Below are 129,387 nucleotides of genomic sequence, written 5' to 3' on the forward strand. Positions count from 1 at the left end.
GTTTTATCATATATCAATTTATCCTCCATTGTCTCACTCTTATCCCTGAAGTCCCTCACCCCCCCTATTTTGAAATAAATCCTTATGATAAAGTAACAGGATGTTTGTGTGTTTGTCTGTGTGTTTGTACCTATGAATCTCGCTAATTAAATAATCGAAATTTTTTCTTCTTCAAGCTATTGTATTATTTTTTTAAAACTCCAAACATTTAATGTGCCACTAGAGGCCTCGAGGGGCGTAGCCGCTAGTATTAAATGAGGGGTCAATGCGTATTAGTGACATATTTTCACGAATAATGAAATATAGATGATAATATTAATAACAGTTAAATTCGGCCCCTCAGAACTAACAAAACTGGAATTCATCTCACGATTTTTTTTCATTTTACTATCCGTTGAAAGCTGTCTATATACTATGTGATAAATAACTATTAAATTATCGATTTTTCATATATAAATAATATATTTCATTATAAACAAAAGCACACAATGTTATAAAATAACAATTAAATTAACTAAATTTAATTTTTGTTAGTCATACAAAAAAAGTATTTCCAGTTTGGCTTCAAAACCGATTAATATCCGCTGGATTAGAACCAATTATCAGCCATACTGAAAAATTATGTATAGCATCGTATTATAGACAATTTTCCACAAATATTAAAATAAAAATCATAAAATACCAGTTCTGTTAGATAGGGCATATGGAAAAAAGTGGCTTTTATCTTATAATTTTTTATTTTAATATACGCGGAAAGCTGTCTATAATACGATACAATAAATAACTAAAACAAACAAATTGTCTTAAAATGGTGAAAAAGGATAAAAAAATGTGAAATTATGGCCGTTTTTTTGTCTTCAAAACCTCAAAATAGGTTAAAATTTGAAAATTTAAAACTTTTTTATATCACAGTAAAATTATATAGGACTTTTTATGTATAATAAATTAGTTTTTGAAAAATATAAATTGTAAATTTTAACAAATGTAGGGGAATAGATATAAAATAAATGTATATTGTGACAGGGTAACTTTAGCTTGCTAATATAGTCCACAGATATTGGTCAATACGTTCCTTCATGGTTAGGGGAGGGGATGGGGTAAAATATTGATGATACATTAGCCAGCTTGATGAATCATTTTATGAGGGTTTGCAAGATTCTCCCACAATATCCATGTATTCTTATATCCATTGTGAGGGGGTGTGTATTGTTGATACGTCGTAATCCATGTTTTAAAGGGAGGAAAGGAGGACTTTGGACTCTAAATTAAATTTGTACCCAAAGTTTTATAACCACGTTATCTCATAGGTTGAATACTCTTACTGAATTTTTATTTGTTCGGAAAGGTTAATATTTTTTATCGTCATTGATGATGTATATCAATGTTTAGTTCATTGTCTTATCCCTTAAAATCCCTGATTTATCTATAATTTTTCATTTATGCTCATAATTTCTAGATTACGACACATCTACAAAAACACCCCCCCCCCCCCATATATATTAAAAGGAATACTAATGGACGGATTTAAATTTCATTTTATTAGTTCTTACTATAAAAAAAATAAGTACAGGTTTCTTTTATCAATAAAACTTAGGTATATATAGATAAGTCAATGGTAGACAAAAATGTATATGTAATTTTCCTCTAAATTATAAAATGTAAACATTATCAAATCCCTCCCCCCTCCAGCTAAAAATCAAATTGCCTAATAATCTTACTAAAATTCCAGAAAGTACAAAATTCTATCTTATTTCAGAGAGGGAGAAGACACTGGACTTAAAATTACACTGGTATCCGAAGTTTTATATAACCACGTTGTCTTATTTGTTGACTCATAAACTTTTGATACTTTTATTGAATGGTTCTAAACTACAAGCAACCAAACTTTACAAATAATTTTAATAGAAACAGTAAAAGTCTCTGACTATGACGTCAGAAAAAATTAACAATTAACCAATGAGAGGCCGCTATATATTTTACCATTGTGAATACTGGCTTCTCATTGGTTAATTGCTATTTTTTCTGACGTCATAGTCAGACACTTTTACTGTTTTCATTTCAATCTTCGGAAGGGGTAACTTTTTTTATTGATATTAGTGATGTATTTCAATTTATCGTCCATTGCCTTACCCCTTAAGATCTTTGAACTCATCTCAATATCTCAAAAATTTAATCCCAATGTTCCACCCCTAATTAATTATAAGGGACATATTGTAAATGTTAATTAAGCATGAATTTTATACATAAGCATTTCATATATATACAAATAATTACAATATTTTAAAACTAGCGACCGCATCATTAGTAACTAGGGACTCTGTATTCAAAGTTGTAGGGAATGGCATAATAATGGCATTAACCCATCCTGAGTCTACAATGAAATAATAAAATAGTATTACTCCTTAAGAAATTATTGGTTGTATTAGTTTCAAAAATATAAAAAAAAGTTAGGCACTAATTTTTACAGCATAATTAAAACATTTTAAAATGATATACATTGGATATATACATATATATGGATAATGGATGTATATACATAGGATTTTAACCATAGTTAGTTATTGCATTTCTATACATTATATACAAGAATTTTTACACTGTAAATTCTATTCCAGTATGGCTTCGAAACCGCTGATTATCCGCTAGATTAGAACCGGTTCTAAGTTATACTGGAAAATCATGTATACAGACAATTTTCACGAATACTAAAATAAAAATCATAAATTTTATAATAGTTTTGTTATAACGGCTTCTCGGGGCCAACAAAGCTGGTTTTAATTTCAGAATTTTTCCTATTAATATTCGCGGAAAGCTGTCTATAATACGATACGATAAAAAAAACTATTCAAATATGCATATAATGTTTAACAGTGTAGGCTAAGGAAAAACATAGTTTAAAGCTTATTATAGGTCTTTTCAAATGTTTTTACCTATTAAATATAATTTTTTCCAGTATGGCTTCGAAACCGACTAACTTTCGGTTCTCAGCCATACTGAAAAATCATTTATAGCATTGTATTTCAGACAGCGTTTTACGAATATTAAAATAAAATAAAAATCCAAAAATAAAAACCAAATTTGTTAGCCGGGCCTTCGGCTTCACAGGGCTAAAAAAATGGTTCTAATTTTTATTTTAATATCCACGGAAAGCTGTCTATAATACGATTATGGCATTTTTAATATGGAAGAAACTATAGGTGAAAATTTACCAAGGATTAAATATTTTTTAAAATTATTTACAAAATATCAAATTATTGAAAAAAATGTGGGTTTTTTTGATAATAATAATGGCAGATTTTTTCTTATTAATAGTCTTTTTTTAATAAATAGGAACTAAATTGTTAAAATATTTTGAAAAACTTATATATGAAAACCTTTAGCTGTACATAAATACTTTTTTTGTGATGTTATTTAAATTTGTAATTTATATATTTTTTGCAATCATAATTATTATGATTTTTAATTATTGACTAAATAAATCACTATGAATGATCACCAAATAATAAGCCATAGGCATTTAAAGGAAGCCTTCAGGAAATACACTGCTTTAACTGAAAAAAAGACTGCCACAAGTAGACCCAATGGGCAAAAACTCCTACCTAAAATGTCATTTTAAGATACCTAAAATCTTTTTTTTTTTATTATTGAAGCTGGAGGCTTCAAATTTGGGGTATTTTGAGTCTACTTGTGGTAGTCTTTCAACAGTTAGAGCTGTGTTGCAAGCTTCCTTTATTGAAGGATTTTTATAGTCTTAGAATGATGACTAAAAATTAGCTGGAAGATTTTTTGCAATTTTTTTGCCGGATTTAAGGAATTCGCAATGATGAATTTTCTTTGATCAATAAGATCTCTCGTCCGTTCTTCCAATAAGACAACTAAAAAAAAAACATAAAATTAATGTAATGAAAACTTAGTTATTTATCGCATCGTATTATAAACAGCTTTCCGCGGATATAAAAATGTACAATAATGATATAATAATGCATCTCAGGGCTAACAAAACTGGTTTTAATCTCATGATTGTACATTTTTAAATTCGTAGAAAACTGGATAATATACGATACGATTCGTGATTTTTAGTATGGCTTAGAACCGGTTCCAATCCAGCAGAAATTAATCGGTTTCGAAGCCATACTGGAAACAACGTTGGTTTTTAAAATAGACAGTCATAATGTAAATAATAGTTATTTCTCGCATCATATTAAAAACGGCTTTCCACGGATATAGAATGTACAATTAAAAGATTAAAACTAGTTTTTTAGTCCCGTGGTGCCGAAGGCACCGGCTAAAAAAACTGGCTTTAATCATTTGATTGTACATTTTTATATTCGTAGAAAGCTGGACATAATACAATGCTAGACATAGTTTTTTGTATGGATGAGAACCAGTTCCTATCCACCGGATTCAAATGAATGCGAGAAAGAATATATTTTTAATTTTTGTTAAGGTGCACTGAAAGTAAAAAAAAAGTGCAGAATTTATTTTTTTTTACATGCAAAAAAGGAAGAAAATAATGTTAAAATGTTCATAAAAATAAGATTTAAAGAGATCAATGTTAAACTTTATACAATTTCAGGAGTTACTGTAAGCTACAAAAATTTTTGGATCGTGGAAAGAAAACGAAGTAGAAGGTTTCATCGTATTTTCACAAAGCTTTTCTCCTCTAACCCTGCGGTGGCAATCATTAACATTTACCTAACCTATAAAAAGCTACTGTAAAAAAAAGAAGAAACCCGCTACTTCGTTTTCTTTCCATGATCCAATATTTCCAGGGATAAGGGATGGGAAACGTAGGAAAATATTATTTTAGGCCTATTTCAAGCCTAGGCCTATTTCTAGCCTAATAAACAAGTTTTGGGATATCGCAGTGGTTCGTATAAAATGCTAATGAAAAAGCTGTGTGTGTGTGTGTAGATAAAGTATAGAATCAAATTCAGGTAGCTAGTTTAAAGTAAAAAACATAACTTTTTATAAACCTATATATTAATGGCTTTTGTTAAAATGAAGTTTTTTCTCTCCCAAAATTTTTTATCTTTTACTTTGGTAATTTGAACTGTCAGAAAGCTATCGTTGGGTTTCCCTCAGACAGATTTTAATTTGTATTATTTGCATTTTTATTAATGAGTTAAAATTTTATTTGAAAATTTCATTGCTAATTAAAATTCAAAATAAATAAATGAATATGCACTTGGGTAACATTCTATCAAGTTCTTTGGATACTATACTGGATATAATTTAATGATATATCTGTACTGTGTTGTATTGTACAAAAATTAGGGTGAAGGTGTTGTATCAACTCCGTACTAAATTTTTAAAATTCAAAAAAAAAACATCTAATTTATAAACTACCAAATGAAAATTCGTAGCTACCTTCTTTCCAAAAAAATAATCCCGTTATTGTTGTTTTTTCTATGTGGCCCTTTTTAAATGTTTAACTCTAAGCAGATTTAATAATTAAACTAATGTGATCTAACACCATTTATATTTATTTTTTCGTAGCAGACGAAATCATTATTTTTTCTAGAATTGTCTGCTTGTAAAATTTCCGCCATCTGTGATTTGGGCTTGTTTTGTATCAACCAATCACCAATTGGCTCCGCCAATTGGTGATTGGTTGATACAAAACAAGCCCAAATCACAGAACACTATTGGTTTAGAGCGGTAGCCAATATGAGCCGTCCGCCAGTAAGGTCATTAAATTAGGCAAATGGTAAAAGTTGCATGATCCCTTTCAAAACCAGGCCGAGACCTAATTTATGGCCAGGTTTCCTATCCCTTATCCCTGAATATTTCTCCTATTAGAAAAGAAATAAAAAAGAGCCGTCACCAGGTAGAAAAATAGAATCCAAGACCATAGAAGAAAACTGTAGAGAGAGCAGCCAGGTATTATCCAAATCTTAGCCGGGCCTGGTCGTTTAGGTATAACCGGATGCCAGCAGCTCTTAAATCAATCAATCAACATTATATCAATTAGTTAGAACCACTGGAAAGTGTCATGTGTGACGTCATAAAAATACGTATAAATCCATCTCTTTTTTAGGGGTTTTCTTTTCCACTTCTCCTCTCATCCTTTCCTTTTAAATCCTATTTTTATGACGTCAAACGTTACACTTTCCAGCGCTTCTACTAATTATAATACCATATTTTGAAAATGAATATTAGTTGCCCCACTTTGCTCCCCCTCACTCCCCCAGTAAAGTTATTTAAAAAGTAGAAAGATTATTTAATTGTGCATAGAACCAAGAGGACTTTTGGTAAGACATGGATTAATTTTTTTCTAACAAATAACATAAGAAAAAGTTTTGTTTTAAAAATAAAAGAGAAATTACCATATTAATCATATAATTTATGCATGTTTGAACTTAGCAAAGCATTTAATATTACACAATTATAAATGTTTAATTTGATACTATAGGGTATTTACTCCAAATTAATGGGTAAGAAGTAAGCAGAAAAATAGCCTAAAACAATCCCAAGGCTAGAATATATAGATAAAGTAGCCTAAATCCATTCAATCAGTTTAGTAGCATTTATAAATGAATGTTATTTACAAAAAAAGTTAAATTAGTTCACTTTTATACATATAGACAAAAGCATTTTTAAAACTATAACCAAATCATTCTCAAATTCTTTTTACACAGGGACGAAAACAAATTTGAAACAACGCTCTTAATCAAAATTCCCCTATTACAATTTTTGTGATATTTAAAAAAGAATTTAAAAAAAATTAAATTGTAGTACAAATAGATCATCAACTAAGCTATTTAGATAGAATTATCAACACATGCGGTTTAGTAAAGGTCACTAAGATTTGTCTGAAAGAATAGTCCTAGTCTTTTCAAGCATTCGTCAATTTTAGTATTTTAGTGGGGAATTTGAGTATAAAATAGGGTTTATTTTTTTATAGGGTGGAAGAAGATGGTAGAGGTAATTTTTCTAGAAAAGTTAGTGGAACCCTTTTTAAAATAGTTCTAAAACTTCCCATAACCTTTGAGAAGCAACTCTGTAAAGGAGAACCATATAGGTTCAGCGTTTATCAATATCCTTTGGTACAGACAAACAAACAAACATCCTGTTACTTTTATATAAGAATTATATGCGGAGCGATAAAGCCTAAATGTCATGTGTGAAGTCATAAAAAATCCATCTCTTTTTTGGGGGGTTTCCTATCCCACTTATCCTCTCATCCTACCATGTTAGACGTATTTTTATGACGTCACACCAGAAATTTTAAGCTTTCTCTTATATGCGGAGCTACTCTATAATTAGTATTCACCTGATGCTAGGCTTGCTTGTGCTTAAATCTTTTTGTAGCAGAACAGGAGCTACTTCCATCACACTGAAATTTAAACAAGAATTAGTTCCTAAGTTTTTCCAAAATCTTGAAAGATCATAAACACACCAGGTTAAATAGGTTAGGCTAAAAGAGCTTATTAGGACGAAACAGTTTTTTTTTTTAAAGTTGAAAAAGGGGTGGGGGCGGAGGGTGTTGATTGAAGGTTTTGAAAGGCGGAAACTCTTTAAAATCAATATGGTGGTTATGGGTGGGGGGAAGGGAATCTTTTTGCACACTGAAATTTAAAATGAATTCGTCATTTTTAAAAAAATGGAGCATTTTTAATTAGACTTGAACCCAAAGTTCTATTAAAACGTTATCTTTTTTGTTGAATTAAAACTTTGGGTTCAAACTAGCAGTGTCCAAATATTAAACCCAATAATCTTAATCTACAGAATGGGATATTTTATTTATCATGATTTGGGATGTACATTAATTTCTCGTCCATTATCATATCCCTTAAAATTGATTGGTTGGTTGGTTCAAACTACGGTGTCCAAATATTAAACCCAATGATCTTATTCTACAGAAGGGGATATTTTGTTTTTCATCATTGGGCATTAATTTATCGTCCATCAAAATATCTCTTACAATTGATTAATTGATTGGTACAAACTATCAGTGTCAAAATAATAAACCCAATAATTTTAATCTATAGAAGGGTATATTTGTTTATTATGATTGGGGATGTACATCAATTTATCATCCATTATCTTATCCCTTACAATTGATTGATTGGTTGGTTCAAACTAGCTGTGTCCAAACATTAAACCCAACAGTTTTAATCTACAGAAGGGGATATTTTGTTTATCAAGATTGAGGATATGCATGAATTGATTGATTGGTTGGTTCAAACTAGCAGTGTCCAAATATTAAACCCCATAATCTACAGAAGGGGATATTTTATTTATCATAATTGGGGATGGAGACACTTACAAGATTGAGGATGTGCATGAATTGATTGATTGTTTGGTTCAAACTATCAGTGTCCACATATTAAACCAAATAATCTTATTCTACAGAAGGGGGTATTTTATTTATCATAATTGGGGATGGAGACACTTACCGTAGCAGGAGGCCGTCAATATAATCCTCCAGGTCTCCAACCTTTCTGGTTTGGTCCTCCAATCTTCGCTCCATTCCAACCAACAATTCTATCAGCTCCTATAAACAAGAACAACGGTAATCGTAGAGTATGGATATATATTTATTGTTTGAAATTGCCTAGGGTTTCCCTTAAAATGCCTGGTCGAGCACATAACACCCCTCCTTTTTGGAATAAATTGAAAATAACGGGAGGAGGTTGATTCTTGTGTTTGATTTTAGTTCATGCTAGGTTAGGCTAGGTTATTTTGTGTTCAGGGTAACCCCGCAGGGTTAGGGCAACGCAGACATAGGCTCCACAGGGTTTGGGTTTAAGAAAGAAACTACTCCTTCCTTATTTTAAAGTTATTTAATAAATTAGAGGGCGGAAAGTGCCTTTCAGTGAAAGTGAATTTTAGGGCGTAACCGCCAAAGCTTAACTAAAAATATATCTTACCATATTAGATTTGCCCGCATATTTAGCCAACTTGTCTTGTGGAATGTTGGCTGCGCCCTGGGGTATTGGGGAAGCTTCCCGGCCCTGCACCACTCTTGTCCCTGTAAAATAGTATTATTAGGATATTGGGGACTAATGTAATTAACAGTCCAATGTCCCCTCCCTCCCTGGGAATATTAGGGACTAGTGTAATATACAGTCCAATGTCCCCTCCCTCCCTGGGAATATTGGAGACTAGTGTAATAAACAGTCCAATGTCCCCTCCCTCCCTGGGAATATTGGGGACTAGTGTAATAATCAGTCCAATGTCCCCTCCCTCCCTGGGAAAGGTATCAGCGAGGCTTCAATCCTGTTAATTAGTAATATTAGAATAGGGGGAGTTTTCCCTCAATGTGCCTTGTTGAGCACTGAATCCCCCTGCTCTTATTTTAAAACAAAATTGAAAATAAGGGAGTGGGATAGAATGCGTTTGTTTTTTTATTAGTATAGGACAGGTTAAGTTATATTGGGTAATGGGTAGCCCACAGGGTTAGGGCACCGCAGGTATAAGCATTTTCCCAGTGGTTCGACAGGGAAAGCACCATATCAATTTACAACAATTGAAGTATGTTGAATCAGCGCATAGTGCCTAATTAAAAATGACGTCATACAATAAAAATGACCAATGATAGGCCAGTATACATTGTTATTGACCAAAGGTAAAATGTATACTGGCCTATCATTGGTCATTTGTATTGTATGACGTCATTTTTATTAGGCACTATAAGCTGCTTTAGTATGTTGTTAAAATGTCAAGAAATTATCGATATGTCGGTGTTATGTCAGCCATGGCCACTAGTAGAGTAGCAATGCTACGACGATGGAAAATAAACTTACCGTTTGGAGGTCCAAAGGAACCATCGGACAAAGTTCTGGAGTGCCTGAAATAAAAGATCCATAGTTAATACACTTTAAAGGTCCCAGGATGGTTTTAGGCTATTTTTTTAGATTTAAGTCTTTGGATGGATTAAGGCTATTTTTCAATCTCCGAATGCAAAGCCTCTAGATGCACAATTACAGTTTAAACAAAGACAATTGGATTCATAAAAAGCTTATAGAATTCTAGATAAAATAAAATATGCAGGGCCTCTTTAAAGAAGGGAGAGGGGGGGGAGGGTTAATAAAGCCCTCAATTTCAATACTGTATTCAAAAAGAATATTTTTATTAGGGTGAGAGAAAGTTATTTTTTTGTAAGGGCGAATTCTCTCAGAAGGGTGAAATTACCCTCCTCATTATTGTTAAAAACATTTTCGGGACCTATAAGGAGCTTGACTATAAATAAGGTCAAAACGGTCTAGAGGTTAGCAAAATAGTACACATAAAGAGACAGACATCCTATTACTTTGGTATTTAGTATGTAAATAGAAAAAATTACAGAAAAACTTTAGCAATTTTCATATAGTGATATTATCTTGAAGATTAAAGGTATAATAGGAAGATTAATCAATTTTCTTCAAAGGTTTGAACTGTTTTAGACAAACCTCGTATAAAACAGGTTAGTTTGAACATTAGACAATATAGAAAATATACATACTTATTAAAAAAAACCTCTCATATTGTAAAGGATAAATAAGTCTTTATAATTTTCGAATTTTGTTGGTATGTATCATGAATCATAAAAGGTTTCAATCGTGCCAATGTACAAAATTTAAATGATTCCAATCTATAAACGAATTGCTATTCATTTAAATACAAATAATGGATTTTAAAAAAGCATTTGTACTTTTCAACTGGGGTAAGATTAATTTTATTAACAAAAACAAACACAATAAAAATAAGTATCTAGTAACAAGGTTGACATCATCCATAAGTTGTGAAGCACAATAAAATCATGGATGGATTAGACAAACAGACAAAGTGAGTTATTTAGCAGAAGTTCAGAAAAAGAGAATCACGAAACCTTTGTAAAAAAAAATAAGTATTTTTGTCTTTTGTAGCTTGACTGACTAACCAAGGACCAAGTAAGTTATATAATGGATGCTCATTGGTACAGGAAATCATCAAAAGATTGCAGCTTTCTATCTTAAATAGCATCTGATAAAATCATATTTCCCCCAATAGTGTGGTTGGACAGACAAAGTGAATTATAGATTATCTTCGTTACTAAATTTTAATAAGAATAATATAAAAAATTGCAGAAAGCTAATATTATAGTTTTATAAATATAATAAACTAGCTAAAAACAAACACAATTTCTAATACAAACCTCTAGAAGTTTATAAGTTTTTTTTCTCGTAAGAATTAAACAGTGCTTTCATACAAAGTACCTTGTTGAGCACAGAAACCAATCCCCTTATTATAAAATAAATCTTAATTAAGAAGAGAGGTTGGTTTTTCGTTTGTTTGTTTAAATTTTACCAGGGAGGTTCATAAACCCGTTTCTGATTCATTGGTTTACGAATTTTGGGTAATTTTATTGAATTTTGATTGATTTGTTCAGACTAGCAGTGTCAAAACTTTTCAACCAATGATTTTTTTTGCAACATATTGTAAACCCTTTAGTCGAGGATACATCGATAAGACAATGGAAGGTAAATTAATGTACATCCCCAATTATGATGATTAACCCTTCTAATGATCAAATTAATTGGTTGAAATGTCTGAGAGAACGAGTTTGTAAATCTTTGGGTACTAGTACCCAAAAAACAAGGAAAATACAAATACAAAAAAGGATGGACAAACCTGAAGGAATTGGATTCAGTAGAATTTCTTCTGTTTTAAATGAACATATGGACTTTCTGGTGACTATTATAGAGTTACTTCTCTTACTAAATCGTACCTAACTGTTATTAACATCCAAAGTTTAAAATTGACATGTTAACTCTAACATAGGAGCCATCCATTACATACGGACTGACTACAGACTCTAATTATATAGAAAAAGCTTCGCTTCTAACAAGGAAAATACAAATATAATAAATCTGGTATATTATACTGGTACCCAAAGTTTAAAATATCTTACAAATTTTTGGGAATTTTATTTAATCTTGATTGTTGGCAAACTACTACTGGTTTGAAACAACCAATAAAGCCAACGAGATGAGAGAAGGCGTATGTAAAACTTGGGTACCAGTACCCAAAAAACAATACAAAAATAAAAAGGACGGACAAACCTCGAGGAATTAGATTCAATAGAATTCCTCCTGACTGACCTGCTACCATCTTCATCGCCCTTGTCCTTGAAACCTAAAATAAAATGATTTTTAAAAATGTGAAACTTTACTGCTCAAGAATCCTTGTAGCTGTCAATAGTGTTAGGAAAATGGGGATAGATGTCACCACTTTTGGCCTACCTATTCTATTGACGTCAGGAAATACCCTATATCCCATCTCTTTTCTAGGGGGTTTCTTTCCCCCTTTCCTTTCTCTTTCCCTCTACTATAACGTCAATAGAATAGGTAGGCCAAAAGCCGGTGACATCTGAACACAGCTACTCAATCCAAATATTAAAGTAATAGGATCTCTATATGTGTATGTTTGTCTGTCTGTCTGTACCAAAGGATCTGGCTAACCACTGAACCGATATGGTTCTACTTTACAATGTAGCTTCTTATAGGTCCTGGGAAGGTTTATGACTATTTTAGGGGAAGGTACCACAACCCTCCAAGAGAATTAGCCCCTATACCTCCCCCACTCTTAATAATAAGGGATAAGGGGTTTGATTGCTCTAAGACACTTTGAGAAAAAGCACTAGTTTTCAAAATTTAACCTTTATGGTAGCATGACCCCAATCCTATATACAAAAGTAACAGGATGTCCGTCTGGGTATTTATGTTTGCTAAGATCTCCTAAACGGCTGGACCAAATTGTTCCACAATCTTTTGGGAAGTTTCTTATTGATATGGGAAAGGATTTAGGCTATTTTAAGGATAGGGGGCATCTAATATATAATTTACTTATTGATTTTTTGTACTTCGCTACTTTTGGATGTTATCATCCTTGTTGATATTTTTTTTAACAAGAAAAACAATGTGCAAAGTAAGGAAAACCTCGTACCAAATAATCTCCAAGTGGAAGCTGCATGCATAAATAAAACAAAGTTGGGTCACTATAGCTTTTTAAAAATCATGCATTTTTAAAAAGTCCAAATCACAAATCAAGTACTAATATAACTTATTGACTTATTTGTTTTTGCCAAAATTATCAAAAAGGTAGCGGGTTTCGTCGTATTTTCACAGTAGCTTTACTCCTATTTCTAGCCCCAGCGTGGGGCTCTAAGCCTGCGGGGACAATTTCCTGACACTGCGGGGTAATCTTTTACATTTAACTAACCTAACCTAAAATAACATTTCAAAAGCTACTGTGAAAATAAGACGAAACCCACTACTTCGTTGTCTTTCCATGATCCATGTTTGTATTAGATTTGTGATTTGGGCTAAGGTGTTATGTGTAATCTAAGCGAAGCCTTATTTCTGTCTTATCTGTTGGTTGGTATATCTGCGGTATATAATGCGGTAATGGATATGATAACCATTAAAGTCTGTTAATTGGCCAATGCATTTTTCCCCTCCATATGATTAACTTAAGGGTGCAATTTGAAGAAAGGTAAACTCTATAAACTTCTCGACAACAAGGGGACAACTAGAATCTCAACTTTGGAGCAAGGAAAAATCCAATCCCAAATTACATGTTCTCTTTCCAATCTTACTAAGATCAAAGAGGCTATTTTTGCATCATCATTGGGGCTGTACATCAATTTAGCGGTTATTGTCTTATCCCTTTAGATCCCTGTATCCCGGCTTACCTTTTCCCTTGCCAATCTTGCTAAGATCAAAGAGGCTACCTGCGAAACAGTGTATAGTGTCTAATAAAAATGACGTCATAAAATACAAATAACTAATGATAGGCCAATATACAATTTACCATTAATCAAATACCATGTATACTGGCCTCTCATTGGTAATTTGTATTGTAGTGACGTCATTTTTGATTAGACACTATACGCTGTTTCCTACCTGCACACAAGTATATTAGTAAATTATTGTTGTTACAGGGTGTTTAAAAAAGTGTTTTAATATTTTATTTTCATAAATCCTTATGTTTATCAGAGATTTAGAGATTGAAAGATGTATTATTAAAATTAATCTTATAAGTTTAATTTTGCTAGGGTAGTGGACATCCAATTTGAGGGGGGAGGGGGAAATGGATTTTTCCTCTTTATACTTTGAAACCCCTTATTTTAATACTTCAAAAAAATGCTTGGACGTCCTTGGTACTTGCTAGATAGAAATTATTAGAGGGAAGATCACAGCATTTTTGTAACTCTAAAAAAAACTTTTTGGAACACCCTGTTTTACTCAGGGTCAAGGGAAATGGCAGTTAATGAAATGATTTTAAGCATCTTAATCTACACTAGCATGTTGTAACTGTGATCAATAAAGCATTTTTTAAATTATTTTAAAAGTTTTTCCCAATTTTTTCTGCTTTTGTCATATCCCTTATCCCTGGTTTTTAGTTTTTTTTTGTATTAATAATCATGCAAAATCTAATGTCAGGGCTCGGCAGCTGCGCTTCAAAAAAATCCTCAGAAAAAAACAACCTTTTACAATTTAAAATAAAACAGCTGGAAGTCTTTCCATGGGCTAAATATTTCAATCCCTCTTTTTAAAAAGTTTCAAAGCATCTAAACGGGGTTAGATTTTAAGCTGACGCGCTGCTGCAGAGCCTTGGTAAAAGTATTAAAATGTGTAATAATGTTTTATGTAATAAATGTATATGTAAATTTTTCAAATAAAAAGTGTGTAACCTTAATCCTTTTGATATGCAGGTTATTTAATTTTTTAGTATTTAGCATAAGCCGTGCAAAAAAGTTTATCTAATATCATTATGACATGCAAAAAGAGATTTTCTACTCTTTGTTATTAAAAAGTTTTAGAAATTGAAGAAAGGAGTCAATAAAAGAAAAATAATTTTTAAGGACAGATTTAGCGCTATTGGTTTCGCCCCTGGCATTAAGAGGAGAAGAAAATAGCCTAAAACCATGCATAAAACTACCCTGTGTCTATGTAAAGATTCCCTATAATAGAGAACTCAATAGGTTCAGTGGTTAGCGAGATCTTAATGAACAAACAAAAGATCTTACTACTTTTTAGAAAAGAATACTAATTTTTTTCTTTCATTGACTTCTCCATATGAACCATTTATCGCATCGTATTTTAGTCAGTTTTCCGCGAATAATAAAATGCAAATATATATGATTAAAGCATGCTATTAATATTATGCTTTTATAAATTTTAATATTCGTAAAAAATTGTCTGTAATACGATGCAATACACGATTTTTCAGTATGGCTAAGAACCAGTTCTAATCTAGCGGATATTAATTGGTCTCGAAGCCATACTTGAAAAAAAAAATTGATGAAGAAAAAACTTACTATAGCTATTTTTAAGTTTAAGGCCCAAGGTTTTCTTTTTATTTTGTTGCTCCCTCGTGGCGGCTGCCAGGTCTATGGTACTGGCAGATACACCCAACCTAAATAGATAGAAATTATTAGGTATCTTCTAGCTATCTTCCTATCTATCTATCTATCTGTTCTCTGGTGCCGGCTGCAAGGTCTATGGTACTAGCTGATACACCCAACCTGGATAGATAAAAATTATTAGGTATCCTCTAGCTATCTTGCTATCTATCTATCTATCTGTTCTCTGGTGCCGGCTGCAAGGTCTATGGTACTAGCTGATACACCCAACCTGGATAGATAAAAATTATTAGGTATCCTCTAGCTATCTTGCTATCTATCTATCTATCTGTTCTCTGGTGCCGGCTGCCAAGTCTATGGTACTGGCAGATACACCCAACCTAGATAGATCGCAGTTATTAGATATCCTCTAGCTATCTTGCTATCTATCTATCTATCTGTTCCCTTTTGGCAGCTGCCAGGTCTATGGTACTGGCAGATACAACCAACCTAGATAGATCGCAGTTATTAGATATCCTCTAGCTTTCTTGCTATCTATCTATCTATCTGTTCCCTTGTGGCAGCTGCCAGGTCTATGGTACTGGCAGATACAACCAACCTAGATAGATCGCAGTTATTAGATATCCTCTAGCTATCTATCTATCTATCTGTTCCCTTGTGGCAGCTGCCAGGTCTATGGTACTGGCAGATACACCCAACCTAGATAGATAGAAATTATTAGGTATCCTCTAACTATCTATCTATTATTTATCTATCCTACTATTAGTTCCAAATGGTTGACTATTGTAACCCTCTTCACATTGTCTAAATTTTCAAAGATTACTCTGTTTTTTTTTCTCTGTCTGTCTAATGCATGTACTTGGATATTTGATATTCGTGGATATATTGACAGGGGGAAATTTATGGTCAATTTCGGTTGCTAATATGGACCTCATTTATTGGTCAGTTCGTTTCTCTAGTAGGAAGAGAGTGGATAGGGTAATTTTGGTTGATGGGGATTGGTATTATAGCCAGCTGAGAGCATCACTTTATCAGAGCACATGAAGACTAAGACAAAGCTTACCTTGAGAAATTATTTTTGGCACGGGTATTTGTAACCTGTGGTTTCTTTTTGTATGTATGTCTGTCTGTCTGTCTATCTGTATGTCTGTCTCTCTGTTTGTCTGTCTTTTTGTCTGTCTGTCTGTCTGTTTAGATAAAACTCACCTGGAGAAATTATTTTTGGCACGGGTAACCTCTGGTGTCGGCACGCCTGGTGATCTAAAGTAAAACATGTTCCAGGTAAGTTTCAGGGATCCAAGGGATAAGACAATGGACGATAAATTGATGTACAACCCAAATAATGATACACAAAATTACCCTTTATGTAGATTACAATTTGTGGTTGAAACGTTTAAAACTAACCAATCAAAAATTTAATTAAAGTCCCCAAAGTTATTAAGACAACGAATAAGAAAATGTTATTATAAAACTTTGGGAATTAGTGTAATAAACAGCCCAATGTCCCATCCCTCCCCGGGTAAATCAATCTTGTGTCTCCAATTTTAAGGTGAATAACTTTACTTTTTTAGTTTTCAAATATTGGGGTAAGTGTTATTTGTTATCTCAAAAAGTTTGACCCCTTTATTGAATTTCAGTGTCCAAACTTTTTAACAATAACCTTAATCCACGGAAGGGGTAATTTTGTTTATTATCATTAGGGTTGGATATCAATTTATTATTTATCAATATCCTTTATCTTATATTTTATTTTAAAAATACAATGATAAAAAAACTTAAATAATGCAATCGACTTTTAATTAATATTTTTAAAGTAAAATTTTCCTTTTAGATGTTTTTGACATATTATCATCAAATTGAAAATAACGAAATAATAATTACAAATAAAATACAAAAATCTTCCAAAATAAAAAACAAAAATCTACAAATATATGAATCCCAATTTTACGAGACATTGTACCATATACAAATTGCTACATACATAAATGTAATGGGACAAAGTGACTCAAAAATCAGCCGTGTGACGTCATAAAAATGAGGGATTATACTTTTCTTTTTTTATGGTTTTTCTTTCCCACTTCTCCTTTCATATCCCTCATTTTTATGACGTCACCTGGCTGATTTTTGAGTCATTTTATACCACTAACATAAGGCACTATCTATATCTAAAGCTACCTATGTTTAGTGTTAGTTTTTATCCCATAACTTACCTTATTTAGATTTAAAAACAATATTTTAAGATTTAACGCTTGGGGGATAATGTGATTTTCTCAGCTGCTATTTAAGATTAACGGCTGTTTTTTTGTAAATATTCTCTTTAGCAATGAGCATCTAGTATATAATTTATTTAGTCCGTCAGACTGGCAGTCAAGCTACAAAAATATAAAACAACAAATGTGAAAGGTTTCGTGATTTCCATCCATGATTTTATTGTGCTTCTCTACTTATGGGTGTTGTCATCCTTGTTTCTTATATGATTGTTTATTTCTTGTGTGAAAATGTTTAAATAAAGTTTATATAGATTAATGGATATAGAACACATGGATATATTGATAGGGGACAATTTGTCGTCAATTTAGATTGCTAATATGGACCTTATTTATTGGTCCGTTCGTTCTTTAGATAGGAGAGAGGGAAAGGAGTAAAGAGGATAGAAATATCATTTTTTAGCCATTTGCTAGTATCACTTTATTAGAGTACATGAAAATCAGGTGCAACATCCAAGTAATAATATATCGATTTTTAGCTAAAAGGCATTATGTACATGATTTACCTCTCTATACTCAAAATGCTAAAATATAAGTAAATTAAGTAAAATTTTCTTGTAAAGTTAACATTAATAAGTTTGAGATTTGTTTTGAAATATAAAATCTCAAGTAGGGGGATGGCTAAGGTGGTTACCCCCCCCCCCCCCCATAAAATCTATTAAACCAACCCAAAAGAAATTTTATACTTTGTGCTATTGTTTAAAGCCAATACTTTTTACATATCAGGTATATTCGGGTATAGTCCCTTACATAACATCGCGCCTTATGGGGCGATTCTTCGTATTTTTTACAGGAGCTTTTCTCCTCTTTCTAGCCCCTTTGGGGGACTCTATCCCTGCGGGGGCAATCACCTAACCTAACATATAAAAAGACATTTTAAAATTACGACGAATCGCCCCTTATGGGGCGATGTTACGAAAGGGACTATTCCCGTATATTCTAGATGTATTTTTTTTTCAATTTCAGATTTTACCTCTCTACCTAAAAGATAGTTATAAGGGATAAACTTGGACTTTAATTAAACAATCCTTTTTTATTCTATAATGAAAAATCAACCATTCTGACATACTGTTACAGGGTTATTAAAGAATAGAATCACATTTACCTTTGACAGATTTTTATCAAAATTATCAGGCAATTTTCAGTCATTTTTGGCGGGGTTTTTAAATGACTAGAAAAATGCCCGTTCTTATATTGGGTACCTGACTGGACTCTGGGGACTAGAAGGACTCTCTGGACTAGGACTGGACTCCATTTCATCCTCAACTGGGATAATCTTCTTCTTGATGGACATCCTGTTTTTTTGTTGCAAATTTTGCGCGCCATTTTAAAGGAAATTAAAATGAAGTTAACTTTAGACAAAAAGTAAAGCTTCCCCGAAAATATTCTTATCAAATGCCAAGAAAGTATGAGAAATAAAAGCTAAAAAAAGCTAAAATAGACTGTTTATTACACTAGTCCCAAAAGTTTTGTAAAAGCATTTTTGATTTCTATACTGTTAGCTTAACAACTTTGGGGACTTCAGTGAGTTTTAATTGGTTGGTTCATGAAGTTGAGTTCCAATCCCTAATTGTAATTTTTGTATCATCATTATGGGTGTGTTCATCAATTCATCGGCCATAGCCTTATCCCTTAATATCCCTAAGTATAAATACATTTTGGCGCCAAAATTAGTCATGCCTGTTTTGTGGAGTGAATTCTGTTTGTTGCAGCTGCCGAGAAACTGGTTCATACTGCTTCTGAGTTATGGGGGATACTGTTGCCTGAAACATTATCATTTTTAAGGCCAAATTTATTGTTTTTTTTCTAAAACTTATTGTTAAAAAAACAAACTTATATCATTCTTAATAGAAAATAAATATGCAAACGGGCTCTTTTTGTTAAAGTCTAAGAACAAAATATCTAAATACTGCTCAAAACACACACCTTTACGAATTTTACCAGAAACCTACCCCTCTCTTTTTGTAAAGCTACTCTATATAAATCACCTGTGAGTACGTAGGAAGACTGTTTTGACCAGCTCCCCCAGACTGTCCCCTAACACTGCCAAACCGCTTGCTGACCGCTGGCTCCGGCTGCCACGTGTCCTCTACAGTGCTCTCGCTGTTCAGAGACGCGTTCCCGCCAAAAGTATCAGCTGATTGTCTGCTAGTGTTGCTAACAGCTGACTGGCGGCTGGTTGTTGACTGTCTGCTGGTTACGGACAGATTGTCTGGTGCTTGACGGCTGTTAATTTCACCTAAAAGATAATATCTATAAATAAAATTGAAATATTAAACTTATAATTTTGAACAATATGTACAAGTTTTAAAGCAAAAACAGACTGAAAAATCATGTATATCATTGTAATACAGACAATTTTCCACGAATATGAAAATCATAAAATTAATACCAGTTTTTTTCCCATAACTTTTGATTTCTCATTTTAATAACCGCGGAAAGCTGTCTATAATACGATGCGATAAATAACTATAATTTGACAACAACCTTTTATACAGACAATCAAATAATAGTTTTAATTACATGTTGCAAATTCTTACATAAAAAATATAAAGAAGGTGTATCAACTTTTTTGCTTTTTATTTAAGATAGCTAGCCGGTTCTTTCAGTAAGTAGTAGATGTAAAATTTTTCATAGAATTCAGATATGCAATCGTTTTTTTTTGTAGACCTCTTATTTTTTAAGTAATTTAAGTTTTTTAAAAAAATAATTAAGTCGGTTTTAAGGTACTAAAACGCAACAAAATAAAAGAAGAAAATGGCCAGTATGAACAAAAATAGTAAGATCTTTAATTTGACACCTTACTTTTAAAATTCTGTTAAGTAATTATTGAAAAAATCAATTTTTTTAACCTTGGTTTAATAAAAACTTTAGACCTAAATATTTTCTCAAACAGACATAAAAAGTATGTGTTCATATATACTTTTAGAATGAGAAAAATAATACGAATCCATTCTAAGCGAAATTAAAAAAGTTTTGAAAAATTGTAATAAAAAATAAAAAAAATAAAAAGTTTATTTTAAGAATTGTGACTACTAAACTAGCCAATCACAAATCGCGAAGCTTAACCTATAAAGTTAACCAATAGAATTGCCAAAAAAAAGGAGAACGTTCATACAATATATACAATAGATACTACAATAAATATAGTGATATTACAGAACATGTAAAGAATGAAAAATTATGAACAAATATGCATCAGTCTGTTTATAAACTTCAAAACAATGCAGTTAAAATACATTATTGTTTCTTGTGTTTAAAAAATATCTGCTACATTGCATTGTCTTTTGTTTAGGTTTTGTTCAGGTTTTATTCAAGCTAACCCTTTAAAGCCGAAAATTATGATTCTTAAAATAAACTTATATTTTTTATTTTAGTTTTATAAAAGTTTTTCAATTTTGATTAGAATGAATTCGTATTATTTTTCTCATTCTAAAAGTATATATGAACACATACTTTTTATGTCTGTTTGAGAAAATATTTAGGTCTAAAGTTTTTATTAAGGTGTCAAATTAAAGATATTACTATTTTTGTTCATACTGGCCATTTTCTTCTTTTTATTTTGTTGCGTTTTAGTACCTTAAAACCGACTTAATTATTTTTTTAAAAAACTTAAATTACTTAAAAAATAAGAGGTCTACAAAAAAAAACGATTGCATATCTGAATTCTATGAAAAATTTTACATCTACTACTTACTGAAAGAACCGGCTAGCTATCTTAAATAAAAAGCAAAAAAGTTGATACGCCTTCTTTTACAAGAAATTTTAAAAATGATGTGAAGATTCTGTTATATTTTACAGGGATGGAGGAGACAATGGGCTGTTTATTGCACTAGTCCCCAAAGTTTTATAATATCGATTTCTTATTCATTGGCTAAATATCTTTTTGGAGGACTTTGGGGTTCATTCAGTAAAATGTCCAAACGGGTCATCCTCAAGTTGTAATCTACAGATGGTTTAATTTTGTGTATCATCATTGGGGATGTATATTGTAACGGTAACAAGTTGTAATCTCCATAAAGGTTAATTTTGTGTATCATCATTGGGGATGTGAATTAATTTATTGGTCATTGCCTTATCCCTTTAGATCCCTGTATTATATTTTACCATCAATTACAAAACATAATTTTTGCAATTTATTTTGTTGTTATGCAAAAATGCATAAAATACTTATTTGAAAATATTAAATATTCCTTACTTTTCTATACAAAAAATTATGTATTAATATACAGTTTTAATTATCATATTTTTAATTCACATTGTAAAACTAAAAAATATGGAGAAAAAAATTTCCAGTATGGCTTCGAAAACGATTAATGTCCGCTGGATTAGAACCTGTTCTCAGTCATACTGAAAAATTAAGTATGTATAGCAGCGTATTAAATCGAGTCATAGAATATAAAAATTTCTAATCATAACATTTAAACCAGTTTTTATTTTAATATCTGCGAAACACTGTCTATAATACTATTTAATAACTATTCTATAAATGAATAAAGAAATAATTTATTTTTTTTAAAAGTGCAAAATTATTTTTATAATTAGGTGATAAAAAAAGCAAAGATGATCACAACAACATTATGTTATGGACAAAAGGACAAATAGAGTTATAAACCAGATGGGCAGTTTTTATAACAAAGAAAAGAGAGAGAGTGAATAGACAAAAACTCAAAGAAAAATAAGGTTTATACATATCTTTTGAAGGATGGCCGACAGACAGATGAACAAAGCAATGTATAGATGTGTTATGTCATAGGAATCTTTACTAAAAATTTCAGCTGTCTATCTTCAATATCAGCCGAGAAAATTCCATTTTTCCCATGGCTTTACGGACTGATGAATAAAAGTGAATTAAAGAGCAGCTTCGGTACTAAAAACAATATTTTAACAAATTTCTAAACCATTATTTACACTTAAACATTATCAAAAATTATTTACATAGAAATCATTTACACCAAAACCTAAAAATCCTGAATCACCAAAAAAAATTTTTTTCGTGAAAAAAATCAAGAAATCATCTAATGCAGGAAGCTTACCACTAGACATTGACAGGAACCTTGTGGCCGCCAGCTTACCACTGGACCTTTTGGCGAGAAAGCCTAAATTGTCATGTGTGACGTCATAAAAATCCATCTCTTTTTTGGGGCTTTCTCTTCCAACTTCTCCTCTTATCCTTCCTTTTTGGACGTATTTTTATGACGTCACACATGACATTTAAAGCTTTCTCGACCTTGTGGCGGCAAGCCTGCCCTTCAATCTTTTCCAGGGAGGGTCCAACACCCCCCTTTCCTGTCTCATAATTGTTGAATTTCTCCACGTAAAGGGAGGGGACATTGGGCTGTTTATTACACTAGTCCACAAAGTTTTTTAAAAACCTTTTCTTATTCCTTTGCTTGACAACTTTAGGGACTTTAAGGCTCATTAAATGAGTGTCAAAACGTTTCAACCACTAACTACTAAATCTAAAGAAGGTGTAATTTGGTGTATCATCATTATGATATTAAAAGTTTTATTATTTTGTTTATGGAAGAAAATGTAAAAATATATTCATGAATAATCTGAGGTATTTGCTTTGTGTGATAGGATTTAGCAAAATATATTTTTTTTTCTTTTTATATTTTTACTAAAAAGAAAAATACATTAAAAAAAAAGAAATAGTTTTTACAATTTTCTGTTACATTAAATGTTAAACTCTTTTAAGTTAGGCTATAATAATAATTTTCAGTATGGTTTCGAAACCGATTATTATCTGCTGGATTAGAACCGGTTCTAAGTCATACTGAAAAATCATGTATCGTATTGTATGAGATTCAGGGACGGAGGTGACATTATGCTGTTATTCCCCAAAGTTTTTTTATTTGTTGACTTAACAACTTTGGGGACTTTTGATTGGTTGGATTATTGAGTTAAGTGTTAAAGCTTTTCAATTACTAATTGTAATGTACAGAAGGGTGGTCATCGATTTGTCGGCCATTTTCTTATCGCTTATGAAAGTTAAGATTAACGGAAAGAATTTTGTATAAAATGTTCTTTTTAAGATTAAATTAAATTCAACCCTCAAGATTTGAGCTCATTAGTTTGTTAGCTTTGTTTTCATCTATGCCATTGAGAGATTTTTATATTTATTTTAACATTTTTTTATGCTTTTTATAGTTGGTTACAGATGATAAATTTCAGTTATTTCACTTTTGAAGATCATAATTAAAAGTTAAATTTTACCATAGAGAGTTTGTAAGCTTCCAAATTTTAAACTTAAATTATATTCAGCTTATAAATTTCTATATTATTCTGTTCTTATTACTTAAATTCTATTTGGTAACAGTTTTTCTACAAATCTTGGACTTAAAATTATCTTTAAAATCAAATAGCAATTTTTAAAATAGAAATTAACGAAGAGGGTCATTTTATTCGCGTATTTTCCATAAAGTTGTGTGTTAGCATTTAGTCAAATGCGCTTATTAAGTCAAACTGTTCTTAATTTTTACCAAATGTATATAAATGAAATGGTCATGATTAACAACAGTTTGACTTAATAAGAGCATTTCACTAACACTAACACACAACCTTAAGAAAAATATGAAAAAATGACCTACTCTCTAAATTATTTTACTCAAAAAATATTTTGCAAAAGTTGATCCAAAATTCATTGAATTTTAAAAAATTGTGATCTTAAACTAATCCATATAATAATAATGAATAAATTAATTGATATGTTGAATTAAAACCTCCATCAATTGCTTCTTGTCTGCTTAATTGTCTAATATGTTTCTTTTTTCCATGATCATCATCAATGCCATCATCATTAGTGATATCATCATTATCCTTAGAGGTGAGATTTCAAGAAACAAAAAGACATGTTTGTTTATGTTTTTCTTTCTGTCGTCTGCGTTTAAATCAATCAGTAACTTTCAGTTACCAAACCAAACAGCGTGTGAGTACAACATATAATATATAACATGATAAAAGCGTAATACAATGTCGTCGTTTCATCTTAAGCAAAAATACTGTTGCGGCATTTCTTGTCTTGAAACATAAACACATGTATATTTTCATGTCTTGAAAACTGACCTCAGTTAGTTTGTCAAGGATGTTTATATTATCATTTAGCTTCATTTCCAGGATCCCATCCTCAGCCTCAAATGAATGAATTATGGACAGTTTCCTGGGATTTTTACAAGGATGAAAAAAATAAATGTTTTATTAGGAACTAGTGCTAAGCCCCTAAAGACCTATAGGAACTTTTAAAGTAAAATATTTTTTTAAGAAGGGAAGAATGTCTTTCTAGGGGTGATTTCACTTGGGAGTGTAGTGGTACCCTCCTTTTGGGAGGGTTGTGGTTTCCCATCTCCATAATAGTTATAAACCATCCTAGGACCTATGAGAAGCTACAATTTTAAGGAGAACCATATGTGATCATAAGTTAGCTAGATTAATCCTTTGGTTCATATAGACAGTGAGACAAACTCATAGAACTCCTGTTACTTTTATCTAAGGATTATTGACAATCAAAGAAATTTCAAAACCCTTCTAGGGTACTCTCTTTGGATAGAGGCTGTCAAACAGAAAATCAGATAGACAGTGACACACACACAGATATCCAATTTCATTTGAATAAATTAATCTTGTTTTCCTAGGTTTATGATGACCATATGATTGTGGATTATGATAGAGGCTGTCAAAGCTGCCAGACAGCTGCTGAATTCTCATATTTATTGTCTGCCTTTTGTCAAGTACTTTTGAAAACCAATTTACCATAAAGTCCGTACATCCATTTAATATACGCCATTCTTCTTACTTTTTTTTTGACAACAATGTTTTTTTATAGTATAATTAATAAATTATCCTATTTATATGTTTTTTAGGCACAAGGAATCTTAGTAAAACAAAGTACAATATTCTGCCAGACCGTTGCTGCATTGTCATATTTATGGCCTGCCTTTGTCAAGTAGTTTTTTTTATTATATTTTAAAGATTAATGTGTAATAATCATACAGTAAGTTTTTAATTCAATTATTTGGGCATTGAAGGGGGTCATTTTATTGCATATTTTCTGTAAAGTTGTGTGTTAGTTGTTTGGTAAAATGGGCTTATTGAGTTAAACTGTTCTTAATTATGACCAAATGTATATATATGAAATTTTTTGGAGATTTATATGTAATAATCATACATCAAGTTTTTATTCAATTATTTAGGCAATAAAGTGGGTCATTTTGTTCACATATTTTCTGTAAAGTTGTGTGTAAGTTGTTTGGTAAAATGCGCTTATTAAGTTAAACTGTTCTTAATTATGACCAAATGTATATGAAATGGTTATAATTATGAACAGTTTGACTTATTAAGCACATTTGACTTAAAGGTTACACACAACTTTACAGAAAATAACAAAAATTACACCCTTTATTTTTGCAATATTGGATGTATTATTTTTTTATTGCATTATTACACTTTTTTATGTGAGTTTGAAATTAGAGTTTTTTTTACCTAAATTAATTTTATCAAGATTTTTTTTGCGTACACTGCATTTTATTATACTTTTCCTTATAGTATGAGAGTTGTATTTTATTTTTCATTAATGAATAATAAATTGTTAAACTTATAAACAAATTAAATATTTATGATTAAGGTTGGGAAGAAACATTTTTATAAAATGTGAGAAACATTCTCAAAAGAACAACTATAAAAGAGTAAAAATCATATTAAATAAAATAAAGGTTTCTAGTTTTTAGAAGAATTTGAACATAAATGATAGAAAGTTTTTTTTAGGTTTTATGATTTTAAGTGTAAAATCATTATTGAAAAAAACAATCAACATCTTCCATCCCAATGAAAAAATTATTGGTGTGGGTTGATACACCCTTCTAGGTGTTCTCAACCATGCACTCCCCTTAACAAGGGTCTAAATCCTCTTATGTACCCCATAATTTAGCCAAGGAGAGTGTTAAATTTTTTGGGTGAGCTTTGCACACACCACTGATAATAAGGAAAATTTGATTCTAAATATATTTCTTTAAGAATGTAGCCAGGTAAGGAGGGAACATTGAAATTTTTATTCACTAGTCCCCAAAGTTTTATAATAGCATTTCTTATTTGTTTGCTTTGCCAACTTTGGGGACTTTTACTGAATGATAATTGGTTGGCTCATTAAGTTAAGTTTTAAAACCTTTTAACCACTAATTTACAGAAGGGGTAATTTGTTGTATCATTATTAGGAATGTATAACAATTTATTTTTCATTGTCTTATCCCTTTAGATCCCTGGAATGTGGCAGTATAAATAATTTGCCTGGATTTTCCTTATTTTTCTTGCAGAAATATTTTCTTTTTTGTGACAGTCTTCTGCCAACAGGTGACAATACATTTACAAATAAATCAAGAATAAAAATATTCACAAGTATTCCAGTATTGCTGCAAATCATATTACAAACAATTTTCCACAAATATTAAAATAAACTCATAAAATTAGCAGTTTTATTGGCCTGGGACTTTGGCCCCTTGGTTCTAACAAAACTGTTTTTTTTCTAATAATTTTTCATTTTAATTCTGTTTTCTTATTTGAGTCTTGGGGTGGTATTTAGCTATGTTCCTAGCCCCTCTAAGCCTCTTCAAGTACAGAGCCCCTAGAGGCTAGGTGTAAATTTTAGACTTTTCTCTACTAAATAATTTGAACTCTAATTCAATTAACATCCTAAACTTCACTTCGTAAGATAGACAATAATTGAACAGAAAACTTGTAAGGATACTTCTAAACATTTATATAACATCTCAAGTAAGATAATCTAATGATGTATTTTTAACATTGATATTTTTATCAAAAATGTCCTTATTTTGTTTTATCTTTTAGAATTTGGAGGAGGTCATACTGAAGCTATAGAACATAATGAGTATTTTACTACTAAGATGTATTTCTTATATTTATTTTATATGCTAAATTTATTTGAGATTTATATTTGTGAATTTTTTTTAATATTTGAAGAGCTATAAAATCTTATTTAATTTACAACAATCGTTTTGGATATTTTTTACTTGTTATTAATTTACCCCATTTACAAATATTTTAAATACCAGTGGCTACGCCCACAGATTTTTGGGAGAAATCTAATTGTTTTCTATGTACGATAACCTTTCCTAAGTAGTTATAAACCTTGCCATGATCTATGAGAAGCTACATTGTAAAGGAGAACCATATTGGTTCAGCAGTTGGCAAGATCCTTTGGTACACACAAACAAACATCCTGTTACTTTATTATAAAAATGTAAATATTGTCTCCTTGATCTTTTTGCTCTATTTTCTGCAGTGTTATTTGATTAATTTGCTTTACCATTTTTTTTATCTCACAATATTTATCTTCATCAGTTTTTGTCTCTTTCTGGATTTTTGTTTCTTTAACCATTTGATCTAATCAATTTAAAATATTTAATTTCTAAAGACCGACTTTTTAAAATCTACTTAAAACAGAGACATATGAATAATCATCAGAGATGGGTTTTTGAAAGATGAATGCCACGTTTCTTGATTGATTGATTGACTAGACAGCGTATAAAACTATTCATTTAATTATTTCGCTTTTGTTGGTAGGGCCTTTATAGAAGAAAAATAAATTATACTCAATCCATTTTTGCTGTATATTAATTAATGCATTTTTAGAGCTGTATTAGACATTTTACAAATGGCTAAAATAATAATTTTGAATTCTTAAGTTGTATACTCTGTTGAAATCGTATGGGACATTGATCTTGAACGACAATTTTTTCGACATGTCAAAACAAGCGTGGCATTTGCAAAATCTTAACAGAGTATACAACTATTTATTTAATTATTTCGCTTTTGTTGGTATGGCCTTCATAGAAGAAAAACAAATTATCTTTAATCCATTTTTGCTGCATATAAATTAATGCATCTTTTTAGAGCAGTATTAGACATTATATAATAATAATTTAAAAATTTTGAATTCTTAAGTTGTATACTCTGTTGAAATGATATCGTCTTCGTTCAATCAATCAATGTCTAAAAAATTGTCGAAAAACGCGGCATTTTTATAAAAACCCATCTCAGGCCAATAATTCTATAAAAAAGTCAACAAAACCTCTTGGCGTAAGGTATTTCATATTTTTTGCAATATTTATCTTCATCCGTTTTTGGTTCTTTCTGCATTTTTGTTTCTTTAACCATTTGATCTAGGTTTGAATAATATTATTCAAACCTTATAAAGTAACAGGATGTTTGTCTGTCTATTTGTCTCTTCAAAAGGATCTTACTTACTACCGATCGATTCTCTTTTACGTTTATAACTGTTTTGGGGGAGGGTAAATCGGAAAAAATACATAAATCTATTTATCTCTTTTCTACAATCGAATTTTAAGTCTATTCATTGTTTTCGGTGCTTTACTAATTATGGATGTTGTCATCCTTGTTTGGTTATATCATAGTATTTTTTTATAAAGCTAAGATTACCAACACAAACACTTAATTAACAATTAGACATTAAGTGCTTTTAATTATTACTAATTATTATCATAGACGTAATCAAATGTATCTAAACTTAAACTGTACTGAAATATACTCTAATAGCTGAAACGCTCCTAGAGGCCTCCAGGGGTACTTAAGGGTTTCAAGGGAGTACATCCCCCTCCCACCCAATTTTTAATTTCGGATTATTTCTCCATTGTTTTCCTATTGGCTGATTTAGAGATTATTTATTTCAATTTTATCTATTAAATTAGTTAATTAAACCGCGGCATTGATAGGTAAAGCTGCGCATCAAATTTATTATATATCTTTTAGTATATTAACTTTGATATCACCAGAAACACATTACTAATAGTACTAAGAAATCATATCTTTACTTAAATAACTATTGAAAGTCTATTAGAAATAATGGATTTATTCTATAAATAAATCTTTATGTGTAATTTCAATTGACCAATTGACATTTAATTGTCTATTATCCTATCCCTTAAGATCTCAAATAAAATATAAAATTATCTATTTTAGGAAAAATAGTTCCAAAGTGAAGAATAGTTTATCGTCTATTATGCTATTCCTTAAGATCCAGAGAGAGAGAGGGGACAATGGGCTGTTTATTACCCAATGCCTCAAAGTTTGATAATAACGTTTTCTTATTCGTTGGCTTAGCAACTTTGGAGACTTTGTGAAATTTAATTGTTTGGTTCATCAATTTGAGTGTCCAAACTTTTCAACCACTAATTGTAATCTACAGAAGTGGTAATATTGTGTATGTTAATCGATTTATCGCCCATTGTTTTATTCCTTAAGATCCCTGATTAAATACTAATAAAATTACCTATTTTAGGGAACAGACTTGCTTCCAATTCTTGTTCAGTTGTTTTCTTATTCATCATGTTTCTAAACAAAATATATGAATAGATATTTATTGCCGAAGGCCCAGGCTAACAAAACTGGTATTAATTTTATGATTTTTATTTCAATATCCATAGATATTATATTATATATTATTAATAATGATTTTTTTCAGAATGTTTGTGAAACGATTCTAATTCAGCGAACATTTTTAACCTTTTTATGTTTTATTCTGGAATGGAGGGGGAGCTTAACTGAAAAGAACAGTCATGTTGGTCAGTGAGGTAATTGATATCTTTTGATACAAACAGACAGACAAATATCCTGATACTTTATTAAATGCTAAGGCTAACCTGTGCAGAGTATTGACAACTTCATTGTGTGCAGGTGACTTTGTATTCTTTCTGGCCAACGCGGGAGGGGTGTCCACCCGCAAACCCTCCAGGGAGCCGCTAGAAAAAAAGATAAAATTAATTTAGGTTTTAAGAACTATAGCAGACTTACTTTTGGATAGTTAAAACAAAACAAGGATGACAACATCCATAAAAGCGAAGCACTGAAACGGTAGGACAAACGAACATTAACGCTTGTATAGTGTCTGAACTGAATAATCAGAATATAAAAGTATAAGAGTCAAAGCAAAATTGTAAGTAAATTTGTTGAAAAACTGCTTGATATAGGATAATGTTTAGGACTTGTTATAGAGTTGCTTCGCTTATAATATTGTTCTTTGTTGTCTCAGGAATTAATATACCAAAAATCAGATCAAACGGATAAATAGTTCAAATAAAAATTTGTTGTTTAAAAGGTAGAAAAATCAACATGTTTAAAATGGACGTACGGACATTCTGGTAATGATTATAGAGTTGCTACGCTTTCTAAATCGTACCTAACTACTACAGGAATCATCATGCAAAGTTTGAAATCGATAGGACAATTCTAACATGCCTAAATTAACGAATAAAAGCTATCTATCTCGGACGGACGTACGGACGGACCGACCCTAATTATAGGAAAGCTTCGCTTTTAAAAATTACATAACTGACCTATAAATTAGATCTTTAAAGAAAAAATCTGCATAAGATTTCATTTATAGGCTAGGTTAGGTTAATTAAGGTTTGGAAAAAGAATATACCTAATAAATACAAATAAAAAGGTAATTAGTAGGGAGGGACATTGAACTTTGGATGAACCCAAAGTTTTAAATCCAAATTATCTTATAAGTCGGGCAAAAAACTTTGGGTACTTTTATTGAATTTTTATTGTTAGGGTTAAAACTAGAAGTAATGAACTTTTCAATCACTAATATACAGAAGGGGTAAATTTGTTTATTATCATTGGGGATGGTTATCAATTGACCGTCCATTATCTTCTTCCTTAAAATCCCTAAATAATACATAACAACTAACAAAAATAATATAAACAGAATTTTGAACAATTTTATAATATAAGCAAATTATAAAAAATTAAAGATAACACATCTAATACATTATATAAAGCATGTAAAATAATAAACTAATATATTTAGATAATAATAATAGTTTAACCTTAAATAAGATTGAAGACATTTTTTGTCCTAATATGAAGTTTAAAAAAATAAAACGGAGACTACTTAGGACCCCAAAAAATTAATAACAAAGCTTTAAAATTAAAAAAATCTAACTAACAACATATTATAATGTCCATAAGTACAAGTAGCACAAATAACAAATAAAAATAAATATAGTTAGATAGTAAGATTGTTATATAGTAAGGTCGTTCTATTATAAAGTTAATAAAGGTCCTTTTTGAATAGATAGATAGAAGAGATTTTTTTGTTGATTGGAAATGCAAAAATTTACTTTTTTCTATAAATTTACAGTTATATAAAATACAAACTGTCCAATGCTACTCATATTAAAAGACAGTTGTCCCTTAGAAGATAGATAGGTAAATGGAAGATAAATAAATATTCCCTCTATCAATGTATTCATTCCAATTGGGGAAACATTAACTAATCTACAATTGACCAATCCCTGTATCTACGATTTTCAGGGGTGCAGAAGACATTGGACTGTAAATCATATCCAAAGTTTTATATGGGGCCTTTTATCAAATCTGGATTAGCTGGTTCAATTTTAATCTACAGATGGAGAATGTACAGCAATTTACTGTCCAATGTCTTATCCCTTAAGATCCCTAAGATGATTTAAAATAAACAGACAATGTCCCTTTCTTTTATTTAATTTACTTGTTTTCCAGAATATTTTCAGCTGGGTCCTCCATAATAGAACTAATTGATCCCCTCCTAGATCTTGCTTTCTCTTTCTCCTTCCTCTCTTTCTTCAGTCTTTTGGACTCTTTGCGCTCCAGATAACTTGGGTCTGATTCGTCCCTGTGTTAATTGATTTTTATTTATTAGCATAAGATACTCTATAAATGTAATAGGTATATATGTCCATGTTATTTATTACCTACATTAGGGACAACACTTACAATGCAGAAACTACACAAGATCAACAACCCCCCCCCCCCCCCCCTCATACAGGAAAAGTATCCGATAATCTATGGATGAGCTATCTCTAGTATTCTAGACTCATAAACCCGTATAATTTTAACAGGTATGTACCTTACAACCTAAGCCCATGACAGTAGCATAACACCACTGATGATATGTCAGTTGTGCAACATAAATAGTAATGAAACAGGCATTACTTTTTACTGTTAGGACATCAAGACAAAGTTTGTAAAATCAAAAAGACTATGCAATCATGCATTTCATTAGCAAGATTTGGTCCAGAGTGTTTTGCGGACAATTCACATAATGCCAATTATAGAGAAGTTTTTGCTTATCAATGCTAACATGATTACTTGTTATTAAGAGAATCTTCAATTCTAGAAGAGATAGAAGTTATGGAATTTCTTCTAGAAGATTCCAGTTCTTTCTGTCTTCTCTTTTCTTCTTTTCTCAATCGTTTTGCCTCCTTATATTCTGCATATTCTTGTGGGGTCATTTCTGCCCTATTTAAAACCATAAATGATCATTAACTCAGAGTAGAAAAAGAAACAGGGAGGCAGGGGATATTAGACTGAAAATTAAACTGGTATCCAAATTTGTGTAAGTATGCTCTCATATGCTGGCTGGAACCTTTGGGTACTTTTATTAAATCTTGTTTATTTTTGGTCAAAAAAAGCAATGGTCAAAGGTTTATAAAATAAGTCTAATCTACAGAGGGGGTAGTTTTGTTTACCATCATTGGTAAATGTGCATCAATTTAACATTTACTGTCTTATTCTTGGAAATATTTGTAAGAAAGCGTTTTAAATTTTGTTTGTCTGTTTTTGAAAATTGAAAGTTTCAGGCTTCCTAATTAGTGAAATCAGTGAATTTCATTTTCAACTTTATTGATGATATTTATCTGTCTATATGTATATTTGAATATCTCATAAATGGCTCAATTAGTCGCCCCAGGATAATTCAGTATGGTAGAGTATGCTTTAGGATATTTTGCAGAGAAAAATCCCAACCCCCCAAAGAAAAAAAAATATTTTATTTGCAGTACCTAGTATCTTTAGCCGTAGCTTCCAGTAGCTATACAAGTACAACATACAAGTTATTTTATAGAGTTGCTATGCCGTCTATGAACTTTGGTTACTTGTTAACATTGGACATGATTGAAGTAACAGAACTTCTCCTGGAATCCATTTCTTTCTGCCGTTTCTTTTCTTCTTTTCTCAGCCGCTTAGATTCTTTCCGTTCCAGGTAGGCTTGCTGGTCCAGTTCTTTGCTAGAACTATACAAATTTTTAGAAATAGAGGATAAGGAAATATACTTTGTTTAAGCTTACATAGATAAAAAGCATGTTTATCTTCAACATGGGTTTTTACATTTTTAGAGTAGAATACTTATTTTGTAGAATTTTGTCAGGGCAAGTTATTTAATTTTAAGACACTTCAAAGAAACAATAATTTTTTCTGACAAAAACTGTCTACTTTTCTTTATGATTTTTAAAAATGTGAAATGGTAAATAAGTAAAAAGCCAAAAATGTGTCGAACAAATCTTCCTTGGACTTGCATTGTTCATAAGCATAAAGGAATCTTTCCTTCCCAAGGTATTGAATCCTTGACCATAATAAAAAAAATATTTGAATAATAAGTTGCATAAATATGCTTTTAAATAACCATGAGCCAAAGTAAATAAATATTTACTTGAAATTAATATTGTAATTTGCTATCAAATAACATTTTCTTATCCTCTATATTGAAAGATTTACAATAATGAATATTTTACATAATATTGTAATGTACTGAGCTGGATCTTTAAATCGTTTTTATAGTGCGCTGAATCGGGGCGATTCAGAGGTGAACCGTAGGTGCACTGGTGGTTAGCCACAGCGCGCCTATAAAACATGGATTTTTATAAGATTTTCGGCGCAGTGTTGTTAAATCGCCTGCGCACTCACTAAGATATCGATACGTGCCGATACAATTTTTTAACTTAAACTGGGTCAGTACGGTGTTTTATATAAAAAAAATATAAAATTTATTTTAAAAATAACTATAAAATGTTTTCACGATAGTTTTGCAATAAAATATTAAACTAATTTTTAAAAAATATTTATTTATTAAATATGAATCACCCCGATTTAGCGCGGCAATGCCACTAGTTGAGTACCATTGCCGCGCCGGTTTGGCGCAACTGACCGCGCTGAATCGCCCATGCCATTTCAATTTAAAGATTGGTATTTATTAATTTGATGGCGCGCTGAATGAATCGCCCCGGTTTAAATCACCTATAAACGATTTAAAGATCCAGCTCAGTATTCCCTTCTCAAAATCAAGATAACTTATAAAGAATTTATTTGTCAATTTTATTTTGAAAGTCATATTAATATTAAGCAAATTTTTATTATATTTTAAAAAATTATCTAAATCAAAATTTAATCAAAATAAGATAGAATTTTTGTATCGTTTAAATGACAAATCATAAAAGACATTGATTCAAAGTTTAATATTATTAGTTAATGTAATATTTTAATATTATTTAAACTATTCCTATTCAAAATAAGTCCAAATTAGTATGTTGAATTAACACCAAGTTAGTTTAAACAACTAAACACTTTAAATTATGTCATGATACTTATTAATAGAAAACAAACCAGATATTTTTGTTCTAATTTAGTCTTTTAGGCATTAAGTTCAAAGAAGAGCCAGTTTTTCTAAAAGAAAAATAGAAAAGAAGGTAAAATATAGCCAAAAAAACTACCACTTTCTTCATAGGTCAAATTTCAAATTAAACAAATAAAATAAAATTGCATTACTTAAAAATTAATCATAAATAATAGAAAAAGCTTTAAATTTCTTTTGTTTTAAGTTAGTTTTGTTAAAAGAATCTAATTATTTATGTAGCAAATGAAAAGAATAAGCTAATCTACAGACAAACACAATATAATACTAGAATATAAGGAATATGGAAGCTAAGAAATATTTATTAGTTTTTCAAACTAAAGAAAAGTAAATTACTGCATTAAAATATATAAAATGCATTTCAAAATGTTTTGAATATTTGGTTGAATATGCATATATTTAAGTTTTATACAGGTTCCATATTCTAATATAAACAAAATCTTTGGTAGTGAGCTAGAAATCAAATATGTTGCTGAAATTTTATACAGGCAAAATATGAAAAGTATTATTTTGATAATTGTTCAAGCTTCAGCTAGTATACTAAAAAGCAGTAGAACAAATAGTTATTGATATTGTTTTTACAAAAAAGAAAAATCATAGCAAAAACTTAAATTTTTATGTTTAATCAAATCACTGAAATATGTTTGTCCCAATTTTTGCAAGACATACAATAAAAGCTCCCTATTTTTAATTAACATATCCTGCCCTTGGGAAAATGACCCAAAAAAAGCTTTTCAAAAATTATATGGCATTTTCCTAAAAGCGGGACACATTAAGTTTAGGTTACTTGTTAATAAAAGGTGGATCTGGTACAGTTTCTTCCATATTAGAAGTTACAGAACTTCTCCTGGAGGCTGATTTCGAATCTTTCTCCTTATTTTCCTTCTTTTTCTCCTTTTTGGAGCCAACTCGCTCAAAAAGGTTTTGCTCCGCTCCATTGCTAGTCATAAATTACAATATTTTGATTGATTGATTGATATTTTACAAAACCTCATACACAACCTATAATTGAATGAATGTTTGCCATTTTATGGATTTGTTGTGTTTGGTTTTGTCGATTGTAAAATCTTATACCTGTTTGAAATGAAATATTTTGCCAAACCTGACAATATTTTTATAAAAAAAAATTATCTAATATCAGTCAAAGAGTCACTAGGAATAGATAAATTTTGGTCACCTATATGGAGTAGAAGATCTGCTAACATTGATAACTTTTTTGGCTATTAAAATTTATTATTGATATTTATTTTATCATGGCATTGCAAGAATGATTGTGCACACTTACATGTTATATGGATGAGTAGAAGCTACCATGATTTTTTTTATTGATTGATTAAAAATAACTAAATGCAGCATTTGTACGCACTTAACTTTATAGCGTAGCTACCATTATTAGTATATTATTGATTGATTGATAATTTCTAATTGCACATGATTTGCACATTTACCTATTAGGAATAGAGAAGTGAGTAAGAATGATTAATATATTATTGATTGATTGACAATGATTAAATGCGGCATCTATATGAAGTGGCAAAGTTTATATAGTAGTAATATGATACTGATTGATAGAAAATAACTAATTGCGCCATTTGCACACTTACCTATACGGAGTAGAGGAGTTGCTAACATGGCCGAGTTTATTGATGGATAGGGAACTGGCGTTGCTTCGCTGTGACAGGGTGTCAAACTAAAAAATTAAATATTTCAAAAATATAATTTAGAATTACGTCTGTCTGTACGTATGAAGCTTAGGATTTCGGTAACCATTGAACCGATTGCGCTCTACTTGTTAATGTATATATAAAATAATCAAGGGTAATTTATCTATTATTAAGCTTAAGCAGTTAGACGGACTCGAATAGTTTAAAACCTTCTCAGGACCTTTACAAAGAGCTATTGTGAAGGAGAACCATATCAGGTTAGAATTTTCAAGATATTTAACTAAAAGAAACAGACAAACACACACATCCTGTTACTTAATTATACAAAGATAATAGTATGCTGTATAATTTACTTTATATGTTACATTAATGGATATAGGATATATGTACATTATACATGGATATATTGACAGGAAAAAATGCTAATATGGACCTAATGCATTAGTCAGTTCGTTTATTCAGTAAGAGGTGATGGGGATGAATTAAGGGTTTCATAATTTTAGCCGGCTGCGAACATCACTTTATCAGAGTACATGAAAATGTGATGCAACATCCAAGTATAAATATATCAATTATTATACCTTAAACATATCGTTCATGTCCTCGTCAGACAGACAGACAGACAGATAAAAAGACAGATATACAGACAGATAGACAGAAAGACAGACGTACATACATACATACAGACAGACAGACAGACAGTATTAATATATTAATTGTTATACCTTAAACATATCGTTCATGTCCTCATCATCAGAATTAACTCCAGGATCTAGATTCTGCTGCCCGTGACGGTCTAAAACAAAGTAAATTTGTCAATCATCATTGGGTATGTACATCAATTTATCGGCCTTTGTCTTATCCCTTTAGATCCCTGATGATGTCTATCTGTCAGTGACGGTCTAAATCAAAGTATTGTAATGTCTATCTGTCTGTCTATCTATCTGCATGTCTGTCTGTCCGTCTTTCTGTCTAACTTAATGTCTATCTGCATGTCTATCTGTCTGTATATTTATATGTCTATCTGTCTGTATATTTATATGTCTATCTGTCTATTTCTCTGTTTATCTATCTAAAACAAAGTAATATGATGTCTATCCGTCCGCGACAGTCTAAAACAAAGTATTATGATGTCTATCCGTCTGTAAGTCTAAAGCATGTATTCATTCGAATCCGGTGGATAGGAACCGGTTCTCATCCATACGAAAAAACTATGTCTAGCATCGTATTATATCCAGCTTTCTACAAATATAGAAATGTACAATCATAAGATTAAAACTAGTTTTTTTAGCCGGTGACTTCGTCACCTCGGGGCTAAAAAAACTAGTTTTAATCTCATAATTGTACATTCTATATCCGCGGAAAGCCGTTTATAATACGATGCGAGAAATAACTATTAAAGGTCTAAAACAATGGTTTTCATTATCTACTATGTAAAGAAGTAGAATTTTTGTCTGTCTATCAGTTTCATTCTGAAGCTTAAGATCTTACTAACCGCTGGATAGATATGTTTATGCTGGGATAAGACATGCAATGGTTCTATTGTCAGTGTAACCAATAAAAATTTGATAAAATATCTAAACCAACAAATAATGTATATAGACTTTGGGAATTTATATCTAAATGTTTTATTATTCTTATTTCTAAAATCACTTCAAATTTGTATTACTTGCATTGTGCAAATTCTATATAAAACGTATAAAAAGAACGGAAATTGAAGAAATGACCTTGCATTTTTAAAAAGTGTAGGCACTCTAAAATTAGGTTGTATATCTATCTATTCTCAGGGATCTTAAGGGATAAGACAATGGCTGATAAATTGATGTACATCCCCAATGATGATAAACAAAATTACCCTTCTTAGTGGAATACAATTATTGGTTGAAACTTTTAGAAACTCAATTTAATGGTCCAACCATAAAATTCAATATAGTCCCCAAAGTTGTTTGGCCAACGAATAACAAAACACTCTCCTCCCTCCCCTGAAATTATCAGTTAAATATTCTGGGGGGAAGATTACTTTATTGTTCTTACCTAATGTGGACCATTGTCTGCACTCTGGCTCTGTTTATAAAACTTTGGGTACCAGTATATTCTGGGGGGAAGATTACTTTATTGTGCTTACCTAATGTGGACCATTGTCTGCACTCTGGCTCTGTTTATAAAACTTTGGGTACCAGTATATTCTGGGGGGAAGATTACTTTATTGTGCTTACCTAATGTGGACCATTGTCTGCACTCTGGCTCTGTTTATAAAACTTTGGGTACCAGTATATTCTGGGGGGAAGATTACTTTATCGTGCTTACCTAATGTAGACCATTGTCTGCACTCTGGCTCTGTTTATAAAACTTTGGGTACCAGTATATTCTGGGGGGAAGATTACTTTATTGTGCTTACCTAATGTAGACCATTGTCTGCTTTCTGGCACTGGTTATAAAACTTTGGGTACCAGTATATTCTGGGGGGAAGATTACTTTATTGTGCTTACCTAATGTAGACCATTGTCTACTCTCTAGCACTGTTTATAAAACTTTGGGTACCAGTATATTTTTTGGGGGAAGATTACTTTATTGTGCTTACCTAATGTAGACCATTGTCTGCTTTCTGGCACTGTTTATAAAACTTTGGGTACCAGTATATTCTGGGGGGAAGATTACTTTATTGTGCCTACCTAATGTAGACCATTGTCTGCTTTCTGGCACTGTTTATAAAACTTTGGGTACCAGTATATTCTGGGGGGAAGATTACTTTATTGTGCTTACCTAATGTAGACCATTGTCTGCTTTCTGGCACTGTTTATAAAACTTTGGGTACCAGTATATTCTGGGGGGAAGATTACTTTATTGTGCTTACCTAATGTAGACCATTGTCTGCTTTCTGGCACTGTTTATAAAACTTTGGGTACCAGTATATTCTGGGGGGAAGATTACTTTATAGTTCTTACCTAATGTAGACCATTGTCTGCTTTCTGGCACTGGTTATAAAACTTTGGGTACCAGTATATTCTGGGGGGAAGATTACTTTATTGTCCTTACCTAATGTAGACCATTGTCTGCACTCTGGCACTGTTTATAAAACTTTGGGTACCAGCATATTCTGGGAGGAAGATTACTTACCTAATGTAGACCATTGTCTGCTTTCTGGCACTGAATCTAATCCTCCGCCTTTCTCTTTATTCTAAAAAAAACATTTTTTTGTTTGTTTGTCCTTTTTAATATCTCGGTAACAAATTAACCGATTAAGTTTACAGGTTTTGGAATTCAAATTACTAAATTGAAGACAAAAGAGCAGTTTTTCAGTGTTCTTAAATACTTTTTTTCTCAAGAAAATATCACGAAACCTTTCACATGTATTTTATATGTATATTTTTGATGGACCGACCGAAAAGTAAGTATACTTATTAATAAAGAAAATCTAAATAAAAAATCTTGAATAGTACCCGAGAAAATATGATTACCCTTATAGTATTTAGGACTGACGGTAAGACAGACAAAGTTAATTGTAAAGTACTAAAAACGTTAAAAGGAAAATAAAAAAAAACTAAATTACATTTCCTGTATTAACCTTCAATCTATAAATACATAAATAGGATAAAAAGAAAATAAATTACTGGCCAATCCAAATCATTAATTGATGACCTTTCAAGTAAAAGAAAGATAAATAGATAGATAGATAGACAAAGAGATAGATGAATGATTGAATTATCTAAGACGTGTAGGGTTGATTCGTAAAAAATAGACGGATGGATAGATAAATATTTAATATATGAATTGAAATTTAGGTATAAGACAATCCTTACAATAAAGTAACAATATGTTTGTCTGTCTGTTTGTCTGTGTGTCTGTTTGTACCGAAGGATCTTGCTAACCGTTGAACGGATCGGGTTCTCCTTTACAGGATAGCTACTCATAGGTCCCGGGAAGGTTTATAACTATTTTGGGGGAGGGTAACACCACCCACCTAAGAGAATTTCTTTTTTTTACTTTTAAAATCTAAAATTTTAAATTGGGTTATAAAATTCGACTATCCCCTTCTCAAGTGCCCCTAGAGGCCCTTTAGGGGCGTAGCTGCTAGTCGACGATAAATTGACGGTACTTCCCCAATGATGAAGGACTATTGAAATGTCCCCTCCCTCCCTAATATCAACAAACCAACAATATAATAAACTTATAGAGTAGCTTCACACTATATATAAATATAAAAAAAAGGTACTGACCAGTTTTAATGAGCTGCCGACCTTTTTAGCCTTCTCGCCAACTTTTTCGACCTAGTTATATCAAGTTTCCTCATTTAGTTCAAGTTTTTAAAAAGTTCAACCACCCCCCCCCCCCAATATCTTATTTGATAGTCCAATGATAATAAACAAAATTACCCCTTCTTTATTTTTCTCCTTCCTTTTCAGTGAAGCTTCTTATAGGTCCAGGGGAAAGTTGTAAGTATTTTTGGGCAGGGTACCTCCACTTTAAGAGAAATAACCCTTGTAAGAATAGCCCCCCTCCCCCCACTGAAATAAAGTGCCCCTAGACGCCATTAGAGGGTGTACCCACTAGTTTTAAACGAGGACAACTGAACCTTGTTTGACGCTGACTTTACTAATTTCTTTAGATTCTTCTTTTCCTTGTTGCCCAGCGACATTAGGGAACCACCAATAGTACCAGCAACCTAGATAGATAGATAGAGAGATAGATATATTGTTGCCCAGGGACATCAGAGACACACCTATGGTACAAGCAACCTAGATAGATAGATAGATATATTATAGATAGATAGATATTGTTGCCCAGGGACATTAGGGAACCACCAATTGTACCAGCAACCTAGAGATATAGATAGATAGATATATTATAGATAGAGAAATAGATATACAGATATAGATATTCATCGCATCGTATTTAAAATGGACATTTATAAGATCAAAACCAATTTTTATATTTGTAGAAAACTGGATATAATACGATGCTATACATAATTTTTCAGTATGACTGAGGACAGATTCTAGTAATCTGGATATTAATCAGTTTCGAAGCCATACTGGGTAAAGAATCTTTAGTTAGTTGGATTGATAGATATAAAATGGATAAATAGCTCTAATTCGGGATTTTGTAAAGGATGAAAATTAATTTATCTATAATTTTCCTAACCCTGTAAACATGCAAATAACACTACACTGTGGGCTAGAATTGAATCAAGACAAAAGTAAGTGCCGAGCCCTGGGACCTATGTATGGTGAAAATAGACATAAAACTATGATGATTCCATGTAAAACCAAAATATTTCAGCGGGGGCTTTTTGAGAAAATTAGATTTGAAAATTTCAAGTTAAATTTTCACCCGCTAGGAGTTGCCGCATAATCATGAAAAGAAAAACAAATATTATCTATTTTAAATTTTGAACAACTTTGCTTTTATAAAGTTCTTCAAAAAACCACTCCTGAAGGGAGTTAATAAATGGCCATTTTTATCACTTGCTTTGCAAAGGTCACGAAAATTCAGCCTAAAATAAATTATACATAGAGAGTTTTAAGAAGGACTTCATAAAAGCAAAGTTGTTCAAAATAGAGCTATTTAGCATTTAGCATTGCCCCTTTTTCTTTCGATAAATTTAAATCAGACTTTCAGGAAAAGGACAGAAAATCAATGGTTTGGACATTTTGTTACGAAAGGGCAATAAATTATTTTATTTTCATTTAATCTATAAGTCAGCTATAATAATAGTTAAATATCTCATAGACAGCTATTAAAATAAAAAAATCAAAAGATAAAAACTATGTTGTTAGCCACGAGGGGCCAAATAACTGATATTAATTCTATGTTTTTATGGAAAATACTCTGTAACACATCTATTCATGATTTTGCAGATTTTGCAATTTTAATCCAGCGGATATTAAATGGAGTTTTGTGTCTAAATGACCATCTAGGGTAATAAATCTATTACTATTTTTTCAGTATTGCTTCGTAACCGATTAATATCCGCTGGATTAGAACCGATTCTGAGCCATACTGATCATGTATAACTTTGTATTACAGACATTTGTCCACGAGTATTAAAATAAAAACCAAAAATCAATACCAGTTTTGTTATCCCGAGACTTCGGCTCATCGGGCTCACAAAACTGGTTTTAATCTTATAATTTTACATTTTAATATCCGCAGAAAGATATCTAAAGTGTGTTACCTTTTTTTATGTTTTATTATTATTTGGCCACAACTTGGTCAAAAATGCTCACAAATCAGACCTTTTTCGACCAAAGATACTCAAATGGTTCCTTTACAAGCCCCTTCAATCAGTTTTAAGATATCTTTATATTTCAAGGAAAATTGATGAAAATACTAAAAAACGGCAAATTTGGGTGTTACCTTTTATATGCACAGATACCATAAAATCAACAGAAAAAATACTTATTTTTACTTTTCTGTCATTTTTAAAGTTTGATTCTGTTAAATTGGCTATTCTCTAAGGGATTTATGCATTGAAATATACTGAAACATAATATTGGGCAGAGATTAATGTATTTCAAAGAAAGAAAATTTTAAAAATAAGAAATTCGACCTCTATCACTTCAGAGGACAGTTGCCAACCTCCAGTTGACAGGATATAGTTAAATACTTGTTAGCAATAATAATTAGCCTAAAAAGTAAAACAAAAAGTTTTTTAATATGGCAAAAAAAATGATAATCTAAATCTTAATTTTGGGGATGATGATCTTAAAGACGCTCTTGCTGTTGGTAATGATGACCCAGATGGTATTCAAATACATGAGCATTATGACAACTTATATATTAAACTATGGGCCAATTTTTGTATTTGTAGCATTCTCAAATCAAGAGAAATCCTAAAACATACAATCATGGTTTTTAAATTCTCCAATTCATAAGGTAAATATAGTAGTTTTTAAAAGATGGTTATATTTCTTGTTACAACTTTTAATTGGAGGCTGCTACAAATACAAAAATTAGACCATAGTTCCATAGATGAGTTGTCATAACGCTCATGTGCTCAGGATACCATCTGGGTCATCATCACCACCAGTAAGAGCGTCCTTCAGATCTTCATCCCCAATATTAAGATTTAGATTATAATTTTTTTGCCATATTAAAAAACTTTTTGTTTTACTTTTTGGGCTAACTATTATTGCTAACAAGTATTTAACTATATCCTGTCAACTGGAGGTTGGCAGCTGTCCTCTGAAGTGATAGAGGTCGAATTTCTTATTTTCAAAATTTTCTTTGAAATACATTAATTTCTGCCCAATATTATGTTTCAGTATATTTCAATGCATAACTCCCTTCAAGAATAGCCAATTTAACAAAATCAAACTTAAAAAATGACAGAAAAGTAAAAATAAGTATTTTTTCTGTTGATTTTATGGTATCTGTGCATATAAAAGGTAACACCCAAATTTGCTTTTTTTAGTATTTTCATCAATTTTCCTTGAAATGTAAAGATATCTTAAAACTGATTGATTGGGCTTGTAAAGGAACCATTTGAGTATCTTTGGTCGAAAAAGGTCTGATTTGTGAGCATTTTTGACCAAGTTGTGGCCAAATAATAATAAAACATAAAAAAAGGTAACACACTTTATAATATGATGCAATAAATAACTATTACCTTATTTAGAGAGGACAAAGATCCTTTATTTTTCTTGGTAAGGTCAGCTGTACTCCCACCAACAGATTCACTGGCCTTCACTGTAAAGCCGATCCGCACCTAAATAGATTTTCAGATTTTCATGTACTCCAATAAAGTGATACTCCCAGCTGGTTGAAATAGCAATTTGCCCCATACATTCATCTTTACTTCATTACCTCTCCTTTTACTGGATAAATAAAATGAACAATAAATTAGATCCATATTAGCACGCAAAATTGACAATAAATTTTCCCCTGTTAATATATCCATTGCACCTAAATAAATGTTTGGATATTATTCATTTCAAAAAAAGAGATAGAGAGAGATGGAAAGAGATAGAGATATATTATTTGAAAGAACAAAATAGGAATATAAAGATTTTCCATTAGGGATCAGGAGCGATAAGACAATGATAGTTAAATCTATGTACAACATTGATAAACAAAATTATCCTCTTCTGTTGATTTGAGTTATCTATGGAAGTTTGGACACTGCTAGTTTGTACTAACCTATTGAATAATTATAATTAACAGTCCAATGTACGTACCCCCCCCCCCCCTCCCTGGCCTCAGAAATTGGTTTTAAAGTGCATGGTTTCATATTTCTTGTTAATGTCTGTCCTTATCTTGTACCTTACACCTGTAGTTCCAGGGAGGGATTAGTAAATTATCATGATACTCAAAGTTTTTTAAACACTTTCTCTCATTTGTTGGCATTTATATCCATTAAATCTGAATTGGTAAGTTCAATTAAACGAATAGTTTTAATCTACAAATGAGGCATTTTTGTTGTTCATCAATTTATCGTATATTGTCTTATCCCTTAAGGTCCCTGACTAATTTTTGAAGTACTTTCGCTACTAAGAATTGGATTACTATGTAAAATATAATATTACAATTATATTGAATTTTTCAGGGAGGGAGGGGACCAATCAAAATTCAATAAATTCCCCAAAGCCAACGAATAAGAAAACTTTATTATAAAACTTTGGGGACTAGTGTAATAAACAGCCCCAATGTCCCCTTCCTCCCTGATGACTATGTAAAATATAATATTACAATTATATTGGATTTCTTATAAATCCTTTAAGAAAAAAATATTAAAGAGAATATTTTCAATGAATATTGAAACAAGGATGACAAAATCCATAAGTAGCAAAGTAGAAAAAATAATCATGTAAAAACAAACGGGCATTGTACTTTGTTGTCCTAGGAATCAGTAATCCAAAAATTTGTTTAATCTGAAAATTTTGGCACATAAAAAAATTTGTTGTTAAAAAAGTTAGAAATCAACATGTTTAAAATGGAGTTGCCATGTTTTCTAAATCATACCTAACTACTACAGGATTCACCATGAAATCGATCATCATCATCGCCATTTATCTCTTCTTTCCAGAGCATAGGCCACGCACAATGGTTCTCAATTTATCTTTGAATTGGGCCTCAGTAGAGGCTTCACTGAGAGATGAAAAATTCTTCTTTCTCAGTTCCTCAAGGAATTTCTCCCTCCAGGTTGTTTTTGGTCTGCCTGGTTTCCTTTTTCCTGTGAAGGGGTCCCAAGTCAAGGCTTGATTGGTTAAATCATCATGCCCTTTCCTTAGAGTGTGCCCCAACCATCTCCATTTTCTCTGTTTTATTGTCAGTTTGATGTCTGACATATCACTGCGCTCTAAAAGCTCAGCATTTGTGATCTTGTTTGGCCAAAAGATCTTGTGGATTCTCCTAAGACATTTGTTGACATATGTCTGTAGCTTGGAGACCACTGCTGTGTTTAGGAACCAAGTTTCGGCCCCATACAGCAAAACAGAGAGAACACTTGACTTGAAAAGTCTTAACTTGGTCTTTATGGAGATGTTGTTAGAATTCCAAATTTTGATCAAGCTGGCAAAGGCTGTTCTAGATTTGTTAATTTTAGCTTTAACGTCTGTCAAAGTGCCTCCAGCTTCATCAATTTTACTTCCAAGATACTCAAAGCAGTTAACATCCTCAAGAATTTGGTTTCCAATAGTAATGGTTCTTGGGAGTTTGCATTTAATCTGAGTATTTTAGTTTTTGGAAAATTTATTTCAAGTCCAACTTTCAAGGAAGTTTCAGCTATCATGTTAGTCCTTCTTTGCATTTGACTTCTATTGCTTGTTAACAAAGCAATATCATCAGCAAAGTCCAGATCTCCCAAATATTTGGGATTGCCAAATAACTGCCAGCGAATGCCATCATTGCTTTCACAGTTCTTCATGATCTTGTCAATGGCAAGGAGGAAAAGGAAGGGAGAGAGAAGGCATCCTTGTCTGACACCTGTTACAATCTCAAAAAAGTTTGATAGTTTACCTTTATATATAACATTTCCACCTCCTTTATGATAGATAGCTTTAATGATATTGATTATCTTTTCTGGAATGCCATAGTGTCGGCAGATTTTCCAGAGAGATTTCCTGTCTAAGGAATCAAATGCTTTTTTGTAGTCAATAAAGTTTACAAAAAGCTCAGAGTTCCATTCCTTGGATTGCTCTATGATGATTCTTAGAGAGGTTATCTGATCAATAGTGGAACGGTTTGGTCTAAATCCAGCCTGATTAGGTCTTAGCTTTTCATTAACCTTCTTCTTTATTCTATTAAGAAGAATCTTACTAAGGATACGGCCAGGTACTGAAAGAAGCATTATCCCTCTGTAGTTTCCACATTGGGTCAAGTCTCCTTTTTTTGGCTTGATATTGTATTGAGATATGTCCATTTTTCCAGTCCTCTGGGCATAACTCATCATTCCATATCTTAGTGATCAAAGGTAGGAATGCCTCAGCAGATGTGTCTAGGTCTGCTTTCATGACCTCAGCTGGGATGTTATCAGGTCCAGCGGCCTTGTTATTTTTCAAACTTTTTATGGCCTCTTTGATTTCCAATAGATTTGGCGCTCGACAGTCAATGTCAAGTGCATCTGAGGGTGGAATCTCATTTTGTTCCTCTGGAACTGGAAGATTCATCCTTGTCCCTGATGTGTGATCCTGATTTGTGTACTTTACCTGCAATGCTCTTAGTAATCTCATAGACATCTTTTATTCTATTTTGATTAGCAGCATTTTCTGCTTGCAAGGCAAGGTTTTCCAAGTGTTCTTTTTTGTCAATTCTGACACTTTTTTGGATTTCTTCCTGGGGTTAGGCTTTGTGTCCTGCTTTTTAAATCTAAGCCGAACTTTAGAAGATAGAAGATAATGGTCTGAATTAACATCAGGTCCTCTTTCAACCCTGACATCAAGGAGAGAACCTTTAAAGCGTCTAGATATACATATGTGGTCTATCTGGTTAAAGGTTCTTTGATCTGGTGATCTCCAGGTGGCAGTATGAGTCTTTTTGTGTTTAAAGATGGTTCCACCAATGACAAGTTTGTTTTCAGTACAAAAACTTACAAGTCTATCACCATTGTCATTTCCCTTGCCATTACTTAAGCCTATGCCATATCTGCCCATGACTTCTTCTAAATTCTCATTATTACTCCCCACTTGAGCATTGAAATCGCCTAGGAGCATGGTCAGATCCTTTTCTTTATGACCATTTTTAAATACAGAGTCAAGCTGGTCATAAAATTCGTTTTTGACCTCTGTAACTGCTTGTTCTGTAGGAAATCGATAGAACGATTCTATCATTCCTAAGTTAACGAAAAAAACTATCCGTTCTGGACGGACTGACCGACGCTAATTAGAGAAAAGCTTCGCTTTTAATAAGCATAGAAAAGCTTAAAACAAGCTAGGTACAACTTTTGTAAAAAACAAATTTTACGCGCATGTCTCTTTTTAAGGTTAGCATTGCGTAGCCACCAGGAATATGAAGGGATAAGACAATGGCCCTTACATCCGCAATGATGTTACACAAAATTGCCCCTTCTGTAGATTACAATAAATGTTTGTAACGTTGGGACACCTTAATCTACCAACCAATAAAAATTCAATAAAAGTTGTTCAGCTATCGAATAAGAAAACGTTAATATAAAACTTTGGGGACTAGTGTAATAAACAGCCCCTCTCTCTCTGGTTGCGTAGCCACTCTACATATAAAAATGATGTAAATACCTCTAATTCTCCTCTATAGTCTTTCTTATTTTGTCCAGGCTTACATTTCAACTCATAACTCCTAAATTAAATATTAATAATTAGTATTTTTTATGTTTTTAAATAAGGTTTCTCATTTATTGGCTTAAAAACTTTGGGTACTTTCAATAAATTTGGGATCAATTTATCATCCATTGTCTTATCCCTTGAGATCAATGCAAAACTAGCTAGGAAAGGAGGGTAAATTGGAATGTAAATTACACTAGTACCCAATGTTTTATAATCACTATTTCTTTAGGCTCTTTCCTTAAATCTTGATAGATTGATTCAAACTACTAGTTTTACCATAGTTTTAATCTATATCTGTGGTAATTTTGTTTATCATCAAAATGGGATGTACATCAATTTATCGTCCATTGTCTTATCCCTTTAGATCTCTGTACTAAAAAATCACACGCTACAAAGTTTTTGTTTAGGTTGACAAAAAAATTGAAGAGAAAATTAGCTGGGCCCATTTTATTGTCAAGAGAGCGACATTGCTTTTTCTTTCAGAAAGTTGAAAAGTTTCATTTTACTAAAATATTGTTTTAACAAGGTTGATTACATCCATAAGTGCAATCATTTTTCTTTTTTAACTATAGAATTTTGAATAATCACTGTTATGTTGACCATAGAATTTAGGCCCTTGTGGCCAAAAGATAACCATACATTTATAATACAAAGTATTACGATGGCTGTTGTCTGTCTGCCTGTCCGTCTGTCTGTCTTAAAGTTTAATATCTCAGTAACCACTAAAACAATTGGGCTCTACTCTTCAGGGAATATACCTACTGGTCCTGAGATGGTTTTAAGCTATTTTCTTGGGGGGTGGGAAACCCACAACCTCCAAAAAAATGAAAAATACCCCCCCCAAAAAAAAAATTTAAAGCTAAATAACACAAAAAGATAAAACCTCTAGGGGCACAGCCCCTAGAGTCTAGGGGGAAGCCAATAGTATATTATATTTTATAAATACATATATTATAACATTTCGCTTTCATCTATAATACTATGTAAAATGATGTCTATCTGTCTGAGGCTTAAGTTCTTAGTAACTGTTATAACAATTGGAATCTACTACTAAGGGTATATAACTATCAGTCAAAGCATAGTTTTAACCCTTAACGGTGGGGGGGGGGGGCGTTGAACGCCCCTCCATCCGGTTTTTTTCTATCTCATTTTCTGTGTGTGAAAGATAAAGAGCCCAAACTGCGTGACTTTTTAAGTTTGGGTATGACACATAACTGAGAGTTGGAATTTTTTGAATATCTCCATCCTAGCGGGCACAGGATGCCAGCAAACCTGGCAGGGTCATCCAAGTAAAGAGCAAAAATATTTTTTTGACTTAAACAAAGCATTTTATCTTGCCAAAATACTAAAATATCCTCTAGTAGTACATCCTCATATGAAATACAGGTGTTCAAGTCAATTTCAGGTTCCAGGTATGATCCTGCAGGTCCTGATCCTCCAGGTCTCCAGAAATCTTTAAAAGGCTCCTGTGGCCTCAATTTTTGACTTAGAGACTTCAAATTTTAAACTGTTCTTACATGTCTACATGACGTTTTAAAATTTCATAAAGATCCGCCGCCGTTTTCCCGCCGACTGCCGACTGCGGCGGCTGGCAGCTGCCAAGTACAGCTGCGGCCGCTAAAATTTATGATTTGACATTTTAAATATAAAATTTACATAAAGATAAACATTTTCTGCAAAAAAAATGTTTTTCTAGCTTAAAAAATAAGAAAACTACAGCCGTTTGAAATTTTTAAGTAAAAAAGGACCTAAAAACAAAGGTTGTTAAATAAAAGGGTGAAGGAAGCGAAAATTGACTTTGACTTAATTAGGTCGGAAATTCATCATAACACAGGGGACTTGTACAAAAAATTTTAGCCCTCTAGCTCTAATAGGAACTGAGATAATATAGGGGAGCGTTGAACGCCCCCCCCCCCCCCCCCCCCGACTGATTAAGGTGCGGCAAAGGGCCCGACAGTTAAGGGTTAAGATATTTTATTAAGGGGGGGGGGGGACACCCTCCCACCATAAAAAAGGCTTTCACCAATTTAAAAAAAAATAAAATATATGTAGGAAGGAACCCCACCCACTAATGAAGACTATCCCAACACCTCTTGAGACAAAACCACTAGTAAAAGTATAAAATAGTAAAATAAACATTTTTATTCTGTGAACTTTTGATCTGTCTTTGTAAAATTTGTGTAATTATTTTATTTAACACTACCAGGGCAACACAAATTTCTTGGCTTTTTTTCCCAGGGAGGGAGGGGACATTGGGCTATTTATTACATTAGTCCCCAAAGTTTTTTTATTCGTTGGCTTAACAACTTTGATTGGTTGGTTTATTAAGTTAAGTATCCAAACGTTTCAACTACTAACTGTAATCTACAGAAGGGGTAATTTTGTGTATCATCATTGGGGATGTACATCAATTTATTAGCCAATGTCTTATCCCTTTAGATCAATGGATTTTCCCCTTGTTTTAACAAGCAGAAACAGAAATGAATGTTCTATAATATACTAAAGTAACACTATGTTTTTCTGTCTGTATATTTAGTAAAATCTCATACAATGCTTGGTCGATGACAAATTAGTTTTTGGTTCAGGACAGGTTTTAGGCCATTATTACTAAACAACAAGATTACTAATTTTAAATATGATCATCATTGATATAAATTTTAAAAATCATACGGAGAGGGATCACAAAATGGTCCCCAAAGTTTAAAAAAATAAAACTTTGGGTACTTATTCTAAATCTTGATTCGTTCGTTCCAACTAGCACTGGACAAACCAATAATTTTATTCTACAAAAGGAGTAATTTTGTGTATCATCATTGGGTAGGCAAACCAATTTATCATCTATTGTTTTATCCCTGGAAACTATAAAAATTAACTACTTATTAGAATAACGTTCTAAATCCTCAAAATAAAATTTGTTTGTGAAAAACTCATTTTCATCTTTTAATTTCCTTGAGAGCTTTTGTGTATTACTTTTGCTTTTCTTTAAGGGATGGAGTGGACATTGGACTGTAAATTACACTAGTACCCAAAGTTTTATGACAACGTTGTCTTATGTATTGAGTCATTGAATTTTGTTTGGTTGGTTTTAAAACTATGAGCATCCAAATTTTTAACAATTTTAATGAGTTTGGTCTACAGAAGTATTATTTTTGTTTATAATCATTGCGTATGTAATTTAATACATTGCATAAGTGACAGCCTGACAGACTGAAGGACGGACAGAAAAAGTAAATTATAGAGTAACTCTGAACTGATATTCATAAAAAGTTTAGTTTCTAAAATAAAATGCTAAAAGATTGTAAGATTAAAAATGTAAATCTTAAAAATTTAATCCTCTATCTAAAGATTAATTCATATTCGTTTGTTATATAATTCTTATTATAAACAAGGATAACAACATCCATAAGTGGCCAAGCACGAAAAAATCGGACCATAAACACCAAAGATAAGGTTAAATATGTAGAAAATATTAAAAATAGCCAAAAACCTGCCAATAGGCAGTCCGAACGCCATGGATGTTGAATAATTATGCTGTATCTTTTGTAGGAGTCGAGAAAATCTCTTTCTGGTATTCATTCGAATCCGGTGGATAGGAACCGGTTCTTATCCATACGAAAAAAACTATGTCTAACATCGTATAATATCCAGTTTTCTACGAATATATAAAATGTACAATCATAAGATTAAAACCAGTTTTTTTAGCCCGTGGGTTCGGCAACTCGGGTCTAAGAAAACTGGTTTTGATCTTATAATTGTTGTACATTCTATATCCGCGAAAAGCTGTTTATAATACGATGCGAGAAATAACTATTATTTGTTAGCTCAAAACATGTCCTCAAAATTCGTATTTTTAACACCAGCAATAAGTTTTGTCTAAGGATGCAATATCCTTCCGTAGCTATAGCATTCCATGCACACATATCCTAAATGCTTTTTTCCTGTAGTAATAATCAAGGATTTAAAGGGATAAAACAATGGCTGATAATTGATTTACATCCCCAATAATGAAACACAAAATTACCCCTCCTGGGTGATTACAATTATTTAATGAATCAACCATTCGAAATTCAATAAAAGTCGCCAAAATTTTTAGGCTAAAGAATAAGAAAACGTTATTATAAAACTTTGGGGACTAGTGCCCAATGTCCCCTCCCTCCCTCTGTAATATAACATTTGGATTTAGCATTTTACTTTGAACATCCATTGGTTGGTAACTCTTCATTTAAGCAAAAAAAATAGAATACCATAATATAAGCAGTAAAAACTTTTGGTGCTTTCTAACAAAGTACCTGTTCAGCAATGAACCCCTCCCCCCCTACTTAAAAAAAATAAACTGAAATTAGGAATGGTAGTTTTTCCCATGCGGGGCAAACCAGAATTTACTATAACATAACCTAACCAAATCTGACCTAGAGTAATAAACAAATTAATAAAAGACGTCCACCCTTATTTTCAATTTTATTAAAAAAAAAGGGGGGAGGGTTTCCTTGCTAAATGTGGTACTTTGTGTGAAAGTGCCTATTGCATATCAGTCCATCAGTTAGCATGATCTTAATATACAAAAATAGACATATAAACATCATGTTACTTTTATAAAAAAGATTAGTTCTACAATAACTGAAGGAACACTTTGAAGATGTTTGCAGTTTTATGGCGGAAGGCTGAGTGTGCTGATTTGTTATGTGCATGCTTGTTAATATCCATGGAGAGATTGGACATTGGGCTGTTTATTACACTAGTCCCCAAAGTTTTATAATAACATTTATTATTCGTTAGCTATCAACTTTATTACATTTTGATTGGTTGGTTCATTATGTTAAGTGTTCAAAAATTTCAACCACTGATCTACAGAATCAAGAGGGTGTAAATTTGAGTATTTATATGTATTTGGGATGTACATTGGATAATATCTTCAGGGAAAATGGATAAATAGGAAGTCTATGTGTGTGTGTGTGTGTGTGATGAATTTTTATGCTTTGCTATGAAATAGGGAAGAGTGTTTAACCTATTTTTCTTTGTAAAATGCTAGTGGTTCGTCCAAATCCTCTAGGTTGGGAGGTTGAATAAATAGCTGAAAACCATTATACGACATTTATAAAGCTTCCTAGAAAAATACAATCAATTTGGACAAATATTTTCCGAGATCTTTAGCTTCAGATGCTGTTAAAATGTACTGTAAACCCAAAGCTGCACTCTGGTTGGTGAAGAATAATGGATGCTACTCCTGATTGGTTGAAACATTAAACAGCCTCATCTCTTATTGGTCATTAATCATTTACAATACTCAAGCTGCAATTTGATTGGTAGAAAAGAGATAGAGAGAGAGAGTAACGCTGCTTCTGATTGGTTGATAGTACAAAACAATATTATTTCAATTCTGATTGGTTAATTTTCAACAAATTGAATATTTTATGCTATTTAATGCAATAATATGATAGTATATGATGATACTTGACAAGGAATACACAAAGGAAGCAATATAATGGATTTAAAACCTAAACAATGTAGTTATAGGGTTGTAAGGAACGTTAAACAATCATTTTAGAAAATTATACTGATATGAAAGGGAGAATTTTCATCTTACATAAAAGTAAAAGAATAGAGGGGGTATGAGCTATTTGTAACTCTGCCCACAGGAAAAGGACCCTGTCCTGATATTATATTGGATATCAACTAATAGTGTCGGAAATATAAAGAACAGAAAGAAATTTTCTAGCAAACAAAGAGATTTTTACCGCTAAGGCCAGATATTTGTCTGGATTATACATCTATACTTATACATTTATTCATATCCCAAAGGTTTTGCAAAATGTTTGTAAAATTATAAATCTTTTGATGACTTATCCTTCAAGTCCGGGTTTTCAAGAGGACTTCTGGTATTTAGTATAGGCAGATGCATTCAGGGGTTTACATAAAGATTCTAAATAATAAGAATTTAAGACGAAAAATATTTCTAACCACTCCGAAAGTCTTCTTTTTATTTTAAAATCCGGATATAACTTTTAGGACATATTTTTTACTTTTTACTCAGCCTCTCTAAAATGATATAAAATACAGTGTGTTTTTTTTATGAGAACTTTTTTGAAAGCAATTTTATCCCACTTATAGTTATCAGAATTTAATGATTAATAGCTTATTTTCTTCATTTTTTAATGCAATTAATAGAACACCAAAAAAATATTTCAGTTTTGTTTTAAAAAATACAATAAAATCTAAAATTCAAAACTTAGGTGTCAACATCTTAAAATGGTTTTAGCGCATTTTACTTATGCCTAAATCTTCTACCCTTTGCAAGAAAAAAATTGGATTTTCTGTAGTCGACTTTGGGGGGCCAGTACTCCCTCCCTAGTTGAGATATGACCTTCAAACTTTCACATGTTCTAGTACATGTCCCTAATAGCTCTATATCTCAACTTTGAAGTGTTTAGCAGCCATTCTTGCAAAAGGTTGAATATTTGAGCATAAGAAAAATGCGCTTAAACCATTTTTAGATGTTGACACCTAAGTTTTGAATTTTAGATTTTACTGTACTTTTTGAATAAAAACTGAAATATTTTTTTGGTGTTCAAATAATTGCATTAAAAAACGAAGAAAATAAGCCCTTAATCATTAAATTCTGATAACTATAAGTGGGGTAAAATTGCTTTCAAAAAAGTTCTCATAAAAAAAACACACTGTATATATATATAAATATATATATATCTTTAAAGTCTCATTTAATAAAATCTTAACTGTAACTTGTGTTCTATTTTACTAATAAAAAATTATATTCCATGAATAAATCAGAGCTGGATCTTTAAATCGTTTTTATGGTGCGCTGAATCGGGGCGATTCAAAGGTGAACCGTAGGTGCGCAGATGGTGAGCCACAGCGCACCTATAATACATTGATTTTTAAAAGATTTTCGGCGCGGTGTTGTTAAATCGCTTGCGCACTCACTAAAATATCGATCCGTGCCAGTACAACTTTATTACTTAAAGGACGCCAGCAAGAAATACCACGCTTTAACTACTGAAAGAATGCCACAAGTAGACCCAATACCCCTAATTTAAAGCCTTGAGCTTCAATAACAAAAAAGTTCTAGGCATTTCAAAATAGCATTTCATGTACAATGAAAATTTTGAAAGATTTACAATGCTAATAAATAAAAAAAACAATATTTAATTACGTTGCCTAGACATAAAATTATAACCTTATCTTTGTCAGAAATTTAGATTGCCAGTAACTGATTACATATTTACAATAAAAACACCACATTTCATAGTCAAAATCTATGAAAAAAATTCGATTTAAATTGCATTTGTGAACGAAAATCATAGCGGAAACAAAGGGGAAAACTAAAACAAGCTCAGCTGTGATTGGTTGCTTAGCTGATTCAGCCTTCTGATTGGCTACAGTACACTCGGGACAACACAAGTTAAACTTAATTTTTTTTAATGATTTTGACTATAAAAATGGGTATTTTTATTGTAAAAATATAATTAGTTACTGGCAACCGAAATTTATGGCAAAGCTAAGCTTATAATTTTGTTTCTAGGCCACGTAAATGAACTTCAAAATTTCTAACATTAGCATTGATATTCTTTCAAAATTTTCATTGTACATAAAATGTCATTTTAAAATGCCTAGAACTTTTTTGTTATAGAAGCTGAAGGCTTCAAATTTGGGGTATTGGGTCTACTTGTGGCAGTCTTTCAGCAGTTAAAGCGTGGTATTTCTTGCAGGCTTCCTTTAAGCAGTGTTAGTAAGGTATTTTATATAAAATGCCGTGTCAGTATGGTATTTTATATAAAACATTAATATATAATTTATTTTAAAAATAACTATAAAAATGTTTTCACGATAGTTTTGCAATAAAATATTAAAGTAATTAAAAAAAATATTTATTTATTAAATAAATCACCCCGATTTGGTTTGGCAATGCCACTCGGTGAGTGGCATTGCCGCGCCAGTACCGCGCAACTGGGCGCGCCCATGCAAATTCGATTTAAAGATTGGTGTTTAATAATTTGATGGCGCGCTGAATGAATCGCTCCGGTTTAGATCACCTATAAACGATTTAAAGATCAAGCTCAGAACAACATAGGTTGTGTTTCTATCTATAGATCATTATAAACTTTATTTTAAATTTAAAGCTCTGGTCAAATTATTCGCTTTATCAATTTAGTTTAAAATGTCTCTGAATGCAACAACAAAAAGTTATATTATATAACATCCTTTACCAGAGTTGTTAAGGGATAAGACAATGATTTTTAAAAAAAAATAACCCTTCTGTAAATAAAGATTATTCGTTGAGAAGCTTGAAAACTTCTTTTTTTTAAATCCAAATCAATATCTCCTCCTTTTTGTCCTCTAGATAAATATGTCTAAAAGCACAAAGCATGACAGGCGGACCAATGGACCAACTAGTCTTTCATTTTAAATAGTAGCCAAGAAGTCTAAAGCCACCTTCAAAAGCATAACTGAATTCTGAAGTCATTTTCGAGCTTTTTCACTATAAACAAAAAAACTTATTACTTTATATATTAGGATATATTAGGATGATAGGATAATATGATACATGATATATATTTTATATTCATTTGTGTATAATTGTGTCTGTGCTACGCTACTTATGGATATAATGCTCCTTGTTCTATGCTATGAATATTCTATATACACGCCATACACTTATTTTTATCTGAATTGGGACAGATATTCTAAAAAACAAATGGCAGAACAGGGTAAACAAAGGAAGTGCTGTAAAGTGTCATGTGTGACGTCATAAAAATACGTCTAAAAAGGAGAGGTGAGAGAAGGAGTGGAAAAGGAAACCCGTAAAAAAAGAGATAAATTTAGACGTATTTTTATGACGTCACACATGACACTTTCCAGCGAAAAAAGTAGAATTAACGAATTTACAGGAAACCCGCGGCATTAGCTTAAATATGTGTCTACTTGCTGTCGTGGAGGTGTCGGGTTTGAGCCTGGTCCACACTGTGTCATACTAGAGATGTTAAAATTATACCTACTGCTGCTATGTATAGCATATGATAGTAATAGTGAGAGCAGGAGGATTTCAAGACAAAGGTCGTACAATGAAAGGGTTTGTTTTCTGTTACTTCCCCTAATATGCTATAGAAATATTGCACCCCATTACAAGCGAACGATGCCAACAGACAGATAAATAGACAATTAAACGTATGAAGTAGCTTCGCTACTAAAAACTTTAAAATATTAATTATCTTTTTCTTTTGATTATATTATAAGTAAGACAACAAAATTTATTCCAGCATGAAAAATTATGTAAATATTTTAATAGATAAGTGAAATGAAAACAAACAAAATAAAAACTGCATTTTATAATTATATTTATAGTTGTTTAACGTATCGTATTATAGACAGCTTTCCGCAGATATCAAAATGAAAAAATTATAAGATGAAACTCAATCTTAGAGGAAAACAAAAAAAACTTTACTTTGTAAAATGGGATTAAACATTAAACAATAAATCAAGAAAGACAAACAAATACAAATATAATAGTTATAGAGATGCTACCCGCTTAGAAATATTGTGTGTCATAGAGACCTTTTATGTTCGCAGGGATTTAAAGGGATAAGACAATGGTCGATGAATTAATGTACATCCCCAATGATGATGCACAAAAATACCCTTTTTGTAGATAACAATTAGTGGTTAAACATTTAGTCACTCAATAAAGTTGTTAAGCAAACGAATAAAAAAACTTCATTACAAATTTTTGGGGACTAGTGTAATAAACAGTCCAATGTCTCCTCCCTCCCTGCTATGTTCGTGACTCATAATACAAACAAGGATGACAGCATCCATTAACAATATATACTCATAAGACAATTACTTTTTTATAACTGTAATTTTTATTTTTTGTTAGTGCTTTTATGTAAAGACTGCACGCTAGCATCTAGGGATAAGAAAGGCAGAAAAATAGCCTACATCACAAGATCTAAGTAAATCTTCTTTAAAAACTAAAATACTAAATTTTAAGCTCAAGACAGAAAAATCCTTACTACCTTATATTATACTAGCATCTGAGAGTTCTGTATTCAAAGGAGTAAGGAAAGTAGAAGAATATAATAGCCTAAAACCAAAATTATATATGTATAAAAATCAATTAGCCTAAAACCATCCAGAGACCTATAAAAGCTTACATAAAGATAACTTAATTGGTTCAGTAGTTATCGAAATCTTAAGCTACAGACAAAAAAAAACTACTACTTTTAAAACTAGGATGTCTAATTTTCTTTAAGGCAGTGAGTTTCTACTGAAAGATCTCACTAACCGCTAGACCAATATAGCTCTTCTTTACAATGAAAGCTTATCTTAGATCCAGAAAATATTTGGGGAGGGTACTTCAACCCTCTCGTGAGAATTCACCTGAACCCCCGAATTAAAAAAAACTGCAATTGCAATTGAGGAGTTTCGACTTCTCCCTCTCCCCCTCAAGTGACTCTAGAGGCGTAGTTTAGGGGCTTAGTCACTATATAGTAAGTTATATAGTAGCTTTTATCCTTCACTAACAATGCATTGTTACATATTATAATAGTTATTAAAAGCAAAGCTTTTCTACAATTAGTACAGTCCGTCTGTAACGGATAGCTCATAAAATGTTTCTTAAGATTCTTATAACAGTTAGGTATAACCACTACAGCGTAACAACTGTATAATTGTTAACAGAAAGTCTGTATGTTCATTATATACATGTTGTTTTCAAGTATATGATGATATTTTTACTAATTTTACTAAAAATTCTAAATGTTTTATCAAAGGTACTGTCACTATATAATTGTTTGTTTATATATGATATAGGGATCTTAGGGGATAAGACAATATACTATAAATTGATATACTTTTCCAATGATTATAAACTAAATTACCAATTGTGTTGATAAAATTATAAGTTGAAGTATGCACACTACTATGTTTTAAATAACCAATCATGATTTGAGCCAACAAATAAGATAAAACTTTGGGTACTATTTTATTTTACAGTCCAATGCCCCCCCCCCCCCCTACCTGTTTTCAGTCTAAATTTTTCGAACTTTGTTAATTTAAAGGATGTTGTCATCCTTGTTTTAATCAAGTCACCTTAGTTGTATTATATATACAGTATTAAGAGATTGATATTCAAACTATCCCTTTGTCGTTGGGTTTGGTTTCAGAGAGGGTGGAGACATTTGACTGTAATTTTAACTGGTACTCCCCAAAGTTTTATAAATATTTCTTCCCGAAGCTCTTAATAGTGCCTGTAAAAAATTATGTCATACAATACAAATGACCAATGATAGGCAAATACACAGACTAAATTACCAATGTCAGGCCAGTTTACATTTTAGTAGAGCAATTGTAGGTCAGTATAACGCCTATTTTATAGGCACTATAAACAGCCTCTTTCTCCACCTAATTGAGCTTAAACTTTTATTAAATTTTGATTGGGTTGTAAAAACTAGCAGCATCCAACTTATATACTAATAATTTTAATCCACAGAAGAGGTAATTTTGTTTATTATAATTGTGATGTATAATCCATTGTCTTATTCCTTTTAATTCCTGGGTTATGTTATTATACTTCTTATTTTAATCAAGGCGTCTTAGCTGAGACATAAAAAGATACTTTAACAAGGATGACAACATCCATAAAAGCGAAGCTTATCAAATAAACCGCCAAAATATCTTATACATGTTTAAAGTGGACATTTTACTACGCTTTCTAAATTGTATGTATTTAACGTTCTCAGAAATTATCCTGCAAAGTTTGAAATAGATAAGATGATTCTAACATGCCTAAATAATTGATACAAGTTATCCGCTACGAACGGATGTAAGATCTATTTTAATAATAGAATCATGTCAAAGATCCCAAACATTTTTACCAGGAATCTGAAGGGATAAGACAATGGCTGATAAATTGAAATATATCACCAATGATGATACACAAAATTAGTCCTTCTGTATATTACAATTAGTGGTTGAAGCTTTTGGACACTCAACTTAAAAATAAGACCAATCAAATTCAATAAAGGTCCCAGAGTTGTTATAATAACCTTATCATTGGAAAGTTTAAAAATTCCAAAATTTACTCCACCCCCTCGGGCCCTCCACCCCCCCAAAAAAAATATAAAAATTTTGAAAGACCTTGTAAATAAGAATCCCTAAGGCCTGAAGATAAATGTCACAAACGAAAATGGATATAATATACGAGGACATTATGACAGGGCAAATTTTGTCATCAATTTAGGTTGCTACAATAGTCTTCATTTACTGGTCAGTTAGTTCCTTCTCTAGGAGAGGATATAATGGGGTAAAAAGGGTGTATTGTTATATTAGCCAGCTGGAAGGACGATTTTATTAGAGTATGCGAAAATATGATGCAACATCCATGTAATTATATATCGACTGGCACCAACAAAGTGCATTTAAAACTCACGGATTTGGCTTTAAACATAAACTAATAATCAGGGATGCATGGATATAACAGTGGACGAAAATTAAATCTTCTACCCAAATTCTTCCTTAAAAAACCTGTTAATATTTGGGGGGAAATAAGGAATGTAGATTATAATAAATCATTGGAATTTACCATCCCTTTCTGATCAACAAATATATATGTTTTTCCAAAGGGATATAAAGGAATAAGACAATGACCGATATAAAGGTACATCCCCAATGATGATACACAAAATTAACCCTTCTATAGATTACAATTAATAGTTGAAACGTTTGGACAACCAATCAAAATTCAATAAAAGTCCCCAAAGTTGTTGAGCCAAGGAATATAAAAACGTTATTATAAAACTTTGGGGACAAGTGTATTAGCTCAATGTCCCCTCCCTCCCTGATATACATGTGTTAAATAAAAGAAATAAAATATAAATAATGAGGGGATTGGAATGACTCATAAAGAAACAAGAACATAAGTGTTTATGAGAGCGTTGCAAAAAAGCAAATGAAAATGTTTTCTTAAACGAAAACAAACAATAATTTTCTTTATCTTTTCATGTTTTTCAAGTAACTGTAACTTTGTACTTTTTATTAGGGGAAACTTATCTGAACTTATCCCTTCCAATCGTTTTTATATCTCGGATTTAAAAGTTTTCTTTAAATGGCAATAATAAATTTTTTTTAAAAGCATAGGTTTTAAAATTTTATTTTTTAACATGTTTTTTATGAAAACGTCTATTATTGAATAACTTTTATATATTGTATTTCAAAAAAATCAATCTTATGTCATCTGCGTAATTAAAATATCAATAATTAAAAAGGAAATACCGTAATTAATTATTAAAGATTAGGGATAAAGGAATGAAAACAAATATTTTCTTTTCTTAATTTCTTTGTTGATTCAAATTACAGCAATCACCTTCCACCTTCCTCCTTTCATAAAAAAAAACTTATTTCGAGCCCCTTCAAGCCGTAATCCTATGGGGGTACCAACCTTGCAGGTCTCTGCTAACCCTGCTAACATTACCTAACCTAAGCTTTCCTACAAAAATAAGAGAAACGTTAGTAGGGTAGAGCTTCTATAAGTAAGCTTTAAAAAGTTATCCTTTAAGCTTCGGATATTGAAAAGATCTCTAAATTAATCGCTTTCAACAAAAATCATTTTAAGTTTTAATCTTAGATAGATTTATATCTTAATTAGAATTCAAGCCATAATTTCAGTTACAATGGTGAAGTTTTTTGTTAGCAAAAAACAGATAAAGAAATTTTTTTTACTTTTATATATCTATCTGTTTATCTCTGAAAAAAAAACGCAGTAGGTAAAATATAATAGAATTATCTAAAACAATAAACTACAAATGGATATATAATTAATTGGATGTTGCACCAGATTTTCATGTACTCTAAAAAAATTATACTGCTAACTCCTAAAATAACGATACCCCCCCCCCCTCCATTCACCCCTTTAACCCCTTCTTCTTCCCTTCTACAAGAGGAACGAACTGACCATTAAATGAGGTCAATATTAGCAACCGTTACCCTGTCAATATATCCATATATACCATATCCATTAAACTACAAGTGAAGTAAAGATGTTCTTTCATAACCATCAATTTTAACATTTGGCAGAGTTTACTTTTTTAAGGGAGGGAGTGGACATTGGACTTTAAATCATACTTGTACCCAAAGTTTTTAAAATAAGTTCACTAATTCGTTGACCTAATGTATTAAAGTATTTTGTGGATTGTTTGAACCAACCAATCATTAATAAAAGTACTCAAAGTATTATAATAACGAACACGAGAATCGGTTTATAAAACTTTGTGTACCAGTAAAATTTACAGTTTACTGTACTCTCTTTCCCTCAGGAATCTAAAGGGATAAGACAATGGCCGATAAATTGATGGACATCCCCAATGATAAAACACAATATTAACCCTGCTGTAGATTAAAATTAGTGGTTGAATCGTTTGGACAATCAAACTTAATGAACCAACCAATCAAAATTCACTGAAGTTCACAAAGTCTAAAGCTAACGGATAAGAAAACGTAATTATAATACTTTGGGGACTGTTGTCATAAACAGCTCAATATATTTTATGTCCTTAAAAATCTCTACATAATCTTTATTTATTGGCTATTTTCTGTAATTTGGCATTATGGTGGGAAACTCCTTTTCCTATAGGGAGGCTAATTATATTTTATTAAGTTTGCTATTGTCAAATCAATTACGTTAATCAGATCTACCATCAAGGATCTAAAGGGATAAGACAATGGCCGATAAATTGATGTACATCCCCATTGATAATACACAAAATTACCCTTTTTCTATTGGGAGGATAATTATATTTTATTAAGTTTGCTATTGTCAAATCAATTACATTAATCAGATCTACCATCATGGATCTAAAGGGATAAGACAATGGTCGATAAATCAATGTACATCTTCAATAATATTATAGATGAAAATTATTGGTTTGGAACAAACCGATTAAAAACGTTGATATAAACTTTGGTAACCAGTGTAATTTACATTACAATGTAAGCCCTCCTTCCAAGAGCTTAAATCATTGATGATTTATGTACCAATATGGTATAATTAAGATGGTACAAGTCATGTTTTAATCATTAACAGAAAGTATGTACTATCATTTTAGACATGATAAATTTATCGAAATACTATTTATAAATTGATAATTCCTATGACAACAAGGCAAAATGTCAAATCATCTTTATAAACAATTTTTCTTACAATTAAATTGTTAATATGCGCATTTTATGGATGTTATTACTCTTGTTTTAATATTTGATCAGTAAGATTGTTTATTATTGCAACTTAACATTGTTATAAAACTTTGGGTACCAGTGTAATTTACTTTCCAATGTTCTCCCTCCCTCCTTGAGCTTAACTTAATGACGATTCATTTACCAAATAGGTACAATTTTCAAAGCACAGACGCAACTTATAATCATTACATAAATAAAACTGATAAATTTATCGATTTATTATTTAAGGATTGACAATTCCTTTGCCAACAAGGCAAAATGTTAAAAGCCAAGCCACTCTTTTATAGATGTTATCATCCTTGTTTATAATATATGCTCATTAAGCGAAGCATTTTTATAATCAAGTCCTAAAAATGTAAGTATGTCCTTTAGCATTCCTGTATTTAAGGAGTTTTTCAACAAATCTACTTAAATTTTGTTTCGACTTTTATACATTAATATTCTAATTATTCAGTTCTGACACTCTATAAGTGTTAATGTTCGTTTGTCCTACAGTTTCAGGGCTTCTCTTTTATTGATGTTATCATCCTTGTTTTAATATATCCTTATTTAGATTGTTTGTTATTGCAACTTGACATTGTTATAAAACTTTGGGTACCAGTGTAATTTACATTCCAATGTTCCCCCTACCTTCCTGAGCTTAACTTAATGAGGATTCATTTACCAATTAGGTAAATTTTCAAAGCACAGACGCAACAAATAATCATTACATAAATAAAACTGATAAATTTATCTTATTAATATTTAAGGAATGATAATTCCTATGACAACAAGGCAAAATGTTAAAAGCCAAGCCTCTCTTTTATGGATGTTATCTTCCTTGTTTATAATATATGCTCATTAAGATTATTTGTTATAACCGAAGCATCTTTATAATCAAGTCCTAAAAATGTAAGTATGTCCTTGAACATTATTCTGTATTTAAGGAGTTTTCAACAAATCTACTTAAATTTTGTCTCGACTTTTATACATTCATATTCTAATTATTCAGTTCTGACACTCCACAAGTGTTCATGTTTTGTTTCAGAGTTTCGCTTTTATGGATGATATCATCCTTGTTTATAATATATGCTCATTAAGATTATTTGTTATAAGCGAAGCATTTCTATAATCAAGTCCTAAAATTGTAAATATGTCCTTAAACATTATCCTTTATTTAAGGAGTTTTTCAACAAATCTACTTAAATTTTGTCTCGACTTTTATACATTCATATTCTAATTATTCAGTTCTGACACTCTTCAAGTGTTCATGTTTCGCTTCAGAGTTTCGCTTTTATAGATGTTATCACTCTTGTTTATAATATATGCTCATTAAGATTGTTTGTTATAACCGAAGCATCTTTATAATCAAGTCCTAAAAATGAAAGTGTGTCCTTAAAACATTATCCTGTATTTAAGGAGTTTTTCAACAAATCTACTTAAATTTTGTTTCGACTTTTATATTCTAATTATTCAAATCTGACACTCTACAAGTGTTAACGTTCGTTTGTCCTACCGTTTCAGAGTTTCGCTTTCATGTATGTTGTCATTCTTGTTTTTTAATATATGCTCATTAAGATTGTTTGTTATTGCAACTTTTTAAAATTTTGAACAATACAAAGTTTTATGATTTATATGGGAAAAATAATAAATCTACACTACTTTAATAATTAACAAGGAATGACAACATCTACATTAGCGAAGCTCTGAAACGGTAGGACAAACGAACATTAACTCTTGTAAAGTGTCAGAATTAATAAGTAGAAAATCAATTTGTTAGTCTAAACATAATTGTACATACTTTCTGGTAACGATTATAGAGTTGCTACGCTATTTAAATCATACCTAATTGTTATAAAAATCATCTTGCTAAGTTTGAAATTGATAGGACAGTTCTAACATGTATAAATTAACGGAAAGAATTATCCGTTACGGATAGACGGGCCTTTCCTAATTATAGAAAAGCTTCGCTTTTAACAAGGATTTGTATTCTAAAAGTCTGAATATTAGATGTAAACTCTCTTCTTTAGGGAGGTGTCCTCTCCATATAGTTTAGTCCATGCAGGGTTTCTCCACCCCCCAGAGATTTTATATTTATATTTATTTTTCTACAGAAGGGGTTAATCATAATTGGGGATGTAAATCGATGTCTCATCCTCTAAAATCATTCAAAAGGTGTGGGGGGGGGGGGGTTACTAGCCCCTTGCAAACTTCTAAATAGAAATTGTCTATCTGACCTTCTTCAAATTGTAATTTATATAATATAATAATCTATAGAAGGGATAATTTTGTAAATCACCATTGGGAATGTACATCAATTTATCTGCCATTGTCTTATTCCTTAAAATCCTTTACATACAGGGCCAATCAAAATCTATAAAAGTGGGGGAGGGGGGGGGGGGGACTAGGCCAATGACCACTTGTTAAAGGAAATTTTCTATCTGACCTTCTTCAAATTGTAATTATCTATATAATATAATAATCTATAATCATCTATTTTGTTAATCACCATTGGGGATTTACATACATTTATCATCCATTGTCTTATCCCTTAAGAGCCTTTACAGACAGGGACATATGGGTAAAAATGGAATTAGGGGTCAAGGACGTCCATGCTTTTTTTATTTGGGGGGGGGGAGTAAAAATAAAAAATGATAAATTTTAGGGTGCCTACGACATTCGGCCAAATTCATTTGAGGGGGGGGGTCATCACACCTTTACCACCCCTTAGACGGCCCTGAGGGGGGTTACTTGCCCTACGGAAACATCTAAAAGGAAATTGTCCATCTAGCTGACCTTCTTCAAATTGTAATTATCATAAATTTTTTTCAAGAAAACAATTGCAAAACAAATTTTTCATAATCCTCAGTGCTAAAGGGATAGGTCAATAGGGGAAAATGTATTTTTATCTCGTAAAGAGTTCATAAGTAAAATAATCATCGCATCGTTTTTGGCAGTTTTCCACGGATATTAAAATTGTAAAATTTTGTTAGATCCGAGGGACCAAAATCCCAAGCTAACAGGTTAAACCTGATATTAATTTTATTATTTGTGGAAAATTGTCTGTAGTATCGAGATTAATCGGTTTCGAGGCAATACTGGAAATATTATTTTTCATCAATAGACTATGTTAATAACTATAGCAGTTCCTCATCCCCTTCCACCCTGGCTTAAGATCAGTTATGTACATAATTAGCGCAGTTATGATTTAAATGATAATTAAATAATCTAGGTAACATCTAAAAAATTTTAATATGCAGGAATCTTAAGGGATAAGACAATAAACGATGAATTTTCAATGATAAACAAAATTTTCCCTTCTTTAGGTTTAATTAAAGATTCAAGACCGACTGACGGACCGAGCAAATTATATATCTTGAATAGCAGCCGAGGAATTTACGTTTTCTCCTCTCTGATTTTTCTTACGGACGGACGTTCATTTCTAATTGTAGAGTAGCTCCGCTACTAAAAAAAAGGCATCTTACCTGGTTTTTGGGCGTTCATAAACATCAAAATCTCTAAGCGGTAAAGTCACTTGACCTAAATAAATAAAAAATTATTACAAATCGATATATTATTTTGTACCAAATTTGCATGTACTCTGATAAAGAGATGCTAGCAGCTGGCTAAATTAACGATATTCCCCATCAATCCATTATATCCTTTACCCAGTTATTAAAATAACAAATTTATAGTTTATTTCATGTTATTTGTAATTGTATTGAAATAAATTAAGCTAATATTTTTTTTTAATGTTTATATTTGTATAGCATGACTAAAATTCTGATGGACCAAGACAATTGTTAAATTATACTGAAAGCTCATTGAATAGCCGTATACCTTGACTTGCAACCAAGAAAGGTTACTGACTAACTTACTGACATACTAAGTTAATTATAGAATAGATGATCGCCAGGGATCTTAAGGGATAGGATAAGACAATGGACTATAAATTGAAGTTATAAAGTGTGTTACCTTTTTTTATGTTTTATTATTATTTGGCCACAACTTGGTAAAAAATGCTCACAAATCAGACCTTTTTCAACCAAAGATATTCATATGGTTCCTTTACAAGCCCATGCAATTGAATTTAAGATATTTTTATATTTCAAGAAAATTTATACAATTACTAAAAAACAGCAAATTTGGGTGTTACCTTTTATATGCACAGATACCATAAAATCAACAGAAAAAATACTTATTTTTACTTTTTTGTCATTTTTAAAGTTTGATTCTGTTAAATTGGCTATTCTTGAAGGAATTTATGCATTGAAATATACTGAAACATAATATTGGGCAGAAATTAATGTTTTTCAAAGAAAGAAAATTTTGAAAATAAGAAATTCAACCTCTATCACTTCAGAGGACAGCTGCCAACCTCCAGTTGACAGGATGTAGTTAAATACTTGCTAGCAATAATAATTAGCCCAAAAAGAAAAACAAAAAGTTTTTTAATATGGTAAAAAAATGATAATCCAAATCTTAATTTTGGGGATGATGATCTTAAAGATGCTCTTACTGGTGGTGATGATGACCCAGATGGTATCCAAGTACATGAGCGTTATGACAACTCATCTATTGAACTATGGTCCAATTTTTGTATTTGTAGCAGCCTCCAACTAAAAGTTGTAACAAGAAATATAACCATCTTTTAAAAACTACTATATTTACCTTATGAATTGGAGAATTTAAAAACCATTATTGTATGTTTTGGGATTTCTCTTGATTGGAGAATGCTACAAATACAAAAATCGGACCATGGTTTAATAGATAAGTTGTCATAATGCTCATGTATTTGGATACCATCTGGGTCATCATCAACAACAGCAAGAGCGTCTTTAAGATCATCATCCCCAAAATTAAGATTTAGATTTTAATTTTTTTACCATATTAAAAAAATTTTGTTTTACTTTTTGGGCTAATTATTATTGCTAACAAGTATTTAACTACATCCTGTAAACTGGAGGTTGGCAGCTGTCCTCTGAAGTGATAGAGGTCGAATTTCTTATTTTCAAAATTTTCTCTCTTTGAAAAACATTAATTTCTGTCCAATATTATGTTTCAGTATAATCAATGCATGAATCCCTTCAAGAATAGCCAATTTAACAGAATCAAACTTTAAAAATGACAGAAATGTAAAAATAAGTATTTTTTCTGTTGATTTTATGGTATCTGTGCATATAAAAAGTAACACCCAAATTTGCCGTTTTTTAGTATTTTCATAAATGTTTCTTGAAATATAAAGATATCTTAAATCTGATTGATTGGGCTTGTAAAGGAACCATTTGAGTATCTTTGGTCGAAAAAGGTCTGATTTGTGAGCATTTTTTACCAAGTTGTGGCCAAATAATAATAAAACATAAAAAAAGGTAACACACTTTATAATCAATTACGATAAAACAAAATAAGTTTTCAAAGTAGCTGTAAGCTTTTAAGGAGAAAGAAAAAGAGACAGAGAGATACAGAGAGGGGGTAAGAGATAGGGAGAGATATATAAAAAGAAAGAAAAAGAGAGAGAGAAAGAAAGAAAAAAAAGTGAAAAAATAAAGAAAGAAAAGGAGAAAGAGATATTAACAGAGAGAGAGACAGAGAGAAAGATAAAGATAGAAAAGGAGAAAGAGAGGGAAGGAGATAAGGGGAAAAGGAAAAAAGAGAGCGAGACACACAAAGAGAGAGAGAAAAAGAGAGAGACAAAGAGAGTAAGAGATAAAAAGAAAGAATACTTTAGTGAATAATTAATTCAAATGAATTAAGATTTCTGCGAAATCTAGAACTCTTCTTGGAATTTTATTAAGAAAGAAATACACAATGTCAAAAGATTCAGGGAGGGAGGGGACATTGGGCTGTTTATTACACTAGTCCCAATTTTTTTTATAACAGTTTCTTATTTGTTTGATTAACAACTTTGGGGACTTTTACAAAATTTTGATTAGTTGGTTAAAAAAGTTGAGTTTCCAAACGTTTCAAACACTAATTGTAATCTACAGAAGGGGCAATTTAGTGTATCTTCATTACAGATGTACATCAATTTATCGGTCATTGTCTTATCCCTTTAGATCCCTGAAAAGATTATGATAATATCTGGGAGGGAGGGAGGGGACAATGGGAAGACAAAGGGATCTTAAGGGATAGACAATGGACGATTAATTAATCTATGACCCCAAATTTATTAAATATAAATACTCCTTCTGTAAATTAAACTAATAGTAGAAATTTTTTTACAAATTAATCAAAATTTAATAGAAAGACAATAAAGTTTTAAAGCTAAGGATCTCGCTAATAGCTGAACAGATATGGTTCTCCTTTACAATTTGGTTTATAACTATTTGGCAGATGGTACCACCACCCTCCCAAGAGAAATAGCCCCTAGAAAAAAACCAACCCATATTTTTTATACTTAAAATAAAAAGAAAATAATAAAAGTCAATGTAACAAAAGAAATATAAAACTACTCAGCAAAAGTCAAAATCAAAGTACTCTTCATAAGAAAATAATATGAAAATAATATTTTTGTTTTTCTTTTCTTATGCAGGGAGGGGGTAGAGGTCATTGAAGATAAAATTAATTATAATTTAAATGGATACAGGATATACGTGGATATTAAGTTTGCTAATTTGGACTTCATTTATTGGTCAGTTTCTTAATCCAGTAGGATTGGATAAAGTAGGTGGATGAGGGGTATCGTTTATTTTAGCCAGCTGCAAGCATCAATTATAACTTATCAGAGTACATGAAAATCTGGTGCAACATCCAAGTAATAATATGTCAATTATTACCAACCCAATGTATATTAGAGCCAAAGGAAGATTTTAACAAAGACGATATCGGAGGGGGAAGAAATAATTAATCATTCATTGTCCAATCCCTTCAGTCCTGTCTTTTTCTGTTAATAAAATGTGCATCAGAGGTCTTAAGAAGCGCGGCTGTTATATACTTTGAATATTTTATTGTTGGTCTGAACGTCGTAAAAACTTTAATTTTAGCTAATCCTTATAGAAAAGTAACAGAATGTCTTTCTATCTGTGTTTAGCAAAGAATCTCAGTAACCGCTGAACCGATAAGGTTCTCCTTTACAATAAAGCTGTTCATAGATCCATGGAAGGCTTATAAATATTTTTGAAGATGGTACCGTCACCATTCCAAATAGAAATAACCTGAAAAAAAATTAACCCCTCCCCCCCTACTAAAAATACCTTTTCTTATAAAACAGTAAATCAAGTCGAGGAACCACTAGCCCTCCCCTCCCCTCTTTCCCTAAACTACACATAGAGGCTTCTAAGGACGTAAATGTTAATCAAATCATAGAGTAGATACGCTATTAAAAGGGACAAAATGACAAAGCCCAAAGTGACTCAAAATCAGTCATATGACGTCAAAAAATCTCTTTTTTAGGAGTTTTCTTCCCCACTTCTCCTCTCATCTCCCTCATTTTTATGACGTCATACGGCTTATTTTCGAGTCACTTTCGGCTTTGTCGACAAAAGGGACGCTCACCTAAAAATTCGTCGACCCCAATTAGGTTTCTGTGTAGCACTGTCAGCTGGACCTCCGCCTGGTTCCCTTGGGTGGGGATTTGTCTAGGATAGATAGATAGATAGATAGATAGATAGTTAGATAGATAGATAGTTAGATAGATAGATAGGTAGATATATAGATAGATAGATAGATAGATAGATAGATAGATAGATAGATAGATAGATAGATAGATAGATAGATAGATAGATAGATAGATAGATAGATAGATAGATAGATAGATAGATAGATAGATAGATAGATAGATAGATAGATAGATAGATAGATAGATAGATAGATAGATAGATAGATAGATAGATAGATAGATAGATAGATAGATAGATAGATAGATAGATAGATAGATAGATAGATAGATAGATAGATAGATAGATAGATAGATAGATAGATAAATAGATAAGTAGATAGATAGATAGATAGGTAGATAGATAGATAGATAGATAGATAGATAGATAGATAGATAGATAGATAGATAGATAGATAGATAGATAGATAGATAGATAGATAGATAGATAGATAGATAGATAGATAGATAGATAGATAGATAGATAGATAGATAGATAGATAGGTAGATAAATAGATAGATAGATAGATAGATAGGTAGATAGATAGATAGATAGATAGATAGATAGATAGATAGATAGATAGATAGATAGATAGATAGATAGATATATAGATAGATAGATAGATAGATAGATAGATATATAGATAGATAGATAAATAGATAGATAGATAGACAGATAGATAGATAGATAAATAGATAGATAGATACCTTGGCTTGGGATTTGTCTAGGAAAGATAGATAGATAGATAGATATATAGATAGATAGATAAATAGATAGATAGATAGATATATATATATATATATATAGATAGATAGATAGATAGATAGATAGATAGATATATAGGTATATAGATAGAGAGAGAGATAGATAAATAGATAGATAGATAAATAGATAGAAAGATAGAGAGATAGAGAGATGGATAGATAGATAGATAGATAGATAGATGGACAGACAGACAGATAGATAGATAGGCAGATACTTACAATTCACATTGTTCCATCCATTCTATTGGGTCAAGAGCCTTTTCTTTTGTTGATGTTCTGATACAAATTATTCTCATATTATTTTATTAATAAAAATTAATAATTTTTTAAGTGTGATCCAGTACTGGTGGCTTTCGACAGACACAATAAAAACTGTCCCGAATTTGTATTAATTTTGAGGAACACGACTCCAGTTACGTCATATTTTTCTTTCCCGAAAAAGGGAAGGGGGAAAGAAAAAAAAGGGAAGGGGGGAAGAAAAAAGAGATGGGAGAAAAGGGGGGTTTTTCCCCATCTCTTTTGAAGAGATTTTCTTCCCCCCTTCCCTTTTTCGGGAAAGAAAAATATGACGTCACTGAATACAAATTCGGGACAGTTTTTATTGTGTCGTGGCTTTCCCTCAAACTACCTGCTTAGCAATGAAACCCTCTCCCCCCACATTATTTTTTATTAAATTGAAAATAAAGGGAGGTAAGTTTTTTCCTATGCCTAATACGGTGGTGGTGTTCTAAGCCTGCAGTTCTATCCAATACCCGACATAAATTAACCTACTCTACGCTTTTATTTCGATATCTATAATACAAAGTAGAATGATGTCTGTCCGTCTGTCCGTCCATCTGTCCGTCCGTCTGAAGCTTAAGATCTCGGTAACCACTGAACCGATTGGATTCCACTCTTCAGAATATATAACTGGTCCTGTGGTGGTTTTAGGCTATTTTCTTGGGGGGTGGGACACCCCCAACCCCCCCCAAAAAAAATCCCCCCCCCCATTTTTTTTTTGCAGAAGATTTCCTGGGTCCTTTTTTTTGCACAAGATTTCCTTGGTCCTTTTACGAATTTCACCTCTTGGGGCAAAGCCCCTAGAGGCTAGGGGCGAAGCCGCTAGTTATTATATAAGTATATAAATAATTAAATTCTGTATTTTATTCAATTGCCCCTCTGTGCGTTGGTACTAATTTGCAGGGAGGGAGGGGACATCGGACTGATAATTAAACTAGTCCCCAAATTTCTATAATAACTTTGGGGTTTTTCATTGAATTTTGATTGTTTGGTTCATTAAGTTGAGTGTCTGTACGTTTCAACCACTTAATGTAATCTACATATTATGTATCATCATTGGGAATTTACATAAATTTATCGGCTATTGTCTTATTCCTTCAGGTCCCTGCTATTTTGTATTTTTAAAATGCATCTTATTTTGTACAAAATGAAAATTTATATAAATATTCTCATGTACATATTATTCTTATATTCAGGGATGTGGAATATATATTCCAGTAAGGCGTCGAAACCTATTAATATCCAGTGGATTAGAATCGGTTCTCAGCTACACTTAAAAATTATGTATACCATCGATTTCCAGAAAATGTTTCACAAAAAAATAAAATAAAAATCATAAGATTATTAACAGTTTTAGTTTAGCCCGGGCATTCGGTCCCTCAGGGCTATCAAAACTGGTTTTAATTATATGATTAAGATGAAGTTAGGTTAGTTTTATTGGTTAATGGATAACCCCGTAGGGTAACGGCCCAACAGGTGTAAAGTTAGACCCCCTCCTAAAGAGAAAAAACTACCTACCCTTATTCTAGCTCAATATAACTAAAAAATAAGGAGGGGGATCTATCAGAGTTTGAATGGAGTGAAAACACCAAATTTGAGTTATTTACATGTTAATGATAAGGGGGGGGGGGGGTAGGATTAATCTATTGTCCATTATCCTATTCATGTATGTATCACTTAGTTTTCCAGAGAGGGCGGGGACATTTGGCTGTTTATTACACTAGTCCCCAAAGTAATCTTATTCGTTGGCTTAACAACTATGATAAATTTTTTGGTTGGTTTATTAAGTTGAGTGTCTAAACTTTTCAACCGCTAATTTTAATCTCCATAAGGGGTTATATTCATGTGTCATCATTGGAGATGTATATCAATTTATCTACTATTGTCTTATCCCCCTATCCCTGAATTTTCCCACCGTCCTGCATTTCATAATTTATAATTGTCCATAATTATAAACAAAATACATAAAAACATATTTTTTTTAATCTGTCAAAAATACATGAATATATACTATTACTCAGGGATCTAAAGGGATAAGACAATGAGCGACAAATTAATGTACATTCCCTATAATGATACTCAAAATTACAATAAGTGGTTGAAACAGTTGAACATTTATCTTAATCAAGTCCCTAATGTTGTTATTACAACGAATAAGAAAACGTTATTTTAAAACTTTGGGGACTAGTGTAATAAACAGCCCAAATGTCCCCTCCTTCCCGGACTATTACTGCTGTTTCTGGGAACAGCAAGAAATATTATTTAGAATGTTTTTAGCCTTTTTTCATTTGTATCGAAGCTTCTCTGTGATTGTAGTATTTATGACATTCTGTCAGTCTGTCAGTAATGCTCGGGTTTCTATGCAAATAATTTGCCTTTCCATCACTGCACTTCCCTTATTTTTTATTCCCTTCCTTCACTAATCCTTTAACATATAAACATTTTAGAAAAAGAGAAAAAAGGAACCCCAACTTTCATGGTCATATTTTTTTGTCGGTAGGGGTGTAGTCCCTTGAGTTGGGTGTAAAGAGGTGACACCTACAGGCTGTATCCACATTCTTTTAATTTTGTCATGGGGGGATACTCCCCCTAAACCCTCCCTTCTGCACTTCTCTGATCTCATACTCATAGAGATAAAAATGAGAATAAATTCCTGAATTTTTCTTTGCCAAGACCAATTGTGACAAAAGCATCGTTGGTACCATCCTTCCCCTTCACCTTGAGACCACGGGCTCGCTTCACTGAAAACAAAAATTAATAGTCAGTACAAAATTATTAGCGCAGTAGTAAAATTCATTATCTTTTTTTTTTAAAAAAGTAACAGGATATCTATCCGTCTAAGTGTCACGGCAACCGCTAAAACAATATAGATCTCCTTTATACTGTTGCTCCTCATAAGTCCTGGGAAGGTTATAACCATCCCAAGAAAAATCGCTTTTAAAATTACCCCCCCTTCCCAATTTTTTTACGTTTTTATTTTAAAACAATAACTGATAGTGTGGTCCGTTGTCTTATCCTTTAAGATCCCTGTACGTACACTGTACATATGGATATGCAATGAGACTAACAGACAAATTTCTTATAATTTGGTGTTTAGGATATAAGGTTAGGTTATATTTTGTTGTAACCAGGCTATTTAAATATAAACAAAAAGATACAATAAGGAACTTTAATACTTTTGAAGAAGAAAAAAACATATTTCAGTTTTATAGGATTTTATCGTGGTTATTACTTATTACAGCAAAACATTTAAACACAGAAACGCCTAAAAATCCAAAAAATTTAAAAAATATGTGGCGGCACAAAGTTTTTAAAGGGTTTTCTTCTCCTCTCAGTCCAAAATTTTTATGACGTCACATGGCTGATTTTTGAGAAATTTTGCTTCGCTATAAAAAAAAATAGAAATCTTATAGACAGCTAGTGACTGCGCCCTTAGCATAAATGTGCTCTGTATTTGAAGATTAAAAAATAACATAAAACCATCCCAAGACTGAAATCTTAAAACAAAATTGCATAAAACCACTCTGGGTTTTACGTGAAGCTTCCATAAAATGGAGAACTTAATCGGTTCAGGAATTATCGAAACCTTAAACTTCTGAGAAAAGAATCTACTAATATATACAATACAATTATCATTTAGCTAATTTTAAATATGCGAAATTTTTGGAACACTACTTTAAAAGCATATTTTTGTTAGAATCCTTTATTTTACAAGTTTACCACTCTTCATACATCCCTCCCTCCCATTCTAAAAATGTATTTAAATTTAGTTGTGCCTTTCTATCAATATCCAGATGTTTGTCTGTCTGTACGTCCGTTTGTCTGAATGTCCGGATGTATTTTTAAATGTATTACATAATTCTTTTGGTTATACCATGGTTTTAAGCTATTTTCCAGGAGGGGTACATATAAAGTCCCTCTCCCACCTTAAAATAACTTAAAATTAAAAAAATCCCACTCTACCAACGATATAAAACATACTGAATTGGAAAGGGTAGGGGGGGGGGGGAGGTCCATCGGATAAAAAAATGGATTTTGCTAACTTTGCCATTTCCTGGATTTAGGTGAATAGCGGAAAAAATGTTGTTTTTTTCATATTTTTATACGCCCATCTCTCACTTTAAGTATATATGAAAACGGGGACTTGTATTCAAAAATTTTAATCAATTTGAGTTGATGATCTTTTTTTCAGTTTCGCTTCGAAACCGATTTATATCCGCTGGATTAGAACCCAACCATGCTAAAAAAATCATGTATACCATAGTATTTCGAACAACTTTCTACTAATATTAAAATATTGTTTTTTTTTCATATTTTTATACGCCCATCTCTCACTTTAAGTATATATGAAAACGGAGACTTGTATTCACAAATTTTAATCAATTTGAGTTGTATATCTTTTTTTCCCAGTTTGGCTTTAAAACCGATTAATATCCACTGGATTAGAACCGGTTCTCAGATACTATCAGCTTGCAACCAACCAATCAAAATTCAATATAGGTACTTAAAAAGCACCTTAAATTGTTGCTTGAACGAAAATTAAACAATTATGTCGCAATTTATTGAAGACAATTAATGGAAAACGAAAATACATTAATGGTTATTTCTCGCATCGTATTATAAACAGCTTTCCGCGGATATAGAAATGTATAATTATAAGATTAAAAACAGTTTTTTAGCCCCAAGGTGCCGATTTATATCTTATATTCGTATGCTAGACATAGTTTTTTCGTATGGATTAGAACCGGTTCCTATCCACCGGATTCGAGAAAACAAATTACTAGTAAGATGTCTTTTTTTTTAATGAAAGGTCGAATCTAAAGTTATATCTAAATAATAATAATAATAATGTTTAATAGTAGTGTTTAAAATCGTTGGTTTTTGTTATAGCTACCAATAAAAACCTTTAAAATCAGAGTGCTTTCCCTCAAAGTGCTTAGCAAGCACAAACCCCCCAGCCTTCTTATTTCGACCTGACCCTGGGAGGCTACCCAATATAACCTAACCTAAATCGATCATAAAAATAAAATACAAACAAACAAAAAACTCCCCACTTATTATCAATTTTTGTTTTAAAATATGAGAGGATTTTTTGTTATGTATCCCATAAATTGGTTTAAACAAAACTATGGTAAAATTAGGACAAGTTTATTTGGCTGCAAAATTCGATGTTTTTAGCTGAACAGTTTTTTTACTGTTTTAAATGCACAAATACTCTTTTTTCAGCAGAGAGGAAAAAACATATTTTTAACCCAATTTAAGCGTTTTAGCAGCATTTGAAAATTCTAATAGAGATAGTAGAAAACTAGGGTGGTCCGGGAAATTATACTTAATTATAGTTGTCCCCAAAGTTTTTTTTATAAATATTTTGAGGACTATTCTTGATTGGGTTAAACAAACTTTTCATATTTCATCAATAATTGTAATCTGCACAAAGGGGTTATATAGTTTATTACAATAGGGGGAGGGGATACATAAAATTATCGTCCATTGTCTTATCCCAAAAGATTTCTGCTCTGCAAATATCTAATTCTATAACATTCTAAACCTTACTGAGGCTAGAGGCATAATTTTACATTACAGGAAGGGGTTGGGGGTTTGATACCAACCTTAAATTTTAATTCTAAAAAAAAGTGTCGAAAATAAATTCAAAGACTTCGGTTTTAGAGGTATTTTAGATCATTCAAATATATTCAGGCTATTCAAAATACATCTTTTGAAAGACGTAATAATATTCTTTATCAATAAGTTCTTATAAAAAATGTACCACCTCTATTCTCTATATCTCCTTTTTTTACATCATTAAACTACCATCCATTCGTTTTGTGCAAAAAACAGCAATATTCAGGCTGGTTTGAGATGCCCCAGCCCACCCCCCCCCCCATAATCTAATTGAGTTAGGGGCTATAAAAACCCGCATCTCCCCTAAAATACATATTTCTTAATTTCTATGTTGTATCTGAAAATAATCATAAAGGTAATTATATAGCTGATATTCAGTAGTCATAAAAAAAGGAAAAATAATCGATAAATGGGTTTTAAAAATCATTAAATCTTTGTAAATTTAGGTATCTATGTCTTTTGATGCATGACTAACGAACAAAGTAAGTTATAAACTAAAAGCTTTTTGGTACAGGCATAATCAATCATCAACAAAAATTTCAGATGTCTATCTTAAATAACATCCGACAAAAACGCATTTCTACTATAGCCGAAAGGACAGACAGAAGGACAGTAAAAGTTATTATAGAGTAGCTTCGCTACTAAAAAGGGGGTTGTTTTAGTCCCTGTTATAAGTTCAGATAATGATTCTTTATAAAAATCAAAATAGTTTGAAAATAGCCAGGGAGGTAGGGGACATTGGGCTGTTTATTGCACTAGTCTCCAAAAGTTTTATAATAACGTTTTCTTATTCGTTGGCTTAACAATCTAAGGGAATTTTATTGAATTTTGATTGGTTGATTCATTAAGGTGAGTGTCCAAACGTTTCATCCACTGAAGTAAACTACATAAAGGGTATTTTTTTGTATCATCATTGGGGATGTACATCAATTTATCGGCCATTGTCTTATCCCTTTAGATCCCTGGAAATTACCAAACCAATTTTATCCTTTTTCAAAAGTTAAATGGACGGATTATATTCAATACGAATCATGAAAGGTTGTAACCATTTCTCCAGTTTTAACCAATATCCTTTTTTATCCATTACTAGAGGCTACGCCACTCGATACCTCTGGGGACACTCGGGGGGAGTCGAACCCCCCAAATTTACAATTTTTTAAAGAAAAAGTAAAGCGGGGATTTGTTTTTTTCTGGGGGCGGTTTCTTTTGGGTGTTTGGTGGTATCCTCCCCCAAAATACTTATAAAAAAGTAGAGCCATACCAAGTTACCGAGATCCTTCGGTATAGACAGAAAACAGACAGATAGACATCCTTTTACTTTTATATAAGAATGATATTGTTATATCAATTAATATTAGAAAAAATACGTATCTTCATTATCTTATTTCATCCTTTAATGGCTTTTAAAATTGATTGAAATGAACAAATCTACAATTTTTCATCTTGGTTTTTCAAATGCTTTTTGTTGGCAACTAATACTAAATCAGGCATTAGGGGGATAGGCAATTATGGCTTCTAACAGACTTTTAGCCATACTGAAAAATCATGTATAGCATCGTATAACAAACAATTTTCCGCAGATATTAAAATAAAAGTAATTTGATTATTACCAGTTTTGTTATATTGGGCTTTCATCCCCTCAGGGCTAACAAAACTGGTTTTCATTTTAATATTCGCGGAAAGCTGTCTATAATCCAATGCGATCCTTCTCTGGCTGAAATGATGTTTCCCCTTAAGGTACCTTGTTGAGCACAGAAACCCCATTCCTTAATTTTTCTGTCTGTTTGTACATCTAGATCTCGCTAACTGCTGGACAGAAATGGTTCTCCTTTAAAGTGAAGCTTCTTATAGGTCCAAGAAAGTTTTAAACCTATTTTGAAGGAGAGTCATTCAACCCTCCCAAGAGAAAAAAATCCTCCCCATAAAAAATTATTTCTTTTAGTTTTAAAAAGAAAAAGACAATTTTTTTTTTTTTTGGGGGGGGGCTATTTATTTTAGAGGTGATTTCTCCTGGGAAGGTGGTGGTCCCTTCCCCAAAATAGTTATAAACCTTCCCAGGACCTTTGATAAGCTAAATTGTAAAGGAGAACTATATCGGTCCATCTGTAAGCAAGATCCTTCAGTACATACATAGAGTCACATAGACATCCTTTTACTTTTATAAAGGATATATCTTTTTATTCCTGATTTATCATGTAGTGGTTTCCATAGTTAAAAATTAACCAACTTGAGAATATACAATATATGAGAATTTAGTATTATATGGTTTGCAGTCAATGTTTTTAAAAATAAAGTTATACTATTTATCAAAGTAGCAAGGTTTTTTGACTACTGAACCGATTGCAATCTATCTTTTAGGTAAGCTTTACATAGTTCATGTTGTGATTTAAGTCTATTTTTGGGGATTTCAGTTTTTGGATGGTTTAAAGCTATTTTCTAACCCCCCCCTCTGCCCCTTTAAAGTACAGTACCCTAGATGCTAGGGGCGTATCTGCTTGTCCTTATATAAAAGTAACATGATAAATTTCTGTCTGTAGCTTGAAATCTTGATAACTGCTGGACCGATATGGTTCTCCATTGCAGTGCAGCTACTAATAGGTCCAAGGAGGGTTTTGAGAGAGGGGTACCACCATCATCCCGAGAAAAATCACCCCTAGAAAAAATATCTCCCCCCAAGAAAAAAATAGATAGAGATCCTATAACAATATTATGTAAATTGCCAAATAATTTTGTTAAAAAAATCATTTCGGGAGGTTTAACATTAATAGGACAATATTAGCATACCCAACATTACAAATGGGAATGTACATTAATTTATCGTCCATTGTCTTATCCCTTAAGATCCCAGCAGTTTCCAAACTTTGCGACTTTGTTTGAAAAACATTGAAAAATTTCATATTTAAAGTGTTGCTGTTTAAAACAAGGATAATAATATTCATAATTTTGTTAGCTAAATATAGGCAAGGATCTAATTCTACAGGGATAAGACAATGGCCGTCAAATTAATGTACATCCCCAGTGACAATACACAAATTACTCCATCTGTTGTGTAAAATTATTGATTGGAACGTTTAAACATTTAACTTAATAAACCAACTAATCAAATTTAAAAGTTTTTAAAACAACGAATAAAAAAACGTTATTATAAAACTTTGGGGACTAGTGTAATAAAAAGTCAATTGTCCCCTATCACTCTCTGAAATATAGGGCTAAGATATTATAACTCACTTTTGATTGGTGTAATAGTTTGAACTTAAATCAGGGAGGGAGGGGACAATGGACTTTAGATTACACTAGTACCCAAAGTTTTATAAAAATGCTCACTGTTTTTGGATTTAAGTCTTATTGTACCTTTATTAAATCATAATTGGTTGGTTTAATCTAGCAGTGCCCAAACTTCTCAGCAAAAATTATTAATCTACAGAATGGATTAATTTTGTTTATTATCAGTAGGGATGTACAATATCCCATTCCTAACGATATTTAGATAAAGTAACCAACTCTAAAGTGTAGAGAACACATTTAGAATGATAAAAATTTATGCAGAATATACGTGGATATTATGACATGGGGAAAGTTGTCGTCAATTTAGGTTGCTATTTCCCTTGTCATTTAATGGTCAGTTTGTTCATCTAGTAGGAGGGGAGGGTATGGGGTTAAAGAAGAGGTATCATTATTTTAGCCAGCAACAAATTCCCTTTATTATGGTACATGATAAAATGGTGTAAGATCCATGTAATAATAAATCCATTATGATAAAAAATATGTGCTAGCCTACAAATTAATTATGCATAGCTTAAAAAACACAATATTAATATTTTAAAAATATTTTTTTAACCTCTTAGTAGTTGTAATACAAATTGTATATTTGTATTCTTATATAAAAGTAACAGGATGTCTAAGTGTATCTGTCTGTATACGCTTCTCATAGGTCCTAGTAAGGTTTATAACTATTTTGGGTGAGGGTACCACCCCCCTTCCAAGCGAAATCACCCCTAGAAAAGAAATGCCAAAATACTAGTTTTAATCTTATGATTGTACATTTTAATATTCGTAGAAAGCTGGAGATAATACGATGCCATACTGAAAAAGCTGTGATACTACTTTAGGAGCTTTTGGGATTCTCCAGGACAGACATACAAACGGACAAATTAATGAACAAGAATAGCTACACTTGTAGAAAAAAAAGAAACATATAATAAAAGTTTAAACAATAACCTTGTTAAGAAATAATCAAGCTTAGGATCTTAAATTTAAATTTCTAATTATCTTCAATAAAAGTTGGTATAATATACTGTAAATGCACATCCCCAATGATTATAAACAAAATAACCCCACCTAAAAATTAAAATAATTGTTAAAAAGATTTGAGACTCCTAATATAAACCAATCAATCCTAATTTTATAAAAAGTACCCAAAATTTTCAATGCAATGAATGGAAAAATCTGTCATAATACTTTGGGTACAAGTATAATTTATAGTTCAATCATAGACGTCCAGGGGGGGGGGGTAAATGGGATATTGACCCCCCCCAAAAAAAATTTTTGGATTTTCAATTTTACCCCCCCCCCCCAAAAAAAAAAATAAAAAAAATGCCTCTATGAAATAAAGATTACCCCCCCAAAATGAGCTAGGGGGTGCCGCCCTCAAATAAAAAAGCTTGGACGCCCCTGAGTTCAATATCACCTCCCTCCCGTTGCAACTCTATTTCAAGAAAATCCTGATGCTATTTATTAAATTGTTAATGTTCGTTTGCCCGATTATTTGATTTGTAAAACTTCGCTTTAATGTTAACTGGCATCTTTTTTATAAATTATAATATTTAAGAAGATATCTGGTTTCTAAACGAAGCATTTGCCAAGGTTTTTTTATCATATTTTCAGGGGTAAAATTATAAGAAAAAATATAAAAAAAATATAAATAGTTTTTCTTTTGGAAGGGTGCCATCACCCAACCTTCCCTATCATAAGGTCCGAGGTGGGGGCTTTGAGTGAGTGCCTCCTCTCAAACTTTGAAACCCCTCACTTTACCCCCATTGAAATAAAAAGCTTGGACATCCCTGCTCTCCATCCCGACCCAAAACCAGGACCAATCAAAAGCATCTCTGACAAATGATTAACGTTTAGGTTAAGCAGTTTTTGAGATATTAATGGACTGACGTAGCTTTAAGTATCCCTCCATTATTTTTTTTTGGTTTTCAGGAAATATTTTAGGAGGGGGAGGGAGGGATCTTTTTTTTGTCGATTGTAAACATTTCTACAATAATTCTTACTTATTCCTTAAACCATGATTATTTTTATTTTTGATATTTTTAGTTAATTTGGTACGTGTATTATTATGAGAAAATATAATAGCGATAACATGTATATCTTTATATACTTCAAATAGCAAAGCTACTACTTTAATTCATACTTCTGCATTGCAATGAATTGCGCCTGTTTTGGGCCAAGGCATTACCCCTACTTTAACTATTAATGAAACGCATCTAACAAAGTAGCAGTAGAAACCATTTTAAGTTTGAGACTCGATCTCATCACCTCCCCGACTACTAGCGGATTCGCTACGTGTAAAGTTATAACAAGAACAAACTTATCATGATTTATTAAAAGTTTTTAAGCCGATGAATGGGAGAGCGTGTTTGTCAATTTCAGTTATGAATATATAAATAACTGGCTACGCCCCTAGAGGCCTCTAGTGGCACTTTAAATGTTTGTTTTTTGGTTCAAGTCTCTACGATACCTACATTGTTAAAAATAATTTTTTTTAGCATCAGATAATACTATATATTCTTCACATTAATGTATAGTATCAATTTGTACGTTCTAGGAAAAAAACCTTATTACGATACAAGGAAGTTTCCAATACTGTATTGAGTATTAATTATTGTTCTGTGGAGTAACATGTAGTACTAAATAATGTATTTGTCTGTAGAGTATTATCCAATACGCTCTTTGGAATAAAATTCAATACGGTAGAAGTAAGTTTTTAATACTCTCCTTCGCAATTTTTGATACCCTCTATCATAATTTTTGATACTCTGTAGAGTATGAAACTGTTTTACTTTGGAGGAAAGATCAGTTTATAATATATGATTATTATATGTACATATACATTTTATTATATCAACAAACATACCAAGCAGAGCCATAAAACATTAATTTAAATGTAAATTTAGTAAAAAAATGACTTTAAAGATGTTTAGGGCTAAACATGATCCTTAAAAATAAAAACTATGGTCAGCCATAATTACAAAAATCAAAACTATAAATCTGAGCATAATTAGTAACTTTTCATCTTTGTCTAAAACGACCAAGCATTGAATCACTTTCATGAGAGGTGTGCACAATTAGTGTCTGTTTCAATTATTCTTTACAGTACAGATTTGTACCCTAGAAGGTATGAAAAGTTACTATTTTAATAAACTATTCTCTTGCATATAGTCCGATACTCTACAGCCTATCAAATAGTACTAAATTAATAAACATTTCTGTAGCGTATTTTCCAATACCCTACAGCGTATCAATCGATACTAAAAAATGTATGGGTTCTGTATAGTAATAGTTATTGTGTTATATAGTATTACATAGTGTTATATATTAATTATATAGTTGTAGCGTACTTACGTGTCCAATACTCTCCAGAGTATCAATTGATACTAAATAAAAAAATTATTTTTAACAGTGTATCTATGGTAAAAAAATTAGATTTTTTTGTGATTTCTCTTGGGAGGGTGGTGGTACCTTCCCCCAAAATAGTTATAAACCTTCCCGGGACCTATGAGAAGCTACCCTGTTAAGGAGAGTCCAATCGGTTCAGCAATTAGCGAGATAATTCGGTAAAAACATACAAACACACAGAAAGACAAACAGATATCCTGTCACCTTAGTATAAGGATTTACACTCCAATGTCCCCTCCCTCCTTTCCTGCCTAATTCGCTTTACATACTTGATATCTAAATTAGAATTTATATATTCCATGTTTGCTACGCTAGTTATAAACAAATTTGTACTTGTTATTCTTAATGCAACTAAATTTGCACATTTTCGCGTAGTTTAAAGTTATTACCTTTTATATTTTTATTTTCAATGTCGAAATAAATGAAATTTAATTATAATGAGCTACAGTTCAATTTTACAAATTGCTTTGTACTTTAACCAAGGAAGGGAGGGGACGATGGGCTGTTTATTACACTAGTCCCCAAAGTTATAAATAACGTTTTTTATTTCTTGGCTTAACAACTATGGGGACTGTAATGAATTGGTTGATTCATTAAGTTGAGTGTACAAACGTTTCAACCACTAATTTTAAAATACAGAAGAGGTATTTTTTGTATCATCATTGGGGATGTACATCAATTTATTGGCCATTGTCTTATCCCTTTAAATCAAGAAATTGATGTACATCCCCAATGATAAACAAAATTATCCCTTCTGTAGATTAAACTATTCTAGACTTTCCAAATTTGCGGAGAAAATAAAAATTTAGTTCCCATCACTCGTCGCGTAACTAATTATATTGGTCGTTTATTTAACCACAATTAGCGCATCAACATTTTTTACGGAGTTTCAAAAAGACTGCAAAAAAACATGAATCTAAAGGGATAAGACAATGGCCGATAAATTTATGTACATCCCCAATGATAATACACGAAATTACCCATTCTGTAGATTAAAATTAGTGAAAGAACACTCAATTTATTGAATTTACAAATCAAAATTCAAGTCCCCAAAGTTGTTAATCGAACGTATAAGGAAAAGTTATTATGAAACTTTGGGGACTATTGTAATAAACAGCCCTTTCTCTCCAGCAAAAAGTTTTAGTTAAATCTTAAAAACAGCTAAAACCTGTTGGAAAAATTTGAGTTATTCAGAACAATGTCCATTAGTTTTATTTTACTACCTTATTATCCAGGGAGTGAGGGGACATTGAACTGTAAATTACACTGGTACCCAAAGTTTTATGACCTTGTTATCTTATTCGTTGACTCAAAAACTTTTAAAACTTTTATTGAATTGTTATTTTAGCTGTTTTGTATTTTAGTATGAAATGACGGCGTTTTCCTTCAAAGTGCCTTGTTAAACACAACATTACACCCCCCCCCCTCTATTAAAAAAAATTGAAAATTAAGAAAGGGAGTAGTTTTTTGTTTGTTTGTTTATTACTTTAGATTATGTTAGGTAAGTTTTACAAAGTACTGGGTAGCCCAGCGGGATAAGGGTTAGAGAAAATAAAACTAATTTTAAACTTATTTAAAAATAGGAGGGGGAGGAGAGGCATTCAGTGCCCGACATGCTTTTTATAGGAAATCACCAAGAAATGACTTTAAAATAAAGTATGATGAGTTTGATAAATACCCGGCGACACGTTATAAAAACTTTTTACTATCAAAACAAGAAAGCAAATTACACACGGGTAGCGCGGTATGAATCTTAAGGGATAAGACAATGGAAGATAAATTGATATTCATCCCCAATGATGATAAACAAAATTTCACGTAGATTAAAATTATTAGTTGATATTAGTTTGGGTCCAGGACCAATTAATCAAAGTTCAATAAAAGTACCCAATGTTTGTGATTCAACGAATTAGATAACGTTGTTATGCAACAAATAAAACTATTAAAAAGTAATTTCAAGACAGGAAGGGAGGTGACATTGGACTGTAAATTACACTGTACTCAATGTTTTATAAACTTTTTATTTGTGATTTATTGGTTCCAAACTAGGGGTGTCCAAACTTTTCAACCAATAATATCAATCCGTTCCAAATTGGTTGTGCTTATTAAGAAATGTGTCTTTGGGATGTTTTTAGGCTATTTTATATTCAAATTTAAGATTAGGGTAATGTAGATAATGACAGTCATTTATTTCAACTATAGAGTGGCTACGCTCAATTTAAAAAGTTTTCGAACCATTTGGTACTTTTTTTTCGCAAGACATATGACATTTCATCATACAGAGTACTCAGTAGACATTTATTAATTATATATGAGATATAGAGGGACAGTTTTAGAAATGCTGTGTACGACTATGTACAACTTTGTACACTATGTACAGTTTAGTACTTTTTTTCGCAAGACATGTGACATTTCATCATACAGAGTACTCAGTAGACATTTATTAATTAGATATAGAGAAACAGTTTTAAAAATGCTGTGTAGGACTATGTAAAACTTTGTACACTGTGTACTGTTAAGTACATATTTTCGCATGACATATGACATTTCATCATACAGAGTACTCAGTAGACATTTATTAATCTGATACTAGATATAGAGGAACAGTTATAGAAACTTCATAAACAACTATGTACCACAACTTGTATACTATGTACTATTTGGTACTTTTTTGCAATACATATGACATTTCATCATACAGAGTACTCAGTAGACATTTATTAATTAGATATAAAATATAGAGGAACAGTTTAGAAACTTTATAATTATATATGAAAATGTACAACTTTGTACACTATCTGTTAAGTACCTTTTTTTGCAAGACATATGACATTTCATCATACAGAGTACTCAGTAGACATTTATTAATTAGATATGAGATATAGAGGTACAGTTTAGAAACTTCATGTACAACTATGTATAATTAATTGCCATCACAAGTAGACATTTATTAATTAGATACTAGATATAGAGGAACAGTTTTAAGAATTTATATGTACAACTTTGTACACTATGTACTGTTTATATATGACATATGACATTTCATCATACAGAGTACTCAGTAGACATTTATTAATTAGATACTAGACATAGAGGAACAGTTTTAAGAATGCTGTGTACGACTATGTACAACTTTGTACACTATGTACTGTTTAGTACTTTTTTTATGCAAGACATGTGACATTTCATCATACAGCGTACTTAGTAGACATTTATTAATTAGATATGAGATATAGAGGAACAGTTTTAGAATTTCTATGTACGATTAAGTACAACTTTGTACACTATGCACTATTTGGTACTTTTTTTGCAAGACATATGACATTTCATCATACAGCGTACTCAGTAGACATTTATTAATTAGATATGAGATATAGAGGTACAGTTTTAGAATTTCTATGTACGATTAAGTACAACTTTGTACACTATGTACTATTTAGTACTTTTTTTGCAAGTGACATTTCAACATAGAAGTACTTGGTAGACATTTGTTAATTAGATATGAGATATAGAGAAACAGTTATAGAATTTTTATGTATGATTAAGTACAACTTTGTACACTTTGTACTATTTAGTTTTTTTTTGCAAGGCATATGACATTTCATCATAGGAGTACTCAGTAGACATTTATTAATTAGATATGAGATATAGAGGTACAGTTTTAGAATTTCTATGTACGATTAAGTACAACTTTGTACACTGTGTACTGTTAAGTACTTATTTTCGCATGACATATGACATTTCATCATACAGCGTACTCAGTAGACATTTATTAATTAGATATGAGATATAGAGGGACAGTTTTAGAAATGCTGTGTACGACTATGTATAACTATGTACACTATGTACAGTTTAGTACTTTTTTTTGCAAGACATATGACATTTCATCATACAGAGTACTCAGTAGACATTTATTAATTAGATATGAGATATAGAGGAACAGTTTAGAAACTCCATTTACAACTATGTATAATTAATTGCCATCACAAGTAGACATTTATTAATTAGATACTAGATATAGAGGAACAGTTTTAAGAATTTATATGTACAACTTTGTACACTATGTACTGTTTATATATGACATATGACATTTCGGTACTTGCTTACATGTGGTAGACTGGAGCACCGAAACCCCCCCCCCCCCCCGCTTAGTTTTGACAAAAATCAAAAATAAGGGGGGGGTAGTTTTTTAATGTCTGGAAAACGGCAAGGAGGAAAAGTGCTCAGCAAGGCAAAGACTTAACCCCCCCCTTAATTTTGAAGAAAATCAAAAATAAGGGGGGGGGTATTTTTTTCACTGTACAACACGCCAGAAAGTTGAGTGAGGTAAATCAAGAAAATCCAGTATACCAGAGGGGAAATCTTATTACAGGGATATTCATGTTTTGGGGCATAATTTCCTTATTTATTGACTTTGGCCAGTTAAAGGTTTTAATTTTGCGCAAATTTTAATTTTAGTTAAAAGAAATTTAATTTTGGAGAAGGGGGGGGGTAATTGGGACCTATGAAAAGCTACCCTGTTAAGGAGAACCCGATCGGTTCAGCGGTTAGTGAGATCCTTCGGTACAGACAAACATCCTTTTACTTTATCATAAGGATTCCTATTACATAAAAGATTAAGTTTCTTTTGCTGACCTTTTAAGATCTCGCTAACTTCTGAACATATTGATTCTAGGAAAGCTTCATATTTGTCCCGAAAATTAGGGTAATATTAGGCTCTTTTCTGAAGTATTATAGGATAGGTTCTTTATTTGTTGGCCCTTTACGGGCAACTAGAAAGGGGCTTATCTTATTATTTGAGTGGAAAATACATGTGTTTTAATCACGGGGGAAAATAATTATAAATGTTTTTCTCGTATTCATTTGAATCCGGTGGATAGGAACCGGTTCTCATGAATACGAAAAAACTATGTCTAGCATCGTATTATACCCAGTTTTCTACGAATATAGAAATGTACAATCATAAGATTAAAACTAGTTTTTTTAGCCGGTGCCTTCGTCACCACGGGGCTAAAAAAACTAGTTTTAATCTTATAATTGTACATTCTATATCCGCGGAAAGCCGTTTATAGTACGATACGAGAAATAACTATTCTCGAATTCATTCAAATCCGGTGGATAGGAACCGGTTCTCATCCATATGAAAAAACTATGTCTAGCATCGTATTTTATCCAGCTTTCTACGAATATAAAAATGTACAATCATAAAATTAAAACCAGTTTTTGTAGCCTGCGCCTTCGGCACCTCGGGGCCAAAAAACTGGTTTTAATCTTATAATTGTATTTTCTATATCCGCGGAAAGCCGTTTATAATACGATGCGAGAAAATACTATTCTTAATCTATATCCATGTTTCTAGGTGTGAACGAACAACTGTTAAAAAATAAAAAGTAACTAACGGATAAAATTATGAAAATTAATTAAATTATCATGCTATGCTATAGCGAAGCTTTTCTTTAATTAGGGTTAGATCCGTTCGTCCGTCCGTAACGGTTAGCTTTTCTCATTATTTAGACATGTTATGGTTGTCCTATTGATTTCAAACTTTGTATGGTGATTCCTATAAGAATTAGGTACGATTTATGAAGCATAACAACTCTATAATCGTTCTCATAAAGTCCGTACGTTCATTTAAAAAACGCTGATTTTAATTTTTTTGACAACATATCTTTATATGATATAATTATCCTATTTATATGATATTTTAAATAACAATTCTTAGGACAACAAGGTACAATATTATAAGCGAGGCAACTCTATAATCTAATCCTACAGATTAAATTATGTCCTTTTACTATATCCGGTACTAGCGGCTACGCCCCTAGAGGCCTCTAGGGGCACTTGAGGAGAGAGTCGAATAAGATTTTTAAAAAAAAAATTTTGGGGGGGAGATTTTTCATTTTTTGGGGGGGTAGGGGGTGTCCCACCACCCAAGAAAATAGTTATAAACCTTCCCGGGACCTATAAGAAGCTACCCTGTTAAGGAGAACCCGATCGGTTCAGTGGTTAGCGAGATCCTTCGGTACAAACATACAAACACACAGATAAACACACAGACAAACATCCTGTTACTTTATTATAAGGATTTATCAATTTTGCGTCGCTTTTATGAATGTTGTCATCCTTGTTTTAATGTAGACATGTTGTGAAATTTCTATTAATTATAGACTAGGGCAAATCTTTTATATAATTAGGGTATATTCAGGGATCTCAAGGGATAAGACAATAGAAGACAAATTGATTACAATATTTCCTGTAGAATTAAATTATTGGTTCAAAAGTTTTGACACTACTAGTTTGGAACCAAAAAATCTAAATTCTGTCAAAGTACCCGAAGTTTTTAAATCAATAATATAAGATAAGTTGGTATAAAACTTTAGGTACCAGTGTAATTTCTAGTTTAATATCCCCTCGCTCCCTGGTTAAAATCGTGGAAATAGGGAAATAATATTCAAGTTTCATTGACCTATCCACTAGTAAAAATGGAGAAAAAATGATTTACTCAGGAAAGAGGGTACCCAAAGTTTTTAAAATTCCATTACTTTGAGTACTTTTTAATATATCCTGATTGGAATGTTCAAAACTTATCCTTATACTAAAGTAACAGGATGTCTATGTGTTTGTCTGTGTGTTTGTACCGAGGGATCTCGCTAACCGCTGAACCAATCGGGTTCTCCTTAACAGGGTAGCTTCTCATAGGTCCCGGGAAGGTTTATAACTATTTTGGGGGAGGGTACCAACACCCTCCTAAGAGAAATCGCCCCTAGAAAAAAATTACCCCTCCCGAAAAAGAGACTTGAACGAAACATAAACCAATTATTTCTCTAATTAGATATTATACATAAAAAAAACATTCAAAGTGCCACTAGAGGCCTCTAGGGGCGTAACCGCTAGTGATATATATAATATTATCAACCAATGATTTTCTTCATTTATCATTGGAAATGAACATTAATATATATTTCATTGCCTTATCCCTTAAGATCCCTGGCTTTACTCTACTAAAAGTTCAAATTGTTCACTGTTAACTTATTTTTTTTTTCATTTGGTATTACAACCTTTTTCTGCGTTGAAAGAGAAAAAAATAAGTTGAAACATTCGATATATTATTACATGGATGTTGCATCAGATTTTTATGTATAAAATAACGATTTACCACATCCTCTTCTCTACTAAATGATAAACAAACTGACCAATAAATAAGGTCCAAATTAACTAGCTAAATGGAAAACTAATATTCCCCTGTCAATATATCCACGTACATTATATATCCATTGTTGAAACCGTTTTCTGCCATTTCACGAGAAACAAAACAATAGATTTAATACCCCTAGATTTTCAATCACTGGTACCCAAAGTTTTACAAGCACGTTATCTTATTCGTTGGCTCAAAGACTTTGGGTACTATTTTGCCATTTTGCTAAATGGTTAATCATACCAGGCAAAGGGAGGGATGGGACATTAGATCGTAAATTACACTGGTACCCAAAGTTTTACAAGCACGTTATCTTATTCGTTGGCTCAAAGACTTTGGGTACTATTTTGCCATTCCACGAGCAACAAAACAAAAGATTTAATACCCCTAGATGGTAAATCATAACAGGTTTATGGGAGGGAGGGAAGGGACATTAGATCGTAAATTACACTGGTAGTCAAAGTTTCAGAAGATCGTTATATTATTCATTGGCTCAAAGACTTTCGCTTCTTTTGTTGAATTTTGAATGTTTTTAATCATTTTATTGCATAAAGGGGTAATATAATTTATCATTATTAGGGGTGTATATTAATTTAGTGTCCATTGTCTTATCCCTTAAGATCCCTGAATATTACATAAATCATACTATTTCTTACATAATATTTGCAATTTTCTTCTGTATTCGTCAGGGAGGGAGGGGACATTGGGCTGTTTATTACACTAGTCCCCAAAGTTGGTTTAACTTTTGTGTGAATTTTAATTGGTTGGCTTATTAAGTTGAGTGTCCAAACGTTTTAACCACTAATTGTAATCTACAGAAGGGGTAATTTTGTGAATCATCATTGGGGATGTACATCAATTTATCGGCCATTGTCTTATCCCTTTAGATCCCTGGTATTCATGAAGCAAAGTTTTGACAAGACTTATTAAAATAATTGCTTTTATGTAACTAGCAGATGTGCCACAAGCCTCTAGGGGCAAGATTTTTTTAGTGTAAGGTGGGGAGTTTGGTCATACCCCAACCCCTTTTTTTGTAGTTGAATTTAGGGTTCTTGGGGGTGGGGAGTGGAGGTTGTTTTATTCGGGGCATATTTTTTCGATGGGAGGATGATTTACCACCCCCCCCCCCACCCCCCAACCAAATAGCACAAAACCTTCCCAGGACCAAATTAAGGCTTCCCTGAAAACTTTGTAATTATCAATCCAGTAATTTAACCCTCCACTTTTAGTTTTAGTTTTGAAGAAAAGAAAAATTTTTAGGAGATGTTTTATCCTGGAGCTATAATTCTTTAGATGTTGGAGGTACCCTTCCCAAAATAGAATTAAACCTTCCTTGAACCTGTAAGAAGCTTCACTGTAAAGAAGAACCATATCGGTCCAGTGGTTATACATACAGACAAACACACATCCTGTTACTTTTATATAAAGATACTTTTCAAAGAAATCGAAAAAGAAGTTGAAATATAAAAAAACTAAAAATCTCAAAGAAAATATAAAAAAAAGTATATAAGATAAAAGTTTTAATATCTGAGAAATATAGAAAGATATACTGTAAAACAATTTAAATTAATAATGTTTGAGGTAACCTCCCAAAATAGATTAAAACCTTCCTTGGACCTATTCGAAGCTTTGTAAAGAAGAGCCCTATCGGTCTAAAAGTTTGTGAGATATGTCAGTGCAATGTTTTGTCTAAAGCATAAAATTTCAATATCTACTGAACTGATTGAGTTATCCCTTTTAGGAAAGCTTCACACAGTTCCTAATATTAAATATTTAATATTAATATTTATATGCCGCGGATATAAGCTGTCTGTAATACGATGCGATCGATAACTATTATTCAATTTTATAAAATAAAAACTGAACCCTTTTAGTGAACAAAAAGTTTAAATATCATTAAAAGAATGTTTTTCTTTAGAATTTACAGTTCAAATTTAAGAAGTTTTGGTACATTGAAGATTAAATGTTTGTTTAAGTATTTTTTCCAAGGCAATAATTAAAGTTTATTTTCTTTTTCATTTGGATATTTTTTTCATATTTAATAGGTAAGACAATGGACGATAGTTTGATGTAGTACCCAATTGTGATCAACTAAATTATCCCTTCTGTTTACTTTAGAATCAACCAATCAAGATTCAATAAAAGCACTGAAAAATTTTTATCTAACGAATAAGAAAACAGAGTTTAGGGTACCAGTGTAATTTTCAGAGGGTTAAATCTCTTTGAGTACTATCTTATTTGCAAAATAGCCTTAAATCTTCCGACCCAATCTTTAAATTTTTTGTGAGATCTCAATTAACAAACATACATATAAAACTTTTGATAAGGAAGGGAGTGGACACTACAGAAGGGGTAACTTAGTTTATCATCATTGTGGATGTTTATCAATTCATCGCCAGTTGTCTTATCTCTTAACAAATCTCTGACTTTAGATAACTTAATCTTATATCATGAATATGTGTTTAATCGATATATTATTACTTGGATGTTGCATCAGATTTTATATACTCTAATAAAGTGATACTCCAAGCTGGCTGTAATAACCCCCTTCACCCCATCCCCTCCCCCCTACTGAATTAACAAACTGACCAATAAATGAGGTCCTTATAAGCAACCTAAATTGAGAAAAAATTTTCCCCTGTCAATATATCCACGTATTCTATATCCATTATTAGTTTAAAAATAGCAAATATGATTCGTTATGCATGTTGGTGCCTTAAGCTTGCTAAAAAAACAAGGATGACAACATCAATAGAAGCGAAACTTTTTAAATCAAAAGAACAAATTTAAAAAGTTTATTATTGAGCAAATTTTATTTCAAAACATATAACTTAGATTATTTAAAATTTGATTCTTATCAAATATATATATATATATTTTTAAAATAAAAGATTATAAAGATGCTTCGCTTAATGAAATAATTTGTAAAATTTAACAGACTTATAGAGTAGCTTCGCTACTAAAAAAATTAAAATTTTACCTAAAACTTGAACGTGCGTTGGGCTCCACATTTTTAAGAGATTTTCTTCGTTTTTTTTCACTGTTTCACGATAATTTTTAAATCACTTTTGTTTCGACGATTTTTCTGTCTTTTATTTCAAAGATTTTTTTCAACCTAGTTTAAAATCTAATATTAATAATTTGAACTTTCATAAAAACAAGAATGACAACATTCACAAATGATTAGATAGTCAGACAAACGAACATTAACATATATAGAGTTACAACGCATTTAATAGGGACATACTAACATTTTAATATTTAATCATAGATTATCATCGCTTATAATATTATGCGAAATCATCAAATGAAATCTTAGTAAATAAATTAGAATGTAATAAAAGGGATGATAATGTTTATAAAGATTGGAGGGAATGCATTGATTTATTGTCCATTAAGATCCCTAAAAAGTTGTATCTTTACACTAAGCTACTTATAATCAGGAAGGGAGGGGACATTGGGCTGTTTATTACACTAGTCCCCAAACTTTTAAATAAATAACGTTTTCTTATTCATTGTCTTAAGACTTTTATTAAATTTTGATTTGTTGATTTATTAAGTTGAGTGTCCAAACATTTCAACCACTAATCTTAATCTACAGGTGGGGTAATTTGGCATCATTGGGGATGTACATCAATTTATCGGCCATTGTCTTATCCCTTGAGATCCATGACTAATAATACTAAAACCTCTCATATGTACGTTTAACCCTATTTCACGAAAGAAAGAAAAAACAAGAATGACAACATTCTTAAAGGATCTTAAGGGATAAGACAATGGGTGATAAATTGATGTATGATTATGAGCCCAATGCTGATTATCAAAATTACCCCTAATGTAGATTAAAACCATTGGTGGAAAAGTCTGAACCCAGGTGTAATAAAAGTACCCAACGTTTTAAACCAATAAATACAAAAAAGAATGGGTACCAAATCAAAGAAAAAAAGAGTAACTTCGCTCCTCTACAAATTTCTAAATGTAAATTCGTGAAGAAAAAAATGCGAAATCTTTCATGGATGAAGGGATAGATAAATGGATGATAAAATATATCCACTCCCTAAAGAAAATCTTTTGTAGATTAATAACATTGGTGTAAAAGTTTGGACACTTAATCTACCAAGATTTAGTAAAATACCCAAAGTTTTATAGCCAACAAATGACAATGCATGTTTTTAAAACTTCAGGTACCAGTATAATTTAAAGTCCAATGTCCCCTCCCTCCCTGCTATAAGCAGATTAGGGTTCTTAACCTTTGGAAAAATTGATTATAGCATTGAACATTTTTTATTTTATTTTTTCATTTAATTTAATTTTCTGAAAATTATTATCTTGAATTTTGGTATAGTTTTCTGTCTTAGGACCGGGAGGGAGAGGACATTAGACTTTTAATTACACTGGTACCCAAAGTTTTATGTCAATGGTATCGGATATAGTCCCTTTCGTGGCAACGCCCCTATAAGGGCGTTTCGTCGAATTCTTTAACAGTATATTTTATGTTAGGTTAGGTTAAGTTAAGCAATTAGCCCCGCAGATTTAGGGCCCTTACACAGGAGCTAAAACTAGGAGAAAAGCTGCTGTTAAAATACGACAAAACGCCCCTTAAGAGGTGTTGTCACGACAGGGGCTATAACCATGGTATCTTATTCGTTGACTTAAAAACTTTTGGAAAATTAAGCGAATTTTGATTTGTTTGTTCCGACCAAACTTTTTTTTTGTCAGAAGGGGTAATTTTGTTTATCATTATAGAGGGTATGTATATTAATTTATAGTCCATTGTCTTATCCCCTAAGATACCTGATTTAACACTTTTTTCTCCCGCTAATCCTAAGAAATCTTATAAATACATAAGAAGTTTACTGTCCTATTTTCTTTTTAATATTTTTTAAAATAAAGTGTGCATACTTTTCAACCAATAATTTTAGTCTTAGGTGGAATAATTTTATTTTTCATCATTGGAGATGTACATAAATTTTCTTATCCCAGGATTTAAAAGGGTCATGTATTTTGAATACAAAAACTAAGCGAAAAAACAATAGGCAAATAACAATGGACGAAAAAGTTATGTACATCCCCAATGATGATAAACAAAATTACCCTTAAAGTAGATTAAAACCAACCAATCAAGATCTAATAAAAATACAGTCCAATATCCCCTCCCTCCCTAAAATTACTAAACAAAAGTTTCGCTTTTTACCACCCAAATTTCTTCTTGAAAATAATCCTCATTTTAATTGTAAGAAAATACAAAAAGTGGATAATTAGAAAAACTTAATGCCGCTTATTTTTGTGTGACGTCATTCATATTTAGTCCACAAATTCTATCAAAACCTGTCAGATCATTCACAATCTCTTTAAGCAAGTCCCCAAGGTTTGAGATACCCATAAAATATTGAATATTTGATCCATTGTCCGATCCCTAGTTCCCTGCAAAAATAAAAAGTTCGCTTTTTTTTTGAAAATAATAAACCTTATTTTAACTGAAAGAGAAACATAAGTGGATGATTAGATTTTAATTAACCAACTTTTATAGTTTTTATTTTATTTTTTTGTATCGCAGCTACAACATAATTATGGTATGAATGTTCGTTTGTCATTTAATTATGGTCATTTTCTATTTCTCTCTCTCTCTCTCTCTCTCTTTCTCTTTATGTCTCTCTGTCACTGTCTCTCTCTCTCTCTCTCTCTCTCTCTCTCTCTTTTTAAGATTGACATTTTAATAACCTTTTTTCACAATATATTTAGAAGTTGTGCTACTTATGTACATAATTGTCCTTGTATTTTAATTACCTATATTTTGCATGTTGTTTAATTAGATTATACAGTTATATACATACCCAGGGAGGGTGGGGACAATGGACTGAAAATTTATATAGGTACCCAAAGTTTTATAAACATGTTATATTATTTGTTGGCCCCAAACTTTGGGTAAATAGAGGCCAAAGATTTCTAAAAATAATTTAATCTACAGAATGGGTATTTTTGTTTATTATCTTTGGGAATAATATCAATTTATCGTTCATTGTCTTATCTTATAAGTTTTTTTTTCATATTTTCTTACGTACTAAAGAAGTTATATATAAAGACATGGCATTAAAATATCCCAAGACTTAAATCTAATAATAAAAAAGCCTAAAACCATTCCAAGACCTTTATGAAGCTTACCTAAATTGGAGACGCAATGGTTCAGAGATCTTAATAGACAAACATAAATGTCACTACTTTAAGAGATAACTAATAACTAACCCCCCTACTTATGGTGAAAGCCTCCCCCAAAATAGTTATAAACCTTCCAAAGACCTATGATAAGCTATATTGTAAAGGAGAACCATATCGGTTTAGCGGTTAGCGAGATCCTTCGGTACACACAGACAGAAAAACACACACATAAACACATCCTGTTACTATTATATAAGAATATTTAACATTATCAATTTTAGATTTCCTTAGTGCTTCTGTTAAAAGGTATTTAATCACTAAAATTTGGGTTTTTTTATCACTTATTTCACTGACAAAACAGAAAACACCTCTTTTTTGCTTCTAAGCCACCATTTTAAACATTTCTTCTGAAATAGAAAAAAAAATATTATATATATAAATGTTTAAAAAATATTTTCAATTTATAATTATTATTTAATCACAAACATACACTTACTGAAATTAATATCAGTGGCATGCACAGGGTTTTGTTGATCAACATATACTCAAAAGTCTAACAAGAGTCTTTTGACAGATTTTTTCAAGAATCCCTTAAATTTAAGTGGGTGTGATTTTTAAAATTTACAAGACCCATGGCTGTTTTAAAGGGAAGCATCAAGGGGTTAAGGTCTTAGTAAAGGGGGGGGGGGTGTAGGGGGGTAGACTTCAAGGGCGTGTATCCACCCCCCAATTTATTATGCCATGCGGATACTATACCTATCTTAACATAGGTTGACCTAACTTTGAGTTAGGTATAACCAAGATTAGATCAAAACACTAGAGGGAGAAAGGGTTAAATAACTGTATCTCCCCATCCCAACCGTCTTGTGCAACCTTTCTATTGATTCATTGAAAATCAACCAATGGTGTCGCTTATATTAACACAACCAAGTAGCGGAAAATAATTTAGAAGCAGACGAAAGAGGTCTTTGAAAAAGGAAGGGAGGTAGCTGTCTGTTTATTCATCTATACTATAGATCTGTTTAACCAAGGATCTTAACGGATACGAAAATGGACGATGGTGTATAATTTACCCTCGAAAACTATTATTGTATGATCTAATCAAAATTATCTTCTATTAATCTTTCCGTGTATACTTATGTTTTTGCAATTTTCACGCGTTTGACATCGCTTGAGTGAATTTTCTCACTATAGGTATTAATTTATCATCTAGGCGTAGCTACTCTTTAATTAGGGTCGGTACGTCCGTACGTCCATAAGTTAGCTCTTTCCTTTAATTTGGACATTATAATTATCCTATCGATTTCATACTTTGCATGATGATTCTTATAACAATTAGGTATGATTTAGGAAGCAAAGTAAATATACAACCGTTACCAGAAAGTCCGTATGTACATTTTAAAAATGCAGATTTTTAACTTTTCTCCCTATAGGTAGTGATTTATTGTAATCGTAGCTTCTCTAAGTTTCACTAAGATAAATTGAATACATCACAAATGATGATAAACAAAATTAACCCTTTTTTAAAATTAAAATGAATGGCTGAGATGTTTGAAAACTGGTAGTTTCAACTAACCAATGAAGATTTAATTAAAGTATAAAAAGTTATAAAAACCAATATACCAAATATTCATTTTACTTAATTTTTAAGACAGCTACGCTATTGTTGAGTTGAATTGTCCTTGTTTATTATTGCATCCATCTTAATTAATCCATCTTTTTATCTATCAATCTATCTATTTTAGTGTACAAAAATCCAGGTGATCTAAAGGGATAAGACAATGGCCTATAAATTGATGTACATACCAAAGATTCGCTCTTCTGTAAATAACAATTAGTTGTTAAAACGCTTTGATCCTCAACTTAATGAACCAAAGAATCAAAGTTCAAAAACAGACAAACAAACAAACATCTTACTACTTGTTATAACTCTAAGGAAAAACAATAGGCAAAAAAACCTAAACAAAAGTTTAAATGTATATATGCTTTGATTGAAAGAAAAGAAAAATTTCATAATTTTCTCTTTCATTCTATTTATTTGTTTACATTTATGATACAGAGATATATAAAGGGAAGATGATTTAATCTCCCCCCTATTCTAATTTAACTATTGTATATATTTTGCCGGGGAGGAGGGGACATTGGGCTGTTTATTACACTAGACCCCCAAAGTTTAATAATATTTTTTTCTTATTTGTTAGCTTAACATCTTTGGGGACTTTAATAGAATTTTGATTGGTTGGTTCATTCATTTGAGTGTCCAAACGTTTCTACCACTAATTGTATCTAAATAAATGGTAATTTTGTGTATTATCATTGGGGATGTGCATCAATTTATTGGTCATTGTCTTATTCCTTTAGTTCCCTGAATCTTCCCTGAAATTTGAAATGGATTGATACACTTTTTGTATTAAGGGAGAAGACTATGGACAATAGATTGATGTACAACCCAAATTATGAAAAACATATTCCCCCATTTGTAGATTTAAATTATCGGTGTAAAAGTTTAAACTCTGCTAGTTTGTTCTTAACCTTTAATTTGGGAGGTACTCTAAGTTTTTCAGCTAACGAATATGAGAAAACTTTGGGTACTTTAATATAATTAGCAATCCAATATCCCCTCCCTCCCTGCTTAAAAACAGAGTAGCTTCATTATAAAAATAATGAAAATGTTATATAAGAAATAACAAGGACTATTTTGAATATAAGTAAGGGTGAAAAAAAGCTTCTCAACATGCAGGGTTTATTATACTAGTCCCTAAAGTTTAATAATAACGTTTTCTTATTCTTTGGCTTCTCAACTTTGGGGACATTGGAGAATTTTGATTGGTTATTTAGTTAAGTTGAGTTTTCAAACGTTTCAACCACTAATTTTAATCTAAAGATGGGTTAATTTTGCGTATCATCATTGGGGATTTACATCAATTTATTGGCCATTGTCTTATCCATTTAGAACCCTGCAAAGTTGGTGAGGTTAGGTTAGGTTATATTGGTTACAATGTAGCCCTGCAGAGTTAGAGCTCCCTGTTGGAGCTAGGGTTAGGCTGTAACTAGCTTTTCAATAACCACTGAACTTATTGAGTTCTCCATTTTAGTGAAGCTTCACATGGAAATAGCTTTTAGGCTATTTTTCTGCTTCTACAGACAGACAAACATACGGACATAAAGGGTATTTAAAAAAAACAATCGCTTCACTTTTTTCAATATAAACCTTACAGTTTTGGTCTAAAACTAATAAAAAATAATACAATTCATGCCCAAGCAATGACAATAATAAAACAGTATAGAATTTTAAATCTATTCACCCTTCCAGAGCACTAGAGCTCGAAACCTAGTCCTTGCAGAGAAATTTGCCCTACGCCGAAAATTTGTCTCTTTAAAAAAAGAACAAACTGTCTTAAGTAATTGAAATCTTGTAGATAGACCCCATCATGTTTGGGGTTTTTGATGGGGCATGTAAAGACCTTTCTTTAGACACCTTAACAAGGTTTCTAACATAATCCTAGCCAATTTGGCATCAAAAAGAAAGACCTGCCAAACATCAAGAACTAGATTTAAACAGAGCCGCCATGCCTCAATGTTGGATGGGTCTGTCTTTCTTATCCCAAATTGGCTAGGATTGAGGTAGAGACCTGTTTAAGGTGTCTAAAGAAAGGTTTTTACATGCCCCATCAAAAACTCTAAACATTATGGGGTCTATCTCCAAGATTTGAAGTACTTATGGTGGTTCAAATTGTGAGCGATTGGTTTTTTTAAAACACCCTTTACATTAATTACAAAGTATTTGTGCTACCAAAATAAATGGTCTTGTGTTACAAACAAATTTACAGACTAATGTCCCATCCCTCCCTTACATATATTATTATCATATGACGGGCAGACAGACAGATAGACGAACATTTAAATTAACAGACCCTAATTATAAAGAAGTTATGCTACCAAAAATAACTGGTTTAGTGTTACAAATTTACAGCCAAAGGACCCCTCCCTCCTTTAAATATTTATCATTATAATATGACGTTAAGGCAGACAAACAGACAGACGGACAGACATTAATTATAAAGTAGTTGTGCTACCAAAATAACTGGTCTAGAGTTACAAACAAATAGATATAATATTTCTTAAAAACCAAGAACAATAACATTCAATGAAGGGAACTAAAAGGACATGAATATAATAATGGCCTATGAAGTGCTGTACATCCCCAATGGTGCTACACAAAATTACCCCTTCTGTAGATTACAATTAGTGGTTGATACGTTTTGTCACTCAAATTAATGGACCAGCCAATATGAATAAAAGTCCCCAAAGTTGGTAATAATAAAACTTTGGGGACTATTGTATTAAGCAGCCCAATGTCCCTTCTCCCCCTGCTAATTTTTCTTTAAAATCTAAAAACACAAGTTGATACAATTTAGGGATCTTAAGGGATAAGACAATGGATGATAAATTAATGTACTCTCCAATTATGATAAACAAATTAATCCCTTATGTAAATCATATAATCAGTTAAAAAGCTTGGACTTTAATACTTTATACAACCCAATCTAAGCTGAGGTGGATTCTTAAATAACTTTTTGGCTCACGGCCTCACTAAAATTAGTGAGGCTCACTAAATTTTTTTTTTGAAAAATCCTCCAAAATCGCATAAAAAATCTACAAAAATAAAATAAAATCATAAAAGGGTTATTAACATAAGATTTTGTTTAATTTTTGTAGATTTTTAATGCGATTTTGGAGAATTTTTCAAAAAAAAATTTTAGCGAGCCTCACTAATTTTAGTGAGGCAGTGAACCAAAAGGTTTTTTAAGAATCCACCTCTGTTTCAAATCTAGTTAAATGAAGGGAGGGAGGAGACATTGGACAAATCGGAACCCAAAGTTTTATAAATTCGTTTACTCATTAGTTGATATATAGATTTTTGGGAACTTTCATTAATTTTTTATAGTTCAACCTTTTTGACCAACAATTGTCATCTATAGGAATTGTTAATTATCATTGGAGAGTTACATAATTTTATCATTCATTGTCTTATCCCTTAAGATCCCTAAAAGCCACTCTAATGATATGATAGACAGACAGACAGACAGACAGACTGACGGACAGACAGACAGACAAACAGATAGACAGACAGACAAACAGATAGACAGATAGACAGACAAACAGACTTGTAGATTAACTTTGCTGAAAACAAAATAAAGATCTCATATTTCAAATAAAAAGACCAATAATAGTTATTTCTCGCATCGTATTATAAACAGCATTCCGCGGATATATGGATGAGAGAACCGGTTCTAATCCACCGGATATTATTCGGTTTCAAATATAAAGACCAATAAAACATTTTTACACGATATTAATATCTTTTTCTTATTATTTTTTTATTGAATATATTTTTAAGCAATACTACTCGATAAGTTACAAGCGCAAAGGCCCCTAGCCCCTAAGTGAGGTTTAGATGGGGGGTTGAGAAAAATAGCCTAAAACCATCCCAAGTCACTGAAAAGTACACCCAATTTAGACTAGTGTCTTCCGAGATCTGTAGCTTTAGATAATTTTATCCTATTATATAAAGTAGTAAGCGTTTTTTGTCTGTCCCGAAAGATCTCGCTAACCGCTGAACCGATATTGTTCTCCTTTACAGTGAAGCTTCTTATAGGTTCTGGGAATGTTTTAAACTATTTTTGGGGAGGATATCTTCACACCCCCCAAAAAAAGTTTTTTTTTACTCTTTTAAAACTCAAATTTAAAATAGGATGAGGTCGACTTTTCAGCCTCCTACCTTAAGTGCCCCTAGAGGCTTCTAGGGGCGTAGCTGCTAGTAAATTTATATACAAATAAGGATAACCAAAATAACCAATTTCTATAGATTAAAATTATTGGTTGAAACGTTTGAACACTACTAGTTGTGAACTAACAAATCAAATCAGTAAAAGTACACAATGTTTTTTAGCTAACTAATAAAATATTGTTGTTATAAAACTTTTAAAATTTCCAAATTTAATGAAACAGACTTTTCTAGTTTTTTGAATGAATAAACACTAAACATAAGTATAAAACGCAGTTTTTAAGGTAATTAACAAAAAAAACAATATTAAATATCTTTTTGAAAAGAATTAATAAAATAGAAATTTTTTAATTTTTTGTGGGGGTTGGGGGTCCACCCCCAAGAAAATAGTTATAAACCTTCCCGGGACCTATGAGAAGCTACCCTGTTAAGGAGAACCCGATCGGTTCAGCAGTTAGCGAGATCCTTCCGTACAAACAAACACACAAACACACAGACACACAAACAGACATCCTGTTACTTTAATATAAGGATATGAGTATAGATGTATAATCCAGACAACTAACTGTCCCAAGTGATGGAGACCCCTTTTCGTCTGCTTGCAAATTACTTTCTGTTCTTTTGTTTTATTAGCGGATTTCAAAGACCTAATTCAAAATCGGGACAGGGTCCCCGCCCAGAGTTACATACAGCTTATGCTCCATCCAAAACAATCCCAAAATATATCATGAACAAGGATGACAACATCCATAAGTAGCGAAGCACAAAAAATCGTGGATGGAAATACGTAAAAGTAGATTTAAAGTGTATTTATCCCAAAAAAGTTTGAAAATTGGACCAAAAACACCAAATATATGGGGAAATATTTAAAACATATAAAAATAGCCCAAAACCTGATAAAAGGCAGTCTGACCGCCATGGTTGTTTTCTTTAAACGACGGGAATTTTAATTTTGATATCTATAACTGAAAAAATTTTGAAAATCGGACCATAAACACTGAAGATATGGAGAATAATGTGATAAATACAAAAATAGCATAAAACCTGCAAAAAGGCAGTCTGGCCGTCATGGATGTTTTCTTTAAACGACGGGAAATTTAATTCTCATATCTATAACTGAAAAAATTTTGAAAATTGGACCATAAACACTGAAGATATGGTGGAAATGTGAAAAATACAAAAATAGCCTAAAACCTGCAAAAAGGCAGTCTGGCCGTCATGGATGTTTTCTTTAAACGACGAGAAATTTAATTCTCATATCTATAACTGAAAAAATTTTGAAAATCGGACCATAATAATGGGAATATTGTCAAAAAATTTCAGCTGTCTATCTTTAATAGGAGCCGAGAAAATCACGTTTCCCCTATTCTGTCTTACACGGACGGACAGACGGACGGACAGACAGACGGACGGACGGACGGACATTTCGAATTATAGAGTAGCCTCGCTACTAAAAACAGCTAAGATACCTACAGAAAATTGAAAGTTTGAATATATTAGGTTTAAGGTTTAATGCTATTTTTTCCCGCAAAATAGGACATTAACCCTCACTTTATTTAATAAAATTGAATTGGCTCAATATGCTATTATTATTAAACTTATAGTACAAAAATTAATAAATTGGTTAACTGTTAGGTTAATTTAAACTCAACCACACGGCTCTACGTGAATTATTTTATACAAAAAAAAATATTTTTTTTTTCTTTAGTTATTTCATAACATAATTTATACAATTAGAATAAAACACTAGAGGGAGAAAGGGTTAAATGACTGTATCTCCCCATCACAACCAGCTTTTGCAACCTTTCTATTGGGTCATTGAAAATCAACCAATGGTGTCGCTTATATTAACACAGCCAAGTAGCATAAAATAATTTAGAAGCAGACGAAAAAGGTCTTTGAAAAAGGAAGGGTGGTAGTTGTCTGTATATACATCTATACTATAAAAAAATTACAAATAGATTATTTTTATTTAGTATGGCTGCGAAATCGATTGATGTCCGCTGGATTAGAACCGGTTTTCATTCATACTGAAAAAATCATGTATTAAAGCATCTTCTTTAAGACAATTTTCCACGAATATTGAAATAAAAACTTTTTTAATTGTATAATTTTTTATTTTAATATCTGCGGAAATCTATTTAAAAAGAGGGCAAAGTTACTTTATAGCTTACAATAATAGACAGAGAGAAAGGGGACAATGGGCTGTTTATCCCACAAGTCCCCAAAGTTTTATAAAAACGTTATATTATTCGTTGACTTTACAACCTTGAGGACTTTAATGAATATTGATTGGTTAACCGTTGAATGTCCAAACGTTTCAATCACTAATTGTAATCTACACAAGAGGGAATTTTTGTGTATAATCATTTGGGATGTACATTGATATATCTCCCATTATCTTATCCCTGGCATATCTACGTGTTTGCAATAATAATAAAGATTTCTGGCAGCTAAAGTTTATTGTTTTGAGTTAATTTGTAAAAATCTTGACATTTTGAATGCTAGCTTTAATGGATATAAGATATACGTGGATATCGCATATCCTTATAAAATGTTTCTTCCAACTGGCAAATATTGCTTTAACCCATCCCCTCCCTTAACCATAAAGGAACGTATTGATCAATATCTGAGAACTATATTAGCAATCTAAATTGGCAATAAAAATTGCCCTGTCCCAATATCCATGTATTATATATTCATTGCTAGCTTACAATTCATTACATTGTTCCTTAATCAAATTAAGACATTTTGAGAAAGAAGTTTTCTTATTAGTCGGCTGAAACTCTTTGGCTTTAAATGGGATCTAAATGGAAAAGATAATGGCCGATAAATTGAAGTACATCTCCAATTATTAACTCTTCTATAGAAAAAAAATTAGTGGTTGAAACATTTGAACAGTCAACTAAATGAAACAACCAATCAAAATCTAATTAAAGTCCCAAAAGTTATTAAGCAAACGAATAAGAAAACGTTAACTCAAAACATTGGGGACTAGTGTAATAAACAGTCCATTGTTCCTTCCCTCCCTGGGTTCATACTGCTAGAACTCAAACTTATTTATCAAAAGATTTTTTCTACGGAAAGGGTAATGTTAGGATAGCTAATTTTTTAGTGAATATTCCTATGATATATACGCTTCTAATCTATACATTGTTTTGTCCGTCTGTCTGTCGGTCATTTTTCAAAAAACCTATTTTTTAAAGGTTTCATAATTTCTTTGAGTTTTACGTGTTTTCTCGTTTGTTTTATTTGTTATGAGAACTAAACATCTGCGCTATAACTTACTTTGTCCGTTTTGTCAATACAATGCATTTTTTTGTATGCTTCGCTACATATGGATGTTGTTCAGAAAAAAAGGAAACAATGGGCTGTTTTTATTCACTGGTCCATAAAGTTTTATAATAACCTTTTCTTATTAGTTGACTTACCAACTTTGGGGACTTTGGTGTATTTTGATAAGTCCGTTCATTAAGTTTGGTGTTTAAACATTTCTACGTCTAACTTTAATCTACAGAAGGGATATTTTTGTGCATCATCATTAGGGATAAACATCAATTTATCGGCCATTGTCTTATCCCTTTAGATCCCTGATGTTTTAGTGTCAGTGAGGTGTCTTGACTTCATTTAGGGGATGTGTGTTTGCTATACATACAAAGATATAACAGAGATATGACAACTGAAAGAAAATCTATTTTGCCCCCAACTTTCCCCTCTCTCAGAGATATTAAGGGATAAGACAATGGATGTACATTTCCAATGATGAAAAACAAAATCACCATATCTGTAGTTCAGAAGTTTGGACACTGCTAGATTGAAATATTAGGGCTAATTTTGTTTATCATCATTGGAGATGTACATCAATTTATCATCTAATGTCTTATCCCTTAAGATCTCTGGCCATTTTTTTTTTCTCTTGATAATAAACATCCCTACCCCTGTTTAATAAGAATCCAAAGTATCATATGTTTAAATTATAATGGTAAATTGATACATTTTTAAACCTTAAAACATCAAATAGTTTTTCAAACAAAAAATTCGAATGCAATTTATGCTTTAGAACGTCGCTACTCTATAAATTTTAATACAGGGACCTTAAGGGATAAGACAATGGACAATAAATTAATATAAAACTCCAATCATGATATAGTTATTGGTTGAAACGTTTAGACATTGCTAGAAATGGACCAAACAATATAAAAATTTGATAAAAGTACCCAAAGTTTAATAGTAGCCACGCTACTGAACATATGGGATACTCTCCAGGAAGGGCTGTTTGTTACATATGTCCCCAAAGTTTTTTAATAACGTTTTCTTATTCGTTGGCTCAACAACTTTGGGAACTTATTAAATTTTATTAAATGGTTAGTACATTTAGTTCAGTGTTCAAACGTTTCAACCACTATTTGTAATCTACAGAAGGGATATTTTGTGTATAATTATAGGAGATGTACATCAATTTATCGGCCATTGTCTTAACCCTGGATACTTTTCCTTTCTTCTGGAAAACTTCAATAAAAATTATATTGAATTAAAATGTAACACAGGGAAGGAAAGAGCAATGGTACTTAAATTTGTCTAACACTTTTTACAAGAAGTGTCCCCTCCAAAAAAAAAGGCAAATAGTTTTTCTTTTGTGGCAATTTCCATAATTTTAACAATAAGTTATTTTTTAAAAAACTTAATTGCACGAAAATTGAAAAAATCTTTTAAATAATTGATTTGAAATTTGTAATCTAACTATTAAGTAAATCTTGACCAAAACTTAATTGGTATTTAATCTAAATTTTATTATATTGGTCAAATAAATATTAAAGTAAAAGAATAGAGGGGACACGAGCTATATGTAACTCTGCCCTTAGGGTGGTGACCCTGTGCCGACTTTCAATTGGGTCTTTGAATATCAGCCAATAGCGTTGGAAATATAAATATTGCCAAGTCGCTACAAAAAAGCAGAAATCAATTTGCTACCTGACAAAAAAGGCTATCACAACTTGGGCCAGGTAGTTGTCTGGGTTATACATTTTTTATATAAATGATTAAAAACTAAGCACAGTATTTTGCTTACCAAAACTTTACACAACTCGTCCATTTACAGAAAGTAACAATTATAGAGATGCTACTCACAGGATAAGACAATAGCTGATAAATTGATGTATATCTCAGATTCTGTAGATTACAATTAGTGGTCAAGACGTTTGGACACTCCACTAAATAAACCAATCAATCAAAATTCAATAAAAGTCCCCAAGGTTGTTAAGCTAACGAAAAATAAAAATTATTATAAGACTTTAATTGGAGACTAGTGAAATAAACAGTCCGAAGTCCCTTCCCAACCTGGGTATTTATAGAGATACTACGCATATAAACATTTTAATTTAAGACAAGTCATACATTTTAAAACCGATTAATATCCGCAGGATTAGAACCGGTTCCCTGCCATGCTGAAAAATCATGTATAGCATCGTATTACAGACAATTTTCTACAAATACTAAAATAAAAATCATAATATTAATACCAGTTTTGTTAGCCCGGGATTTCAACCCCTCAGGGCTAACATAGCTGGTTTCATTCTTATATTTTAATTCTATCAATATCCGCGGAAAACTGTCTTTAATACGGTGAGATAAAACATTACATGTTAATTTAAGACAAGTCATTAATTTTTATAAAACTCTTTTTAATGCTCAAGTAACTGTAATAATATAAGCGTTTAATAGTGATTTATCACATCGTATTATAAACAGCTTTTCGCGGATCTTTTAATGCAAAATTAAAAGATTAAAAACAATTTCGTTAGCTCTGAGTGGCCGAAGGCTTGGGCTAACAAAACTGGTTTTAATTTATTACATTTTATTTCTGGAAAATTGGCTGTATTAAGATACATAGTTTTTCAGTATGGCTGAGAACTGGTTTTAATCCAGCGGATATTAATCGGTTTCAAAGCCATAACTGAAACATTATGACTTTTAGTGCTGAGTTCTAGAGGGATAAGACAATGGATGATAAATTTATGAACATCCCCAATGCCCCAATGTTGATAAACATAATAACTCATTCTATTGCTGTTACCATTCTTGGTTGAAATGTTTAGACACTGTGACCAGTTTAGACCAGTGAATGGGAGCGAGATCTTAAAACTTTGGGTACCATTATAGTTTACATTCTACTACAGTGGACAAATAAGGAAGGAAGTGGACATTAGACTGTAAATTACACCGGTACCCAAAGTTTTTTAACCACGTTAACTTAATCATTAGCTCTAAAACTTTGGGTACAGATAATGAATTTAAATAGGTTGGTCCCAAACTAGAAGTTTCCAAATATATCAATATATAAAAGGGATAATTTTGTTTATTATAATTGGGGATGTACATCAATTTATCGTCCATTGTCTTATCCCTGAAGATCCGTAGAACAAATAAAGAAAACTGCTATTGGTATTATAGTAATAAGATATTAATAATTAGTGGTTAATAAGCTGATTACCTATTTTGCCTCCAGCCATTGCAAAACTTGTTAAAATAATAATTTACACAAATTATATGTTTTTTTTCTGGGATCTAAAGGGATTAGACAATGGCCGATAAATTGATGTACATTCCAAATGATGATACACAAAATTACACATTAAAATTAGTGGTTAAAAACGTTTGAACACTTAACTCAATGAAACAACCAATCAAAATTAACTAAAATTCAATAAAAGTCTCCAAAGTTGTAAAGAAAATGTTATTATAAAACTTTGGGGACTAGTGTAATAAACATCCCATTGTCGCCTATTTTTCTAGGATATACCACTATTTAAAAGACTGGTTAAGTAAAACAGACGTACAGAAATGCCTAAATATCGAGTAGCTTCGCTACTAATAAGCATTAATAAGTCTGTGAGGGGGGGGGGGAGGGGTAATTTTAATTTTCTAGTTAAGAACAATGCAACTATAAATCTTAAAACTTAAATACATATTGTCTTATTAGTAGCCAAGCTACTCCATAATTTAGCCATGTACGTACATCAAAACGTTATTACGTCAAGTAAAATGACTATATCTTAATTGTTTACTAGCGGCTGTGCCCCTAGCATCTAGAAGCTTTGCCTTAAAGGGGGTAGGGAAAGCAAAAAATAGCCTAAATTGATCTCATGACTTAAACAGCCTAAAACCAACCAAGGAACTATGAAAAGCTTCCCTCAAATAGATACCCTTAATGCTACTCATATCAGGAAGAAAGGGGATAATGGGCTGTTTATTACACTAGTCTAATAAGTTGAGTGTCCTAACGTTTCAACCAATAATTTTAATCTACAGAAGAAAGAATTTTGTGTAGCATTATTGAGGATGAACATCAATTTATCGGTTATTGTCTTATCCCTGTTTTTAAAAGTTTTTTTTTGCAAAGAAGTTTCCTTGTTATAATGTGATTTTTTAAATTTTAATCCTTTTGTTTTGTTTCTTAATTTCTTCCAACCTCTCTCTCTCTCTCTCTCTCTCTCTCTCTCTCTCTCTCTCTCTCTCTCTTTTATTTTTGCTAATTTCATGGTAAAGTGTGGCTTAGCATTAGCAAGATTATTTGAAATATTTGCAAAATTTTATATCTAAATTTTAGCGCATTTTTTTGGATTATGTAGATTTTTAGGAATTATTAAATAGCAAATAATTTAATCTTTCAACAATTATAAAAATAAACTAATTTAGTTCCTCAAAGGGAGAGGGGAGGTAGGTTTATACCCAGTATAACCTAACCTAACCTAAGCTAAAGTAACAAATAACGTCATCCATCGCCCCTCATTTATCATTAAATTAAGAGGATAGAGTGGGATTTCAGTGCTCAATACGGCACTTTGGTGGAAACGACCATCTGATTCTTGAAAAAAATGTAAAAATGTTGCTACAAAAAAGCCACGCTCTGTTTTCACATTTAAATTTCGCAAGAGGTGAAATTAGAGACGTTGTAAGGAATTGGTCATTTGAATTTAAATTTCCGAATGTGTACACAGTTTCCTCGGTGTTTCCTCATCCTATCTCAATATTTACTACTAGCCAAAAAAGCTTCAAACTTTCAAAGTTTTGATTTATTTGTGGAAGTTTGAAGCTTTTTTAGCTAGTAGAAAATATTGAGATAGGATGAGGAAACACCGGGGAAACTGTGTACACATTCGGAAATTAAAATTCAGTTCATCGAGGATTTATTTCAGGAAAAATATACAGTTGTAGTTTAGTAGGGATAAGACAATGGATGATATATTGATGCATATACCCAATGATGATACTCCAAATTACCCCTTCTTTAGATTGAAATTAGTGATTGAAATGTTTGGACACTCGACTTAATCAACCAATCAAAATTCATTAAAAGAACCCAATGTTTTAAGAAAAAGAATAAAAAACATATTTATAAAAAATTGGGTACCATAAGCCTTAACCCTTTTCCTGGAACAATTGTGAACTTCATAAACTTTTTAGAAAACTTTGGGTACCAGTATGATTTACAGTGCAATGTCCCCTCCTTCCTTGTATAGTAGTAGGACATATATATATATGTACATTGGTTTGACGAACTGACATATTTATAAATATCTTCATAGTTTAATATTGACTTTAAAAACTTTGGGTACCAGAATAATTTACAGTCCAATATCACCTCCCTCCCTGTATAGTACAAGGACATATATAGGTACATTCGTTTGTCGAACTGACATATTTATAAATATCTTCATAGTTTAATATTGACTTTAAAAACTTTGGGTCCCAGTATAATTTACAGTCCAATGTCCCCTCCCTCCCTGTATATTACAAGGACATATATATGTACGTTCGTTTGTCAAACTGACATATTTATAAATATCTTTATACTATAATATTGACTTTAAAAACTTTGGGTACCAGTATAATTTACAGTCCAATGTCCCCTCCCTCCCTGTATAGTACAAGGACATATATATGTATGTACATTCGTTTCGCAAACTAACATATTTATAAATATCTTCATAGTTTAATATTGACTTTAAAAACTTTAGGTACGAGTATAATTTACAGCCCAATGTCCCCTCCCTCCCTCTACAAGGACATATATGTACATTCGTTTGTCAATCTGACATAATTATAAATATCTTCATAGTTTAATATTAACTAAAATAACTCACATGGAATAGGAATCTGTATTATGAGAAACAAAACACCCCCCCCCCCCCTAATCCTGAAAAATGAATATGGAAGGGCAGTTTTAAGTTTGTTTGTATGGTATTTTAGGTAAAGTTAGGTTAGGTAATATTTGGTAGTGTGTAACCCCGCAAGGTTTGGGTATAAAAATTATCTACCCCCCCCCCCACCCCGAACACTTATTTACCCTTTAATTTAAAAAAAAACAAGGGGGGGGGGGTAAGGATTCATTACTCGAAAGGCAGTTCAGGGAAAGCAGCTTTATATAAAATGTCATGTACTTCTATACTCGTCATGGGGTAATGGCGCAATGGGTAGGGTGTTGGCCTGGTAATCTAAGGGTTCCCGGTTCAAGCCCCGCCACCTGCAAAATTAACTCTGATGAATTGAGCCATACTGATGAGCCCTAAAAGGGCGAAACACTGTGTCTATGGATATATAAGTAGTAAGGTTTTTTTGTCTATAGCTTAAGATATATACAAAACTTCTTTATATTTTATTAAGATTCCCTTTGGTTCTGCGATGGATTTATGCTATTTTATTTTCAAATTTAAGTCTTGGTATGGTTTTAAGCTTTTTTTCAAGCCATGAGCGACCATGTCTTTGATTCTATTCTTCTATTAAAGGTTTTCCCCTGCTAGGTTTTAAACAATCCACTATGGTTTGATTTTGGTCATAATTATTAAAATAACATTCGTCCTGTCATCTAGGGATCTTAAGGGATAAGACAAAGATAATTAATCAATTATTGGTTGACAAGTTTGGAAACAACATATCAAGATTTAATACAAGTACCCAAAGTTTTAGGCAAATAAATACGATAAAGTGGTTATCAAACTTTTGGTACCATTGTAATCTACAGCCCAATGACTCCTACATTCCTGAAAAAAAGTTGTATATTTTGTATAGTTTTAACTCATTTATTAAAGATAAAATTATTATACAATTGCCACTTCGCACTAGCCTCTAGGGGATGCCAAGGTAATTCGTAAACTAGCCTAAAACCACTCCACGACATATATATAAAACTTTCATAAAAATTACAACCAATTCCGATAGGCAATTTCCGTTATCTTTAGCTTGAGATAAAAAAAATCTTACTACTTGATTTTTTGTGATTTCTCTTGGGATGGTGGTGGTACTCTCCACCAAAATAGTTATAAACCTTCCCAAGACCTATGAGAAGCTACCCTTTTAAGGATAAACCGATTGGTTCAGCGGTTAGCGAGATCCTTTGGTACAAACAAAAAGACAGACACACAGACATCGTTCTACTTTGTATTATAGACATAAGAGGATTTAATTGGTGAAAACTAAGTTTCATTGATATCCACATTGAAAATTTAAGTTTTTTGTCCAAATGTTTAAATTTTGTACTATTGATATCCTACTGTGCACATATACACACAGGTAGGGAGGGGACATTGGACTGTAAATTATACTGGTACCCAAAGTTTTATAATTATTGATATCCTACTGGGTTAGTGTACACATATACACACAGTGAGGGTGGGGAAATTGGACTGTAAATTATACTGGTACCCAAAGTTTTATATTTATTAATATCCAGCTGAGTTAGTGTGCACATATACACACAGGTAGGGAGGGGACATTGGACTGTAAATTATACTGGTACCCAAAGTTTTAGAATTCTTGATATCCTACTGGGTTAGTATGCACATATACACACAGGGAGGGAGGGGACATTGGACTGTACAGCATGACCCTCGAAAAAGTATTTTTAAGCATCTGCAGCCCTTATTTCTCAATGAATTATTAAAAAATGCATATGTCCTTGTTCTCTATAGTATTCCACGTAAGTAGATATAAAAATATTTTTTTTACCTCCATTAACACCGGAGATTTTTAGTGCTAAAGTTTTGAAAAAGTGACTGAGGAAAAAGTAACTTTTAACATGAAATGACTTTTTAGCAAAATTAAGCTGGAAATCCTTTTATTTTTGTTACTAGCAGAAACTTTATACAAAAATGAAATAAAAAATTTAGTTTTTGAGTAAAAAGCATTTTTTTACACATATTTTTTGAGTCATTTAGTTTATTGATATTTTGAAAAACTTACTTTTTAGGCAAAATTGTTTAAGATTAAAAAACCAAATAAATCTCTATGAATATAGCAGGAAAATTGTTTTTGTTTCACAATCCTAACTTTAATAACAAAAAAGTTATAAAGAAAATAAAAATAAACATAATGATTTTTTAGTCTAAAAAGCTTAATTTACCCCCTATTAAATAATTGAGATGTCAGAAAAGTAGGCGGAGCAACTGTCATAATTAATCCTTTTCTTTAATTAAGGGTTAATAAATAACCTAAAATTTGCAAATAATCAATTCATTCAGTAGTATTTTTTGCCATTAAAAATTTATATTTTTTGGTGGAATAAAAAAGAAATATTTAGTTAACTTGTTTTTCTTTGTGTCTCATTATTCAGTTGCCAGAAAAACATAATGTAACCATCCAAAAAATAAGAGAAACAAAAAAAATCTTTTTCTCAGTCACTTTTTCAAAACTTTAGCTCTAAAAATCTCCGGTGTTAATGGAGGTAAAAAAAATATTTTTATATCTACTTACGTGGAATACTATGGAGAACAAGGACATATGCATTTTTTAATAATTCATTGAGAAATAAGGGCTGCAGATGCTTAAAAATACTTTTTCGAGGGTCATGCTGTAAATTATACTGGTACCCAAAGTTTTATATTTATTAATATCCAGCTGAGTTAGTGTGCACATATACACACAGGGAGGGAGGGGACATTGGACTGTAAGTTATACTGGTACCCAAAGTTTTAGAATTATTGATATCCAACTTAGTTAGTGTTTTAATTTTATGATATTTTTTTTAATATTCTTAGAAAACAGGCTATAATACAATACATGATTTTTCCGTTTTGCTGAGAACCGGTTCTAATCCATCGGACAATAATCAGTTTCGAAGCCAGACTGGAAAATAATTCAAATAAGAATTAAATCATAAAAACTGTATATTATTATAATGATGTGTTAAATTGGTTAATTCATTTAACGGAAAATAATCATAAAAATAAAAATAATAAGATTTGCATTTATATTAGTAAATAAGAAAAAGCAAAAATAACCTCCTTATTTTTACAAAGTTGTGCTATGATTTCTACATAAATAATTAGATTAATATTACCGCGATAATCCAAAAGCATTATGATATTTTAATTATATTAGCAAAATGCCCAACAGATCTTTAATTATCAACTTTTTTCTGGGGGGGGGGGGTTATTGGCCGTGAAAAGGGTGGTGTAACCAACAACTAAACCTCCTTTTTTTTGCGATTTTGAATTATGGGTATTTTTTGTATACTTTAATATCAATATCACTGGATTTTTAGTGTTTTTGATTTTAATATCATTTGCTATTTAACTTTTGGTGCTTCAAATAGTTTTTGCGGTTCTGATTTCTGCATTAGTATTAATATAAAAAATTTAAACGGATGTGAAGTCACATCCTTTAGAAAAAATACGATAATTGTTTTATAAGGACGTATTAATGACATATAATTTGGGGGGTTGGGGTTTTATTGGTTAATTTTAAAAATGGAGATATTTCCCTAGCTAAATTTCTTTGATTTAATCAGGACATTGATTGGTTGGTTCTAAACTAATTATAGTGTTTAACTTTTAAATTAGTAGTTTAATTATGAAGAAAGTGTAATTTGGATTTTTAATTGGAGATGTACATTAATTTATCGTTAATTGTCTTATCCCTTCAGATCCTTGGCTATTCGAGACCTCCCCTAACTACGAAACTGAATTACCGAGGAAAACAATTACATACTGCAAAAAAAATGGGGATAGGGCATTTGAATAGTTTTGTAGATTTTTGATGTTATTTTGGTGGATTTTTCACGAAAACAATTTTGCCCCACCAAGCGATTAGTGGGGCAAAATCCACCTCAGAATATAATACAATGCTAGCCATATTTTTTTTCGTATGGATGAGAACCGGTTCTAATCCTTCGGATTCGAATGAATACGAGAATAGTTATTTCTCGCATCGTATTATAAACGGCTTTCCGCGGATATAGAAAGTACAATTATGAGATTAAAACTAGTTTTTTTAGCCCCGGGGTGCCAAAGGCACCGGCTAAAAAAACTGGTTTTAATCTTATGATTGTACATTTCTATATTCGTAGAAAGCTGGATATAATACGATGCTAGACATAGTTTTTTCGTATGGATGAGAACCGGTTCCTAAACACCGGATTCGAATGAATACGAGAAATAATTAAGATCCCAAATACCTTATATTCTAAGAGTAGGAATTAAGAATACACATATAGATTAGAAAATAATTGGAGAAGAAATGCAGGGGCTCGGCAACAGCGCATAATCCACCAAACAAAAAAACATTTTAAGGGCCTAGAAAATCATTTAACAGGTACGTGGAATGCTGAGAGGGAGGAGACAATTGGCTGTGGTAATTATACCAGTCCCCAAAGTTTTATTATTACGTTTTCTTATACGTTGGCTTAACAAAATTGGGGACTTTCATTGAATTTTGATTGGTTAGTTCATAAAGATGAGTGATCAATCGCTTCAACCATTTATTTTAGTTACTAGAAGGGGTAATTTTTAATATCACCATTAGGGATGTACTGCCAAGCCTTGCAGATAGGGAATCGATGCAGGGATCTTAAGGGATAAGACAATGGACAATAAAATGATAGATATCCCCAATGATGATGAACCAAATTACTCTTTAAGTAGATTAAAATAATTAGATAATAGTTATTTCTCGCATCGTATTATAAACAGCTTTCCGCGGATATAGAATGTACAATTATACTGTACATTTTTATATTCGTAGAAAACTGGATATAATACGATGCAAGACATAGTTTTTTCGCATGGATGAGAACCGGATCCTATCCATCGAATTCAAATGAATCCAATAATTTAATAAAAGTACCCAAAGCGTGATTATAAAACTTTGGGTACCACTGTCTCCTTCCTCCCTGGATATAAATAGATAACGGATTTAATTATTCATAAGATGTTATTATAAATAATTATTTTAGATCTAAGTATGCATTATGTAATTTGAACATAATACATACTTAGATACAAGTAAAATAAATATTTATGTATTTTATACTATTACCAGTGGTTACTGAGATCTTAAGCTTCAGACGGACAGACATCGTTCTGCTTTGTCTTATAGATAGTTAGCAGAGCAGCTACTCCTCAATTAGGATATATTCGCAGATTCTACATTAGACAGGGACGTTCAATCATTACATTTTTTGGACGGGGGAGGTTAGAATATTATGATTTTAAAGTTGTATCTTTTTTTATTTTATGTGTTTTACAATCTGATATACCCAGAGGAGGGAGGGGACATTGGGCTGTAAATTATATTGGTACCATAAGTTTTTAAAATATTATGATTTTAAAGTGGTATCTTCTTTTATTTTATGTGTTTTAAAATCTGATATCCCCAAGGATCGGGAGGGGACATTAGGCTGTAAATTATACTGGTACCATAAGTTTTAAAATATTATGATTTTAAAATGGCATATTCTTTTATTTTATGTGTTTTACAATCTGATATCCCCAAGGGAGGGAGGGGACATTGGACTGTAAATTATATTGGTACCATAAGTTTTTAAAATATTATGATTTTAAAGTGGTATCTTCTTTTATTTTATGTGTTTTAAAATCTGATATCCCCAAGGATCGGGAGGGGACATTAGGCTGTAAATTATACTGGTACCATAAGTTTTAAAATATTATGATTTTAGAATGGCATATTCTTTTATTTTAAGTGTTTTACAATCTGATATCCCAAAGGAGGGAGGGGACATTGGGCTGTAAATTATATTGGTACCATGAGTTTTTAAATATTATGATTTTAAAGTGGTGTCTTCTTTTATTTTATGTGTTTTACAATCTGATATCCCAAAGGAGGGAGGGGACATTGGGCTGTAAATTATATTGGTACCATAAGTTTTTAAATATTATGATTTTAAAGTGGGATCTTCTTTTATTTTATGTGTTTTATAATCTGATATCCCAAAGGAGGGAGGGGACATTGGGCTGTAAATTATATTGGTACCATGAGTTTTTAAAATATTATGATTTTAAAGTGGTATCTTCTATTATTCTATGTGTTTTACAATCTGATATCATTTAGGAGAGAGGGAGGGGACATTGGACTATAAATTATATTGGTACCATAAGTTGTTAAAATATTATCATTTTAAAATGGTATCTTCTTTTATTTTATGTGTTTTACAATCTGATATACCCAAGGGAGGGAGGGGACATTGGGCTGTAAATTATATTGGTTTTAAGTTTTTAAATACCTTATGTGTTTTAAAATCGTAAGGGACATTTAAATGAAAATTATATTAAAAACCCCCGTTATCTGAATTTTGATTGGTTGGTTAATTAAGTTGAGCGTTCAAACGTTACAACACTAATTGTAATCTATAGAAGGGGTAATTTTGTTTATTATCGTTGGGAATGTACATAAATTTTTCGGCCATTGTCTAATCCCTTTAGATCCCTGTTTAAATCCTGAAAATGAAACAGCCTAAAACCATCATAAGACAAATATGAAACTTCCATAAAATGGAAATTTCAACAGGTTAAGAAGTTATTGAAATCTTAAGCTACAGACAACAGCTGTATGTGTGGGATCTTGGACAAAGTAGCTTCAGACAAAGTAGCTTCGGACAAAGTAGCTTCAGGACAAATTAGCTTCAGAACAAAGTAGCTTCAGGACAAAGTAGCCTCCTAAGGAAAGTAGCCTCAACTGTTAATATAGGTCATGGCCGCAGTGCTCGGCCTCCTGGCCTGCCTAGCCGCGGGCGCTCGGCTCCCTAGCCTATAACCTAACCTAACCTAACCAAAAAAATTGTAAAAAACATTATTAAAAATTGTAAAAACAATATTTAAAATTGTAAAAATCTACCAATCCCTTTTTGTAAAACCCATGAAATTATGAACCACCTATGTATTATCAGTTCATGAAATTTTCTTAAATAAATGTTCTGAGACTAACATAGGTTAGGTTAGGCTATAGGCTAGGGGGCCGAGCGCCCGCGGCTAGGCAGGCCAAGGGGCCGGGCGCTGCAGCCATGACCTTTATTACTACTGGAGACTTTTTTTCTTAGGAAGCTACTTTTCTTAAGTAAATGTCCCGAAGCTACTTTGTCCTGAAGCTACTTTGTCCTGAAGCTACTTTATCCGAAGCTACTTTGTCCGAAGCTAATTTGTCAAAGATGTGTGTACAGAATGCTTTCGCTAACCACTGAACCGATATGGTTCATCTTTACAGTGTAGCTTCTCTTAGGTCCTGGGAAGGTTTATAGCTTTTTTTCAAGGAGGATACCACCAAATACATAACTAACCCCATATAGCAGACAATTTGAAAAGAATTTTCGTGCCTTTAGAGGCCTCAATTCACCATTCAAAAGATTTATTTATTGCATGACAACTAGTTAAATGCCTAATTCTAAATAATAAGCGGAAAAGGTAGTTATCATTATCAGGGATCTTAAGGGATAAGACAATGGACGGTGAATTGATGTACATCCTCAATGATGATAAACAAAATTGTCACTATTGACTTTTAAAATTATTGGTTGAATGTCTGGAACCAACTGTTAAAAATCTAATAAGTACCCAAAGTTTTGAGTTAACGAATAGGATAACGTGAATATAAAACTTTGGGGTACTAGTGTAATTTACAGTCCAATGTCCCCTCCCTTCCCTGTGGTCTTAGTTAACAACACTAAATTACAACCAATTATAAAGTTGTGTCATAGAATATTTTAGAATTATACTTAGATTAGATTAGGTTAGGTTAAGTAAAGTTTAAGAAAGCCCTGCGGGAATTGGGAGATTTATTGTCGGTTTTGTGAAATAGCCTCTTAAGGGGAGTTTCGTCGTATTTTCACAGTAGCTTTTCTCCTATTTCTAGCCCCTGCGGGGCCAATTGCCTAACCTTGCAGGGCAATCAATACCATTTTGCTAACCTAAAACCTATCAAAAGCTCCTGTGAAAATACGACGAAACTCCCCTTAAGAGGCAATGTCACAAAACCTACAATACCCAAACGTTTGGGGGAGGGGAGGTGTGATTTCGACTCAGGAATAATATATATTTTTGATTTTAAAGACAAAAACATTTTATACTGTTTTTTTTTCAGAATAAACTACCTAGCTACCAATCTATAGTTACCAGAGCGCTTCCTATTATATAATTGATGTTTTCAAAGCCCTTTTCATATTAAATTGCCCTTTTAGGGTGCCTTTTTTAACTTAAAACCCTATAATTAAGTAGCTAGGATAGGAACATACATACATTTGTTAGTTATTTGATATCTCTAAAACGACAAAAAAACAAAGCAAATCCAAATTCAGGAAGGGAGGGGACCATAGGCGTCCAAGGGGGGGGGGGTAATGGGCCATTTGGCACCCCCAAAATTTTGTGAACAATACCCCCCCCAAAAAAAAATTACCCCTACCTTGGGGGTGCCGTAGGCACCCCCAACGATTTTGGGGGGGGTATTTACCCCCCCAAACGATTTTGGGGGGGGGGTAATTACCCCCCCCAAAATAAATGTTCTTTAACAAAATTTTTTTGAATGTTCTTAAAAAAAATTTTACTGAAAATTTTTTTTGGGGGGGGAGGGAGTAATCCCTGCCTTCCCCCCCCCCCCCTAAAAAAAGTCATAGTGTGACTCGAGCCTTGAGGTGTAATATATTTTATGTTCCTCGTTTGGTCTCCTAATAGTTAATGAAAAGTATATCCTAAATGGCTTTTGATAGTTTATTTTAGGATAGGTTATATTGGTTTAGGTGATTGCCCCACATGGTTAAGCAATTGGCCCCCCGCAGGGGCTAGAAATAGGAGAGAAGCTTGTGTGAAAAAAACAAAGAAACGCCCCTTAAAGAGCGTTGCCACAAAAGGGACTATACCCCAATATAGTCCAACCAGTTAAAACAGTTCTTAACCATGATAACAAAAAATTTAATAGTTTGATCATGTTTTATTTGCTTGGGCCTTTATAAGGGCTAAAACCATCCCGGGGATCTATGATGTAATTGTAAAGCACTGAAGATTCCATAAAATAGATACCTAACTAAATTAAATATTTCATTAAATAATGAAAAAGAATTTCTATAGGCGATTTCTTTTGGGAGGATGTCAGGGTGTCTCAAAACTAGTTATAAAACTTACCAGGACCTATAAGACGCTTCACTTTAAAGTATAATCATATTAGTTCATTGGTTAGTGAGTTAATTATTGTATTTTTATGTTCTAAAGAATGAGATACTACTATATATTTTAATAGTAGTGGCGCCCTTAGCATCTAAGAACTCGTGTTTTCTAAAGGGTAAAAAGGGAGGAGAAAAATAGCCTAAAACCACTCAAAGGATTGACCTATAATAGTGTGGAACCATCATGGGATCTATGTGAAGCTTTCCTAAAAAGGAGAACTCGGTGCTTGCTTACATGTGAAGACCGGAGCACCAAAACCCCCCCCCCCGCTTAGTTTTGACAAAAATTAAAAATAAGGGGGGGGTAGTTTTTAACCCCCCCCTTAATTTTGAAGAAAATCAAAAATAAGGGGGGGGTAGTTTTTTCACTGTAAAACACGCCAGAAAGTTGAGTGAGGTAAATCAAGTAAATCCAGTATACCAGAGGGGAAACCTTATTACAGGGATATTCATGTTTTGGGGCATAATTTCCTTATTTATTGACTGATTTTAGTAATTGATGTATCCCTGAACAGAAAATGAAAATAAGGAGGAGGGGGGCCAGTAAAAGGTTTTAATTTTGGATTTTCTTGATTTACCTCACTCAACTTTCTGGCGTGTTGTACAGTGAAAAAACTACCCCCCCCTTATTTTTGATTTTCTTCAAAATTAAGGGGGGGGTTAAGTCTTTGCCTTGCTGAGCTTTTTTCCTCCTTGCCGTTTTCCAGACATTAAAAAACTACCCCCCCCCCCTTATTTTTTATTTTTGTCAAAACTAAGCGGGGGGGGGGGGGGGGGTTTCAGTGCTCCAGTCTACCACATGTAAGCAAGTACCGAGAACTCAGTATTAAAAGTAATGAAATCTGAAGCTATAGTCAAATAAACCTTACTTACTACTTTATGTTATAGGATAGTACTTATTAACTTAATAGATTAGGTAGGTGCTTTTTTTACATAATTAAATTACCCCCCCCAAAAATTTTACCCCCGGGGTAAATTAGTTTGGGGGGGGGTAATTACCCCCCCCCCCCCCAACAGATTTGGGGGGAGTATTTACCCCCCCCAAACACGAATTACCCCCCCCCCTAAAATTTTTTACCCCCCCCCAAAAAAAAAGCTTGGACGCCCCTGGAGGGGACATTGGGCTGTTTATTACACTAGTCCCCAAAGTTTTATGTTAACGTTTTCGGATTCGTTGACTTAATAACTTTGAGGACTTTAGTAAATTGTGTTTGGTTGGTTAATTATGTTGAGTGTTTAGACGTTTCAACTACTAATATCAATCTACATAATGGGTAATTTTATGAATCATCATTGGGGATGTAAATCAATTTATCGACCATCCCTTATCCCTTTAGATCACTGTGTTTTCAAAGCCCTATCATATAGAATTGTTCATTTTCGTTGCCTATTTTAACTTATACCCCTATAATTAAGCTAGGATAGGAACATATGTATGTATTTGTTTGTTATTTAAAATCTCTGAAACGAAAAAAAAACAAAGCAAATTCAAATTCAGGAAGGGAGGGGACATTGGGCTGTTTATTACACTAGTTCCCAAAGTTTTATAATAACGTTTACGGATTCGTTGACTTAATAACTTTGGGGACTTTAATTCTGTTGAGTGTTAGGACGTTTCAACTAATAATTTCAATCTACAAAAGGGGTAATTTTATGTATCATCATTGGGTATGTACATTTAGGTTGCCTATTTTAACTTAAAACCCTGTAATTAAGATAAGTTAGGAACATATGTATGTATTTGTTTGTTATTTGATATCTCTGAAACGAAAAATATTAAAGCGAAAGATAATAATAAAAAAAACCTTTCACTTTTACACTATAACATGTAGGGGGTGTATCCTTCTCCCTGGATAAATAAAAGGGATGGATACACTCCCCTAAGTTTCTACCCTGGTCCCTAGAACACCACTTTACACCCCTCTTGACAAGGATCTAAACACCCCTAATTCAGCAAATGGGGGTGTCAAGGTAAACAAGTAACCCCCCCAAAAAAAATTTAAGGGGGGTGTTAAAAATAAATATACCGCCATGACACTAAAAAATCACCCCTCGTTTTGTCTGTAAGGAATAATAATAAGCATAAATAATCAAAATCAATTTTCAAAAATATCACTTTTTAATATATATCACTTTATTCAATTCACATTTTCATGATTTACACTGTAACTTTGAGAATCATTTTAGAGCATTTTTTTTCTGAAATAGATAAAAACATTATTATATAATCCTAGACTTTTGTTTAGAACAAGCATGCAAACACTAGGGTTGGGCTATCCGGCCATTTTCAATATCCGGCCGGATATCCGGCTCTATAATTTTTTATACTTTACACCAAAAATCTCTGCTTTTTAAAATCTTAAATGGCTATAATTTTCTTATTATTGAAGCTAGAAGAAATTTTTTTTAATACTTTAATACTTGGTAATTTGGCCGGTTATCCGGCCGGATATCCGGTAATTTGGCCGGATAACCGGTAATTTGGCCGGATAATCGGATATTTGCCAGATATCTGGCATTTGAAATCAGCCGGATATCCGGTATCCGGCCAAAAAAGTATCCGGCCCAACCCTAGCAAACACTAAAATTATCAGGGATGGAGGGGACATTAGAATGTAAATTTAATTAATCCCTAGAATTTTATAAATTTTCTCTAATTTGATTGAAAACTTTGGGTACTTTCATTAAATTTATTGGTTCGTTTTAACTTGCAGTGTCCAAACTTTTCTACCAATAATTTCAAACCTATATAAGGGTAATTTTGTTTATTGATCGTCCATTGTCTTTTCCCTTTCTCCCTGAAGGCAATAAGGTCAGGGAGGTAAGGACATTGGGCTGTTTATCGCACTAGTCCCCTAAAGTTTTATAATAACATTTTCTTGTTCGATGGCTCAACAACTTTGGGGACTTCTATTGAAATGGTTGGTTCATTAAGTTGAGTGTCCAAACATCTCAACCAATAATTGTAATCTACAGAAGGGGTAATTTTGTGTACATCAATTTAGTTATCGTTCATTCTTCTTATCCCTTCTCCCTGAAGACAATAAAGTAATGAAAATGAATCTTTGCATCTCTGGAAACCCAGGGAAGAAGGGAGGGGACATTGGACTGTAAATTACACTGGTACCCAAAGTTTCATAAACATTTTGTCTAATTTATTGACTCAAACTTTGGGTACTTTACCAAGATGTGATTGAGTTTGTGCCAAACTTTTTAACCAATAATTTTCATTTGCAGAAAGGGTAATTTTGTTGATAATCCTTGGGGATGTGCATCAATTTATCGTCCATTGTCTTATCCCTTTAGATCCCTGCTGGAAAACCAATTTAAATTTAAGTCAATAAAAGTTGGTTTAACAATCAGGGATGGAGGGACAGGCCAACGGACGATAAATAATCATCCAAGTTACCTATCCTTTGAGGCATTTAGGAGTGTAGTATCTTCTGGGAGGGAGGGAGGGACATTGGAATGTTAATTATACTGGTACCCAAAGTTTTATAAACAGGTTTTACTTTCATAATTAAGTTAAAAAACTTTGGGTACTTTTATTAAATTTTAATTGATTGGTACAAACTAACAGTTGTACCCTTTAATTTTACGAACTTTGTTAATTGTTAATGCACCTACATCAATTCGAGGGTGGGGGGATTAATAAATCTTCCATTAACCCATCCCCTAATTCCGTGGGTTAAAATCCATCAAAAACCTTGACATTTATAAAAGAGAAATTAAGAATAAAAAATCTTTTATTGAAAGTCACCCCCTCCCCCCAATTTAAAAAAAAAATTATAATGTCTAACCCTTTGCTTTTTATGGAGAACAAAGGACTGTATATTACACTGGTACCTAAATTTTTATAAACAAAATATTTCATTGGTTGGTTAAAAATTTTTTATTTAAAATTCTTGATTGGGTTATATCATTGAATTGGATATATCTAATTCTACAGAAGGGTTGATTTTGTACATCATAATTGCGGAAGTAGACCAAATTATCCTTCACAGCTTTCCGCGGAAATTAAAATGAAAAGTTAAAGGATTTATCCCAGGCTGTCAAAACTGGTATTAATGTTTAAAATTTTTATTTTAATATTCGTAGAAAACTGGCTGTAATACGATGCTATACATGATTTTTCAGTATTGCTTAGAACCGGTTCTAATCCAGCGGACATTAATCGGTTTCAAAGCCATACTTGAAAGATTAATTTTGGACAGTTTTAGATTTCATTCAAGCTACTCTATAAACTACAATGATCTTAATGGATAAGACAATGGACGATAAATTGAAGAACACCCCCAATGATGATAACTTCTCCTGTAGATTATTATTAGTGGTTGAAACGTTTAAACACTCAAGTTTTATATAAGTACCATGGATCTAAAAGGATAAGACAATGGCCGATAAATTGATGTACATCCCTAATAATGATAAACAAAATTATACCTTATGTAGAATAAAATTAATGAACACTCAACTTAATGAGCCAATCAATCAAAATTTAAGCCAATGAAAACGAAAACGTTATTATAAAACCTCGGGGCCTAGTGTAATAAACAGCCCATTGTTCCCCCTCTCTCTCAGTATAAGTACCTAATTTTATAGTTATCTATATTTTAAGGGGTAAAATAGTTTATTTTTCAGATAACATATCCCTCCACTAATAATGATATATTAAGTAATTGAAAAAAATTTCACAAGATAATTTTTTTTCTTCATATTTTTCACATATTAATCAATTTCATAATAAAATCTAAAGGGATAAGACAATGGCCGATAAATTGATATACATGCACAAAGATGATAAACAAAATTACTCTTTCTGTAGATTGTAATATATTATCGACGATATTTTATTTGATAAAACTTTGGGTACTTTTATTAAACTTTGATGTGTTGGCTCCAAACGAGTGGTGTCGGAACTTTTTATTTACAGAATGATTTCTTTAGTATATAATCGTCGGATATGCACATAAAATTATCGTCCATTGTCTTATCACTAAAGATTCCTGGGTATAACGTAACTTACACCGAGTTACGGACGTAAAAACATCACCTAATCATAGAGTAGCAGTTCAACTGAAAATATTACAAAAAAATAGCTTTAAACCACCCGAGACTTAAATATGTAAACAATATTAAAACCATCTCGGAAGGGACCTACTTAAAGCTTGCCGAATATGGAGAACTCAATCAGTTCAGTGGTTAGGGAGATCTTAATTGAAGATAAAACTACTTTTTATAATAGGATAGAATTAGTGTAAATTAAAATAATAGCTTAAGTTACAAATCACTTAAAATTTCATATTTTGTAAATTCTGGCCTTAAAACTTAAAAATAAGATACAATATTAAATTATATATTATCACTTTGCGCATTTTATTATATGACTAACTATTCTATCTTTTTTTATCTCCTTCTTATCTTTTTTTTCAATTTTTCTTATCTCTCCTTTTTATGTCATGAAAAAGCCAGGGAGAGAGGGGACATTGGGCTGTTAATTACATTAGTCTCCAAATTTTTATAATAATGTGTACTTATTCGTTGGGGACTTTCATTACATTTTGTTTGCTTCGTTTATTAAGTGTTTAAACATTTCAACCTCTAATTGTAATATATAGAAAAGGTAATTTTGTGTATAATCATTGGGATGTGCATTTTACATCAATTAATCGATCATTGTCTTATCCCTTTAGATCCCTGTGAAAAAAAAACAGAATAGCGAACTTTATTAAATGTTTTAAAATTATTTTTGCAATGGATCTTAAGCGTCAAGACAATGAACGATAAATTGATGTTAACCCCCTATTATGATAAACTAAATAACCCCTTTTGTAGATAAATTATAGATGTATAAGTTTAAACCAACCAATCAAGCTCTAATAACAGTAACCAAACAAACGACAGATAATCTTTATAAAACTTTGGATACCAGTATAAATTATAAAATGTTAAAATATTTTTTTTATCAGATTAATTATCCCTCGATCCTAATAATAATATTATTTTTAATTTCATAAGCTTGAACACAGTAATAGTGTCTGGCTGATTATGACGTAACAAAAAATATTAGCCAATGAGAGGCCGTTATTGACCAATGGTAAAATTTATAGTGGCCTCTCATTGGCTAATTTTTTTTGTTACGTCATAATCAGTCAGACACTATTACTTTGTTCCATAAGCTTTATATATACGTATTTTGATCAGGAAGGGAGGGGACATTGGACTGTAGATTATTCTGGTAATTAAAGTTTTATAAACATGCTCTCTTGTTCGTTGGTACTTTTATGAAATCAGTGGGAGAAATATTGATAATTAAAATTGTCTTATCCCTTAAGATCCCTGATTTTGAATGCAGGGATCTAAAGGGATAAGACAATGGCCGATAAATAGATTTACATTATACATCCCCAATGGTGAAACACAAAATTACCAAGTAGTTGAACCGTAAGGACACTTAAAATTCAATGAAAGTACCTAAAGTTGTTAAGCCAACGTATAACAAAACGGTTATTTTAAAATCTTAGGGACTAGTGTAATAAACAGCCCAATGTCCCCTCCCTCCCTGGGTATTAAGTCCACATAAGTAGCGCAGTAAATTAAATACAGAGAAGTTATGTAAAGTTAAAGATTTGAAACTGACGAACGGACGTATAGAACCTAATTGTAAAAAGACTTTGCTGTTAAAATATGGAAATATTAGATCTAAACGGTATATATTTATCCAGGGATCTTAAGGGATAAGACAATGGACGATAAATTGTTGTACATCCCCAATGATGACAACAAAATGACCCTTTCTATAGATGAAATTATTGGTTAACACGTTTGGACACTGTTGGTTTGAACTAACAAATCAAAATAAAATACCAAAAGTTACAAATAAGAGACGTAGTCTATTAAACACTGGGTACCAGTATAATTTACAGTCCAATGTCCCCTCCCTCCCTGAATTTTACAAACAGATAGATACCAAAAAAACCAGGGATATAAAGGGATAAGACAATGGCTGAAAAACTGATGAACATCCCCAATGATTTTACACAAAATTACAACTTCTGTAGATTACAATTACTGGTTGAAACATTTGGACACTCGACTAAAGAACCAACCAATCAAAATTAAATAAAAGTCCCCAAGGTTGTTGAGCTTTCGAATAAGAAA

At 31.8% G+C, this 129,387-nt stretch overlaps 1 protein-coding gene across 8 annotated transcripts; it reads right to left on the reverse strand.

The window, feature by feature from the left end:
• Positions 1 to 1,590: 1,590 nt before the first annotated feature.
• On the reverse strand, positions 1,591 to 94,960 carry Rip11 (Rab11 interacting protein). 8 transcript variants are annotated; one of them, XM_080146776.1, is made up of 31 exons: positions 94,824 to 94,960; positions 75,002 to 75,089; positions 72,289 to 72,345; positions 71,205 to 71,287; positions 67,196 to 67,250; positions 48,441 to 48,501; positions 44,360 to 44,458; positions 41,324 to 41,413; positions 40,968 to 41,018; positions 39,868 to 39,928; positions 37,476 to 37,546; positions 36,691 to 36,776; positions 35,874 to 36,026; positions 33,555 to 33,692; positions 32,770 to 32,919; positions 32,150 to 32,293; positions 30,273 to 30,371; positions 29,903 to 29,964; positions 19,590 to 19,840; positions 19,282 to 19,364; positions 18,804 to 18,896; positions 16,541 to 16,594; positions 15,290 to 15,387; positions 13,661 to 13,699; positions 12,069 to 12,102; positions 9,753 to 9,796; positions 8,877 to 8,977; positions 8,403 to 8,500; positions 7,277 to 7,339; positions 5,828 to 5,941; positions 1,591 to 3,875 (listed from the first exon to the last, which is right to left on the reverse strand). In XM_080146776.1, exons 1-30 carry the CDS (start codon positions 94,852 to 94,854, stop codon positions 5,887 to 5,889), a joined length of 2,592 nt encoding a protein of 863 aa, XP_080002902.1. In that variant the 5' UTR covers positions 94,855 to 94,960; the 3' UTR covers positions 1,591 to 3,875; positions 5,828 to 5,886. The 8 variants fall into 8 exon arrangements, with proteins under 8 accessions (XP_080002902.1, XP_080002899.1, XP_080002904.1 ...); XM_080146773.1 differs by having other exon boundaries at positions 12,030 to 12,102; XM_080146778.1 differs by lacking the exon at positions 13,661 to 13,699.
• Positions 94,961 to 129,387: the final 34,427 nt, after the last annotated feature.

Source organism: Acartia tonsa, chromosome 14, assembly GCF_053477335.1.
Source record: "Acartia tonsa isolate MP-2025a chromosome 14, ASM5347733v1, whole genome shotgun sequence".
NCBI classification, from domain to species: Eukaryota; Metazoa; Arthropoda; class Copepoda; order Calanoida; family Acartiidae; genus Acartia; species Acartia tonsa.

What these genes read in the sequence shown, in the direction of transcription:
- Rip11 (XM_080146773.1), bottom strand. Translation starts at nt 94,854, where the DNA reads ATGTGGAGCCCAACGCACGTTCAAGTTTTAG. An exon ending in TAAAGTCAGCGTCAAACAAG is followed by an intron (nt 41,019 to 41,323) that starts GTTCAGTTGTCC and finishes TGATATAACTAG; the next exon opens with GTCGAAAAAGTTGGCGAGAA. An exon ending in ACATGAACGATATGTTTAAG is followed by an intron (nt 36,777 to 37,475) that starts GTATAACAATTA and finishes TTAATTTTTTAG; the next exon opens with TTTGACACCCTGTCACAGCG.